The sequence below is a fragment of the Trichomycterus rosablanca genome, chromosome 22 (genome assembly GCF_030014385.1).
Source record: "Trichomycterus rosablanca isolate fTriRos1 chromosome 22, fTriRos1.hap1, whole genome shotgun sequence".
Taxonomy (NCBI): domain Eukaryota; kingdom Metazoa; phylum Chordata; class Actinopteri; order Siluriformes; family Trichomycteridae; genus Trichomycterus; species Trichomycterus rosablanca.
Window position 1 is genome coordinate 1698530 of NC_086009.1, and position 127417 is coordinate 1825946.

The window sequence follows — 127417 nt, forward strand, 5'->3', positions numbered from 1 at the left end:
CTCTCGAGGAACCCAGTTGATCTCGCTCCCTCTGGAGGAACCCAGTTGACCTCGCTCCCTCGGGAGGATCCCAGTTGACCTCGCTCCCTCGGGAGGATCCCAGTTGACCTCGCTCCATCTGGAGGAACACAGTTGACCTCGCTCCCTCTGGAGGAACACAGTTGACCTCGCTCCCTCTGGAGGAACACAGTTGACCTCGCTCCCTCTGGAGGAACCCAGTTGACCTCGCTCCCTCGGGAGGATCCCAGTTGACCTCGCTCCCTCGGGAGGAACCCAGTTGACCTCGCTCCCTCGGGAGGAACCCAGTTGACCTCGCTCCCTCTGGAGGAAACCAGTTGACCTCGCTCCCTCTGGAGGAACCCAGTTGACCTCGCTCCCTCTGGAGGAACCCAGTTGACCTCGCTCCCTCTGGAGGAACCCAGTTGACCTCGCTCCCTCGGGAGGAACACAGTTGACCTCGCTCCCTCTGGAGGAACCCAGTTGACCTCGCTCCCTCTGGAGGAACTCAGTTGACCTCGCTCCCTCTGGAGGAACCCAGTTGACCTCGCTCCCTCGGGAGGAACACAGTTGACCTCGCTCCCTCTGGAGGAACCCAGTTGACCTCGCTCCCTCTGGAGGAACTCAGTTGACCTCGCTCCCTCTGGAGGAACCCAGTTGACCTCGCTCCCTCGGGAGGAACACAGTTGACTTCGCTCCCTCTGGAGGAACCCAGTTGACTTCGCTCCCTCTGGAGGAACCAATTGCGGCCAGGTCGAGAGCACACCCGAGTTTCGAATCTGAGATATCAAGCTCTTAGTGGGCTGGCATTACAAAACTGCTGTGCCAGCCGATTGCCTGGCAACTCCGTATCAACGCCCATGGTTATTAAATGTGATGGTGCCCTGAGTGACGTTTTATTCAGCTGTTGCGCTTTAATATAAATCAGAATAAGGGTGTCTCATCAGCGTTTTAAAAGATTATGTGGCAAACCGTTTATTTATATAATTTCATGTCTTTTTACAGTGGAATAGTTATTAAGACTTACAAACTCTCTAAAAACAAGATATTCCACAAGACAGACAGAGTGAAAAGGAGAACGTCGTCCTAGAAAAAAAAGAAAATACATTTTGTGTACAGTACAATCAAAACGTTGTTATATTAAAGCACCATGTGGAGCATATTGAAATAAATATAAATATTATGTTGGCCTTCTTTGTACACTGAGGAAACAAACACGACTACACAAACATTTGTTTTCATGTACACTGATGTGACAAATATGAAATGTGTAAAAATGGGTGAAAGAGAAAAAAATAAGGGTAACTTCACAAACCTTCCAGACTCTAACATATAGGAGCTTAAATATTACAAACAGCATGCAAAGTTGGGTAGAAAGGTAGTGCCAGGCTTTGAGCCGTCATGTTTTACGGCACTTTTCAGTCCCAGTGGGGTTCAAAATCCCTCAGATTAGTGTCTGAACACACGTAGGCTCATATGAGCTCCATGAAACATGACTTTTGGCAGTAAAAACGTAAATTCAAGCACGTGTTGAGCAGAAATACTGTCCTTTACTTCACTACAACAAGGACCGAATTATGCGACGTCCCGTGTGTGCCTTATGTGGCACAGTGGATCACTGGTATGCATTCCTCACCTCGAACAGTCTTAACTCACCTTCTAATGGCTAGGTTGTTCACCCACCCCACTAACCCCTCCTCAGACACACCTGTGGACGCCCAATCGGGTGATAGCACTCTATTAGCAGTGGGATTGTTTTACCGCCATGCCACCCGAGCGCCCATGTTGGAGACGAACGACTTTGAACACACAAAATTAACCCCTGTGCTTAGATCTTCATGAGCTGGTTTATCCAGTTTACAGATTTAGGATCATGCCACTGATGAAATATAAGATATCCAAGTTAAAAGTAAAATATATCGACACGATATGAGCGAGCAGGCTAATCCAAGACTGGGCTTAATCGGAGTCTGAGAAACGAGCATTAAATGAGCTTTTCCTGCACCGTTGACCACGTGGACTAATTAAAATAGCCAAAGCTAGGAAGGCAAACAGAACGAAAATAAACAAAGACTGAATCCTTTCTTGGTCCTTCATGAACAGACCAGAAATGTTTGTGTAGACCCTAGACCTTCATGTTACTTTTACTGATGAGTATCGCCAGTATGAAGTTATATCACAAGTATGGTATCTCCATCAAGTGGCTGATCTGAAACTACAACGTGAGACCTGCAACATTTCACATTAATATTCTACACAGTTCATTACGGGAGCTAATGAAGTCAAATTTTCAACATATATATTTTTTTACACAAAAACCGTCATCGTAAATGCTAAGAAGAATTCATTTAAAAGTCCTTTGTCTTCACATATAAAACAACATATTTGCATCATCAGTAATAAATATGGATTTAAGAACCATTAATCTGTGTACTGCAGGTCCAAGTCGACTGTACCATCAGTCACGACCAGCCTCAGCCTCTTGGGCTTGCGATCAGACAGGGAGCCGCTCTGCGACTGGGACGACGGAAAGTGATGAGCGATGACTGGATGGCACCCAGCCTGCCCGTGCTGCTGGGAGTTCTTACTCGTCTCCGAGAAGCTCTTAGGACCGGCAAAGCTGCCCATGGAAGGAGAGTGCGAAATGGCCGAGGGACCGCACTGTTCGACGATGAGCCTCCCCTGGGTTCCAGAAGGCTCCATAAGGCAATGGTAAGTGTAGTTTGTGGGCATGGACGAAGAGTAGTTCAGGCACTCGCCGCTGTCGTTGTAGTTCAGGGTGAGCGAGTGATCGCCGGTGAAGTTGACCACGTACGATGGGTGAGACGGCTGATTGTACACGAAGCTGGACGGCTGAGCTTTGCTGGCCTGGACGTTCTGACCGACGGCGTCTCTGTAGCTCTGTAGTTGAGGACTGCCGTGCTGGGAAACGGCGGGGGAGAGCCGAGAGCCGAAGTTGGCGTCTAATGGATCACAGTGCGAGAGAAACAGCTGACTTCTGTCGAGTGGAAGAGAAGCTTGGGAGCTCTGGTTGGGAGCTACGACCGCCTGGGGTTTATCCTGTCTGAGGTTTTTATTCTGAAGTATGCTGTGATTCTGAGAGCTTGTGCTATGGAAAAATGTCGAAGGAATGTCAGGATTGTCAACCCTGCTGTTTTCGAGCTTATCGACTGGCATATTTTTACTAGCATTTGTCGTAGGCTTGCTGGAGTTGTAGTAAACCGGGTAAACCTTATCAGGCTGTGGTTGGACCTGACCTATCCCCTTGTTGGGGGTTACGGTCTTTGCATCTCTCATATATACGCTTGAAGGACAAGCAGACGATAGATCTGTTCGGCTGCGTGAACTCGATGGACCAGGAACAGGCTCGTTAAGTCCAGACTTGGTGCCGTGAGACTTGGAGAGTTTAGTATCACCAAAAGAGGAACCCTTACAGGCATATCCTCCTCCTTCAATTTTCACCAGACTGTTAGGATTCTGAAACATCGTCGACTTCTTTTCATAGCCCTGAAAAACGGTGCTGCCGAGGTTCAGAGGAGACTCTGAGCACGGCGTGGTTTTGCTTCCTGTGTGTACAGAGTGGAAGGGTTTGACAGGGTTGCCCTGTAGTACAGAATTATACAGGCCTGGCACTGACTGGTTTAAAAACGCGGGTTGTGATTTATAGCTCGAGCTTGCAAAGTGGAAAGGCCCGTTTGGTTTGTCCTTGGCTTGAACTCTTGCGAAGTCTAACTGGGCCGACAGACTCCTCGGACCATCAAAGAAATTCACCTTATCCTGAGCCTGCGGGCAAGATGCAACAGGAAGTGTCTGCTTAGCATTCAAGGATGTATTAAACACGATCAAATCCCTTTGGTTGCTCGTTTTATCTGCCAAGCAAAGTGGAGAATCTTCCCGGGTCTGGAAAATCACGTTACGTTTTCTTGACACGCCACCAGGCAAGAGTTGATTCCTTTCGGAATCTTTAAAAGCCGCTGAACTTGCTGCGGAACAGAAAGTCTTTTCTTTGGAAGAGAAGTACGATTCGCTGTTTAGTGATGCAGCATCATCCCTTGTGAGTCCAAGATCTGAAAAACTAAGGTCTTCGGGAGTACCGAAACTACTGCCTGGGCTCGGGGAACCGAGGTAGGAAGCCTCCGGATTCCATGCGTCAGCCGGACTCTGAGAGAAGGGGCTGCTAAAGGATCCGGTGTTGTGCGGTTCTCCGGGGCAGTAATCCGTTAGCGTACTCGGCAGAGCGCTTTGCGACTGTGTTTGATCGTAGCCGTCGAGATTCAAGCAGGGGAAATCCAAAATGTCCTCAGAATAGTTTGAAAAGGTGTCAAAAGGTGACGTGGGAGGCGACAGGGGCTTTTGACAGGAGGTAGTTGCGCCGGTGCTAGCAGAAACGCATCTTTCTAAAGGTTGCTGCTGGCTCATGGCTTGAAGTTTAGAGAGGCTTTTGTTGATTTGTAGTAAATTGTGACACAAGCCAACCTCACCTCCCTCGCTACTCTCTGGATTCTCGGCCCGTTCGTTCTTTTTAGCTGCATTTCTTTCTTTGCCCCTCGATTCAGCGATAAAGGCCACGTCTGGTACCACTTCATTATTCGGAGAGTTTAGAGACAAGGGTGAAAGAGAGAGAAGTGACGGCTCTGAACTGATTGTACCTTTATCACATTCTCTAGCTCGGTCACTCTTGCTAGCAGCAGTCCAGTGTTGGCAGGGAGAGAGACTCTCTTGCTTTACTTTGCCGAAAGGCATCTCTCTCAAAACCGTCCTGTCAGACGAGATGCACGACAGAAGTCTCGGCTCCCTGAGCGTAAAACTTCCCGATTCCTTGATCCCGTCCTGTTTCGAAGCTTCTTTGCCGTCCACCTCCCAGCTGCTCTTATCCTTGCGGCGCAATCGCAGCAGAGGTAGCGGTTTCATGTCAAAACTGTCCACCTCTACTTTAAGACTTCTTGTGGGTTGATTCTGTCGTTGCGGCTGCCCGGGATCCTCCAACGGACCCTGAACAGACGGCGGTCTGTTTGGACTCTTTCCACTGTTGACGTTAGCACCGGGTATCTTTCTGTGTTTCTTTTTAGACTTGAAGGTACTTTCTTTCTGACAGTGCTCCAGGACGTCTTGAACAGCTTTAGTAGCCTGCTCCAAACCGATACTCTTGTCGACTTCTCCATGACCCCGGATCCTCTCCATTTCTAAGTTTAAAATCGCGACAGAATCCAAAATGGCTCTGAAGGGGTCTATCCCGTTTAAACTTTGGGTTTCGGGGGCGGCACCGTCACCCTTGAGCCCACCCTCCATTTCCCATTCTCTCCCCCTCTTTCTTTTCAGTCGTATTCTGAAGTTGGGGTTCTGCTCGTCCTCCGAAGTGCACAAATGGTTGGCATCATCTTTGGCATTTTCTGGCGCTCCTTGTTTAACCTGGTCGGCTCCCTGTGATGTTTTTGTGCCATCGGACTGTACGTCTCTGTTGTGTTCACCTGTCTTTCTTCCTGCGTCAACATATTCCTTTGTATTTGTCCTTTTACATTTCCGATTTTTACTCTCTTTAAATCCGGGTGTCTTTGCTGGTGATGGGTTAACTGTACTGCTCCGGTCTCTGAGTACTCTGTTATGAATGAACCGTGGACGAATCCCTTTTCTGGGCTGCTTCTTCCTAACCACTGAAGGTTTGGATCTTACCGGGGGGTCAGCTTTGAGAGTTGAGCTTGATTGTAAAGACAACTTCTCCGATTCAGTATTAACACTCGCGTTGCTTTCGGACACAGGTAAACTGTCCGTCTTCGTCTCCGCAGGCTTGCTGGGGCACTGCGAGTCGGTCGTGGTTGTAGTTACGCTCGCATCCTGATCTGGATCAGCGTCTAGAGACTCTCGAAAAGCACGTTTCTTTAGAGGTATGCTGCTCTGAGAATTGTGATCCATGCTGCCCTTTAGAGGCGAGACAGGCTCCGAGGGGAGTGACGTACCTCCCGGTGGTCTTTTCTGTGAATCGCACTGGTCCAGCTGAGTTCTTGTGAAATCAACGTTTTTTTTAACTCGTTCGCTGCTGTTCGAGTTTTTCTTCCCTTTATTTGCAGTAAGGGACACAGATCTGTTTTTACTTTCAGTCTCGTTTAAATTGTCATTCCGCTTTGAGGAATTTCTGAGTATGGTGTGGTAGCGTTTGCCAGCCTGAGTTTGACTGGACGAGTAACCGTTCTTAAAAATATCAGACAAAAGCACTCTTGCATCTTTGATAAGGACAGTTTTGCTTCCAGACCGCAACATTAAATTAGTTTTTTGCGCAACTTCTATCTGTTTAACGCCTGAACCTTCGTCTTTCTCTTTTTCTACTTCACCTTTACTCTTTACACCGGCTACTGACCCTCGTTTCGTCGGAGACTCCGCAGACGCCGCAGTGCTGACAGGAAGAGAAACTTTACTCTCATTCTTTCTCTCAACTTCCTGTCCATCAAGTCTTTTGCTACCGTTCTGCGCCGCCTGTCCAGCTAGTTGTCCGTCAGAATTTGTACTGCTTTCCAAATTGCACGTCACTTTTAAGTACCTGTCCGCACTCTGCGTGAAGTACATCTCCCTCACCCCTTTCTTTTCTTGCGCCCTGGTGACACCTTTGCACCTCTGTCTGCTCTTCGTTAGGTTCTGCTGAGGTACGGCTTCGGTCTGCTCCTGATCTGCCCTGCCATCTGCCTGCTCTCCTGGGACTGAGACCCTGATCAGACTGACTTGCACGTAACGTGTCAAAGCTGAAGGAAAACAGGGAGGGGGATTGGCGCAGGAAAGGGGCGAGGAGGAGGTAGCATCGATGGAGGGAGAGACAACAGAAGGTTTGTGTTTTTTGTCGCTCCCCCTGGTGAGTTCCAAGGCTGTGGGGAGATCGGAACCCCCGCCGCTAGCAGCGTCGGAGACAGCGATGCGCTCCTTGCTATCGTTCGAGGCCTTGTTAGAATCGCCAAAGCTGCTCTGTTGCTTCTCTGTGAGGATCTTGGATGGTGATGACTTGCTGTTATTGCTGTTATCTGTTCCACCCCTAACAGCACGAGTTTTGCCAAAACAGAACTTGGATACGGCAACACGTCTGGATCCTTTACCGACCGCGCCTGCTCTACGGCGAGCATGTCTGCCCCCTTTCTGCAGCTTCATTTTTATTGTCTTTTTACTCAAGTGAGGCCGTTTACGGCGATTAAAAGCTCCGGGACGTCTCAACTGACTGTGGATTAAATTTCTGGCTCTGGAAGAAATCGCCATCTGACGAACAACCGTTAATGCCGACGTGTCCCCATCCAGTCCGCTCCCGTCTCCGTTCCCCTCAACGCAGCCACTTGAAACCGATCTTAAACTGAACGGTTTTAGGTTTAATTCATGACTAGGGTTGTTCCCTAACGAGTCGTTAGAAGTGTCCGGTCCTTCCTCAGCTCTGGTCAGTTCGTCGGTGGGAGACGCCGAACTCCGATCGCTGTCGTCGGTGACCTCCGGTTTCGGCCTCTGGCTCTCGATCCTGTGCAGGAAGGCCCGCTCTTTGCTGGCAGGGTCCTTGCAGCTTAACAGAAAGTCCAGGCTGTGATTGTACAGGCAGATGCTCAAGTCCTTGAGTTTGAAATGACACAGGGAGGATAGGAGGAAACTACTTTGCCTCTTTTCAGTCCTTTTGGCTCGCTTGGTCTTCGCCATCCTACTGCTTACTGACGGGGCGTGTCTCTTCAACTGCTGGGAATTCTTCAAAGCGCAAGCTGAGAGACGGGGCAAGAGAGAAGAGACTTAGTTAAAACAGGGTAAAGAGGGTTTCACAATGCCAAGTAACTCTGCCTTTCACATGATACCTGCCTGAACCGGGTTGATACCCAAATATTACCATAAGTTACGCAAACCTAAACTGCATTAATATTCTGAATCATGAACGGCTGTTATTATGAAGTTACCTGGGTTGGATAGAAGGAGGAATGGACTCGGGGTGCTGTTCCCTTTCTCTCTGTTTAGCCGAAGGTCTGTCTCTCTGAATTTATACTTCTGACCTAACGGATCACTCGATCCTTCCCAGTCCTGCAGAGTGTCCAGCCTGTGCCTGAAGAATCCTTCACCTCTCCTAAAAACAGTAAAAATGAAAGTAATTCATATTACATTTACAAATACATCAGCTAAATCCATTATATTTTTGTTAAAGTCTAAGGTTACTCTCATAAATGGCCACAAATGAACCCGAAATGCTAAAAATAGACTCGGAAAATGATGCGCCAGGCACAGAGAGCTCTCGGGTGTCTCGAATCGGCGTCCCTTTTGGGGCCGCTTACCTCTCGCAGGTGCAGCACTCGCACATCTCGTTGTCTTCTCCAAAAAAGCTGTCGCCATAGTAACATGTGATCTCTTCCCCAGGTGAGATGGGCCGGACCACCTTCACACATGCTCCGTTCTTATCCCCAGGTACAAACTGGCAGAGGAAATAAGAGAAAAACACAGTGAAACTTTTATGAGTGGGGGAACAAACATTTAGATTTTTGCATTAATTTCCTTGCATACAAGAATGGATGATTGATTCCTCTCGTCTCGTGTTTCCGCGAATCCTTCAACCTCATATTTTATTTGACTGACTGAACACTTTTATTTATCCAGGTTTGAATCCAGCACTAAGGGTGCACCGATACACGTCCCCCAGTGGCAAGGTTCAAGATTCGAACCCCCAGAACGCAGGCAGTGCAGTTAGCAGCAGCCTGGCTCTTACTATTAAGCCACACAAGCTCACTGGGTACAAGAAGAACTTTCAGCAGAACCTTTCACTGCAGAATTTGGACTCGGGTGTGACCGGGTGTAAACAGGACAAATGACATTTCTACACCTGATAATAAGTGAAGAGGTTTGGACAAACAGTTGAACAGAAAGAAGGTAAATGATTTATCTTACCTTACAGTTTGGCCGACAGTCTAAAGATAAAAGAGAGAGAGAGAAACAAGTAAATAAATAAAAATAAGCTTCTGTAAAAATAAGCAAACTGTGTCTGCATTGAGAGTAATGTAGTCCCACTTCTATATACTGTCCTGTTTATTGCATATAATGTTTGTTTATTTATTTATTAGGATTTTAACGTAATGTTTTACACATTACAGAACTGGTAGTTACTGCTTACACAAGATTCATCAGGTCAAGATTAATATCAAACACAGTCATGGACAAGTGTGTATCTCCAGTTCACCCCACACAGACACGGGGAGAACATGCAAACTCCACACAAAAAGGACCCGGCCCGCTCAATTTGGGAATCGAACCCAGGACCTTCTTGCTGTGAGGAGACAGTGATACCCACCGAGCCACCCTATATAATGTTAAAACTTGTTTAAATAGTACAGTTACTCAAGTAAAACTCGTGAAAGATTCGTGACAGGTTTTTAACTTTCAGCTGCTCCCATATTTAGGGGTTTTTACGTCAGATCCCCGTCTTGGCTGGGATTATAATGGTACACTCAACTTCTGCATACCTCGCTTCACTAGAAAGCAGATAAGAGCCTAATTTTTTGCAGACTGTAAACTTCATCATAAATAGCAGGTAAGTTGAAGTTGAAGTGTTATGTAACATTTACATTTTTGGCATTTAGCAGACGCTTTTATCCAAAGCGACTTACAGTAATGTGACAGTATATTGTCTAAGCAATTGAGGGTTAAGGGCCTTGCTCAAGAGCCCAGCAGTGGCAACCTGGCAGTGGCTGGGCTTGAACCGGCGACCTTTTAGTTAATTGTCCAGTACTTTAACCACTAGGCTACAACTGCCCTATTTAAGCTGCTGTTTCCTGTTCAAGTGATTTTAAGCATGTATCTCTTGCTTGACGGAGCCGATTGCATATTTACGTTTGATGAAAATCATCTAATTCTGATTTCTAGTCCATCAGATTCTATTGCAATTATTATATTTTATTTATTTGCATTATTTTTCTTGGGTAAATACATCACAAATATCTGTTTAAATCCAGACATTCTATATAGGCGCATAAATAATACGTTTTAAAATCAATCTGTGCCTGAGCTCCCACAAAGCTGGTATAAATGATATAAGTCATATAGTCTAACAATTAAACAGAATTACATTTAATTCAGCTCACTGTAACTCATCGTCATGTCTGTGCGTCTCTCACCGTGGTTAATGAAGGCGGCGGGTCCAAGCCAGAGCTGAGCACACTGCTTCCGCGTGGAGTACATCACGCTGAAATCGTTCACCCCCGTCCGGAGCACGGCGCTGTCGGCAGGACTGAGCTCGGCGATGCAGCCCTGCAGCACCTCCACCCGCTCTCCGACCGACCTTCACAAGCGAACACGGATCAGATCAGTGAGCCGTACCTGTCAGCACTCTGCAGCGTGTGTGTGTGTGTGTGTGTGTGTGTGTGTGTGGGGCACTGTGGTCTGTTTTGGGAGCCTCACCAGTGTCTCGTTGCTGTGATTTTGGCTCCGTTGGTCTCTGAGGAGTAGCGGTCACATGACTCGATCTGCACTCCGCTGTCTAAGAGGAAGGCTGTGATATATCGGTACATCTGCGAGAGGCAAACAGCAAAACACAAACAAAGAAAAGGTCACCGATTATGCACTTAAACCTGTAAAAAGCAGTTTGGGATGCATGCACACACCCCCAGGCCGTAAGATTCAAAAACAAAATTCAGAGCCAATAGTATTTTCTTGACTGTTATGACTTGTGAGTCTGTCAGTCTGATATCTGCTTCATTTACATCTAAATCAGGTCCATTAACTACTGTACAACTGTGTACGGTTTTTATCTGGTCACAACTAGTACAGTCTATTTCCTCAGATTTAAACCTGCTGCAGCTTGAGGATTCGATTTATTGCTACGGAATCTTAAATACTATCCCACCTCCGACACCTACTTTATATAGTCGAGCCTAGTAAATAGAGCTTTGGGCCATCAATTGGAAGATTGTGGGTTCAAATCCAGGCTCTGCCATGCTGCCCCTAACCCTATTCTATACAATAGACCCCAACTCTGACTCCAGCTTCCACACAAGCTGGGATATGAGGAAGAACCATTTCATAGTACTGTACATGTGTATATGTATATATGATCCGTATATGATCATCGCTATTACCATTATAATCACTTAAATGTGTCAAAAACCAGCAGTGACTGCTGTGTTTGTACTCTGACTAAGCGCTGCATAATTTAGTCCGCAGTAAAACCGTGTAAAAAATGACGAGTCACAACATTATGCAACAACAACGTGATCCGGACAACGATAACCCAAAATAAAAGTGATTGAGGAGATGAGACATAAAGGAAGCAGGTTCACCCACGTGCTGTTTCAGCAGCTCCTGCCGGTGCGAACCCAGGCCGTTGAAGTAGTTGCTCGTCCACTCGCCATCCAGCAGTGCGTCGAAGGTGGCCTGGAAGTCCCGAGTGCGCTTGAAGCGCAGCAGAGTCTCCCGCAGGTAGCTCCAGCGCCGAATCTCTGGCAGGGGACTGAGGAGATAAACGTGTAACTGCTGATCTGATGGCTGATATGAATTCTGTGTATAATTACGACCAGATTTTGCTCACTGGTGATGCTTTGCATGTAGAGTTTAAGTGTCACACTTCCAAAAAAAAGACAGGTGCGATGTCCTGAAAATATTTCAGCTGCTCAGGACATTTGGCGTTTCATATAGAGAGTCATTTACTTCACTCTCTTATTCGTTTGCTTGTTTTGTAATCTGGAGGTTGCTAACTCCTACCCACTAAACATTCTCGATAACACAGCAGGTCCCAGGCTGGGAGGGTGAGGGGTTACACGCTTTTCTAAAGCACATGAAGTCAGCAAGTGACTGTTTTCCTACTACAGCTAATGCAAACATAACAGATGAGTATGTGTGGCAACACTGGGATGTATGCATAAGTTCACTAAGGGAGGAATGCAAACCCTCCCACTCAGACAGCACAGAAAAATCGCCTCAGAATGATATGATTTCCTTTTGTGCTACTTAGCAACCCAGCCATATGTGTTCTATTAATATTATGTGATGATTGTTTTAGGCTGATTGTCTTCTGTGCCACATTATTAGTTTAACTCTTGACAATGCCTGTGTGCTATTTTCATCCTTATCGTGCAGCCCAAGTGCTCACATATCTACCCCTGGACTTTGTCTTTAAATTCCTGAAATGCCAGCGAGCCACTGGTAAGCCCTTAAACAAGGCCCTGAAATCACAAGTGTTCTAGGACACCATACTATAGCTGACATGCATTATGGCCTCCATATGTTAATACAGTGGCAACAAATACTACAGTCACTTGTTCAAGTTACATACTTTTAAAAAGTCAGCACTTGTATATTAAAATCTGGTCGATTCATTATTTTCCAGTCAGCAGACAGGACCTAATCTACCGCTTCGAATATACCCCACTTTATACCCCACTTACTTCATCCAGCAGGACTGCAGCGACTCCTGAAATGTTTAGTTTCAGTCATAGGTTCAAGAGCTTTTCTACAATATATATTACTACTACTACATATATACTCTCCACATTTAGTTTATGAATTTAAAAAGAATTTGTTAGGTTATAACAAATAAAGAACAAAATGTATTAAAACTATGGCAAAAGCTGATTTTAAACTTCCTTTACAAGGACAAGATCACACATTACAAGTATTTCTAGAATTTAATTTCTCTCTTCAGGCACCTCTTCATTAAAAAACGCTTGTGGTTCAAGACTCCCATAATAAAATGCTAACTTTAAGCACTTCAAGCACCTCGTATTGGCCTGACGTTCGTTTAAATATAACGTAAAATAAAACATAAAGAGCTTAACTTTTTTTCTGAAATACTTCAATATTCAACAAAGTATTTGATTAAGTATCGAACGCTACCTTATGTTCATCTTATGGGTGCTGAACCCGAGCAACGGGTCCAGCACCAGACTGGTGGCCAAATCATCCGTCTCACACAGCTCCGTCACACTCATTCTATATGATCCTTCCATGTTCGCCCACCATCCACATGCTGAAAGAGAAAGATAAGCAAAGTTACGGACGGCAACAAAGTAGACACAATAACATTAACCGAGATAACCACGTTTGTAAACCGGGAAACGATATATAAACCAAGGACGTTCTGATATCTGCTAGTAAAAACAGCAGACTGGGAAATATCAGGAGATTAACATTGCAGAGTTCAGTGCATGATCTTACTTTTCTCTTAATTAGGTTTCATTCATGTTTTAACACTGTTTATCCTGATCAGGGTTGCAGTGGGTTTGGTTTTCCATGCAGTAGAACACCCCAAACAGGACACCAATTTATCATGGACCCTCATCCATCTCACCCTCACACATTGCCAATCATGTCTGTATTTAAACGCCAAACCGGCTGATAGAACTGCTGATAATTTACTCTGTGTACCGTAATTTGATTAAAAAAGTGCATACATTACATCTATAAGTGATAAGTGTGTATTTGTATTTGTCATAATATTTATTTGTATTTATCATAAGCTAAAACTTGCCAACTTTTCAATTTATCTTGATATAATTATTTATTGTTTTGCAGCTGAGTAAAACAATAACTTTAAGACTTACATATTTATCACAATGTCACTCATTCATAAGCAAAACAGTGTGCAGTATCATTTTTCCCAGTACATCTGTTACAATACTTGTTGAAAATGCTTTCTAACAACTACATTTTAGAAGACAATTCATTATTGCTTTGACTATAAATAGTTACTGCATGCTGTTGTAAAGTTATACTCTTAAAGTCAAAGGTTTACATACACCCTATGTGTGTGTTTATCTTTGACAGATAGGCCAGAAATATAAATGATTTCACAGCCCCTACAATACCAACAAATAACTGCAAGAGCTGTCATTCGATCACAATGTTTACCATGACTGACAGGTTCCATACAAAGTGTATGATGTGATTCTTAAAATCATGCATGCATGTAAACAAACACGGACTCTCACATTCCATCTCACCTCATGAACCTTGAACCGCTGCACGATTGCACCTCAAAATGACTGCTGCTACTTTTTTATATTTTAAAAGCTTTATACTTGGTCTTATTCTGTTAGTTTAAATTGTATTTTTATGTATATTTACATTTACGTTTTCGGCATTTAGCAGACGCTTTTTTCCAAAGCGACTTACAGTACTGTGACATTATACAGTCTAAGCAATTGAGGGTTAAGGGCCTCGCTCAAGGGCCCAACAGTGGGAACCTGGCAGTAGTGGGGCTTGAACTGGCAACCTTCTGATTACTAGTCCAGTACCTTAACCACCAGGCTACAACTGCTTCAGTATATATACACTCATAATTGACGTTTGGAGGACAAGCAAAGTAAGAATGTAATTGTACAGTGTAACTGCTGTTTATTCTGTGCACATGACAATAAAACTCTTGAATCTGTTAAATCTTGAATGCAAGTGCTCAAACACAACTGTGAGCTCCAGTGCATGTGTCTGTGCTGTTTTGCATGTTGAACTGATTGGTTTTGGCAGCATAATTATGATTATTGTGATTCTGTACTATGTTGTTTATGTTTAATTAGATTCCCAGAAGCTGAGGGTTAATCAGCTGGTGGTCACATGCAGTCAGCTGATGAGAAACATGAGCACTGGTGAGCATGACTGAGATGAGGTGAATCTGCACTGATTTCTTGGCATTTTGCTGCAGATTCTGCAGCCGCACACAAGCTCACAGCTGGCCTGATATTACATGCAAGCACATTCACACGGTCTCTGCTCCATATCACTCAATAAAACACTCAACTGATGCGTAAAACACAAATCTGTGCATGTATAGAGCTGTTGTTACTACATACCTGACGGGCTTTCGTTCGAATTCCTTCCTAGTGGGCTCGTGCAGACTGGAAAATTAGCTCGACAGGCTAACACCAGCTAGGCTAAACTATGCTAAGCAATGTTAGCCGACTAGCAATTGTTTCTCTTCCTAATCTTCATGCTCCGACTCCTTCTTTTCGGACGATTTGACTCTAAATCCACGCTATAAATCTAACATTAGACCGCAGTCGATCAATATTTGCAGATTTCTTGTTTTTTCGAACGTCGATTTTTTTTTTCCTCGAGTATTAAAGTTGGTTAGTGTTTGCAGATAGGGCTCAAGGAGGCGGTTACAGCAAAGACGTCACTAGCTTTGCTCTGATTCGTCAATCGGGTCGACTGACACTTGTCTCAGCCAATCGCGTGTGTCCGTGAACCGTTATTTAACATTCAAACTCGTCTGATTCGAAGGACGGTAGGAAACCGGCCGTATTTCAAACACTTACATTTGAATCCAAAAGTGCACTAGGTAGACTCCATGTGCTACTACGATACAGCAGAGTAGGGCACCTAGATAGGGCTCATGCAACAGTTTAGGACGAAGTCGGAATACAGCCAACTGTACGTCAGGCGTATAGTTATTTAGGATAGCTTTCTGAACCTGCCTTTCAAACGAGAATTCTGAGATTTAAGGCCTTAAATGTTTGGAAAAGCTATTTAGACACAATTCAATCGAACTTAGATTTGAAGTAATACAACAAGCGCGTTTAAATCAGATCAGGAACAATCTGAGCCATTCTCCGACAAGAGACATTATTATTTAAATGGCGCCTTGAATAGGAGGGGCGTTGCCTTCCAAACACACACACACACACACACACACACATAAAAGAAAACATTTACATTACTAGGCAGAAAGTCGAACATCCCTGGCCAAATTCTATGTTTTGTTCATGTTCTAAGTTACAAACCTATACAGGGAATAAACATCCAACATTTTCCTTTCATTTGCTGAACTCAACATATTTGATCTTTACATATTGTATATGTGCATGTTAAATATTGCAAATAAAGAGTAATTGTGCATTTAAATGTGCACCTTTTATTACCTGTGTAGGATGTAAACTTGTTTTCACTTAGAAAATCATAAAAACATGGAATTTTAATGTACCAGTTACTGCAAACCTTTGTTTATGCCTTTTTGGAGACAATTTGCATTTTCCAATTGAAATAGCAACACATTCGTAGTGAAACCAGAAGCAATTTGCATGAGAATGTATTACTTGTCTTTTTTCGTTGTTTATGCTTAGGAAAACATTGTTTAATTAATGTTTGGACGTTAGAGGTCAAAAGACACCATGTGTGTGAATTTGAAGTGGACATTTGACACTTTAAAATGTGCAATTTTAATATTCAGAGAGCATCAAAAAAGACTTTATTCAGTCTTACTTCCAAATGATTTTGTATTGAAAGTCCAAGATGGTGTTAAAAAGGAAAAAACCCTAAACATCAGAACATTAAAATTCACTGCAATTGTTTTAAATCCAGCCTTACAGCTTTAAAAATAAAAGGTAGCAGTGGTATATGTGGAATGGATGTGCTGAGAACACATCACCAGTGTTTCATAAACACAGACGTGTGTGTGTGTCACTTATTTCTGAGGAACCTCGACGGACCAGAAGCTTAAATTATACTGATAAAATATAGTGATCAGAGAAGGAACCCAAAACCATGGATGGTTGATAGTGCAGTACATGTAAAATGATTGTTAGGGGTGATTTCAGTAGCAATTTATTATGTTAAATATACATCTTATTATATTCATGTTTAACATATTGAGTTATTTAAAATGCTTAATCCCACTGTTGGTCGTAAGCACAGCAAAAACTGAAGCTAAACACTTTAATACGAGACAGCAGGTGACGCTGTGGCTCGATGATTTGATGCCTACAGCTGGTGGAGTGAAACGTGTGATGTGTGAGTAATTGTAACAGCACTAACACACAAGATTTGTAACCAGGAGAGAAAAATACAAGCAAACATGCATAAGTGTTCATTTTGCATCCTTATTCTCATGTGTTTGTGCTCTGTGAGTAATTGGAACACTCGGTACAGATGCCACTGTCCACAGTCATGTGTCCCTAATGATCCAGAAGCTTCTAGTTTTTGTTTGTTTGAATGATTCTTGAATGTATTCAGGTAGCACAGCTGCATATCACCATGATCCAGACGTTTACAAACATGATTTGTAGGTTTTGTAGCCGTTTTGGATTGGCACCCAGTATTTGTGAGGAAACCAGACCTACCGCGACCTCAAACATCATAAAGGCACTTTCTACACCCCTGCATGGATTTGTTTTAATTATTTAATCACAAAAACAGTTGCAGAAATCACTGAAACCCCAAAACTGCCATGAAATATACACCAATGTATTTTTAAAACTGTACATCTTAACCTTCGTGAAAAACAGTGGATTGATGGGTTCAGAATTTGAATAAGTGCTTTGGTTTGAGTTTTATAAATAAGGTGTAGATATCTGAAAACGTTCTGCTTCTCTACATTTATTCGGCAGGCAAAAGCGAGGAGGCAATGGCAGGTAAATGTATTTAGGTCTAACCCCAGATCCAGTGCATTAAAGCCCTCGGAGGACCGAAGATTCATACCCAGAATTACACGCAAACAAGTCTAGAAAAACCCTGAAACTACTATAAAAGATCAGTTATTCAGGTGAACTGGACGGCCACGTGATCGTTTCTCTTTAAATCTGACTATGAAGCCACCTTGGTTCTAAATAATAAATGTAAAGCACTGCTGGCAGAGGTGAATAGATTTAAAGGGTAAGACATCAATGACAACACAGCACGTTTAAACAAACAGTTCTCTTTATTGATAATTCTCAAAAAAGAGACTAAAAAAAGAACAAACACAAAATAAGCATGAAAGATCAAAGCGTCATTGTGATTCATCTACAAATAAAAGGAGGGAGAGAAAAAAAAAAAAAACAGTTAACATGATTGTTTCTCAGATGTGAAATCTGGTTCTCTAAATGGAAATTTTGCACCTGTATTCAGCTCTCTGGCTCTCACAGCTTTACTGCACATCCAGCGTCTCCCTGTATTTATAATATCAGTATAAGAGGCTGTGTGTGTGTGTGTGTGTGTGTGTGTGCACGCGAGTGTGTGTGTGTGCGTTGCAGTTCATAATCAGACTGGCTCTAGAACAGGACGTGCAGTCGTGTGATCAGCGTTAGAACAGCACGAGGCCAGGGCCTGGAAAACGTCTTTCACCCATCTCTACTAGAAACGCAGAAAGACAGGATGAGGAAGATGGGAGGAAGGACGAACACGAGAGAATAAAAGAAAAACCCACTCACTCAATCACATTAATGTACAGGAACACTCATACCATCGATGAGAAACGAAAGAGAGCTAAAGCGTAAGTATTTGAACCCTGGGTACTGTTTGGAGAGAGAGAGAGAAGGAAGCAGCAGGGAGGTAGAGAGTCAGGGGCAGGGTCAGTGGGGGTGTCGGGGGATCCAGCGAGTGCTATTTCTTGGCTTTCCCGCCCTTGGCGGAGTTGCGTGGCGGGGTGACCGGACGGCCCGAGCCCACTCCTCCTCCTCCGTACTGGTACAGCTTCTTGTCGGCAGGTTTGAGGATCTAACAGAAAGAGAGAGAGAGCGGGTGATTGAGCATGCTCTTCTTAAGAGCTTCCAATTATAGACACACACCCACACACACATGCAGAAAGAGAGAAGCACACAGACTGTAAAGCTTCACTGCGCTCACACACACACACACACACACACACACACACACACACACACACACACACACACACACACACACACACACACACACACACACACACACACACACACACACACACACACACACACACACACACACACACACACACACACACACACACACACACACCCCTACAGACGAGCAGGAGGCCCACGTGCACAGTAAATAGGTCAGCTTGGTTATGGTCAGCTCCAGCAGTACACACTTAAGCACTGATAAAGGCAAACCCAATATCCTAATTTGATCCTGCTGAGAACGCTGAAAGGATTTGGAGGTTTATGGGTGGACTGGTATGATGTTTGTGTCTGTTTATTGTGTCATCTTTATATTTTGGGTCTATTTTATATTTTGATAGCTGTGCGGTAGGTTCAATTGTTCTTGTATCGTCGTGGTTGAATTTCTTTTATCGTCTTTGTACATTTGGGGCATTTTATCAGGATGTGTTTTATTGTAACAGGTAATCAAAGCTAGCTGATGTTAAAACAAAGTATGTCCACTCACTTTTCTATGTTTATAAGTCCAAGTATTTATACATACTCATATCTGTATGTGTATAATTGCACTGCATAGAATAGTATAACCACCTCCCAACACACACACACACCATTGTAGGACAGGGGTGGCCTAGTGGGAAGAGTGTTGGACTATCAATTAAAAGGTTTAGAATTAGAATGCCAGGCTTGCCATTCAACCCCTGTTAAGCCCTTGAGAAAGACCCTTAACCAACCCTGTCTGCTCCAGGGGCACCATATAATGTCAGACCATGCACTCTGACCAAAAATAAAGCTGACATATGCGGCAAAAGTAGAATTTTATTGTACTGTACATGTGTATATTCTATTCTATTTCAAATAACAAAAGCAAATGATGCAGGAATAAAGGTGACAGCAAACACACACATGCGCGCACACTATGATTCTTTACCTGGAATGAGCACATGAGCGTTTCGTCGACACTCATCATGGCCCCGGCGTTATCGAACTCTCCGCAGTAGTTCGGAGCAGAGAACAGAGTGACCAGCTGCCTTTTAGCAAAGAACTCGTAACCGTCCTCCACCACCTGCAGAACAAGCCAGAGCTTTAACATGGATTCAGAGCAGAGATGATCACACAGCCGCCTGCACTGGAAAAAGCCTCAAAAGCAGCTCAATGAAACTCTCCGGTTCAGAGAAAGCTCTGCGATGTGCGCTTTGATCACAGCAGAGACCATGTTGTTCTAAATCTTTATTCTTAAGCAAGACAGAACAGAGACCAGTAAAGTGGACGGCATGTTTTACTGTTTATCCTCATCCAGATAGATTACTTAGTAAGTACAACTCAAACGTTCAAAAGCTAAAAGTGGAAGAGAATTCAGACCTGATGTGCCCTGCATATGAGGTCCATGTCGTGTTTGTGTAGAAATTTGGCCACCACGTCGGCGCCGAAGGTGAAGGAGACGCCGCGGTCGTTCTCCCCCCAGCCGAGCACGTCTTTGTCGGGATCGGCCCACAGCAGGTCGCACAGCAGACCCTGATCGGGGACGTCCGTGGGGCGCATCACTCGCCGTACCTGCTCCATAGACTGCAGGTCTGGAGAGAGGCCTGCAGGAGACCAGAAGGGGTCAAGCAAACACTTACACGCATGATGGAGACTGAAAGCACTGGAACACACAGGGTCAGTCTTAAGGCTCGTAAGAGACGTCAGGGGACTGGGCAAAGCGTTCCCATCAACAACCAGCAATTCCAGCTTCCGTCGTCATATTACGTGAACAAAACCGTCTACGTCAACTAAAACAAAGCGATAAAGCATGAGCCTCTCATCTCAGCCGTTCCTGCCGTCGGTACCTCTGTACTGTGAACAGATACGGAACGATTCGATTGTAAAATACACTCAACAAGCCAGAAGTAAAAGTCTCAGACGTTATTCCCTCTTACGTTAGCGGGAGAAAGAGAATCCGCTCTCACCTCCATGGCAACAGAAGATTTTCTCGTCTACGATGGCAGCCACGGGTAAGCAGTTGAAGCAGTCCGTGAAGGTCTTCCACAGCTTAATGTTATACCGTCTCTTACCTTGTGGGAAATGGGGAAAAAACTCCAGTGAGTAAAAAAAAAAAAAAAAGGTGTGTAGTAGTAGCAAGAAATACTCTCATATTGATCTTGTCTATTTACTACCCTGGTTGAAACACTACAAATTCGCATTTTTGTGGTTTCTTTACGAGTATTAATGTAAAACATAAAATAATACCACACCCTGGATACAACATTTTTAACTTCCTACCCTCCGGCAGGTGCTACAGAGCCCTACACGGACCTGGTGTTTACATGCCACACCGCACTTACACTATTGTATTCACTCACCCATCCACATAACTGAATTCAGGTGTTCCGATCACTTCCATGGCCACAGGTTTATAAAATCAAGTACGTACGCATGCAGACTGCTTCTACACACATTAGTGAAAGAACGGGTCGCTCTCAGGAGCTCAGTGAATTCCAGCGTGGTACCGTGATGCCGCCTGTACAACGAGTCCGGTCGTGAAATTTCCTCACTAAATACTAAATATTCCACAGTCGAATGTCGGTGCTATTATAACAAAGTGATTGGGAACGACGGCAACTCGGCCACCAAGTGGTACCACGTAAAATGACAGGGCGGGTCAGCGGATGCTGAGGAACATGGTGCGCAGGGGTCACCGACTTTCTGCAGAGTCGATCGCTACAGACCTCCAAACTTCACGTGGCCTTCAGATGAGCTGAAGAACAGTGTGTAGAGCTTCATGGAACGGGTTTCCACGGCCGAGCAGCTGCATCCGAGCCTCGCATCACCGAGCGCAATGCAAAGCGTCTGATGCGGTGGTGTAAAGTCGCCCTCGGCTTGCTCAACGGGGGTTTTTTGTATCTGTTGGTCCTGGATTTTGTAAAGTTGCTTTGAGACAATGTCTATTGTAAAAAGCGCTATATAAATAAAGTTGACTTGACTTAAAGCACGCCGCCACTGGACTCTAGAGCAGTGCAGACGTGTTCTCTGGAGTGAAGCATCACGCTTCTTTTCACGGTTGCCAGGAGAACGGTACCCGTCTGTCTGCATTGTGCCGAGTGTAAAGTTTGGTGGAGGGGGGATTATGGTCTGGGGGTGCTTTTCAGGAGTTAGTTCCAGTGAAAGGAACTCTCAATGCAATGTATGTAGAACAGTCGTGGACAATCCTGTATCTCACTCAGCTCACGTGCACAGAGCAGCTCGTCACTGATAATGTGTTTGTGCTGCGATGTTTCAGCACAATTAAATTCACTACTCACACTCGTCGTAAAAGCCGTAGATGCGGTTGATGGACGCGCACTCGTGGTTGCCGCGCAGCAGGAAGAAATTCTCGGGGTATTTGACCTTGTAGGCCAGCAGGAGGCAGATGGTCTCCAGTGACTGCTTCCCTCGGTCCACGTAGTCGCCCAGGAACAGGTAGTTACTCTCGGGAGGAAAACCTCCGTACTCGAAGAGCCGCAGCAGGTCGTAATACTGACCGTGGACGTCACCTGTACGGCAGAGGGAGCGGGTCAGTGGTTAGTCCTGTAGTTAATCATGATGAAGCAACAAACAAGTCATGTTGAGACACTGATTCTTCCCTGGTACTGAACTTTCCTTTGTGTTTATTGAGCAGTGTTAAATCATTGTACTCCGACTGGATCTCGGATTACTCCTGCTTATGTCTGCTTTCCTCAGTCACTTTTGTTTATTTGTTTCTTGAGCGGTTTTGCTGGGCTTTATAAACAAACAAACCTTGCTTTTGCAGTAAGAAAAATTCTGCACGGTTCTACAGAAGCGGTATGACTTCTGTTGTCACACATTTGCTCGTGGAACGCTCAGATAAACGCATCTTGCAGTGCACCCGCTGCCGCTGATAGAAAAAGGCAAGAAATCCTGTCTGTGCTGCACATCCCGTTAACGTGACTGAACAGCGTAGTAGTGAACTGTCAATCAAGCAAAATCTGCTTCCCTGTAACGACCCCCACTGCAGCACACTTTCAAATACCGTCGCTACTGCTGCTGTTCTACACCTCAAAACGAACCACACAGGATCAATAATCAGCCGGAGCAACAGATTTTTTCTTATGTTTGGGAATTAGTGATGAAGACCAGCTGATGAATTTATTTATTTAAGTTTTAACGCCACGTTTAACACATTGGTGTCATTTAATGGCAGTAATAGGAATTATGTATGTGTCTTCATATTTTGGTCCATATTATATGTTCATTTTTATTTTTATGGTTGCAAGGTAGGTTAAAAGTCTTCTTGTGTTGTCTTGTGTGAGAGTCTCTTTGATAGTTTCTGGCATGTGTGCTTGTTCTCTTTAGTGTATTTTGGGCATTCTATCATCAAGATGTGTTTTACTGATCTAGGTGTTTGGCAGGTTTCACAAGTTGGGGGGTTTTCTCCTTTTATCAGGTGTTGGTGGGTTATTCTGGAGTGGACCAGCTGATGAAAGCTTGCATAATTATAATTCTTCTGGGGCTCCAGTTACTAAATGTGGTTGTTTTAGAGTGTAATATTAGTTTTACTCTTATCTGCAAAAAAAAAAATCGTTGGAACTAAAATTAGGTTTCAAAAAGCATTTCTACACAGTTTTACCTTTTAAAGTTCAACCCAAAGGGTCATAATTCAGCAACACGCATTAAACTGGTAAAACTGAGTCCAGGTCTATTTCGGATTTAACTATTACCTTGTGAACAAAGTCACATTTACAAGTGGAATCCTAAAGAAGTATATTGCAAATATGTCAAATCTTTATTTAGCTGGAAAAAATGCTTTTATTTATTTATTAGGATTTTAAAGTCACGTTTTCAACTTTGGTCCCATTCATGACACAACAGGTAATTACAGGTTACCCATGGTCCACCAGTTTAAGTTCAATTTCAAACACCCTCACGGCCAATTTTGTATCCCCAATTCACCTATTTTGCATGCCCTTGTACTGTGGGAGGAAACTGGCACTCCACCTGCGAATCAAACCCAGGATCTTCTCACTGTAGGGTGACGGTGCTACCCTCCGTGCCACCCAATGACCTGAATGTATTTTCTCTACCGCTGCTGACCCTGACGGAGGAGCGAGCTCAAAATCTCAGCACTAGTGGGTTGGCGTGTTTTACCGCCGCTGTTTGAACACCCGGGCAGCATTTATTCACATGAGATAAACTTAAGCAAATTACAGATCTACTGCACTGGTATTTGAATGAATAAACCAGAGTAAGCGTTTCTGTCGTCCTGATCTAATTAAAAGGAAAGAAAAACCCATTTGCTTTTCAAGAGGAACTAAAAAAGCAGCAGCATCATTTCCCACAGCTGTGCTTCCCTGACAGCCGGAGCACTGGCATGTACAAGCTTTCAATGCCTTCAAAACATGCACAGCCAAGCACTGGCAGCCTGTGTAAGGACACCGGACAAATTAAAATCACTGCTAAACTGCTGAGCCGGTGAGAACGACATTGCTTAGAAGAGAATTTGCAATATTTACACACAAAAAAGCAAACATTTCAGTTTGATCACTCAGCAGCAGCTAAAGCTCGTGTGTGTTAATGGTTCGACGATAGCCACATCACGTACACACACATTATTCAGCTTCATTTTCTATTAAAGCTACAAATGATGCATGTAAAAATGTATAACTGAACAGAATAAGACACTACGGTGAGAGAGAACGAACGCTGCAGGCTTTACTAAAGTCCAGAGCACAGATCAGCCTGCGGCGAGCGCTTCATCTGTCCATGCGTCCCCGGCGGCGACGGCTGCAGCTGTCCCACAGCGTCTGCCCTGCGCGGCAGCTGACGCAGAGCCGATGAAAGCCGGTCCTGTTGCGTCACGGGATCCTCGAGTCTCACGGTGTGGCACTCACCGCAGATTTTAAGCGGCGCCTCCAGCTCCAGCAGGATGGGCTGGCTGAGGAAGATTTCGCGGGATTTGAGGCAGAGGCCGCGGATCTCGTTCTCGGTCAGCTGGACGTTCTTGCCTGGCCGGGAGCCCTTAACTGCAAACAGGAAGGGAAGAGGAAGAGGGGAAGAGGGGGAGATAAGTGAGGAGCGGAATATCAGGCAGGAAACAACTGAACGTCGAGTAAAACTAAACGCTAGCTGAATTAATCCTTGTATATTTAAACGGAGACAAAAAAACATTGCAGTAATTCAGGGATAATTCATTAATTATTCAGCAGTTTAACTAATTAACATGCAAGAATGAGATTCACAGACAGAACCAATTCCAAACAGCTTCACAATTGCTGCACGAGCACAAGTTAAGTATTATCGATTATTACTATAATAATACCAGCAGCGTTGTTTATTTGTGCTCAGGTGGCACAGTGGTAACACACAAGCAAACCAAGTTGACATCAAGCTCACACATTCGAATCTCAGCTCTGCTACCGGCAGGCTGGGCACTTGGGTGGACAATGACTGGCTTGCTCGATTTCTTGTTTGTTTGTTTATTAGGATTTTAACGTCATGCTTTACACTTAGTGTTTGATATTGAACTTGTGAATTAATGAATCTTGTGGACAATTTTGTATCTCCAATTCACCTCACTTGCACGTCTTTGGACTGTGGGAGGAAACCGGAGCTCCCGGAAGAAAACCCACACAGACACGGGGAGAACATGCAAACTCCACACAGAAAGGACCCGGACCGGCCATCTGGGGATCGAACCCAGGACCACCTTGCTGTGAGGCGACAGCGCCACCCGCTTAGCCACCGTGCCGCCCTCGATTTCTTGTCGATTGCCGTCCCGACACGCTGGGGTCATTTATACGACGGTACTCGAGCTGCTTCTTCACTTTGTGTCATTTAAAACGAATTATAAAAGATGTTTTAGATTTAAATATGTTCAAAAATTCATTATTTTCCCTGGTGCTGTAGATTGAAGCACATTTCGTGTCTCATCGTCATTAAAAAACCTCAAATCGTCTTTCTTCGATTTCTTGTAATGATTGCACAGACGGGCAAAATAAAAATGTTTGTTTATTTATTTAGGCCGTGTTTACACAGTGGTTATATTCACATATTTCAATTTATACTCCTTATCAAGAGTAGTTCCTTAGATGCGCCCTTTTAGACCAATCTTTCCCAAAATGTGATTAATAATTTCACTCATAGTATCAGGAACTGCTATACATCATCGCTGCTGTAAATATTTAGAAGATTCAGTTAGTATGTGTGTGACAGAACCAGGTATATCAGGCGGGATCTCATATAAACCACCTGATCAATTTGTTTTTCCAGCTGTGTTTATATTATATATATAAAATACGCAGGCTGGGGTGTGAATGTATGTGCTGATATATCAAAACAGCGTTTAATTGTCCGATATGCAAAATACATGCGTAGAATCATGCACTACGTCTTCAAACGGATATCAAGCGCACAGACAAAGCCGAGGTAACTGAACCTCCTGACGAACAACAGACCGAAGCGATAAGGGTAGTTCCTACAATGAGAACTACAATATATTTAGAAAAAACAAGAGCAAAAGCATAAAATGATAATATGCATGTTAGTCATCACACCAACGCCTACATGAGTATGCTAAGCCGCACACAAACGAGCACGTCAGCTGCTCGCTGCAGTAAGCGCAGCTGAGGAGCAGCCAGAGACGAGATGCAGAAATTTCAGCTTCTTGTTTGCACGTCTAGATTTCTTATAACAGGGATGTAATGAATCTACGCAGAGCCACGACGGTTAGCAGTGTTGCATGTTGCAAAAGGGTTAAAGGTTTAAACTACAGTTTGGGTACAGCTGCGTAAAATGAATCTATCGATCTAATGATTAACAATCAAAACGGATATAATTCTGATACTGAAATTTGAACAGACGTGAATATTCATTTGGGTTTTTTACGCCATGTTAGACACACGTACATCATTTAATGGCAGAGCCGGGTATTATATGTGTACTTTATCTTGTCTTTATACTTTGGTCCATTTTATATTTTCAATAAATATACTTATAAGCAGCCTGGTGGCTCAGTTATTTAGACGTTGTGTTTACACAGTGGTTATACTGACGTCAGGAAGGGTATGCAACTGTTATCTGTCAGTCTACAGTCCTTGTCAAGTGTTGTTCTCATATGTTGTTCATTTAGAAGCACTTTTAGGCCATGCACAATCAAAAAAAAAAAAAGGCTAACTGGATTAATGCATAATATTTTACTCACTTTAAACCTAAATACGTTTTGATCGGACACTCCGAGGTTGCCAATTAACATACACGCGTACATATTAATCTGAATCTGATATGACGTGCATGTTTAGCGTTACCCAGACAGCATCCTGTCGGCGCCTCGTGCGTCGCATCAGTTCTACAGAATGCACGACCCGCACCCACATCCACACCTCCACTCGCTCTCGCAGGCATGCAACCGAACGCGAATGCAGAATTTACAGAGCATCTGTATGCGGCGCACACAGCAGCTCGAGAGAGAAAACGGCGCAGAGTTCAGCTCCGGCTGACCGAGTCGAATCGTTACGGCATGTGGGAGGCCGAACATGCAGCTTTACAGAAATAACCGTGTGGGATCCTAAAAGTTTCATTCCTGGATGAAGTGAAATACGTCACTGCCTGCACATTCATGACCAGATACGAGTTTCTCAACCAGTGAAACACAAACCAGGTCTCATGAATCTCCAGGCTGCTCGAACTGTGCATGTCAGACACACAGGGAAGCTTGTTTATTTAAAATCTACATAAGCGACTACTATTCGTGACAGAACGGGTAGTTACTCATTACACAAGATTCATCAGTTCACAAGGTTATATCGAACACAGTCAAGGACAATTTAGTATCTCCAATTCGTCTTTGGAGTGTGGGAGGAAGCCCACGCAGACACGGGGAGAACATGCAAACCACACAGAAAGGACCCGGACCGCCCCACCTGGGGATCGAACCCAGGACCTTCTTGCTGTGAGGCGTCAGTGCTACCCACTTGGCCAAAATAGCTTCAGACAATACAGGATTTCATTTTGACGTTTGAGCACAAAAACAAACTACTGATCTGTCTGAAGTTGTTTTCACATGGATTAAAACCTCAAAAAATAAAAAGAAAGCATTGCAATGTTCCTGAGAATAAAAACAGGCCAAACAGGATCAAGTGCGCTCATTGCTGCTCGTTACTGTGACGAACCTGCTTTTTTAGGAGGGAGGAGCGACAAATTTATAGCTCTCGTAGATTACGATGAATTTCTGATAAGATCTGAATGTTTGAAATAAAACCAGTTTAAAATCTTCCAAGAAATCTATCGACTTTTTAGGTGTGGCCCAGTTTTTTTGGCGAAGAATGTACATCTCTGGCTTTACTACAGGCATCTATAATACCACTGAGATAAATCTGATTACAGACTTACACCAGCATACAAATTCATATTATCAGATTTATTAAGTTACAAGTAAACCAGACATTTGTTTGTTTGAATTTTAACACCAAGTTTATTTATTTATTACAATTTTAACATGTTTTACACACTTTGGTTACATTCACGACAGAACCGGTAGATTCATCAGTTCACATGTTTAATATCAAACACAGTCATGGACAATTTTGTATCTTCAATTCACCTCACTTGCACGTCTTTGGACTGTGGGAGGAAGCCCACGCAGACACGGGGGAGAACATGCAAACTTCTGTGAGAAAGGACTCCCCACCTGGGGATCGAACCCAGGAACTTCTTGCTTTGAGGCGACAGTGCTACCCACCGAGCCACCCTATATTATGTTCGAGTCTGCTTAAAACATCTCGTGTGTGTAATTTATATTTTCATTTTTATGGTCGTGAGGTTTAAACTAACCAGACGTTTATTGCCTGATGAACACACAACCAAGAAACGGAAAGAACAGGTTTCATCTCTCAAATAAATCTGATTAGACGGTAAACACGACTCCGGTGTGTCGGGTCAAGTACAACCGAGCACCGTACACGATGAAATGATCACGAGAACAAACGAACAAAGGCTGTGGGGATAGAAGAGCCAACAGATGGTGAACTCCGTGTTCCGTTTACTTTAGAAACGCGGGCCTTAGGAACAGACGAGCCCGAGGAAACCTGGAGAGTTTGGAGAGGCATTGTCCAAACAGACCATCGGTGGATACACAACACAGACATACAGCATCACTCACGGTGTCTGTAAGACCAGATACCCAGGGCACAAGCCGAGCAAGAGCATCTGATTTATCCACAGAATATATACACACAGCGGCGAAGTGAGGGAGAAGGTACCAGAGAGGTTTACTTGGAAGTACGAGCAGGGGTTAGTCACGGGTTAACATGGCCAGCTGCCCACAGCGCACATCCTCCACCCAAATCTGCAGTAAACTCGAGTGAATCAGTCGAGCGAAGTTTTAAATATAAAACTCCCAGGCTGAGAATAGAAGCTCTGATGTGAGTCACATATCCAGGTTGTTATGCAAGACAGAGGAGCTTAGTGGAATTTGGAACAGTGCATGTTTGTGTACAAAGACTTGATCCTACCAGCAGGGATTTCAGCATCGACGATTCCCAAACTATGGCACACGTACCACTGTTGGTACCTAAAGCTCCCCTAGGTGGTCACTGCAAATGCCCTTGGTATCACGGTGGGTCCGATTCACTGGGCAAAACGTCGCCGTACTACCGCAGCGCGGGTACACACGCATTCAAACACCCTCGCACACACTTCCAATACACAAACACACCAATTTCCAATGAAAATACATCACAAATGTTTCTTGGGAAACAGTTTTAGATCTGATAGGATCAGACACTTAACAAGAGAAAATCTCATTCCAATCATTTCAAATGTTTTAGGAACTACTCTCTTCTCACACTGTTCATTAATACAGGGTGGAAGTAGTTACTTCTGGTTTTATTTTTACTTTCGTATCAATTAACATCACCCATCTTGATCCGAGCCTGATCAGAAACACTGGGTGCCGGTCAGACACCCTGAACACGCCACTACTGGAGTCGATTTGTGATTTCAGAAGGTAGAAGGACAAAGCGCTGCACCGCACAGTGTTAAAAAGGGCGCTGTATACAGGACACTCGGTTCTGTTCGTGTAAAGTCAGTGCGAAAACTAAATACACCAGGTCTTAAGTTGTGGAAGCACACAGAGGCCCTCGTCACTGCAAAGCCAGATTAAAAATGGCTAAAGCTCCGACTCTAAAATTAACCGCCGTCGGCCAATAAGCAACGACAGAACACACAGCTGATTCCGTGCAGTCGGTAAACACACCTAATGGGAGCTGCAGTACCATGAACGTTACGTAAGGAAGAGAAATCCCACTTAATGCTCGTCACAAGCCCAACCCCAGCTAATTGGTTTTGTACTGTGACATGTCACACGGACGTCCATGTGAACGCTTACAAACACACTCAATAAAAAAAAAATCGATCATGTTTAAGTAATAGCAATTTGGCATATAATATTAATCAGCTGTGACCTATCACTATATTTGATGTGCACACTAAAGATTTAGAAACTTGATGCTATTGCTTATTTAATCTAAAGAGACGTAATGTAATTTATTGTGAATATAAGGGATGATGGAAATCTATTTAAAATGGCATTTTAACCATTTATTCAACAGCTGATGCTGGATTCCAGTTGAAAGAGAAATGAACGTTTTAAGCATAATTCTGGGTGATTAACTATATATAAATATAGATTATTTAAATTCTTCCTGTATCACCCACCCTGTTGCTTACTCTACTGGTATATCTTTTGGCCACTGTATAATTTATATATGCACAGTGCATTTGTGCTACACCTTACTTACATGTTGTGCATTTGTATTCATTTTTCTTCCTTGTTCGACTACTGGGGGACAAACATTTCCCTTGGGATGAATAAATTATCTGTATCCATCTATCTATCCATCTTGTGGAGGTGAAATATGTGGTATACATCTCTATATGCAACATTCTGCTTTACTTATTAATTTAATAGTAAGAAGAACTATTAATGACAGTGGATCTAGTCCAGATAAACTAGTATTAGCTTATACAAACATAGTGAACGACAGACACTAGTGCAACAGTCCCATAGGAGTGAATTGCTAATAAGACTGGGAGATCAATACATCCTTGGCAGGGGATCTTTAGCTTTGCACAGTTCATGCAGGTAAACTTTAACCTGAAGAATACTGGAACTGTGATCGTTTACAAAACAAGGACTGGAAGTGCTCACTGTTCTACATGGAAAAAACAAGAGGAAAATAAGAGGGAACTAAGAACCAAGTAGCAGCGATGTGAACGTCTAACGGGGAGAATCATTCTGTGCATGCGTTGTTGAAATCATAAGTGACAGAACTACCGGGTATTATTGATTTATTTAGATGTTTTACACCGGGTGTACATAATGGATATATTCACGGAAGCGTAGATCATTTTAAGTGATTTCAGTTTATTTTATTATGTTGTTTTTTCCAATGCTTTTCAAGAAATATGTCTATTTTACTAGGCATTAAAATCACAAAAAGAAAAGCTTCTTAAGGTCAGTCTGAATTAGAGATGGACCGATCGGGGTTTTTGGCACCGATTCCGATCTCCTTTCAGGGACATCGGCCAATAGCCGATTCCGATCGGGGGGGATTGTTAGCAGTAAATAAACTTAAAAAGAGCCTCACAGTAAAGATAAACCGGAGCAGCGTGTGTGCGTGTTTGTGTGTGTGTGTTTGTGCCTTTAGAAGAGACGCTTTGTTCACAGTATCGCTATAAGTGATTCATTGATTCATGAGTTGATTCGTTTTTATGTGAAGCGTAAGTTTCTCTTCTCGGTTCTCTCTCCGTGTTTACTGTTATTAATTAAATGTCGTGGTTTTAAATAAACACCGGCTACTACAGAACATTCTGTGTGACTCTCTTACATTAAAAAGCTTCATTACACTGATATTACCACAGATCTGTAACCGAGTCAGACTCGTTCCGTCTAAGGAGCTAAAAGTTTTCTAAAAGTTCAGCAGATGATCCTGAACTAACGAATTTGGTAATGAATAAACTTTTGCCTCTGATTGGCTCTGTAACGTTTTCTGTTCTCACATCACAAGTAAGAACCGCTTACGATTTACCAAAGTGAACCAGGAGTTTATATAACGTGTTGATAGAATCGACTCAGATGTGACCGGGTTGAATTATCTTTTTAAAGTAAATATTACAATCAGCAAAATTACATCGTAAGAGCTTTCACGATGGTTTCTGTACGATGGTTGATGAATGGTGATGTGATGGTTGGTGCTTCGTAGCTCAAAGTCTGGATCAATCCACTGAGCTGTTAACTTAACATGGTCTTTATATATCACACCATCGGATCGGCTACATTTAGGAAATATCGCCGATCGCATATTTTGATTAAAAAATCGGCCGATACCGATTCGTAGCCGATCGATCGTCCCATCTCTAGTCTGAATGCATTTTAAACGACTGTCCACTCCTACGTTATTTTATCCACCTCTATTTAATATTGTGTTTACAGAATAAAAGAGAGGCATCCTCTAATGAACAACACCTTAGGCAGATGCCTTTATCTACTATGTCCAAAACCTGCAATACTAGCATAGGTGTGACCACAAAGAGCATCACTGCTTTTGTTTCTCATCATTCTCTTTGCGACAGGTTGAGCCGTTCTGCATTCTTCTCCTGTTTCTATGGCCAGCACCGTGTCTGTGGACGCCGGGTCGAACTTCTGGATCGCGTTAACACAGACATGAACCAGACCCGCTGCAACCCCGGCCAGGATTAAGCAATTAGATAACACAGGAGTTCACTGGATGTTGGAAGGTTTGCGAACAGGACAACCAACCATACAATTACTCACCCAAATCTAAGCCAAGCTAGCACAGCCAATCCACCTTCGGCATGTTTTCATGGGTACATTCTGAATGCTGAACTAGTTCTGCTCAGTGTTTGTTCATCCTGCTCTTCTATATTACACTCTCTGTTAAGCTGTTTTAATCAATAGTCATGTTTATTTATACAGAGCCTTCAAAGACATCGAGTGTCAGCCAAAGCATAAAGACTTGTTGAAAATGTGCATGCTTATTTTCTATATTATCTACTATCTTATATTAATCCACACATTTTCTTACATTTGCACTGTGGTTCACTTTATAATTCACTTTTAATTTATATTTTACAGCTGTTACTTACAATCTATACCAATATTAACTGAAATAACACCTCCATATGTACCCTCAGGTCCTGTTGTTGTGTGTTGTCTGAGTGGTGATTATTGTTGTGATTATACAGATACTTGTTTGCAAAATGTGAATCTCTGTAGTGTGTACTATTACTTTTGACTTTTGATTTATGTAACTTGCTACTGAGGCCTTAATTTCCTTCGGGATTAATAAAGAAATATATCTATCTATCTCAAATGTGCTAAAATTACATAAATACAATTATAAAGAATACCATTGTAAAGCCATACTGTGCTGTGCTGTGCATTGTAGCTTCCGTTTATTCTATCATTTGAGTTATGAGTGTTATTTACTGACTGCTGTGAAATGTGGCACTTGAATTTAGTAGGGCCCTAATTACAGTGTACGTTATTTATTGAGACTATAAAAATATATTGATTTTCTACATTAACCACCCCTGATAATATAACTAATATACACTGTTCACAAACTGCTACTTTCCCACCAAAACATTACATGGCATCAGGTCAGCCTGTTGGCTCAGCACAGGTAACAGGCAGACAGCCAGCGTAACCACTGCTTTAGTGTGTGTGTGTGTGTGTGTGTGTGTGTGTGTGTGTGTGAGAGAGAGATTTGTTCTCACTGAAGGAAAAAGGTTGAATTACATAAGGGGATATAAATACTGTTATCAGGCTTGTTTATTTTCCCGCCGTTGGCACACACCCTTCTCACGGCACCGAGATAAACAGAGCGAACTCCAATTCTGCCAACATAGGATGTTTTCCAACCCAGAACACACAAGGGGCCGGAGCTTTTGTGTGCGGTCTATGTAATACCATGGACCTTACCCCGTGGACTCACCCATGTACACCGTGCACCACCTACCAAATGTGTGTGCACCGAATTACGTAACAAATAAAATATTTAACATTTAATGTTTGTCTTTGTGAAACTCTTGACTCTATATTTACTTTGCAATAGAGAAGTTTGTAGCCAAGTCTTTATAAATGTCTTTTATTGACATACATTTCACTAAACATTGTGCACCTATACCTTACAGTGTCGGGGATTTAAACACCAGGCATAACATGAAACTAACGATCGGGGAACGCACATCAGTGCACCCTTAGTGCCACTTCCAAGCCCGGATTAACAGGAGGGTTGCGCCAAGAGGGCATTTAGAGTTAAAACTGTTAAAACAGATTCTAAGTCAAATCGGAAAACTTTATTACTTATTGTCAAAGTAAATTAATCCGTATCTTAATATACCTGCACTAACGTTGTTTTTTGATTGGCAGGTTTAGTTAGTGCTTGTAATAAACTGTTGGCTACTGACTTTATGAGATCTACATTCTGAATGCTGCACTAGTTTTGCGCCTGGTATTTCTGTTCATATTACTCTTCATTTCCACCATGTTCAGTACATTTCCCTGCTTATTATGAAATAAAATAAAGACTTGATATAAAACTGATTATTTATGGGACACTATAAGCGTACTGTCTAAAAAAAAATAGACTACATTCGTATCCCTACATGAAAGTACATTGAACTTGGTCATGTTCTTAAAACCAGTTTGAGATCCTTTTATCATTTTAGTTTAAATACCTGCTGGTATATTCTGGTCTGGATTAAGAGGGGTTTGGTTCTACTGTGAAACACTGGGGGCAAGGCAGGAATACTATTGTTAATAATATTTCAGTCTTACAAGCGTTTAATTTACTACAGGGCTAATTTGATTGCACTCATGCATGGAACAGAACATAGAACAGGTGTCTCTTATCAAGGTTGGGAAGAATACCCAAAAACGGCACCTTAAAAATTGCATCCGGGTGGTCCGACATGATGCAGATGCAATCATTTAAAAGCTTTTTTGAGGGTCACTGGCTTACATCTGATCCTAGCAGTATTTCTGAGCGATTTAGTCAGAACAGCAATATGTAAAAAGGCAGTGGTGGCTCAGTCTTGTGGCCTAGTGTTTAAGGTACTGAACTAGCAATCCAAAGGTCACTGGTTCAATCCCACTCCTGCCAAGTTGCCACTGTTGAGCCCTTGAGCAAGGCACTTAACCCTCAATCGCTTATACAGTCACAGTGCTGTAAGTCACTTTGGATAAAAGCGTCTGCTAAACGCAGAAAATGTAAAAGCCAGGAGGCTGCTGTTGGGCCCTTAACCCTTAACTGCTTTCATTGTATTCGGTCACAATTGTAAGTAGCTTTGGACAAAGGCTGTTCGTGTAAAAAGTGTAATCCGAGGTGCAGTCATAATCACGAACAATGAATTAGGAAGCCTACAAATACAAAGTTCAATGTTAACATGGAACTAAAAAAAAAGCCAGATTAAAATAAGTGCCTGAAGTATGAGGACAGTCATGACATGCAATATATCTACATTTAGATTTCGATTGGAATAAAAGTCAATAATTAGGTTTAACTACACAGTACACATTAATAATAATATAATACACTATATTAAAGACAAATTTCAGATCTCTGATCTGACAATAAAGTATTATCTATCTATCTAAAGACCAGTCGCTCTGTTTATACAACCCATTGGCTCAATATTGGCTGGTTTACATTTACATCTTCTGCATTTATCCAAAACGACTTACAGTAGTGTGACAGTATACTGTATAGTCTGAGCAATTCAGGGGTTAAGGGCCTTGCTCAAGGGCCCAACAGCAGCAACCTGGAAGTGGTGGGGCTTGAGCCGGCAACTTTTGGATAGTTTTACTAGTCCAGTACCTTAACCACTAGGCTACAACTGCCCTATAATACTTATTTATTATATAATACGGCATAGTCCAATGCAGCAGTATATAAATTAATTTAATTAAAGTTAAGACACCTTTACTCAATCCAACTCAATCTGTCGGATTTAAATTAAAGGAATAAAATGTTATGACAGACGAACTTTATTTTTATTTTTTATACACATTATAAAAAAAGCATTGATACATATTATCATAGAATTAAGATATGAAAGTATATCAAATGAAATATACAGCAGCATAGTTTTAAACTATATACAATACAATATATACAATATACAATAAATAGCAGCAGGAATATAAGGTATATAATAAATATAAAGGTATATCTATATGTGTATATATACACACTGGTATTTCAGCATGTTAAATCCAGAATAAACATAAGAATAAATCGTGTGTGTGCATTATAATGAGTAGAATTTGTTTTACAGTGAATGTGCTCAGGGGTGTGTAAACTTCTGCACAGACCTGAGTGTAACCATTTTATCTGTTTGATTATTTATCGTCATGTAAGATCGAATACTCGAGCCTAGACACATAGATATTAATATTTATTCCTTTATCTTCAAAATCGAGCCGAATTAAACGAATGAAGACGGAATTTCTCACCTTCCAGAAGCCGCTGTATTATGGAGTCGATGTTTAGTTTGTCCGGTTCAGCCATTTTACGTGGATACAGTCGTTTAATTCAAGCAGATCAGGTTTTTTTTCAGTCTTGATTAAATATCAGAAACGATTTCAAGAAAAAAAAAACACTAAACGATTCCCGAATAAACGCGGCTAACTCGTATAAAAAAGATTCCGCTGTTAAAATTCAAGCTTTGTTGTTCTGCTTAGCCGCTAGCTTAGCTTAGCTCAGGTGCTAGCTGGTAACATTTAGCTTAGCTGGACCGTCGTTAGCTTGTTAAATACCCGTATGAAGTATCAAACCAAAAAACGGTTTTACATAATACAAAAAAATATCCTATTAAATGATTAAATTCCCTCGTTTTGTCTCGTTTCAGTGTTTTTACGGATAAGAACTCGGCTGTAACGGTTCCTCTCTCTCTGAGGGACTTTAATAAAGAAGGACCGACCTACTCGAGCACCAGGCATTCGTTAAACTCGAGTTGAACTGTGATTGGACAGTGCATGAAGTTTAAACCGAATCTCTTAGCTCTCATTGGTCAGCTCACACGTCAGTCTCCACTCCTAAACCACGCCCAGGTTGTAGAGGTGTGACGTCAATGAACGGGGTGAAGAACTCTAGCGTTAAAGGGGCAGCGTGACGTTTCTGTAGCCTAGTTATTGTTCATGAAGAGAATGGACACGGTCGAGGTCGAGGTGGGACCTGTACCACCCAGGGACATCCTGAAAGACCCCGAACGAGAGCACTCAACACCCACTTACACCTAAAGCTAATTAAAGGCGGTTAATATACCACAGTCACTTTAGTATTATTATCCAAAATATAATATCTATTTAATTTCTAATTTCAACTGTATATTTGAAACTGTATTATACTTAAAACATTATACTTCAAACTTTAATTTCAATTGTATACTTGAAACTGCATCTAGTGTGGCACGGTGGCTGGGTGGGTAGCACTGTCGCCTCACAGCAAGAAGGTCCTGGGTTCGATCCCTGGGTCGGGCAGTCCGGGTCCTTTCTGTGTGGAGTTTGCATGTTCTCCCCGTGTTCGTGTGGGTTTCCTCCGGGTGCTCCGGTTTCCTCCCACAGTCCAAAGACGTGCAAGTGAGGACTAGGTTGTCCATGACGTGTTTGATGTAAACTTGTGTGAACTGATGAGTTTTGTGTGGTGAGTGGCTACCGTTTCTGTCATGAATGTAGCCAAAGTGTAAAACATGACGTTAAAATCATAATAAACAAACAAACAAACCGCTTATCCAATTGTGGGAGTGGGGGGTTGTGCTGGAGCCTATCCCAGCTTTTCAATGGGTGCAAGGCACAGTAACACCCTGGACGGAACGCCAGTCCATCGCAGGGCACACACACACACACACCCATTCACCTATAGGGCAATTCAGTGTCTCCAATTAACCTAACTGCCTAACTGTTTTTGGACTGTGGAAGGAAACCAGAGCTCCCGGAGGAAACCCACGCAGACACAGGAAGAACATGCAAACTCCACACAGAAAGGACCTGGACCGCCCCGCCTAGGGATCAAACCCAGGACCTTCTTGCTGTGAGGCGACAGTGCTGCCCACTGAGCCACCGTGCCGCCCTCACCCACATACACCTAAGGCTAATTAAAAGCGGGTAATCAACCATCTGCATGTTTTTGAAGGTGGGAGGAAAGAAAAGTACCAAGAGGAAAGCCACAAAGCATGCAAAAACTTCACAAAGACAGTGACTAGAGATGGTGATTGATTCCAGGTCATCAGAATGGCACTTCAGGATGGCACTGTCTGCTGCACCACTGTGACATCCTCAACCACATGTGGCTGTTTTCTGATATTTTTCTAATAGATAGATAGTTTATTAATCCCAAAGAATATTAAGGCCTCGGTAGCAAGTTACATAGTTCAAAAGCAACAATACACACTATAAAGATTCACATTATACAAACTAATACCTGCATAATCACAACAACAGGGCCTGTGGGTACATATGAAGGTGTTATTTCGGTTTACATCGTAAGTCTGGTATAGATTGTATCAGCTGTACAGTACAAATTATAAAGTTTACTACAGTGCAAAGATAATGTGTAGATGGATGTGCAAAGAGGTGCATATGTGCCTGTCTGTGCATGTGCACACCCACATACATACATACAGTAGATACGTATATACATTATAGTTTTTGACCAATTATTGAATTCTACCAAATTCAGCCAACAAGCGTGATTCAGCAATCAAGACGACATCTGTGCATGTCTGCTCGATGTTTTAACCACGCCAAATAATACTAAGCATTGCTCAGTCTAAAAACCCACCTAAAGCTACTGTTGACCTGTAAGTGTCAATGTATTTACACTCCATCCATTTTAATGACAAGTTGACTGGTCTGAAAGGTGACTGTGTGTCAGTGTCATGTTCTTTAGTACGACCCAGTCTACTGCTACAGTTGTTCTCTGGCAGTGATTTTTAACCTTTGGGGCACACCATGTTGCTGTTCTATTAATAATATATTTTGTAGGATGGGAGCAGATGTGTGAGTTCCATAGTTCAGGGACAAAAACGAGGCAGAGCGCTCACACTTCAGACAAGTTCCACAGGGAATATCAATTTACATACACTTGTACAGGACAGATTTCATTGCAGTCTTGGGATTTAAATTATTTAAGCACATGTTCTATTTTCCTGTGACTTAATGGTTAAAACACACACATCTTGCACATCATGAGTTTTTTCTTCTCCATTTAATCAGCATCAAATGTCCATTTTAAGCTATACTATGCCAAAGAAAGAAAAATATTGATGAATAACACAAAATAACATTTTACACCACCTAATTACAGAACAACATTAATATCTATGATAATAATTCACAATAAAACATAAGAAAAAGCTTAAATTCTTGAAATATTGTATTTTAAGTATTAACAGAAAAAATGCCATGACATGTGTACATGTTTCTCACAGGCAAATGTAAACTTTTACTGAATCTATTAACCATCAAAAAAGGCTTTTATTTGTCATATAAACAGCTACAGATGTACAGTACAACAGAATCCTTTCTTCACATATCCCAGCTTGTTTGGAAGCTGGGGTCAGAGCAAAGGGTCTGCCATTGTGCAGCGCCTCTGGAGCCGAGAGGGTTAAGGGCCTTGCTCAAGGGCCCAACAGTGACTGCATTGCAGAGCTGGAATTCAAACTCTTAACCTTTTAATTGATAGCCCAAAGCTCTGCCCACTAGGCCACCGCTGTCCATGCAGATGGTCCAAGGCAAAGACAATCTAGACCTTTAAAAACTAGAAGGTGAATCTTTAAATAAATACTAAATACTACTGGTAGATAGTGGCTAGATTTTAGGACTGTTGTAATGTATCCCTCCCAGTCATGGACCAGCAATGTTCAGCAGTTTTTGTGTTTTTTTTTCTGCTCTAAAACACCTGATTCAACAAACCAGCTTATTAACAGGCCCCTCCTGAATTGTCTTGAGTGTGTTAAAGGTCTGAGCAAGCATCATATTTACACAATCTGTCCCTAAACCCAAATGTAGTCAAGCAGCCAAGACTTATCTGTAACCCAGGGCTGCTTTTTCAGTTTTGCACCGAAGCTGAGGGATAAATACAAACTACAAGATTAACAGTGAGCAAAACAGCACGTCTAAACACACTCCTGATTACTACTGTACATTACTCACACTGAAGATTCATCCTGCTGAATGGAATGATTAGGTTTGTGTTTTTAAGTGGCGCCATCTAGTGGTTTGCTTCATGACTAACATCAGGTTTAAAATGATTGGCAGCCTTGCTAAAGATGTGTACACATACAGTTTTATAAATCAATAGCATTAGTATAAATGTTAGTAAAATTACTATATTACGTTCCTTACTCTACTATACTTTATATATAGGAGGCTGTGCTGCATCCAGGTAAAAATATCTAGACTAAAAACAGCTTCTATATGGATGCAGTCAGACTGCTGAATTTTTCCACCCCCCATATACTGACTATGCACCTTATATAAACATTATACATCCTAACAACCTTATATAAATATTAAACACTTTAACAACCATATATAAACACTGTACACACACTGTCATATACTGAACACAACTGGCACACTGGCGTCACTTTGACCATCTTGTGATTTGTTGCTGCTTAGACTTGCTGCTATACTTTTAGCAATTATGCACTTTAGATCAACATAAGCTGTTGCTGCTGCAGTTCTTTGTGCAATACTTAAAAATGTAAATACTTCTTACTTTTACTCTTTTTTCTTCAGTTTCTTAGTTTATTCTATTTTATACTTATCTTAGTTTATTCTTATTTTATACTTATCTTAGTTTATTCTTATTTCATTCATGTCGCACACACCGAGGCCTGGGTAACTGTATTTCGTTCTATCATGTGCGTGGTTGAAGGACAATAAAGCCGAGTCTGAGTCTTACGAGGCGAAAAATGCTTCTTATTTTTAATGGGATTCAAGACAAAAGATTGCAGGCATCTTTGGGTTTGGTTGATTTATGTTTAAGGTCTTGTGTTGTTAAACGATACAGATTTAGCTTCTTGGCTAATGAGATCTAACATGTTCTGGTATGTTTACTTTGTTTATGTTTCCTTCCATGATAAGTAGTGAATCAGTATTGTTTGCAGAGTAAAAGCCCCATATCATGATGATCCCACTTCCATACTTCCATACTATTGATTAACTGTAATTGTGGACACTGTTTCTTGAATTTGCGCCTCAGCCCGCCTAAAGCACCGCTAATCTAGAAAGTTTTCATTCATCAGTAGCCAGTTTGCGCCAGTTTTTGCATTTTTCCTTTTGTAACCTGCACTGTTTGTAAAGATGAGTGCACAACCAAGCACAAAGAAACCAAAAAAGGTTTGACACGTTCATCACAGTGTTACATTACATTACTTTTTACTGACACTGTTTAATGGTTTGGGAACTAAGGACACTTGTTGTCTCAGTTTTGTAAGTAGAAATTTGTTTATGTTTCCTTCCATGATAAGCAGTGAATCAGCCCCATATCATGATGATCCCACTTCCATACTTCCATACTGTTGATTTATTGTTACCAGGATCATTCTGGTAATCTTCCTTCTCCGAACATGACAAGATTGTTGTTGTTTTATTTGACCTTTGTTCTGATATGTCATTCTGTGCTACCCACCGAGCCACCGTGCCGCTCCCTATAACTGTGAGTGAGTGAATGTTTGTTCTGCTATAAATGGGTTGGTGTATTTCTGGCATGTGGGCAGTATTTCCTAGTGAGAACCGAGATCCTGACCAGGAGAATAACACATAATTATGCCTTATCTATTTAATATTTCTATTTATGTCTTTGTGTCCACACGGAGTCATTATGGGTTTTTGACTCCATCTGTGTCTCATGCTGAAGCCCCGCCCACTGATGTAATCGTCACAGTTTCGTGTCGTCATGGTAGCTTTACTTCCAACCAACAACACTACAGTCTCCATAGCAACCTCCTATACTAGTGTTGGTTCTGAAATGGCTCGTCTTTCCCTATATAGTGCGCTATAGAACTGCAGCCTTCATTACAGGGTTCTGAAGCTTAGAGGTTCCCTACAGAGTGCAGTAAAGAGGGATTGAGACACAGCCCAAATCTCTACATTACTGCTGCTAACACAGAGGGATGATTCTAAACGTAAATCTCCTCTAAACTCACGAACATCAGGTTTTGTTATACAGTATATCCCTAAACTTTAATAAGTCTAACAATACTAAGATTTGACTTTACATGGTTACGTTTCTGGAGAAGTTGGGACAAGTGCAATAAAAATAAGAATTTGTGACTTGTTTATTTTCTGGAACCTTCATGAACTTTATTGTATTTTGTAAATATAAAAATATTAGAATTTGATGCCTTAAATTAGGGGTGCCCAATACGTCGATCAACCAGTCGATCGCACAGTGCACGCTGGTAATCAAAAATGATTGACCTAAAATGTGGCCACTGTTTCGTTAATTTGCGCCTCAGTCAGCCTAAAGCACCGCTAATCTAGAAAGTTTTCATTCATCAGTAGCCAGTTTGCGCCATTTTTGCATTTTTACTTTTGTAACCTGCACTGTTTGTAAAGATGAGTGCTCAACCATGCACAAAGAAACCAAAAACGCTTCAACACGTTCACCACAGTGTTACATTACATTACTTTTTACTGACACTGTTTAATGATTTGGGAACTAAGGACACGAATCGTCTCAGTTTTGTAAGTAGAATTTTCACCCATTCTTGCTTAAACACTTTAACAGTCAATCGCCGTTGTCCCATTCTCAACTTCATGATGCGCCATATACTTTTTCATTACAGACAGCAGGCAGGCCTTTCAAGCACACTCTCTCTGTGTCTACCATGGATAAATAACCATGGACCTCTTGTGAAAACATGTTGTCTTGACGGCAGCATATGTCTCTCTAAATACCTAATATTCGCCTCTGCATCAATGGTACCTTCACACATATGTACATCACCCATGCATTGATGGGCGTTGATGCACCCCCAAACTATGAGGGATGTAGCTTTCGCTGATACCAGTCTGGACGGTTCTTTTCAGCTTTGGTTAATGTCTGTTTTTACTGGAAACAGGCTGAAATGTGGACTCGTCTGTCCACTGCACACATTTCCACCGTATTTTGGTCCATCTCAGGTGAGCTCGGGCCCAGAGAACTGTTCTGCATAGATAATGTTTATAATGATAATGATGTTTGTATGGTTTTGTTGTGTAATTAAGTGGAAAGATAAGCACAGGTTAAAGTGATCATGGTGACTCAGGGTTTCAGTATGAGCAATGAACTATCAGTGCATCATGAGAAAACACCTCGTCCATACGTCTTGCTGGTGCTTTGCTGTGGTTTGTATGTGTACATACCATCAGCCAGTTCTTTTTCTGGCTGTCTGGTTGGTTAGTTGTAGTTTCCTGTTGGAAAAACAGAAGGTAAAGGCAGTGTTGCTTCACTGTGGTTTAAAGTGTACAAACCATCAGCATTTTTTCCAGCTTACTGGACGGTTTGTTAGCTGTTTCTAACAGGAAACTTCAAAAAGTCGTGATGAAAAGCAAATAAAATACATAACATCTCATTTTCATTAAACATCAAAACATCAGAAATTACACCCAAAACAGCTAATGAAATAAAAATAAAACTTTAATGTAGATATTTCAGTTCCACCAACAGCCAGCTTAAAGTTTATAGTAATTCCACTCAGACTTTTTACCTCATGTTGTTGAATTAAAAACTAACCAAATATTTATTATTTTATTATTAAACATTTATTATTATTTTATTTTATTTTTTATTTTATCTTATTATTAAACATTTATTGTTATTTATTTTGTATTTTATTATTAAATATTTATTATTATTTTATTTTGTATTTTATTATTAAACGTTTATTTTTATTTTTTATTTTATTTTATTAAACATTTATTTTTATTTTATTTTATTTTATTTTTTATTTTATTTTATTATTAAACATTTATTATTATTTTATTTTTTATTTTATTATTAAACATTTATTGATAATTATTAGTTTTGTCTGAGGAGCCCAGCTTATTGAAAACGTGTCCATAATAAAACAACAAACTTTAAAAAATAAATAAACAAAATTAATAAATGGTAACAGAGGCAAAAAAGTAAAACTGAAAAGGTTAAAAATAATTAAAATAATTAAATAATGGTTTTTGGTACAGAATTATCTTGTATTGTCAGGTGTCATCATGAGCTTTTTAGAAATGTTCGTATACTTGCATGAATACTAAGAACAAAGTAATAAAAAAGGAAAAGGAATGAAAATAACAGTAAGTATAAAGAGAGTATGAAGAAATTCAGTTCAGGTTTTACAGATTTATTAAATGAGATTTTTAAATCTAAATCTAAAATCTGTGAACTGTAGACATCAGTGTCTTTTTTATTAACAGGAGCAAATGAATGTATAAAAGCAGTGGATTCATCATCATTATTATTATTGTATCATATCTATAATTTCATTACACTAAGTATTTAATTGCAGTAAATTGTAGTGTCCACTTTTTTCTGGGGTTCCTCATATTTGCATCATTCTACAACCATGTGACTGTTAAAAACTCACATTTACGTCAGAGTTTCCGAGACAAAATGTCAAAACCTCCAAAAAGGAGCCTGTATATTATTGTGTAAGAATGTACGAGGACTATAAGAGGCCGAAACTGAGAGCCGGAGAGGACAAGTTTGGTCTGGCCCTGAAAAAAACCCATTCCTCCCTTCAGTCATTTGTCCCACCCCTGTATCATCCGTCTACAAAAGCAATCTGCCATCGTAGCACCTCCATCAGACTCCTGAACACCGTTATACAGCCCCGCCTGACTGAGAGGAACCAGAAGCAAAGAAAAGACTTTTATTCACCTCAGAGAAACGTAAGGTAAAGCTAAACTAATTTAATCTTTTTACTTTAGTTTTACTACTATATAGGACTGTTTAAAATGTAGATTATTGTTGCAATATTTGCAGCACTATGCTGTTATTTAACTGTAAAACATTACTTAAAATTAAGCTTAAAATGACTAAAGAACATATTTTATTAAAGAAAATCTAATCTATTCATCTGTAATGAATCTTTTTCTTCACACCTTTAAAAATAAAGGTATTAAACTTCATGCCTGAAGGTAGAAATATTTCACCGGGGCGTTACCCCCCGGGTACAATTGTTTTTCTATAGTTTTAGAATAAAGTAAATGTAGTATACAGCTAAAAAAGGTACTTAAGGTTTCTTAAATGTTTTGGAACAAACCTTATGTAAACATTATTGGTTTGTATAAATTGTATAAATGAATAATGATGCATAGCTGATTGTTTGGGGAAGGATTAACTCATTGAAAATCTAAGGCATCTGAGCTGAAATGACTGGCTGTGTTTTTGTGGCTGTTGGGAATATTAGTTTTGATATTTATATCTTCAGTAGAACATATAAACGTCTTATCTCCTTCTATCTACACACATAAACCTCATAACCACAGAACCTTTCCGTTTTGCTTATATCTGCAACTTTACATACCCAAACCCGTCTCTCTAACCACAGATGGGTAATAGCAGTCGCAATCAGCCACTTAACCCACTCGCTCCCACCCTGGACGTTGTTCTTAGCTTTGACTCTCTTGTCCGCCTTACTGCTGATTTCCTGTGCAGAACCTAAACCCAACAGTGGCCGAAGCATTGCGATGGATTGGCACCCTGTCCCGGGTGTGTTCATCAACATGCCTTGTGCTTAATAATTCCGGATGGAACCAGGCCCAATGTGATCCAGACCAAAATAACGCAGTTGATAAAAATAACATGAAATCGCATTTTGAATCTCAGAACTTCTTTGTATTACACTGTTAGTGAAAATACTTCACCAGGGCGTTACCCACCGTAAGTGTGGGTCTTTTTCCTAAAGATACCTGAAATGAGATTTTAGTGCAGCTAAAATAAATTAAGGTTCATATCCAGATGTTTATGCACTTTATTATTATTATTTGTTGGCACTCAGGTGGTGCAGCGGTCTATTGCTCTACACAAACATGATTGGCTTTGTCTTGATATCTAATTTGGTAACTGTCCAAGGCTCTGTAGACTGGCTCAGATTCCAATTTCTCTCTGTTGTAACAGAGTAGCTGTAGTTGCAGCGTAATCCATAGCAGTTACTCAACAATAATCTTTTAATTTTATTCCAGTGGTTCAGGACTTAACCATAGATTCATCACAAATAATCTTTATTTTTCACTATAGATAAATACAGTTAGGTAAATCCACAGGCCAAATTTGAGGTTTCCTTCTATAATGCTGTTTTTCACTGAGCTGAGTTTACTTAAAGATTTCCAAATCTGGACGTCAAAGAATATATGGCAGAAAATAATTGTAGTGCTCTGTGACTTCATATGTTTGTCACCCATAGACTGAACCATAGTTGAGCAAATGGTTGTAAACAGGAGCAATAATTACAGTTAGTCATTCTGTTTGTGCCCACATACCTTGGCTCAGAGAGGCCCAGAGCCAAGAATTAAAGTATGCTGGTAGGTATGAATCAATCTGAGGCCGTTCTGATGAAAGAAGATTCTAAATTAAGTAGCAAGTGGTGAAATACGATCAATTAATGCCAAGGTAATACGAAAATCCAAACACCCACAACTGGGTTTAATTCTGTTATTGGGAACGGCCTCATCGTGAGCCATGGCAGCTTGAAAACAAAGGATGAGATTAAATATAGGATGAAGAAACCTGCCAGGACTTGATTTCCTCCCCTACGGCTATGCTTTTCTGAAACTTTGTTTTTGAGCGAGTGTAGCCCGCATCCATGAGTCCTGCACATGCTTGTTCACAGGGAGGGGCGGTGGGCTGGGACGCTGGGGCGAGTCACTACAGGCAGGAGGTATTTTGTGCTAGACTGCACACTCCGACTGCGTTATGCAAGACTGAACGAAATCAGAAGGGTTACAAGATCTGAGACAGGACAGGATTTGTTTCACATTAAAAACAATATTTATATAAAAGCACTGCAAAGCTTTTATTTGCATGTAAGCCTACTGAACAGGGCAATGCATCATGGGTTTTTACACTAGTGTATATGGCCAGAACAAAAACACTGTTGGAGCTTAAAGCAAGATTTACATAATATATACAAACAGTTCTTGATTTCAAATAAAAGAAATGTACTCCTACTAATTACCGCTACTACATCATCATTTTCATAATTTACCACCCTCTTTTTATCCTCGGCTACCGCAGAATTACTGGGTACAATGCAGAAATGCATTCCAGACAAGACACCAATCCATGGCAGAGTTTTAGCCACCAGTCAGGCATCCTGTGTAGTATATTCCTGCCTTATGTCCAGTGTATTTCCTTGTGGAACCAGACCAGCTGCGACCCTGACCAGGATACAATTATTGATGAAAATATATAGCAGTTTATTGGACATTGGGGAGTTTATTTGAACAGGACACACAACTATTTATCCAAATGTAGGACCAAGTAAGAGCAGCCAATCCACTTTCTGGATATTTTTTTAATGTCAGCGGATACCCCTGCATACTTGCAAGAAAATTGACCACATTGTCCAAGGGATCAAAGCCAGATTTTCAAAACATAGAACTCCAACAAACTTGCTTTTAAGAACATTTTGAGTTAAAACATATTTGTTTGTTATTGCCAGGTTCCAATATCAGCTAGGTCTGGTTTTGCGGCCTCATAGAAAGGCTAAACATACTTACAGAAGAGCACTACCTGCTTTTATTTTCAACACAGCCTTGGCTGCTATCTATATTTAATCACAAGTTTTGCTTCCTGCATGCATTTACATTGTTTAGGTTTTTTTTTGCAGTGACACAGAGACTAACCAAGAATTCCTTGTTTTACAGCATGGGATCGGCAGGAATTCAGATCGTATGTGTGGGTCTGTCCATTTTGGGGCTGATCGCTGCCATTGTGACCTGTGTACTACCCAGCTGGAAGGTTTCCTCCTTCACAGGGCAGAACATCATCACAGCCCAGGTACGAACACATAAAATTATGTGAGGAAACTAAAGTTAAATCACAAACTGAAGAGCAGATAGTGAGGAGATAAAAATGTACTATGGTGGTAAAAACGGAGGTGGTGCAGGTCTGTGCATGCCTAAGCATGCTGGTAAAAAGCTGCAGGTGGCGTTTAAGCGCACCCTTCCATTACAGGTGGTAAAGCACATTCCTGAAACAACAGGGAACCTACACAGTGTGGAGATAAACACCATCTGTATTGTGAAAAAGGGCTTTTCATTTATTTTGGCTGGATTAAGGAATATAATGAGTTGCCTAATCACCTAAAACAAACAGGAAATCTTAACCTAGTGTAACTAATTCAATTTCAGTACATTTTGATCTTTTGCACAACATACATTTCAGGTAAAAAAAAAGTTTGAATTACTCTTGTAATCTGTCCACCACATCAGTATAAACACAATTTCAGATGCAGTCTGAGACACCCTCCTGTTAGCAAACCAAAACCATTTCAGAGCATCATGTGTCCTCGTACCCCGTCTGATGTGTGCATGTGTGTTTGTGTGATTGCAGGTGCAACAGGAAGGCCTTTGGATGGAGTGTGTAACCCAGAGCACAGGTCAGCAGCAGTGCAAGGCTTACGAGTCTCTGCTGATCCTGCCCTCGGACCTGCAGGCAGCTCGTGCAATGACCATCATCTGCTGCATGGTCACGGTGCTGGCCCTGTTGGCTCTGTTTGCTGGTGCTGATTTTACCACGTGCATTGACAACGAAGAAGCCAAACCTAAGGTGTGCTTGGTGGCGGGCATCGGCCTGATCATCGGAGGCCTGCTGCTCATCGTCCCCGTCAGCTGGTCGGCCAGCAATACCGTGAGCAACTTCAACAACCAGTTTGTAAACCCAACACAACGCAGAGAGCTTGGCCCGTGCATCTTCATCGGCTGGGCCGGAGGAGTGCTCCTGCTGCTGGCCGGAGGACTGCTCTGCTGCTTCAGCCGCCCCAGATCTGGTGGATCCGGAGGCACCGCCAAGTACTACAGCAACAGCGCCTCCGCACCAGCTAAAAACTACGTCTAGATTTAAGAGTAAATGCATGTTAATAAGTGTGTGCTTTGTAGACGGGGGTGTGACGATATGCAAGTTTGATTATATACCATAATATTGTTTAACAATAGTATCCTATACTAGTGTACCTGGTATAGGAGTGTGTTGAAAAAAAAAAAACATTTAATTCAATTATTTCACCCCAAAACAATAACTTAATCTCACCACTGGCTTCTAGGTGCAGCACATCCCTTAGGACTGCCACACAAGATGTGATTTCCAATTTTAACCTATAATAATCATTATTTTAATAACACTCTATGTTACAGTTGCAATGCATCCCTTAAAACGCGCTATATACGTTTATAAAGGTGTTTTTAGACTGACAATAATGATACAATTCTAGTTGTTTGACAATTTAAGGGTGTTTTGAACATTTAAAAAAAACACTTATAACACAAGATGTGGTACATAATTTAAATGCTAATGCTAATCGGTCTTTATAGATTTATAATCATAATTTTATTTCAAACGCACAAATCCCCCCAAAAAACCTTTTCTTGGTATTTCAAAGGTGTGGTGTGCAGTTTAACAGTGGTGTTTACTGCTAATAATCATCGAATAATTATAAAAAATAAACTATAATTTGCAGTGCATCTATACAATAGCTCTTTTAGCTTAGCTGTGTCAATTTGCTACTGCAGTTTATCTCACAGGCAGCAGGAGGCTTCAGTACTACATAAGTAAACAAAACCATGATAACGTTTTATTATAAGATTATCTTATGGTGTTATTTACCAAACATATTAAAATCTAGCTTTATATTAACATAATATACATTGTGCATAACATTCCACCCCTATATTTCACAGGTAAAAGGAGAATGAAAGGGTTACATTGGGGTACAATTCAGGTCTTGAGGGAAATTAGCATGTATGCTGTGCTGGGCTTCTGTCCCATGATATGATTTTCTGTAAATATTTTATAAGGATTATAAATAAAACCACAATACTGTATTTTTGTTTTACATGCTTATATTTTTCTATGGCTTGCAACATAGCTGTGCTGTTTTTTCCTAACAAATTGGATTGTTTTCCTTCAAAAATTGGATTTGATGTTTTAATGAATGTAAGAAATATTAAACATGTTTGTGCTTTTTAAGGTGCACTGGTCAATATTCTGTTTTTACTGTTACAAATTAAGATCTGCAGAACATGTTTGAACAATTTTGATATAAGCCAGCATACATTTACACACCTTTATCCATGGTTATAATCACAATATATACATTGTGATTATAGCCATGGATTTAGGTGTGTAAATTATAAATAAACATATTCCACTCACTGGCATTGTGTAATGTTATGATCCGTCAGTCTTCCCATCAGTTGTAGATTTGGTCTTCCCCAGTGTTACATTCATAACTACAGCCTTGCCTTCATCCAATGTGGCTTACAATTGTAACCAATTACAGTGAAACTGAGGGTTAAGGGCCTTGCTCAGGAGCCCAACAGTTGCAACTTGGTGGTGGGGCATGATCCAGTACCTTAATTACAAACACAGCTATTACCATGAGGTCAAGAAATATATAAAAGTATATCAATAATTATTTTAACCTTTTGAGTTGTACTTTAAACAGCTTTTCTGATTATTTGAACTGTATGGTGGAAAGACAACGTTTTTTGTTCTTTTAGCAATATATTTCTGTATTCTAATGTCTCTATGTGCTAACATTTCTGTACTAATGATCTAGGCAATTCTGTCTCAGTTAAGCTGTTACTATTGTCATTTTGTAAGAAAGCTGAACTCAGGATTTAATGAGCAATTTTGTGTACAAATCATTATAGATAAGTGTGAAATAAATAATAACTTTCTATACATGTGTGTGGTGTTGCTCTGTAATGTTTAAGAGTTAAATATACAAGTGGCCTTGTTTCATATTTGTAATAAATTCTAAATGTATTTCATGCTTTTACATATTTATTTCCCCTTTCAATTTTATTCCACACCACTTGGATGAAATTGGGTCGATGTTCAATCGGACTGAACTTTGAGCGCAACGGTAAGAGGTAAAAACCGAGCGTCAAAGCAGTAAGTCTGCGTGATGTGCAACACTCAAGGTAGCGCAGTGGCAATATAAGCACCAACAACAAAAATTGGCAATGGATAGAGGACATGGCTACAATTATATTAAAAAAAGAACACAAATGTAAAATCAGACATTTATTTCAATTGTTTTGAGACATATATTAAAAAAGACATTATTAAAAATCCCTGAAGAGCAATATTTGGTTTGTAAAAAGCTGCAACATAAATCTCTCTCTCTCCTCATCTCTATCTCACTCGCTCACTCACTCACCCTAACTCACTCTTAGCTTTTAAAAACACTCATTTGTTCATTCTACACTCGTTTCATTATTCTGCTCTTCTTCATCTCTTGCTCTCCAGCTCACTCACTCGCTTGGTCAGCTCCTCAACCATCTCTCTCAGCTCCTTCACCTCGCTCTGCAGAGCCTGCACATCCTGATAGAGAGAAAGTGAGCAAGAATAATGTCAGATTATCTATATACAGTGTATCACAAAAGTGAGTACACCCCTCACATTTCTGCAGATATTTAAGTATATCTTTTCATGGGACAACACTATAGAAATAAAACTTGGATATAACTTAGAGTAGTCAGTGTACAACTTGTATAGCAGTGTAGATTTACTGTCTTCTGAAAATAACTCAACACACAGCCATTAATGTCTAAATGGCTGGCAACATAAGTGAGTACACCCCACAGTAAACATGTCCAAATTGTGCCCAAAGTGTCAATATTTTGTGTGACCACCATTATTATCCAGCACTGCCTTAACCCTCCTGGGCATGGAGTTCACCAGAGCTGCACAGGTTGCTATTGGAATCCTCTTCCACTCCTCCATGATGACATCACGGAGCTGGTGGATGTAAGACACCTTGAACTCCTCCACCTTCCACTTGAGGATGCGCCACAGGTGCTCAATTGGGTTTAGTCCATCACCTTTACCTTCAGCTTCCTCAGCAAGGCAGTTGTCATCTTGGAGGTTGTGTTTGGGGTCGTTATCCTATTGGAAAACTGCCATGAGGCCCAGTTTTCGAAGGGAAGGGATCATGCTCTGTTTCAGAATGTCACAGTACATGTTGGAATTCATGTTTCCCTCAATGAACTGCAGCTCCCCAGTGCCAGCAACACTCATGCAGCCCAAGACCATGATGCTACCACCATCATGCTTGACTGTAGGCAAGATACAGTTGTCTTGGTACTTCTCACCAGGGCGCCGCCACACATGCTGGACACCATCTGAGCCAAACAAGTTTATCTTGGTCTCGTCAGACCACAGGGCATTCCAGTAATCCATGTTCTTGGACTGCTTGTTTTCAGCAAACTGTTTGCGGGCTTTCTTGTGCGTCAGCTTCCTTCTGGGATGACGACCATGCAGACCGAGTTGATGCAGTGTGCGGCGTATGGTCTGAGCACTGACAGGCTGACCTCCCACGTCTTCAACCTCTGCAGCAATGCTGGCAGCACTCATGTGTCTATTTTTTAAAGCCAACCTCTGGATATGACGCCGAACACGTGGACTCAACTTCTTTGGTCGACCCTGGCGAAGCCTGTTCCGAGTGGAACCTGTCCTGGAAAACCGCTTTATGACCTTGGCCACCATGCTGTAGCTCAGTTTTAGGGTGTTAGCAATCTTCTTATAGCCCAGGCCGTCTTTGTGGAGAGCAACAATTCTATTTCTCACATCCTCAGAGAGTTCTTTGCCATGAGGTGCCATGTTGAATATCCAGTGGCCAGTATGAGAGAATTGTACCCAAAACACCAAATTTAACAGCCCTGCTCCCCATTTACACCTGGGACCTTGACACATGACACCAGGGAGGGACAACGACACATTTGGGCACAATTTGGACATGTTCACTGTGGGGTGTACTCACTTATGTTGCCAGCTATTTAGACATTAATGGCTGTGTGTTGAGTTATTTTCAGAAGACAGTAAATCTACACTGCTATACAAGCTGTACACTGACTACTCTAAGTTATATCCAAGTTTCATGTCTATAGTGTTGTCCCATGAAAAGATATAATGAAATATTTGCAGAAATGTGAGGGGTGTACTCACTTTTGTGATACACTGTATATATATATATATATATATATATATATATATAATCTTTGTGCAGCTTCTATATAGTTGAAGTTAAAATTTAATTTTTCACACTCTCTTTTATGTGCTGTGTGTGTGTGTGTGCACGTGGTGTGTGTGTGTGTGTGTGAGTTCGAGGTGTGTGCTTTGTGGTAGTACCGCTCCGTTGGTTTGCTTCAGTCCACCGGAGGCCGACGGGGTGGACATGAGGCTCTTGATGACTTTAAACTCTTTGTTCTTAGTAGTGGCAACAAAGCCATCCTTCAGTGAGATCAGGATGGGTTTACCCTCTTTCCCTGCAAACCACTCGTCAGCCTCGACCGACGAGTCCGGACCAACCGTGTCGGGGTACAGGTCTTCCTGAAACAGGTCGGACTGAAACAAACAAAGAAAAACACCCACGAGGGATTAAAAATCTACAGAAATTTGTGGAAAACAGGTTAAAACCACTGTACATGACATCTAGCATTCACATAGATCTGCATTGTATTCGATGGATGGATGGATGGATGGATGGATGGATGGATGGATGGATGCTTTATTCATCCCCAAGGGAAATTAAGGACAAACTAGAAATGAAAAGGATAAAAGTACTACACACAGACGGAGCTACTAGAAGGGCTGCTACTCAAGACAGTGCCAAGCTAATTTCATCTACTCCAGGTTTTTTCTACCCTCCCACTCTTATCTAGTTTCTTTCTTCCTTTTATCTTGATTTGTTCTTTCCTCCTTCCTCTTCTCTACCTTTATTCCTTCCTCCCTCCCAGTCTTGTTCCTTCCCATCTATCCTTCTATGGACCAGGCAGTCGGTCCAACCGTTTGCCCCCATCCTTAGTCATCTATATCCCTTTATTATCGATAAACCCACCTACCTATTTGACAATCTATCTACTCAACCATTCATTAATTCATCCATCTGGAGCTTAAGGTCCTTCCTCAAGGGCACAACAGTGGCAGCTTGGCAGATGTGAGGTTCAACCAGCAACCTTAGGATTACTAGTCCAGTACCACTGAGCTACCACTGCCTGTCTGTCTGCCATCCATTCTTTTCTCTGTTTGCCTATCCAGTATCTAACCACCCACCTATATTATGTGTATCATCTAGTTTCTGTGTATGAAAGGGGCTGATGACCACCTTTGTGCTGTACTAAATGAATACACTCGGTAAGTGAGCTTGCGCTACCTTGCGTGGTACGGTCATGACGATGGGCTCACACTTCCGCTCATGCAGTTTATAAAATCTACAAAAAAAAGAAAAAAACAGCATTAGCATAACATATTGATTTAGATCTTCCACTGCTACCATACAGTGATATTAGAGTTAGCATTTTAATCCTGATACTGGTAACATTTATGCCTATCTGATGAACTCTGCTGGTACAGCAGCACTGAACACTGGTAAAGCCTTTCCAGTATAGTAGAGGCTGTTATAGGAGTGAAAGGGGTCATGGTCAGGCGTCCACATACTTTTGAAAGATTTGGGCAGTCTCAGTCTAAGCAGTCCAAACTTTATGACAGTGTTACCTGGCGATTTCACACTTGTTGACCTCTAGTCCTCTCTTAGGCATGTAGCCCATTCCCTTCTGGCTTTCTTTACTGCTGTACATGGACAGGTAGTGCACGTAGGGAGCCTCGTCCGTCACTTCAAAGTATCGAATGCTGCTGTCACCCTATACCGCACACACACACACACACACACACACACACACACACACACACACTGAACTTCCACATGTATTACAAAATATGAACAGGAAACACATTTTCTGAACACGTCCAGCATGATCTACAGCTCAGTGGTTCATTAATGATGAAACACTGTCCTCTCCCAGCATGCACACTTCCTATAGCTGACATGAACCGTATTTTGCAACCGTTTGGCTTTTATGTATTCAATCACTCAAAGCAAAGCATGTGCACGTGTCCAGGACATTCATTTTTCACAGAGGAGAAGGGTCAGCCATTATACGGCTCCCTGGTGGATTAAGGGCCCTGCACAAGGGCCTAATAGTGGCTGCATGGTAGATCCAGGATTCCTACTGACCACTGAGCGTCCACTGCCCCTCCTGTAGAGAGCAAATGACTGAAATTCAAGTCACAAGAATGTCATGAGCCAGCACTGCCTGAGAACTGAGAACTGGGAACTAAAAGGTCGTTTGTATACGGACGACAGTCAGCGCCTCCTACAGGGTACAGGGGATTTTCCCGACCGCCGCGGTTTCCCTCATGTGTTTTGGGGGAAGCTTGTGCTTTTCACACTACGTTAACTGATAGAAAACACAGGAAACAAGGAAAGAGGTTAAATGTAAACTAATCTAGGAATAGATGTTGATTTCTTGACATAAAATAAGAACCAAAGTTCTAGCTACATGAACAAAGTGCTCTGTGATAGATCAGCACAATGATGAGATTTTATTCATGCAGAACTCCAATTAAACATGAGTATTAAAGGAACATCAGGTCTGTTATGTGAACATTAAATAGATACATTTTTGGTTTTTTACTGAGCAAAATAACAGATATTCAGCCACCATGTCTATCAGTTTCATACTAAAATTGTTGTACGGCTAAAACGATGTAATGATTACTGGGTTCAGGTTTATAAAAGTATGATATAAAATCTATTATGCACATTCGACTTTGTGGCAACAGTTTGAGGAGGCCTTTCCTGTTCTCTGTGCACACAGGGAGGTCTATTTTGTGCAATAACCAGACTTAAAACGTCTAGTCTTCTGTCTAATCCCGGAGGATTTGTAACGTCATTTAACACACCTACCTCAGGTCTGTAGAAACAAAGCTTTACAAATCAAACCACACATCGTTGCATACACGGTGTCACGCGTGTTTTGGCGTGGGTCTCGGTTCTCCCTTACCTTTCCACACAGGTAGATGATGCCCGTGTCCGGGTCGAAGAAGGGCAGCAGGACGCCGCTGCTGGTGTCCAGCTCCTGCAGGGTGAGCGGCTCATCAAAGCTGTTCTACAAACACAAACGCATGGTGAACAACTGAGAATCTGGTCATTTTAATCACCAATTAATTTGCCACTGGAGGTTTGTTTGTTTATTTGTTTGTTTATTAGGATTTTTACATCATATTTTTACACTTTTTAGTTACATTCATGACAGGAACGGTAGTTACTCATTACACAAGATTCGTTAGTTCACAATGTTATATTGAACACAGTCATGGACGATTTAGTGTCTCCAATTCACCTCACTTGCACGTCTTGGACTGTGGGAGGAAACCGGAGCACCCGGAGGAAACCCACGCAGACACGGAGAGAACATGCAAACTCCACACAGAAAAGACCCGGACCGTCCCACCTGGGGATTGAACCCAGGACCTTCTTGCTGTGAGGCGACGGTGCTACCCACTTAGCCACCGTGCCACCCTGCCACTGGAGGTCAAACAAAAGTTCTGATACTAATAGAACCTCCTACAGGGGTGGTGATCTGCACAATAACTTTAGGACCTCCATAAAGAGTGTATAAAGTGTAGAAGTGTAGAAACAGTGCAGTGACTGGACAGAGCTTTAAGTCTGACAAATATTACTGGCTGTTTGCGTAAACTTGCGGATGCTAACTCTCAGAGGAACCGCCAAACGTAAACACAAATGATCCAACAATTCATCAAACAGTCTGAGATGCTCACCGGGTCCCACAGCGCCACCTGTCTCTCACTCATGCGGCTGAATCCGGTGGTCAGGATTTTACCCTCGGACACAAACACAGCCCTGACCGGCCTCGAGCCCTCGTGAGGCTTCTCCTTCTCCTGAAACACACACACGTAATATAAAATTTAAAGCTGAGAAGCTTCCTTACAGTTTGCGTTTATCATTGTCGGGCAGTGTATCATCCTTTATAAAAACACATTATTCAAAATACAACACGTTCTGAAACATAAATGTATTTATTTAAGGAAGAAGGTTTTCTAACACCTATATCACCCCTGTGAAAACTTGCCCCCATTATTTAATAACCATCTTCACCACCTTTAAAAGCAGTGAACGCAATTAAACGTTTTGACATCGCTGGGAAGAACGTTTCGCCTGGTCTTCCTTACAGAACTGCATTTTATACAAGCACCAATTAAAAAAATATATTAAAAAATAAGAATATGTGATTTGTGAACTGAACCTTTATTTAATAGACAAACATACAAAGATGTTTTGATTTTGATTCACGTAGGACATTTTAAAAAGTTGGGACAGGGAGAAAATAGTTAAAGAACATTAAATTTACCCTTTTTAAAATATTCCACAACAAGCAGGTGAATTGGTAACAGGTGAAGGAATCATGATTGAGTATAAAATGAGATCCAATAAAGTCTTTGTCAAGCTTTGTGCCAAACTTTGTCAACCAGTTAAAAAAGAACATTTGTCAATGCAAGACTAATGTAGGTCTTTTACCATCTACCGTACATAATATTGTGAAAAGATTCAGGGAAACAAAAAATCTCACTGCCCATGCCTTCTTTACACGTGTACAGCCCTCCTCTTCTCGTCCGAGCTTCCTGCATGGGCATCTCTCCTGCCAATCAGGGTCCTTACACAGCGTATGAAGACCCACCCACCCACATATAGTCCAGTCCCCACCCTGCAGATACGGTGGCCAATTAGTATCTGCTGCAGGCACTGCCAATTATGCCCGCTAGATGGCACCCAGCTGACCGGTGGCAACACCGAGCCTCGAACCCGGTAGTTCAGAAACTCGGTGCTGGTGCGTGAACGGAATATCCCACTATGCCACCTAGGCGCGTTTTTGAAATTCTTAAAAAGTTCGGAAACGTTTTGAAGAACTCAAAAACCACACAGGGGGCACTTACTTTTCCACACGGGTGAACGTGTGGGTTTGGATAGGGTTAAGTACGTACGGCGATGACGGTGCCCTTGCGCGGGTTCAGCACGCGCAGCTTCTTGTCCTTGCAGGACGTGAGGATCTGCGAACCGTCGCTGTTCCAGCAGGCGCTGTAGATCAGGTCGGTGTGTACGGAGTCCATCCTCACCACGGCCTCGCCGCGGGCCACGTTCCACAGGATCACCACGTTATCGCAGCCTGCACGGGCGGACATAAAAAGAGCGTCAAGGAGGAGAAATAATGTACAGTGGAGGGGTATAAACGTCCCTCCGGTCTCTTTTAGTCTAGGGGTCATGACAACCTGACCAATCAGAAAGAAAAACATTATTTTGTATAATAGGTTTTATATAAAAGGTTAAAGGTTCGAATCCCAGCTATTGTTGAGCCGTTGAGCAAGTCCCTTTACCCTCTCTACTACAGTGGTGCTGGAATATGTGACATGTGAATGTAATTTATTTATTTAATCAATTCATTCATTCTGTCTGTTTTAGCACCGCTTTGTCCTGGTCAGGGTCACAGAGGGTCAGATTTACTGGCTGAGAGGCAGAAAACACCCCACCAGTCCATCACAGGGCACACACACACACAAAGTGCAATTTCTAGTGGCTACAATTAACCTGACTGCAGTTCTTTGGACTGTGGGAGGAAACCGGAGCACCTGGAGGAAACCCACACTGACACGGGGAGAACATGCAAAACTCCACACAGACAGGGACTCATTTAGGATTTTTGTGGGATCAAAAACAGCTGAAATGACCCACGACTTACTTATTTACCCACTTTCTAAATGTGTGAGTGTGTGTTGTGTGTGTGTGTGTGTGTGTGTGTGTGTTACCTGCCGTCATCAGGACGTTGTGTGCCGTGGGGTGCCAGCTAAGAATGCCCACACGTTTAGAGTGACCGTCCAACTTCACCACTGGGTCCTTCAGAGGGGTCGTCAGACCGCCTTCCGGAATCTCCCAGATCTAACACACACACACACACACACACACACACACACACACACACACACAGAGAGGAAGGGGTGATTAGAATATGTTCAGCTATAGATTCAGATTTTACGTTAATTCCCAGCCAAGCCACCTTCTGCATAAATAAAGGTGGGATGACACAGTTCACACATGAGAAGAGGATCAAATCTTAGTTCAAGGAGCTGTGCCCGGTTCTTATCCATGTGCCAGCTATAATTCCTGTTCACAATCACTATAAAGAGTTTTGTATGTTCTCCCCATGTCCACATGTGTCCCCTTCTGGAATGACGACTTCCTCAAACATACCGAAATACATGCAGGGGGTGGATTTGCATCTACGCTTTGCTCTTAGCCAAGAATGTAGTACCCTGCGATGGACCGTTCAGGGTGTATTTCAGTGTTTGTCAGGTGGACCCACAGCGAGCCTGATCAGGATGAATGGAGCTTTATTAAAGCATGTAGGTGAGGTGGAGGCTTCTCACCATGACGCTGCAGTCCTCGGAGCCGCTGGCAATGATGTTGTCGTTGTGAGGGCACCACTCGATGTCCAGCACCGGGCCGGTGTGTCCACACACGGTGGGGTTGGACATGTCGATGCGGCCCGTCTGTAATAAAGAGGAAGAATTTTAGTCATTAATCAGAATGAGTTTGTTTATTTGTGGACTAAAGGACTTTAAAAGTGGAGAGCGGTATGCATATGGACACTATACGGACAAAAGTATTGGGACACTGCTTCTATCTTTTTTTATTCAAGTGTTTCGGCCACAGCAGCTGCTAACAGGTGTAACAAATCAATCATGTATTTTTAGAAATTATATGCTTATGACTTTGCAGCAACAGTTTAGGGAAGGCCCCTCCCTGTTCCAGCATGAATGTAGTACAGTACAGTCTGTTGCACGACGCCCCTGGATCAGACAGGGTTAAGGGTCTTGCTTAAGAACCCAAACGTGGCAGCATGGCAGATCCGGGATTCAAACTCTCAACCTTTTGATTGATAACCCAAAGCTTTACCCACTAGGCTACCACTGTGCACAAAGCAAGCTTTATAAAGACATGAAGTAATGCTTTGATTAAAAACCAAGAAACTCGGGTTCAAACCCCATTTAGCAGCTCTGGAATGAACCGGAACATCAACTGAGGATTTCTTGACTGAGTGCCCAGCCGTACGAACACTTTTTCTTCTGTATTTTATTTATGCATTTTCTTCCAATTTATCGTAGTCAATCTGTCTTCCGTCTTCCCAACGATGACAACCCGGCAGTGGTGTGGCTTGAACCAGCGACCTGTTAATTACTAGTTCAGTACCTTAACCACTAGACTACAACTGCCCTACATAAAAAAGCACATCAGGCTGAGGAACCAACAACAGACACAGGAAATCCTCTCACCCTCCTGATGCTAATTCTGATCGTAGAATACAAATGATTTCTCACTGAACCGAATCTTACAGGATGTGAGACGTGAGAAACGGTGAGAGAAGAATAAGAGAGAACATGCCAGAGACTCTGCGACTCGGTCAGCTGAAGTCAATTATGTGTAATGGACGATAACCAGGTTAGATACAGCAGCAGCACAGAGAACCTCACGTCCATCGGTCAGTCTGAAGCTTACAGTCTGGATCTACAACAGCTACAACAGTCGCTAATAGAGGTAATAAATCAATCATATAAGGGAAACTATATGCTTCAAACTGCAGCAACAGTTTAGGGAAGGTCCTTTCCTGCTCCAGCATGACTGGAGCTCTATAAAGACGTGAAGAATATCTCCACAGAGTCCTGACCTCAGCCCTGCTCAACAGCTCTGGGATGAACGGGAACATCAACCAGCCTTACAAATTCTGTCATCTTTTGACAGTAGGGGCACAAATCCCCACAGGTATATTTTAAAGCATTCAAAGTGAGAAGCCTTCTGACGTTATTGGTCACTCGGTTTTGATACTGTTTGTCCGGCAAGCTCATGGTCGGGCATCCAAATACTTTTGGCCATGTAGTGTAGATTAACTAACCTAATCACTTACATTTTCTGCATTTATCCAAAGCGAATTAAAGCACCGTGACAGTATACTGTCCAAGCAATTGAGAATTAAGGGCCTTGCTCAAGGGCCCTACAGTTGCAACCTGGCAGTGGTGGGGCTTAAACCAGCGACCTTTTGATGACTAGTCCAGTACCTTAACTGCTAGGCTACGACTGCCCTATAATCAAATCTACACGAGCTTACTGGGTGTCTTATTCCAATTAGTCCCATTAGTATGCAAACAGAGCTACACATGCCTGTGCAGCTCTAACAGCCTCCACTCCTATGGGAAGACTTATCACAAGATTTTGGAGTATGCCTATGAGCCCATGCAGCGTCTGTGAGGTCAGGCTGGATGAGAAGAATTCATCATAAGTATCACTTTGAATTCATATCAAGTGCTATCAAGTTTAAAGTGTTCCAGTGTGGCAGCCCACAACTCAACAGTGCCCACTCGCTGGCCGGGTGCTCCCTGTGGAAGGAAAGGCGCTGGCATGGGTACAGCGTGATTGTGTGTGCGTGCGGGACTCTCTGTAGAAATCGACCGTTGGCATAATGGCATGTCGGAGGATGCTTCTGCTAGTCAGAATAATCAGTCACAATACAGTGGATGCCAAGCACGCCAGCAAAATGCCAAACTGTACCAAACAATGCTGAAGCTAAAGGCCGAGCATGTCCTTATAAGTGAAATCATTTTAAAAGTGCTGGCGGTTATAAACAGAAGCGACTCCACCTCGAACAAACACAGGAGTTACTAATGCAGCTTCCGCGTGTGTTTCCGAAGCCTTCGCAGACAGACAGCTGTCGCTCTCCTCGCACTCGCGATCTGCAACCTCTCACCACATCCTGTACCGGCGTGCAGACACAGAAGCAGCCCAAATATGGCAAAAAGAGACAAAAGGGCTGAACGAGACGAGATCTGACAGATCTGATGACGTACGGCGAAGGAACCTGAGCTGAAACTTCCTGATTGGTTAAGTTAAGCATCGTTCGCTCTTTATGAATTTGAATTTTTCGAAGGGCGACACGTTCGCCGAAACCACAACTGCAAACCCGAGCACCGACCTGCTTCTGAAAAACAGGCCTTTCATCCCATGCTGGAAAAAAATACTAAGATTTTAGATTATTATTAAAGCTTCAATATGTAGCATTTTACTTTGAAGGTATACAACTACTGACTGTGGCTCATCGGTTGTTCTGTAGCCTGTTCTGTAGGATTTAAAAAAGCATAATAATTCCTGCAACAGTTTATTTATTTTTTATTGTTACCGAGCACTTTATTCTGCAGCAGTTAGGAATCCCTCTGGTTTGCCCTCCCTCAGACACAGCCAATCACGTCCGTATAGGCACCCGGCCGGCCGATAACAGACCTGAGATTCTGAACTTGAGATCTCAACAGTGGTGGGCTGTTTCATCGCTAGTTCGAATCTCAGCTCAAATTTCTCATAAATGGATTCCTCACTGCTGCTGCAATTGCGACCTCTGCTGGCTGGTCTAAGGCGCATATATAAAGATGTGGGATAATAGAGATCAAGCATGATACAGATCCTTATATGAATCTGCTTTGTGCAGGTGAAAAGAAGTGGTTGGCTACTGCACACGTTTCAGAGAGGGCGTGTGTTAGGTACGGCCCTCGTCAATCATGGTCGGGGTCTAAAGCAGTGAAGGAGGGATATAACTGGGGAATTAGATATGACAAAATGTGGCCACCACCAAATGAATAATATATATAGCCACTACATACGTCCCTTACAAGCGTGATCTACTGAGGTTTTGGGCGTCTGGTCGCACCCGTGCTCACCTTGCCGAGCGGCAGGACGATGAAGGCCCCCCCTCCGCTGGCGTCCACAATCATGGCCACAAACTTGGGGTTGACCGAGCAGAAGTTGCTGTCCCAGGTCATCTGAGAGATCCTGATGTCATCGTAGCACTGGTCGGCCTTCACGCCCTGGCCAAAGACGTGACGGAACTTGCTGGTCCGGACAACCTTTCTGGACATGATGACCTGCTGTACGAAGGAGAAACAGACACATAAATTTAGTAACATCATAAGAAAGCTTAAAATTACTGTCTAATAGGATCAGCAAATCATTTCTAGCCAAAAAATGCACCCTGGGTACCAGTTACATGTACAACCGTGAAATTAAACATTTTAAAAGCCGCCAAAGACAAATACACAAAGAATTCAATCATATTAATAAAATAATATATATGACATTTTTCTGTCGGCTCTTCATGTACATTTGTTATAATTTCACATTGTTTGCGAAGAGATGCACAAATGTTTCACACAAATGTAGCTCACTCACAGTGAAGTATGGTGGTGGGAGCATCATGATTTTAAAAAGGTAGAGTGCATTATGAAGCGCAAACGACGACAACGACGGGACACACAAAATGACTTTTTACGACTGGATTCATGTGCATGGGCGGTGCAGCGGTCAGTCGAATGCACTCGACCATCGCCACTAATTGCAATTTCAGCTGTGCTATCGACCTGGCCGGGCGTCCGACAGACAGCTGGCTGTGTCTGAGGGAAGGAGGTCGACTGGCAGTGGCATAGCGTGACTCTCCATACGCAATACTGCTCACTGTGAGACTCCATTACTGGCAGGTTAGAAGAGGTCAGCGTGGGGGTGGTGCAAGCGGCAAGGAAACTGCGATGGGGAAAACTGGTCTAAACTGGGAGAAAACTGGGGGGAACCTTTGACCCCCATCCACCCCTCCCTCCATTTTTTGTTAACCTTTCACATCGTGTCCCAGCTTCTGTGGAACTGAGGTCAGTCGAATACAGAAGTAAGAATCCCGAGTTAAACGTGCTGTAGAATAAGCGTGGGTGTTGGTTCGAATCTCACGCGCTCCTGAAGGCTGATGGTACGTGTGAAGGTGCAGTTTGCTGTTTAACACAATCGAGAACACCCAGAAACTGACAGGAAATGGCTTAAACAGGAAGTGTAGCGCTTACGATGGCAGCGAGGCATCAGAGAGATCATGAGATGCATGTGCTGCCTACAGAAGTCATGTTAGGTTAGAAGAGTGCACCATAGGGTCAAAAGTATTTGGACATCCTACTTAAAAAATAAATGGTAGTAAAACAGAGTGACCTGTGTGTGATCTTTTCAGCTAGAACAGCAGCCGTCTGTGGGAATTTGTGCCCATTCAGTCAATAGATGGCAGCGTTTGTATGGCTTGTTAAAAAAAAGCCTCAGTTGATGTTCTAATTCATTCCAGAGCTTTTCTTTATGTCTGTAAAGGGCCTTCCCTAAACCTTTGTTTACAAAAAGTCAGAAGCACATTGTTTTCTTTATATAATTGATTGATTACACCAGTTAGGAACTGCTGTAGCTGAAACACACAAAACCAATCATTAGAAAGAGCGTCCCAATACTTTTGTACATATAGTGTATGTAAGGTTTGCACGTGGTACAGAGGTGAAGGATCTTGTCTTTAAATAAACACTGATTACAGAATCTTGATGCCATGTGGAGGTTCTGCTTTTTTAAGGTAAGTCAGGGTTTAAGCTAGAAAATAAAAACAGTTGAACAACATTTTATATTTTATTGTTTCTAATATATAAAATCAGCCAGTAAACAATAACTGTGCTATAAAACATGTTTTTATTTTTCCTGTAGAGGACGTGTGAACTTCATCACCTCTCACAACCAGCTTAGTGTTTTTCACGAGTGCAACCAGCCTCATCAACCCGCGACCCCCCACCGAAATAAACTCACACGCACCGCCACTATATCACACATCGTCCATTTACTACATGGTACATTTTTATTGCACCCCTGTAAGTTCTTATATCTGAGCTACAGTTTCATTCTGAACTGTTTTTATTGTTCTTGTACAATTTTATATAAATTCTGTATGTTTTTATATATTATATTTTTATTTCTATTCTATTTTAATCGCCTCACACCAGTTCACAAACTCCTCATATGTGAAAATGTACACGGCCAATACAATGATTCTGATTCTAATTCTGGTTCTTATTCTGATTCTGATTTTAATTCTGATTCTAATTCTGATTCTAATTCTGGTTTTAATTCTGATTCTGATTCAAACTCTGATTCTGATTCTGGTTTTAATTATCATTCTAATTTTGATTCTTATTTTAAATCTAATTCTGATTCTAATTCTGATTCTAAATCTGATTCTGATTCTAATTCTGGTTTTAATTCTTATTCTAATTCTGATTCTTATTCTAATTTTAAATCTAATTCTGATTCTAAATCTGATTCTGATTCTAAATCTGAATCTGATTCTAAATCTGATTCTGATTCGGATTAAGTAAGTTTATTTCTATAGCACATTTAACACGACAAGTCGACCAAAGTGCTGTACACAATGATAAAATAAAGGAAAAAGAAAATCATTTACAACATAAACCACATAAACATACAGCATAAAAAATTAAAAAAGCTAAAGTAAAAAGATAGGTTTTAAGTCTGGACTTAAAAGTTGTAAGGGACGGGGCAGATCTAATGTCAAAGGGAAGACTGTTCCATAGTCTAGGAGCTGCAACTGAAAAGTTGTTAAGTTGTTAAGGGCAGTTGTAGCATAGTGGTTAAGGTACTGGACTAGTAATCAGAAGGTCACTGGTTCAAGCCCCACAACTGCCAGGTTGCCACTGTTGGGTCCTTGAGCAAGGCCCTTAACCCTCAGTTGCTTAGACTGTGTACTGTAACTGTACTGTAAGTCACTTTGGGGGTGTCTAAACATTTGCATGAGACAAATAGGCAATTATAATGACCATTATATTATAAAGCACCTTGAATAAAACAATTTAAAAGAGCCTGACAGTCATCTATTAAAGCCACTGTGCAATAATAATGTTTCACACAAAGCGTGAAGTGCGAGAGCTGAATTAGAGGAAGGAAAGAGAAAGCGGATGCTAATGCAAGAGCCTCTGCAGGTCTAAGAGCGGCCTGGCATTAAGGTTTTACATCCTCGTCTCCATTTCTTCTCCTCTCGTTTTTATTTAGCTTCTGTAGATTTAATCTTAAACCAGATTTACTTACAGATGATTAATGCTAATTAATTAAGGTTTTACAGACAAATAAATCAGGGTGTGACCAGTACTTGATTAAGTTCTCAGTGGAACCTACAAAAATAGGGTAATCAGTTCTGCTTTCAACTGGGACTGAATACAGTTCAAGCACTTTGTTGTTGAGCACTAGGGTCTTGTTCAAGGGTCCAGCAGTGACTGACAAAGTTGGGTTCGAACCTTTTGATCTCTAGTCCAGAACCTAAACTTTCATAAACTCTGGATACTCCACAAATACGTTCAGAAAGCAGAAATTTTGGCATTGGCACGAATATTATATAATTATTTTAGGGCAGATGGTTATTTCTCAAAAACTGAGACACAACTGCGCAGGCTGTGATTAAATAATATCTGCAGCACTGATGAATCTACTTTAAATGAACCGATTTTCACTTTCTGGAACCACCGGAACAGGGATACACCCTGGACAAGGCACCACTCATACACTCAAAGAGGCAATTACTATGTTTTTGTAGGTGGGAGAAATCAGATGTACACAGAAAGAAGAAAATCCATCAAACATGGGAGGAACATGGGCAGCTCTGCACAGCCAGGATTAAACCCAGGTGCCCGGATGCCCACAAGCTTGCAATTCTAAACAGGCAAGCTGACTAGCTTTACTGGTGCTTGTCATATCTTAGGAACAAGGGTACCAGTCATACATCTTTTACTATAGAGCTTAAATAATATCCGGACCACTCCTGAACCCACTATAAACGAACCCAATTTCACTTTCTGGAACCACCGGAACAGGGATACACCCTGGACAGGGCGTCAGTCTTTCACAAGGCACCACTCACACATTCATTCACTCATTCATTCACTCAAAGAGGCAATTATTATTACAATATATTGTTTTTGGAGGTGGGAGAAGTCAGGTGTATGCAGAAAGTAGAAAACATCAAACATGGATAGTACACTCTGCACAGCCAGGTTTTAACCCAGATGCCCACATGCCCACTGATGCCATATTAGGAACAGGGGTACCAGTCATATATGCGCACTGGACAAATGTGGCCCCTGAAGTCGGGGCCCCTTAAAGTCTTGCTTACAGAGATGCATTACTGTTTTCTCGTGCACCTTCGTGACCCAGTGTAAAAGATGCGTTCAGGTTAAAACGCACTTACCTTTAGTTAGAGGCGCGTTGCGGCGGGGCGGGTTCGGTTCGGTGCGCTGTGCGGTCCCTGATGAAGGAGTGATGGAGGAGTGATGAATGATGAGGTGACGGAGGGAGAGAGAGAGAAATGCAGTCAGATGAGTTTAAATCGGAGAGGAAGTGAAAGTTTCGGATGTGAACAGGAGGCGGTTCCTTCAGCTTTTCTTTTTGCCTTTTAAAGAGTTGCTGCTGTTTCACCAGATGCTGAAACGATGCGACCTGCTGCCACGAAGTCTTTCTGCTGCCGCCCTTCCGCTGCCATGTGACACAGATTCGATGCAGCGTGAGCATGGTGGCATCAACTCAGGGTTGCAGGGTGTGCATGAAAAGTGCATGCAGAGAAACGATCCTCTGTTTTAAAATTGCACTAAAACTACAAAATTACACCAGTAACTAAAATCCTGATCCATTTTTGTCAGACGAGGCCATAAAAAGGAGCTGAACTTACAGTAGAGGCTAAATAATAATGTACATCATTCATTCATTCATCATCTTTCATCATCATTCATTTTCTTATCCCAGCTTTTCAATGGGCACAAGGCACACAGTAACACCCTGGACAGGACGCCAGTCCATCGCAGGGCAGACACACACACACACACACCGATTCACTTGTAGGGCAATTCAGTGTCTCCAATTAACCTGGCTGCATGTTTTTGGACTGTGGGAGGAAACCGGAGCTCCCGGAGTAAACCCACGCAGACACGGGGAGAACATGCTAACTCCACACAGAAAGGACCCGGACTGCCCCGCCTGGAGATCGAACCCAGGAACCACCGTGCCGCCCGTGTATAAAAGAATAACCTTCATGCATTCAGCTATGTGCCTACATGGTTATGAATCATCTCATGTCCTACCTGCATTGCAGCATCAACTGCTTTATCCTGGTTAGTGTCAAGGGGTCCAGTTCCACCAAGAAACAAATCTGACACAGGGCTTCAGCCTTTCCCACTTCTGAGACAACCAATCTTGTCTGTGTAGACGCCCAGCAGACCGATAGCACCACTGAGATTCAAACCAGATCTCAGAGATGGTGGGCTAGTGTTCTATTAATACAACATGAAAACTAATCAAGAGACAAAAGTATGAATCCAAATAAAACAAGTAAGAACATTTCGGGGGATGTTGGGAGATGTTTAACACCCAGGCTGTTTAGTCAGCGCATGGTCAGGGTCGGGGAGGGCACTGCAGCGAACGCATTAAAATTATTTTTAAGTCTGCTGTGTGATAGCAAATTAAATATGAATGTGCTGTGATGAAGTGCTGTGATAAATATGTCCACTAGATAGAGCCAAAAACACAGTCACAGGCAGAAATTCATCCCTGCATCAAGCCTGAAAACTTAACTCTGCACCCACCCCTGTACCCTAAGCCCTATACCCTAAATCCTCATCTATGTACCTGTATTATCAACCCTGAATCATCAACCCTGTACCCTCAGTCCTCACCCCTGTATCCTTAACCCTGACATCTCACCCCTGAATCCTCACCCCTGTACCTTAAATCCTCAACCCTGTACCGAGTCTTTAACCCTGAATCCTCCACCCTGTACCCTAAATCCTCACCCTAAATCCTCACCCCTGTACCTGTATTATCAACCCTGAATCGTCAACCCTGTACCCTCAGTCCTCACCCCTGTATCCTTAACCCTGACATCTCAGCCCTGAATCCTCACCCCTGTACCTTAAATCCTCAACCCTGTACCGAGTCTTTAACCCTGAATCCTCACCCCTGCACCCTAAATCCTCAACCCTGTACCTGTATTATCAACCCTGAATCAACCCTGTACCCTCAGTCCTCACCCCTGTATCCTTAACCCTAACATCTCAGCCCTGAATCATTAATCCTGAATCCTCAATCTTGTACCCTGAATCCTCACCTCTGTACCCTAAATCCTCAACCCTGTAACAAGTCTTCAACCCTGTATCCTCATACCTGTATCCTAAATGCTTAATTATGTACTGTACCTTGAATCAGCAACCCTGTTCCCTCAGTCCTCAATGCTGAATAAATAATAAAGCTTCCTTTAAATTGAGTGTAAAATCTGTCTGATATGTGAATTCCCGGGTATCGTGCGAGTAAAGACAGACTCACATGCACACTTTGACTTTGTATAGCTCTGCTTTATATATTAATGCGTATAAAAACATTAGTGTGTGTGTATACAGATCACACTGTATGCATTTACAATCTACATCCATATTTACATGACATTATTTATATTATTTATAAGTTCAGGTAATGATATTCACATTGATCCAAAGCCCTTGTTCATCAAATAAAAATCCTAAATAAAATAAACAGTACAGATCGATATGCTCGTATTGCCTCCGTTTTGTCCCCCCGTTGTTTTGTTCACTGGCCCACGTCCGATGCATCGGTGGTGATAAATAAAAACGTTCCGGAACAGATTCGGGCTGCTGGATTGGTTCAGGAATGATTGTGCATTTTTTTTATTTAAGAACAGGAAGGAGCTTCAGACTAACTGTGATAAAAGTGAGCGTTAAGAAAAGAGGAAGTGGGGTGTGAGAGGCGTAAGCACGTTGGGCGGAAGTGTGTACAGGAGTCGTGTTTCCGTGAGCGTGCGCCCTTTACAAACGGGCAACGGGGTCTAGCTACCATGCAACAATCGATTTCACATTCTGATCTGCTATAATGATATGTTCGCTTCACTACGACTTCAATTACGAACACATCGTCTCTTCCTAAACATGCAATCACTATCGGTGAATATATTACATCTACAAGAACGTAAATGACATGAGTAAAAAGTAAACAGCATGAACATATAAACATAAACGTTAAAGCATGTTCGCAAACAAATCTGAGGCAGTGCCGCTGACATTTTGTTTTGGTTATAATGTAAAATGATAAGAACAGTTAGAGGGGAATCAGTCGTCTTTGAATTGCTACTTACTCAAATTCTAACATCAATAAATAATAAATAAATAATAAACCATGATGCATATTTAAAGCTACTGAGTATATTTTCATACGGAGACCCGTATTGCGCACAGAAATACGCACAGATCTCTATTATCCCCCTGTCTCTGTGCAGCACCATCGATCAGCCAGCAGAGGTCGTAATTGCAGCACTTATGAGGAATCTCCTTCAACGATCCCACCCTCGGACGAGCCAAACATCTGCCGATAGCAGAGCTGAGATTCAAAGTCACAATATTTTGGTTCTGAGATTGAAGCGCTTCGAAGCGTCAGATAATCCCCACAAGAAACCACGTCAAACAGTTACATTTTATCTGAGAATGAAGTTCACTAATACAGACCTAGAACACAGGGTTCAGAACTGATCAGTGTAGTTTAGGTTGTGAAAATTCTATAAAGGTTGAATTTTAATATTATACGGCTCCACTTTAGATTTTTGGGAACTAGTGTTGCCACCACTGTACAGGAAACGAACCAGAGTAACAAGGACAGACGGATTATTATGAGGGATCTTTAAAAAGTTTCCTCACTTATATATTTTGGTTATAAGCGGTGAGGGTGTAGTAGAAGGAGGAGTAATGATCGCTCGTGTCTGAGAGACGCTTATAGTCCTGGTTTAGCTCCATCTGATTTTTACTTTGTGATGATGAAGTGAAAGCAGCGCTGCATCAGTGGCATCAGCGGACGGCATTAAAAAAAGTTGGTACGACACTGGGAAAATGCATCGGAGGGCGACGATATAGAAAAGTGATATGATTAGTTTTTGAAATTCTTAATAAATAGAGTTGAAATGGCGCTCAGGTGGCGCAGCGGTAAAATACTCTAGCACATCAGAGCTGGGCTTTCGAATACATCGTCGAGGAACAATGTGATCAGGGTGTGGCTTTCGGCACACAAAGCTGATCGCATATGAACTCGCCTCGTGCAGGTGAAAAGATGCAGTCGGGTACTTGCTTGCAATGACATGTTTCTACCAGAGAGGTCGTCAAAGCCTCAATTCATCATAATTGACGTACAACGGGTTCAATTTTAATTAGAATTTCAGGGCCTCGCACACCCAGCACCGAGGTTCTGAACTCCTCGGCTGGGCGCCATCTGGAAGGCATAATTGGCAGTGCCTGCAGCAGATACTAATTGTGGAGGCCGGACTATGTGTGGATGGGGTCTTCATACACTGCGTAAGGACCCAGAATGCAGGGGCGAGAAGAGGAGGGCTGTGCACGTGTCGGAAGAGGCGTGTACAGCGACGTGCTCTCCTTGGATGCAGTCAGGTATCTCTCAGCAGCGGAAGGCAAGAATTGAGTCACTAAATCGAGAGGAAAATGGGGAGCAAATGCATTAAAAAAAGGGCCTCATCATGGTGGCACTGGTTAAGAGTGTGGGGTTCAACCCAAAAGTTTGGCACAGATTAATTTTTGGCCTTTTAATTAGTAGTTCACAAGCTTAACCATTAACTCACCACCAGCTCTCCAATGAGTTTAAACGAATCAATATCCAATATTCAAATCAACAAACTTAAAAAAGAAGTGGTCGACATTCCATTTATAGAGATTCGTAAGTAAACACTGAATTAAATGGCTGCTTTATTTAGTATTGAATTAGAAATGGCTGCTAAAGAGACATCAGCAGTTCAAGTGGTGTAAAATAAAACTGTATTTTTATTGCTGGATTGTACAGCTGTACTGTAGATGAAGCACATTGACTGAAATGAGTTAGTGATGCACGACTGTGTCAGGTCGAAGGTTAAACTCTGATAAACCTTCTCTCCGGACGACAGAATTGGCAGAACTGTCACACGTTCAGAGACCGATGGATTCATGTGGTTAACAGAAGCACTGATGGACACTATAAACATCCCTGGTACGGAGAAAATGAGACATCATTTCACGCAAAACCAAAATCCGAGCGACGTGGGGATTAGCGCAAATGAATCTCGAGGAGGTTAAAGAGTTCACGTGAATAAATAATCCTCATACTGTACAGTGAAATTCTCATCGTAATCACCGAAGTGACTGACGAGATGAATTTTTTACCCTCTAGCAAATCCGTCAAGAATCTTGAGCTGTTTAGAATTACGGTCTGTATTAAGAGCAAATTAAAGACGACTGATTTCCTTCCCTTCACTATTTCACTAATACAAAATAAAAACCTAAAAACAAAGTGAGGTCTGTAGAATACAAGCATGCAGGACAGAGAATGATATAAAGCTGTAACGTGTCCTCATTCAGATTCACTTTAACTGGACGGGTTTCATCAGTGCACCGTGTGCGGCGTGGACTCGCAGCCGCAATGCAGAAGCCATGCGAGAAACGGCTGCTGTAAGCAGTGAGAGGCTGCGCGGTGCAGGTGCAGATGCAGACGCAGACGCAGACGTGGTGTGTAAACGTACAGTGGCTTCGCTGCACCTCGCGGTTCATTTTCATTCATAAAAAATACAAAAAAATGAACAAAAATGGCTGGTTTAGGAGTGTGTATGATCCACAGTGGCTCAGTGTGTGTGTGTGTGTGTGTGTGTGTGTGTGTGTGTGTGTGTGTGTGTGTGTAGGTCTAAACCAAACTTCAGTCTCAGATTTAGTCAAATCACACACATTGTCATGCACACACACACACATTTATGCAACTGCCGACAGGTGGCGCTCTCCCTCATCATCCTCAATTTGAGGTTCTGGAACGGATGCTGTTTGAGTAGCAGCTCTTAGTGTAAATTAGGTTGTAAACATGGTATAAAGGTTGAATTTTTGATATAATACGGCTCCACTATTGTTTTAAGTGAACGAGGGTCGCCATAATTTTCCCACCTTTGCAACAAACTATTAAAAACAGTCGGCAAATATTCGAAGGTCCGAAGGAACTGGTGAATTTTTTACTGGTATAAAACTGGGTAACAACCTCGTGCTAACAGCAACCACAGGATCTGAGAATAAAGTTCACCAACAACACAGGGTTCAGTACGGATACTGTTTGAATACCAACTTTCAGTGTAGTTTAGGTTGTGAAAATTCTATAAAGATTTAATGTTCTATATAATACGGCTCCACCTGTCTGCAAATATTCAATGGACCTTGTTTAGCAGGCAATAAACCGTCTAACAACCTCGTGCTAACACAACAACCATGAGCTCCTCTAAGCAGCTGACTGGTAATCTGAGAATGAAGTTCACTAATACAGACCTAGAACACAGGGTTCAGAACTGATCAGTGTAGTTTAGGTTGTGAAAATTCTATAAAGGTTGAATTTTAATATTATACGGCTCCACTTTAGATTTTTGGGAACTAGTGTTGCCACCACTGTACAGGAAACGAACCAGAGTAACAAGGACAGACGGATTATTATGAGGGATCTCTATATCCTAACCCTAACCCTAACCCTAACCCTCACTTATATATTTTGGTTATAAGCGGTGAGGGTGTAGTAGGAGGAGGAGTAATGATCGCTCGTGTCTGAGAGACGCTTATAGTCCTGGTTTAGCTCCATCTGATTTTTACTTTGTGATGATGAAGTGAAAGCAGCGCTGCATCAGTGGCATCAGCGGACGGCATTAAAAAAATTTGGTACGACACTGGGAAAATGCATCGGAGGGCGACGATATAGAAAAGTGATATGATTAGTTTTTGAAATTCTTAATAAATAGAGTTGAAATGGCGCTCAGGTGGCGCAGCGGTAAAATACTCTAGCACACCAGAGCTGGGCTTTCGAATACATCGTCGAGGAACAATGTGATCAGGGTGTGGCATATGAACTCGCCTCGTGCAGGTGAAAAGATGCAGTCGGGTACTGCTCATGTGTCGGAGGGGGCGTGCGTCAGTTCGCTCGCCTCAATCGGGTAAAAATTGGACGCGCTAAAAATGCATTTTAAAAAAGTGCGGAAACTTTTTGAAGGACCCTGGTAGTTTCCTCGTCTCGTATCACCCAAAATCTGATGAATAACTGTTGTTGGGTATTTAGTCAGTAAACTGGTTCAGCTTCACTGCTGTAGTTCTAATTTCACTGACATATTTGTCATGCTTTTATAATAATCAACTTAATAATTAACCTTGTAAACAAAAACAAGAACCAACAAAACCAGCGACGGCTTTCGGGTTACAGTTACCACTAGAGAAAGTGAGTTTGCAGCTCGGTGGTGGTACAGTATGTCGTGGGTTGAATACTTTCGGTGAAAGATGTGTGTGTGTGTAAGCACGCATGCGAGAGGTCAGGGGGCGAATACTTTTGCTCAGACAGATGATTGTGTGTGTGATTGTTGCTAAGGTATTGCTCGTGTTGCTAGGTGGTTGCCAAGGTTGTTGCTGAGGTATAGTAACAGGCTGTCGTTAAGGAGTTGCCAGGCAGTCGCTATGGCAGCAGGTTGTTTGCTAACATGTTGTCAAGTGGTCGCTAATGTTTTGCTACGCAGTCGCCGAGGTGTACCATCCCATGAACGGCATCACACGATGAACCCCATCTTTTGGGGGACTTCCAAAAAAATCCCCCTAGAAGCGTCCAGAACAGAGGTCAGAGGTCGAATATCAGAGGTCGTGGTCCCTCCCTGAGTCTAAAGAAAACTTCCTGATGCGTGTCGAACCTGTGAAATGAGTCTGAATGAGTCGTACGAGTCCTAAAACCCACGCCCCGCGCCCCGCCCCGCGCCGCCCCGAGGTCCTCCGGCGTCAGTAGTCCGGACAGTCGTACATGTTGATCCAGAGCAGGTCGTCCAGCACGCCCCAGTGCAGCGACAGGATGGAGAACACCACCAGCACGTGCATGATCTGGTGGCTGTTGCACCAGAAGTCGAAGCGGCCCGGGCAGAAGCGCTCGGGCACGCGGGCGATGTTTATGACCCCGCCCACCATCGCCAGGCCCTCCATGGTGAGGAAGAAGCGCAGCGACGTGGGGCTTCCGCCGCCCACGCCCAGCCAGCGCAGCACCAGGAAGGTGAAGCGGAAGAGCGCCTGTCCCACGAAGGAGCGCAGGCGGCGCACCCGGCTCCGCGCCGTCACCGCGCAGTAGATGGCGTAGCTGGAGAGTCCGATGTAGGACAGCAGGGCGCTGGCACGCAGCCACGGGTAACACAGCAGCGTGGTGTAGACGATGGGCAGAGCGCCTGCACACAGACACACGAGAGGAAAAAAACAGTTTAACCTTAATACCCACTGTGTTCATACATCATCTGTTTAGTAATGCTCTGTCCTGGTCAGGGCTGCAGTGGGTGCAGGATTAGAAAATGCACTGTATGTATTCGAGGCCCTTTCTGGCAAATACATAATACAGACAAAAGTATGTGGACACCTGATCATGAGCATGTCGGACATCCCATTTTAAAAACACATGGTATTAAAACAGTCACGTCTGTGTGATCATTTCAGCTAGAAAAACCTTCTCACAAGACTTTGAAGTATGTCTGTGGGAATTTGTGCCTGTTCAGATAAAAGTGCTCTGAGAAAGAACCTGAGCCATTCTATTAAATTAATACATTAATACAGATTTACAGCACTGTGACAATATATATATAGGTTAAGGGCCTTGCTCAAGGGCCCAACAGTGGTAGCCTGGCAGTGGTGGGGTTTGAACCAGTGACCTTTTGATTACTAGTCCAGCACCTTAACCACTAGGCTACAACTGCCCAATACTAGTAATAGTGTTTACAGATTGAGCTTGGCGTGTATTTAAATGAGCAGTTGTATCCTAGTGGTTAAGATACTGGACTAGTAATCGAAAGGTCACTGGTTTAAGCCCAACCTCTGCCAGTCTGCCACTGTTGGGCCCTTGAGCAAGGCCCTTAACCCTCAATTACTTAGACAATATACTGTCACGGTGCTGTAAGTCACTTAGGATAAAAGCGTGTGCTTAGTCTGAGGTGTAACTATATATAAAGACGCTGGTTTGGTTTTATAAAGGTGATTTTCTGCGCCGTGCAGATTCCCGCTCCTCATATTATTCTTTATCAGTGTTTATCTGAAGCTGCTCCCTGCCGCCGGGCCGTAATCAGAAAAGCTGAATCAATTTGTGCTGAAGGAGCTAAAAGCGGCACTGCCGTGTCATCAGCGCTGCAGGAATAATCAGGCGAGGGAAAGCTGGCGTCAGCAGAACGGGGTGAGGAGAGAGGACCGGGGTTGGGGGGGGATAGAGTGATGGAAACACTGGTTTTAAAAAAAATCATGACGTATCGCGCGTGTCCTCCAGTCTCTCCGGTGAGGAGTCGCTCCTGGCTGCCGCTCCCTTGATGACGTCCTTGTGTTGGGTACTATTTTCAGTATTTTTACAGAATAGTAGCACGTCGCCCCCCGCAGTGCTGAGAATATTACACAAACAAACTCTACAGCAGGGATTTCTAACGTTTAATCAAGCGACCCACATTTTGTCCTGGATTTTTTATGTGATCCAGGCAACATAAGCCATGCATCTTGTACATAAAGCCACCACAAGGGGGCGCTCATGAACAAGTTTATTTATTTTTTTATTATTTGTCTTTGAGACCTATTTTTCCGGCTCTTGAAAACCTCCTGCTCTACAGGGATTCGATCAGAATTCATACTGATTTTTCTTCCCAAAATAGACAGACAGACAGACAAACAGACAGACAAATATACAAATAGATAGATAGAAATAGATAAAGATAGATAGACAGACAAATATACAGATAGACAGATAGATAGGTAATAGACAGAAACAGACAGACAGATATATAGACAAATATACAGATACAGGTAGATAAATAGACAGACAAACAGATAGATATATATACAGACAGATTGTCTATCTATCTGTATATTTGTCTATCTATCTATCTGTCTATCTATATATCTGTCTGTCTGTATCTATATATCTGTCTGTCTGTCTATCATTTATCTATCTGTATATTTGTCTGACAGACAGACAAATATATAGACAGATAGACAAATATACAGACAGACAGACAGGCAAATATGCAGATAGATAGACAAACAGATAGACATATATATATATATATATATATAGACTGACAGACAGACAGACAGACAAGACAGATAGACAGACACTGTATTTATCCTGAGGGAAATTACTGAAATATACTTATTTAATATACTAATATAAATATACGTGTTTATTTCGGGGGCACTCGGGTGGCACAGTAGTCTAGCCCAACACTGCTGAGATCTCGGGTCAAGGAGTTCAAATCCCAGCTGTGCTATCAAGCAGCCGGGCGCCCAAACAGTCACGACTGGACATGCCTGAGGGAGGGCAGTCGAATTAATTCCTGATCGCTGTCGCAACTGCGGCCTCTGCTGGCCAGTCGAGGAACCTGCACCAGAGATGGACGATTCCCATACAGCCGTCTCTGGTGGGTGGAAAGAAGCGATTTGCTCCGCGAGTGTCACAGGGGGCGCACGACGACCTCTGCTGTCTTCAATCAGGGGTGGGGCGACTAGAGAGACGAGCTCCAATCGGCTGTGACTGAATAAGGGTGCGAAAATGGGCGGGAAAAGCCCGAAAGGACAAAAATGAATGATGAGTGATGAGGGGTGATGAAGAGTGGGCGCCCGTGTGCTCTTACCCAGCGTAGTAATCATGCAGATGCCGCACATATCTAAGGTGAGCAGCGTTTTGTAAACAGGTTCTCCACCCTCGTGGTTCATGAACAGGTGATAGAGGACGGAGCCCAGCTGAGGGGACAGACAGGCCAGGAAGTGGACCACGCCCAGCCACGTCACACTGATCTGAGCCCAGGGCATGTTGAGAGGCAGCAGCACCAGGAAACACAGCAGAGGAATACCTGTAAAACACACACACACACACACACTGGGTTACGCAAGAGGGTTATTAATACGACCTGTGAGGGTGTGTGTGTGGAAAATGGTGTAGAAACTGAGTCTCAGAGGGCAAAGGGGCTGTTTTTTATGGTACAGTGTGACTCCGCCCTGAGCTTTATAGCTGAATCACCACACCGTACACAAACACACACAGATTCGTAGAAGCGAGTGTGATGCTGCGGCACTACGGCGACTTCACTGAACCTGAGCGGACCAAAGAATCAAACCTGGTCTACACCGGACACGCCAAGAAATAAACGCACCATCCTGTCTCAGCTAGTTTTTCAAACAGCTATCTAAAAACTTGACCTGAGGCAGTGGGACGGTACTAGTGATGCACTGATGAAATAAACTGGCACATGTGCACCGAGGGCAGGTCACAATCCAGCAGTCTGAACTCTCGCTCTGTACCGCTCATGAGTTTATGAGAGATCCTATTTTTTGAGTATTTTTCTCCCAATTTAGCGTAGCCAATTCGCTGCTAGGAACCAGATGGCACCCAAGGATGGCGTCCCTTCTTATTCCCCTGTACTTTGGTGGATTTGTGCGTGAGGTCGGCTTCACGTACAGAGAGCCACGCCCTGATCCGATCTCTGCGCTCCTCCACTTTCTGTACAGACCAAGAACCCAGCAGACTGGAGGCCAATTGTGCCTGCTATGGGGCGCCCAGCCGACCGGTAGCCGAGCTGAGATTTGAACCCAGGAGCTCAGAATCTCGGCACTGGTGCCGACTAAACTACTGGGCTTGGTATAAACCAGCGTTTCATATAAGATATCATTTCACGGACCGGCGGGGAAGGGAGGATTTAATCATATTTAATATTAATTAATAATATTGCCATGTCAAATGGGCTGTTTCCACTGCAACGAGACGCTGCTCCCACCTAAGGGTGACAGTAAGACAATAACACCCGAAATAGAAGCAGTTCCTAGCGATCTCTAATTACAGGAGGTCCTCGACTTATATCGGAGATCCGTTCCTACGGACGCGGCGTAACACGATTTTCGCCGTGAGTCGGAACCCACCTACGTAAGCATCTACGTCGCTGTAGCTGCACGCATCCAGTTTACAACACTGATGCTCGCCTACAAAGCCAGAAATGGACCAGCCCCAAGCTACCTTCGTGGTGTAATCAAACCCCGCTCTGTACCGCGCAACCTCCGACCCACTAGTCTCGCTCGACTTGATCCTCCACCCAGGACTAGAGGAAGACGAGCATCAGCATCAAGGCTCTTCTCTGTTCTGGCACCCAAGTGGTGGAACGAACTTCCTCCGTCTGTCCGAACATCTGAGTCTCTTGCTGTCTTTAAAAAACAATTAAAAACCTTCATCACCTTTTTACTAAGCACTTAAGCTGACACACTAACTAACACACTTTTCCATTAAAAAAAATAAATAAATAATAAAAAAAAAAACTTTGGTTCTAACAGGTTTTAGCAGATTTGTGTTCTTGGACTGTTGTCTACTTAAACTAGAGTAATGAAATGTTTCCTATGGAAGCACTACTGTAAGTCACTCTGGATAAGAGCGTCTGCCAAATGCCGAAAATGTAAATGTACGTCACTCACATGGAGCACATACACAGTACAGTAATGAAGTGAAACAGTAAAAATATTCGTATTCGTCCGCTCCGCTCGCCAACTAGTTCCCGTGCGGACTTTGTTTTTACGTCTCAAACGGCGTTCATCGGAATGACGGAACAAGACTCTTAATAAATTTATAGGAGATGGCGACGTAACCACGAAACGCCGTATGTCAAGTCCGCCGTAACCCGAGGACTTACTGTATTTATTCTTTCTGTGCGGCCCGGTAACAAATAGCCCACGGCCCGGTGGTTGGGGACCACTCGTATAAACAATCGAACCGGACGTTCAGTTTTCCAGATTCTGTCCATTAAATCCGCTAAATGGAGGTCTGTTAAATGGAGGTCTGTTAAATGGAGGTTCCACTGTAATTGCACTTTCAGGATAAACGTGGTGTTTGTGTGTGAATTATTCATCCCTAATCAAGCTCGCGCTCTCTCTCTCTCTCTCGCTCTGCCTCCCGCCGCGCTCTAACCCGAGCCGCTAACGTCCGATCGTTTTTCTTCGGCAGGTAAAAGCGCGGCGCCCGTCGGACACGTCTATTTTGAGGCGTTTATCTTTCCCCGAGAGAAACAAACAGGTGGTCTGTTATACACCGACTACAAAGCCGTGTGTGTGTGTGTGTGTGTGTGTGTGGGTCGACCCGGCTTTGTCGTTCCGTCTTTACACTTACAATAGAGCTTCATGACAAACAAGAACCTGAATGAAATGAAACGGAGATCCGTCTTCAAACAGACCTGAGAGCTGAAATGTTTTATCAGGGTGAGGACAGCGTACCTGATCAGCTGCCTCAGTAGAGAGGGTTCTAACGTGACATGGAGTCATGGAGCGGGTTTCCATCCAAACGTTTACATGACGTGAGAGACGTCGGGCAGAACGAGCGATGGCCCGTCTAACGTGGGCTCAAACCTCCGTGCCACGGCGACGTTCACCTCGCATCTGGGAACGTAAACGCACTAAACAATTTTGCGAGCACATTGTGCAGAACCCGGGCCAACTGAAAAGAGGATCGCTATTGTAGTGGGTGAGACTTTCGGCGTAAACGTAACAACAGTATATGTATATACAGTGTATCACAAAAGTAAATACACCCCTCACATTTCTGCAAATGTTTTATTATATCTTTTCATGGGACAACACTATAGACATGAAACTTGGATATAACTTAGAGTAGTCAGTGTACAGCTTGTATAGCAGTGTAGATTTACTGTCTTCTGAAAATAACTCAGCACTCAGCCATTAATGTCTAAATGGCTGGCAACATAAGTGAGTACACCCCACAGTGAACATGTCCAAATTGTGCTTAAAGTGTCAATATTTTGTGTGACCACCATTATTATCCAGCACTGCCTTAACCCTCCTGGGCATGGAATTCACCAGAGCTGCACAGGTTGCTACTGGAATCCTCTTCCACTCCTCCATGATGACATCATGGAGCTGGTGGATGTTAGACACCTTGAACTCCTCCACCTTCCACTTCAGGATGCGCCACAGGTGCTCAATTGGGTTTAGTCCATCACCTTTACCTTCAGCTTCCTCAGCAAGGCAGTTGTCATCTTGGAGGTTGTGTTTGGGGTCGTTATCCTGTTGGAAAACTGCCATGAGGCCCAGTTTTCGAAGGGAGGGGATCATGCTCTGTTTCAGAATGTCACAGTACATGTTGGAATTCATGTTTCCCTCAATGAACTGCAGCTCCCCAGTGCCAGCAACACTCATGCAGCCCAAGACCATGATGCTACCACCACCATGCTTGACTGTAGGCAAGATACAGTTGTCTTGGTACTTCTCACCAGGGCGCCGCCACACATGCTGGACACCATCTGAGCCAAACAAGTTTATCTTGGTCTCGTCAGACCACAGGGCATTCCAGTAATCCATGTTCTTGGACTGCTTGTCTTCAGCAAACTGTTTGCGGGCTTTCTTGTGCGTCAGCTTCCTTCTGGGATGACGACCATGCAGACCGAGTTGATGCAGTGTGCGGCGTATGGTCTGAGCACTGACAGGCTGACCTCCCACGTCTTCAACCTCTGCAGCAATGCTGGCAGCACTCATGTGTCTATTTTTTAAAGCCAACCTCTGGATATGACGCCGAACACGTGGACTCAACTTCTTTGGTCGACCCTGGCGAAGCCTGTTCCGAGTGGAACCTGTCCTGGAAAACCGCTGTATGACCTTGGCCACCATGCTGTAGCTCAGTTTCAGGGTGTTAGCAATCTTCTTATAGCCCAGGCCATCTTTGTGGAGAGCAACAATTCTATTTCTCACATCCTCAGAGAGTTCTTTGCCATGAGGTGCCATGTTGAATATCCAGTGGCCAGTATGAGAGAATTGTACCTAAAACACCAAATTTAACAGCCCTGCTCCCCATTTACACCTGGGACCTTGACACATGACACCAGGGAGGGACAATGACACATTTGGGCACAATTTGGACATGTTCACTGTGGGGTGTACTCACTTATGTTGCCAGCTATTTAGACATTAATGGCTGTGTGTTGAGTTATTTTCAGAAGACAGTAAATCTACACTGCTATACAAGCTGTACACTGACTACTCTAAGTTATATCCAAGTTTCATGTCTATAGTGTTGTCCCATGAAAAGATATAATGAAATATTTGCAGAAATGTGAGGGGTGTACTCACTTTTGTGATACACTGTATGTGTGTGTGTGTGTGTGTGTGTGTGTGACTTAGAGCTTGAAACATCATCGCAAAACCTGTTTCCATCCCCTTTTTTCGCATTTCGGCGATGCAATATTCTAACTTTTCCACCTCATTCAAGCATGAAAACTTTTTATTTTTTCCATCCAGGTTTTTTAAAGCGCATTTTCAAAATTCGCAAAAAATTGGTGGATGGAAAACAGATTATAATCAGATTATTTAGACGCTCTACTTAGACACGCCAGCTAACGTCTCCCTCCGTGTACCGAAAACGCTTAAACTGCCCCTAAACGACACTCGTGCACCTTTAAACAAATTAAACATCCACGAGAATTTATTTACATGTGAATAGAACTCCGTTGGTTGCTCCGCATTCACATTCGTCGCTCCCTCGTCATTCAGTCAGATCATCACTCAGAATTAAGGCGCCTCAGTAGGAGCATTTTAATGGAGCTAAGAATTTAGACACGCCCTCTTCCCGGGACTGTAGGAGGACATGAAGTGCTTCTGTGTAGAGAGATCACCAGGTTTTTACAGAGACCCATAGATTTTATTTGAATGGCCCTACGACATGGTGGCACAGCGGGTATAGCTCTGTCTCCTCACTGCATGAAGGTCCTGGGTTCGAATCCCTGGCAGGGCAGTCAGGGTCCTTTCTGTGTGGAGTTTGCATGCTCTCCCTGTGTCCATGTCCATTCCTCCCACAGCCCAAATACAGTCAGGTCAACATAAGTGTGTGCCCTGTGCTGGACTGGCGACCTGTCCTGTGGTAAAACAGACAATAAATGAATAAATGAATGAATAAATGGTTCTATTGAAACCGGGACCATAAAGAAACCAGTTTATAATGGCCGATTGTACAATAACACAAATAAAGCCGAAATGCGAAGCGGCCGACGTTAATGGCGAGGCGACGAAATCTGATACACAGCGACCTCTCTGTTATAGATCAGATTTCGCAACAGGTGGAAGTTTAGCGTGTAGTAGAACATTCATCATCACGCCATCAGTCACGATCATTACACACTGATATCTGGGCACCATCCATTCAGATCAGCCAAAACATTAAAACCACCTCCTTGTTTCTACACTCACTGTCCATTTTATCAGCTCCACTTACCATATAGAAGCACTTTGTAGTTCTACAATCACTGACTGTAGTCCATCTGTTTCTCTGCATGCTTTGTTAGCCTCCTTTCATCCTGTTCTTCAATGGTCAGGACCCCCACAGGACCCCCACAGAGCAGGTATTATTTAGGTGGTGGATCATTCTCAGCACTAGGGCTGTCGCGGTGAAAGAATTTCCCCTTGCGGTATTCAGCCTGTCTCAATATCGCGGTATGCGGTAATATCGCCATTTTTTTGTTGTTTTTGAAAATTACTTAATTGATCTGGATTTTAGAGCTATATAAACAAGCTTTATTGTTAGGCTATGATTCGGTATATTATTGCTTTATAATGACAAAGATGAGACAGCTTTAAGACCAATGAAATGCGTGTTTAATGTTAAATACAGAACAGAGCAGGGATGCGCGTCTTTTCTCTATTGAAAAAGGTTTAAATTTAGCTCCTAGGCTAGATATACAGTGTGAAACGAAAAAAAAAAAGTGTTTAGGCTAAATATTGTAAATACACATCTAATCAAAATATGGTAAAAAAGAAATATAATAAAGTCTGTAAGAGTTTAAACCTGCGTTATTATGCGCGCTAGAAGAACCAACACGTTCATCTGATGTGGTTTAGAGAGAATCTGAGTGGGGTAGCGATGTTCCCCTCGGTACTAAAACTCTCTCTGATGGGGCTCGTTACACTAATACACGTGTACTGTACCTGCATGCGACTTTACAATGCGACAAACTATCTATTTAGTAGATATAATTAACATAACAATATATACTACATTTCAAGTTATTATTCGTTTCAATACATTTTTATTCAACGAAAAAATACATTTAAATCATTCCAGCAAGACCAGCAAGAGAATATTTGCAGGCTGCAATGCCATATTAACCGTCATTAAGTGTTTTAGTTCACCAAGGCTGTTTAAATATAGTCTAAATTACAAGTATTTATTGAGTGTGAACTCAATTTGATCATTAATAAACTTGCCTATAATTCCTGTTGCGATTGTTTACATTTTAAAACACAAAGCCTGACACTCAGCAGCAACGCATGAGAACAGGTTGCGGGAAAATGACGCTCCTAGCTCCTAGCTTAACATTTATTACGCCCGAATGTAAGCGTAAAACAAGATGGACCTGCAACAATATAAACAAAAAAAAATAGAAGAAAGAAAGAAAAAACGTGAACACCGCGGTGTTGCGGTTGCTTGGCATGCCCTGCGGTTGGCTGGTCTATACCGCGATATTTCAAAATTGCGGTTAGCGCGACAGCCCTACTCAGCACTGCAGTGACACTGACATGGTGGTGATGTGTTAGTGTGTGTTGTGCTGGTATAAGTGGATCAGAGTTTTTAAATACCTCACTGTCACTGCTGGACTGAGAATCGTCCACCAACCAAAAACACCCAGCCAACAGCGCCCCGTGGGCAGCGTCCTGTGACCACTGATGAAGGTCTAGAAGATGACCAACTCAAACAGCTGCAATAGATGAGCGATCGTCTCTGACTTTACATCTACAAGGTGGACCAACCAGGTAGGAGTGTCTAATAGAGTGGACAGTGAGTGGACAAACTCCAGCAGCACTGCTGTGTCTGATCCACTCATACCAGCACAACACACACTAACACACCAGCACCATGTCAGTGTCACTGCAGTGCTGAGAATGATCCACCACCTAAATAATACCTGCTCTGTGGTGGTCCTGTAGGGGTCCTGACCATTGAAGAACAGGATGAAAGCAGATGGACTACAGTCAGTAATTGTAGAACTACAAAGTGCTTCTATATGGTAAGTGGAGCTGATAACATGGACAGTGAGTGTAGAAACAAGGAGGTGGTTTTAATGTTATGGCTGATCAGTGTATGTTCTATTTTTTACTGATGTACCATTTATACGGGATGGCCTGGCTCGAATTCAAGGTTCCGATTCACCCTAAAGGTGTTCCACAGGGTGAAGGTTTTTACAGACCAGGCTTTATACAGAAAGGGCCTTCCCTAAACCGATCCAATGGCTTGCAGAGTGAGTGGAATCCTGCTCCGAAGATGCTACCACAGCATTGAGGTCTAGTTGGTCAGGGGTTCATCCAACAGCCGGACAAAGACCTGAAACAAACCGCCAGGCTGCGTCAGATCTACCTTAGAGGACGAGAACTACACAGGAGGCTCCAAACCCTGGAGTAACCAGCGCAGTGTTCAGACTCAAACCCACAGAACAATCAACCAATCAACCAAATTTTGTTCCATGCTTTCATTTCAGAGCACGCAGAGACTTAACCGGCCACAGTATTAATACATACATAAAAACTGGGGGGTGTTCCAAAACTTTTGACCAACAGTGTCTGTGCAGAGGAAACCATGACTTTTTACAGCACGGAATGCATTCCAACATCACAACATGTTCCTCCTCAACATCTCCTCAAGTTCAGACCTGAACCTTCTCTAGAAGGACAAAAGCAGCTTTGATCACAGGCAGGAACTAACGCTGGAGATAAAAACACACACGCTGCTATTTACAGGCATGTTCACCACATCCATCATGTCGTGAGGAACATGTGACCTCCAAAAATATCCGATCAAACAGAGCGCACGCGAAGCCTGGACGTGCAAACACACGACATGTTGTGACACAGGAAATCTCAGGTCTGAAGGGCCCCGTGTCCTGCTCCCAACACGCTCCATTCAGCTCCTGAGCCCTCAAAGTTTGATTGGTTGGATTAAAACATCATTTATATTAATATCCATGAGTGTCGAGTTGTAACTCACCCACCCTCGGTGCACAAGCCAAATCAGGAACTACAGAACTGCAAACTAAACACAGCACACGTGGATTTCTGTGTATCTTATTATCGATGTGGATGTTTTTCATCATGTCCTCATATGAAGAATATGTTCGTGTATTCGGTTGCATCCTTAATTAGGGATTTCTAACTTTTAAATACACTATAATATCATCGCTCCTTTCCACGACCAGCAACTTCCTCACAAGGCAAGGCAAACGAGCTGTAGCAGTTTTTATACAGTGTGCTGTTTCATAAATCACATACTACAGTAACATTACCAACCAGTAGTAATAATATTACTTAATATTGCTATTTTGAAGCTCACTTTCTCTGTTGATGGTGTATTTACGGTCCGTGTAACCACTGAATTATGGCACACCGACTTGGGTGGTGGGAGGTGGTGAGAGGGCAGCCCGGCACCCATTTCAAAACATTCTTCCCCATTTCTCCTGCAATAACCTCGATTTTTTTCCCCCTCAACCGACTAGTTTGTACTGTACGTACTAATAAAAGCTGGAAAATTGCACAGACAAAGCTCTAGTCACGCATAGCCCCCATTCATCTCTCACAGTATTCAAAGTCTAGAGAAATCTGTACGGATTATTGGCTTAAAAGAGAGTGGAAACAAAGTCTATGTCAAGGCAAGACTGATCATGCCACGTACATACAGTCAATGTTAATAAAAGCTCTTTGTGTTTTTGTCGGTCGGTAATAATAACACACAGTCGATGTGAACCTACTGTCATTAAAAATATGAATCCTATGATCTTGGAGATCAGTGGTTCACTGTTACTAAATAGAAAGGAAACAAAAATATACACCAGCGCATTAAAACAGCTACGAGAGAACTGGATAAAATGGTAAGCCTATTTTTAAACTGGTCATTTTCAAGACCTGACTTGGTTAGTTGGTTTTGCCACATTCACTCACTAATTTGGCTAAATGTTGTCTCTCTTTTCAAGATAATTTGGGACGTCTTTTACATTCTGGGCAGTAATGGCACTGGACTAGCAATCAGTAGGTCACTGGTACAAGCCCCACCACCAAGTTGCCACAGTTGGGTCCCTGAGCAAGGCCCTTATGACAGGCTATTTCAAATTATACTAGTTTCAGCTGCTGTGTTGGTTCTTGAGAGCTGAGACTCATTATGTAATTGGTCAGGTTTGTCTACCTGTTTTTTGGAAAGGGCTTTGAGGTTAAATACTGAACAGCCAAATGTGAAAAAACTGCATTATTTTCGCCTTGAATTCCTTATTTTAATAAAGTAGCTGGAGAAACAAGACCAGTGACGTATATATCCTTATTTTACACAAATAAAGAACTCAATTATAATCTATTAGAGTTTACACCACATCATTAACTATACATAATACAGTGGTAGGGAACTTACTGGTCCAGTTTGCTATTGCTTGTTTGGAGAAAAAAAAATGTATATTAATAAACCGTTGGTACATTTACATTTCCTAAAAATGACAAAACTACACGGTGTTTAGCAGACGCTCTTATCCAAAGTGACTTACAACTTTGATCAAGGATCAATGGTCTAGTTCAAGGGACTAAAAGAGGCAATTGGTGGTAGTGGGACGTGAAACAGTGACCATCTGATAACTAGTCCAATTCCTGGACCACTGACCTACCACGTCTCACCTTGTAACACCACTCGGTATTAGAAGGACGTAGGGCTGGCGGTATGACGATACATTCGGTATACCGTCTTTGAGTCCTCATACTGTATGGATTTTTCATATACCGCCACACCGTAACACTGTTGATACTGTAGCTGTAGACTTCAGTGTTCAGCAAATCATATAATATTCCTCTACAGACAGTCAAGAAAGAAGCTTTCAGAGCAATAATTAAAACACTGGATTCCAGGTATGTCTTACTTCAGGTCAGTCGCTATTGTTTGTTTGTTTATTAGGATTATAACGTCATGTTTTACACTTTGGTTACATTCATGACAGGAACGGTAGTTACTCATTACACAAGATTCATCAGTTCACAAGTTTATATCGAACACAGTCATGGACAATTTAGTATCTCCAATTCACCTCACCTGCATGTCTTTGGACTGTGGGAGGAAACCGGAGCACCCGGAGTAAACCCACGTGGACACGGGGAGAACATGCAAACTCCACACAGAATGGACCCGGACCGCCCCACCTGGGGATCGAACCCAGGACCTTCTTGCCCGGTCAGTCGCTAAACCAACATTATAAGCAAACTGGAAGCGGAGATATATAAAGTCGTCCACTTTTCTACAACAGAGCAGTGGTCAAGTTGTACAGTGGAGCTTGTAAACGTGGTTTTATTTCTTAGAGGGAGAGCTAAGTGTAATTGTACAATACCTAAATATTAAAAACAATAAATATGCATAATAATTAATATTTATTTGCAACAGTTTCACGCGTACTGATTCCATCATATACTGTGTCATTTTGTAGGGCTAAGCAAAGCTTAAAACTTTTTATGTATTCTATGTACTTATGACAGTAGAATAAGCCACAGAGGTATAAAAAGTCCCAGTCATACCAAAAAATAAAACTAACTGTGATATACCATAAAACCGTCAGAATCACTGGTCATACCGTCCAGCCCTAGAAGGATGTCTGTTGGTCATGACCTGAAAGCAGACTTTCCCGAGGCGCTGTACAGGTACAGGTGTGATGAATGGAAGGCTCACAGACACTCACCGTGTGTGTAGATGTTGCCCAGCTCATTGTGCAGGTAGAACAGGCTCCTGATGCAGTCCTGCACTGATGAAATGGGTCTGTAACCGGTCAGCACATATCTGTTAAACTGCAGGTGAGGGGGGGAGTTCGCCCAGTCCAGTAATCTGGGTCCATTTAGAAAGGCCATTGCTTTAATACCCACCACAGTAAAAACACACAACACAACAGCACACAACAGCACAATTTCCGGATTAATGCCACATCTGACTCTGGTATGTGAACCTTCTGCCTGCAGCCATGACCCAGCTAAGAATGCCGGCTAGGGAAGTCCTGACCTCAGAGACTATTATCTGGAGTGTTTGCCATAAAACAAGCCAATGACAACGAAAAGGCACACACACCTGACTGGGACATGTCCACTACCTCCTAACACAGGGCCGGATTCTTACTTAACACTCGGTTAGGTCACTGACATTTACATAAACGCTAATAAGCAGCTACTGACACTCGCTACAACCGGGAGTCGAATCCACAAGGAGTCGATTCTCAGATTCCTGGACTTGACGTTTAGCCGAAAGGCTTGGAGTCGATCAGACAAAGAAGATTCGGTTTATTCGGAGTCCATATGGATTAATTTTGATCGATTATGTTAAATAGAGGTATATCCCTGTATATATCATTCAAAATTTTCCTTTAAAAGCAAAAGAAATATCAATGGTAACTAAACAACTCGATTCTGCTCATCCGATTCCAGAAGATCGAAGTCGACACATGAATCAAACAGTCTTACTTTTTACTAATCGTCTACAACCTTTGCATTTCGAAATGGTTTTGTTTTAGCACTTTACTAAACAAACAATCCGTGCGTTTTTAAACTATGCTTAAGTGACATTTCTGAAAACGCTTAGCTTAAAAGAGTTACTGACACTGATTAGGGATAAGAATCGATTCCACAATGTGAAGATTCGGCTCAGGGAATCTTAACTCTACCCACTTAAAAGTTAACACAGAAGTACCAACATATTACGGTACAGAGCGACTTAATGTCAATGTTTTCGAATAAACTCAAGGGAATTTATTTTAAAAACGGCCTCAAGTGTGTTCGTGAAGAATCGACTCTCCGCTAAAGATTTCATACAATAGGAGTCGATTCAGGGATTTCTTGCATTAGATGCATTCGATTCAGTAATAGTTAGTAATCTGTGTTTCACTTAGCAAACAGAAAAACAATTCCAACAGGTTATAAAACCATTTAAAACGTAGATTATTTGCATAAACGATAATAAGAGGACTTGCTTGTACTTGAGCCGGGAACCGAATCCTTAAGCATCGGTGTCGATTTCAGTTAGTGAAGATTCTACTGATCGATTTTAGGCTACCAACTTAAAACAGATAAAGGCCGGATAAAATATAAATATCATAAATTTAATGTTAGACAGGTGTGGGCCAGATCGGTTAATTATATTCGAAAAAACGTGTATTATCTTTAGAAATTACTTTGCCGAATCGACTCTTTTAATCTACTTAATTGATTCCAAATTCAGAGTCGACTCCGGAAATACTGGAATCGAACAGCTTTAAAACCTGGCAAACTCAGCATTGTGAACTTAAGTTAAATGCATTTAAACGTGTTTGATAAATAAATAAATAAATAAATAAATAAATAAATAAATAAATAAATAAATAGAGTAAACCCCCCTTATTATGATAAAATATGAGCTATAAATTAATCTAGCTCAGCGATAGAAAGGTTAATTCAAGTGTAATTGAATCATCAATTGTAAAAATGTAAAAATTAAACGTGTTATGGATTTAAATAACACTTTGGGCACTAAACTAAATCGGATTTAAGTGCAATAAATAAATAAATCCTCGTTTATAACAGGATTAATGGACAGTTTGTCTTCCACCTATTGCAGTCCTTTATGATGCTGAGCACTGAACACTAGTCATGTCATGTCTTCACCTCTCTAATTCATTTTACCTAATAAAGTCTAAAATTATTGTGTTAATCTAGATGTCTAATAGTAGTTTGGCAAGAATAATGTGCATTAAAACCATCTATGTGTATATAAGCACACATAAGGCCACATTATAGCGGGCATTCAGCATTCAATCACAGTCACTGAACAGCCAGGTCCTGTTGTCAAAGCATGTTAGCAGTTTATGCTAATCCAATGCTAACCTCCCAAATCTTATTTCCAGTTAAAAACACACCAGCGGTTTTAATATTCCCAAACAATGGAGCACAGAATGATGGAGTAGAAAATGTCCCATGGCAGAAGAACAGCGGTCATGTCGGCTGCAGTGTGCTGCTATGGGCCGATACACAGAGGAACAGCAGCCGGATAAAAGCCTGCATTCCCCGACCTGCTCCGAGCTTCCGAATCTTCTGTGCGATTATTCCAGAAACAAAAATCCACCGAAATGAGTCTTAATCCTGCAGAAATCCCCCGCACAGATTCCCTCTTTCCATCCTGTAAACCGGCGTCGCTATCAATGGATTTGCTCGGTGCAGCATATAGTGAATCTTTCAGATTTGAACGACTCCTTTTAATGAGTCGACTCGCAAGAGGAATGAGTCAATTAGTCTTTCAGCAGGGTTTATTTATTTATTTATTTATTTATTTATTATTCAGTCATTTATTAGGATTTAACGTCATGCTTTACACACTTTTTACACACTTGTTTTTCATTCATGACAGTTACACAAGATTAATCAGTTCACAAGTTCAATGCCTAACACAGTCATGGACAATTTTTTTTTTGTAATTTTCTTTTTATTGGGAAAATCTTTTAAAAAGAAAGAAAAACAAGTACAGAATTCACTTGTAACAAATCCAGTGTCACAATTAATGTTTCAAATATTGTGAACCAAGAGTACAATTCCTGTTACAAACAAAACACACAGTTGGGATAAATCGTAGCAAAAGACTAAGACACCAGAATTTTCGACTTTCCCTTGTGATTAAATCACCATTTTAAATATAAAAACTTTTTACATTGTGAAGGGGAGGCTTACTTTAAATAGAAACAAGAAGAAGAGGGTGGAGAGATCATTAAAGTCTAAACAAAGTATGGTCATTGGGGTCCTATGTAATCTAGCCATTTAGACCAAATTTGATAAAATTTGTCCTTCTGAATGCTTTTCCATAATAAAAATTTCGTAAACAATATCAATCCTTTCATGTATTTGAGGAGGTTCAGTGGACAACCATTTTCTGGTGATTACTTTCTTACTTGCAGCCAACAAAATCGAAAGTAATTTCCTATCACTGTGACATATATTGATAGAGAGGTTTCCCAGATATAGACAATCAAAGTCAAATAGTATGTTTATCTTAAATATAGTACAGACAGCCTGGCTTTCAAGTACCCAGACAGAATAGTACACTCCCAGAAAATGTGGAAATGACCTGCACCATCCGAACCACACATTCTCCAACACCCGGATCCGGAAACTTGATACCGTTTCTGTGCCGATGCAATGAAAAATCTAAGGATGTTTTTCCAGCAGAATTCTCTCTAGGTTAGGTTACTTGTTCTGGCCCACTGAAATTGACATATTTTTTCCCAATTAGTCATGGACAATTTCATATCTTCAGTTCACCTCACTTGGACGTTTTTGGACTGTAGGAGGAAAACCAGGCAGACACGGGGAGAACATGCAAACTCCACACAGAAAGTACTCGGACTGCTCCACCTGGGGATCGAACCCAGGACCTTCTTGCTGTGAGGCGACAGTGCTACCCACCGAGCCCCTTTTAGTACAGTCAGAAAACGTGTAGTTAGAAAGACTTCAATATTAACCACCTTCATTTATTCATTTGTGGATTCATTTTTCTTACTTCATCCTGGTCAGGGTCACAGTGATTCTACTGCTGTTTAGGCACATCCTGAAAATGCATCGTGAAGAGAGCACCAATTCTATGCAGGTGAACACACACTTGGGCGGCACGGTGCCTCACAGCAAGAAGGTCCTGGGATCGATCTCTAGGTGTGTTGAGATTGCATGTTCTTCCCATGTCTGTGTGGGTTTCTTCCGGGTGCTCCGGTTTCCTCCCACAGTCCAAAGACGTGCAGTCAGGATAATTGGAGCTACTAGAAACTCTCCTAGGAGATTAAAAATCTATCATATAGTGGTTCCTTTATGAAATCTTCAGAAACCTGTTAGTATCAGAGTAATTAAGTTTTAGAAATGAGAAATTCACTGTAGTCTCTGTAGCCATGTTAGGTAAACTGTCCGTTTTAAGCATTAAAATTACGATTACCAACTCATGTAATACAAATATCAGCTGAAATAAACTTGTCTCGGTTTTAACGGCTCATTTGGGTTTATCTCTGCTGCACTGTGGTGATGCTGATGATCTGATCAAGCCTAGGACCACATGTGAAAAAAACAACTAAAATCTATGTCAGGTTAAAAATTTAAACCAAAAAAGGGTGCAAATGTTTCACAAGAACACAGGAGCAGCCACATTACCCATGTGACTTACAGAAAATGATACAAGCTATGTGTGGTTAGCGTTCGAGCGCTCGTAGGAAGGTGTCCGCCGCAGCAGAGCTTCCCAAATGCGAGATGATTCACTGTTAACTGACTGACTCTCAGGCCTGAGTTACACCAGCGACTGTTTCATTTCACGGGGAAGAAATCAAGTAGTTAAGAAATCAGAAAACAAGTTAAAACAATTAATAGCTGTGCAGAAATGGAAGTTTAAACAGCAAACAATTCCTGCAACAAGAGGTGAAGAAGGCCAAGATGTCAGTGAGTACAGTTTCCTACACCATTAAAAGCATTTGGAAAATAGGGGATACTGACAGGAAGAGGTCTGGTGGACCCTAAGTCATAACCGCATCAGAAGAGGAGTTGAGTCAACAGATTAACACCCGCTGACATCAACAAGGCTCAGTTTTTACAAATGCTTATTCCAGATATAAGTCACAAACAGCCCCTTTAAGTGTCTGTCTAAAGTTCTAAACACACAGCGTGTACAGAAATCATTTTTATTAGTGTGGATTGTTGATAGAATGGAAAGATAACGATCAGAAACCCCTCCGTCAGTTCTCACACCATAGCAAAGCTTTCCAGTAGAGTGACTTTCCTCAGAACTGCATTTATTTTCGACCCGTGTGCATGTTGTACGTCCCCCACCCATAGCTCTGATGATGGAAGCCCACCCACTATCAGTGTGACATTTAACTTACATCCACACGTACACACACACACAACAGCGACAGCTCTGAACGTCTCAGGTAAGCCAACACACTTTCTACCAAGCCTCCAAAATCTCTTTCTGTCGTTTTGAACGAATTACAGACACCAAAAATTCAGAATAAAATCTGGGTGTCATCAGTGGTTTCACATTCTGGTAGCTGAGAGACCGACGCTGATATAACAGATCAAAGCAGCTTTATAGGAAAGTAATACCACACGATTTATCAGCTTTTGCAATTAATGTACAGCTACTCGGTGTGGTCGTGACACTACAGTGATTTAAATCTGTAATATAAATATCTAATCAGGGCTAACTTATAAAACTGATGCAGGCCTTTAACAGCATCTGATCAAATCTGCATAAACTGGAGTGATAAACTGTCACTAGTGGTAAAATAGTAAACTTTTAGCGTGTATATCTACTCTAAATTTTAACACAAAACAAATAAATCTGTATTTATAAGCACAACCAAGGATGTGATTTATAAAAAAGCAAGAGGAAAATGACGTCCTAATATAATAACATTAGTGTTTTGTTGCAAAGCTTTGAGACATCTGTGGTGTCCCCAGTATTTTGGCTTTGTGTTCAGTAATTTCATGTAGTTCAATGGTTTAGGTACTGGACTAGTAATCACAAGGTTGCCGGTTCAAGCCCCACCACCGCTAAGTTTCCACTGTCAGTCATAATTGTAGGACAAAAGCGTCTACGCAATGCCAAAAACGTAAATGAATTCTAATCTCTAGAACTCTATTATGGGCAGCTGTAGCCTAGTGATTAAGGTACTGGACCAGTAATTAAAAGGTCGCTGGTTCAAGCCCACCACGACCAGGTTCTTTCTAATATGTCCCAGTACATTCGCTTCATGTATGTTTCCATCGCTGCCCCAATACCATTTGCAGAGAAGTTTTTTGAAGCGCTGTATTATAATGCGTCCACGCGGCATGGGGGGTAGTAAAGGTCCTGGGTTCGATTCCTATATGGAACGGTCTAGGTCCTTTCATTGTGGAGTTGTGCACGTTCTCCCCGAGTCTGCGTGGGTCTCCTGTGGTGCAAAAGGAAACTAATAAATTTACGTTAAGCTTTTTTATTATGTAAAAATGATTGTGTTCCCTTTGCACCACAGGTTGGTCATTTCAGCAGTGGAGACACTAATGACCAGTAATAATTAGAAACGTTTGGTGTCCTTAAGTCGTTGTTTTAGTACAATAAGCCACGTTAAGCGTTGCTCATAAGGCTTGAGTCACTTATACCATGTCATATCGAACAGTTCGTGTCACTGGATGCGCTTTAAAAAAGGTCAGCAGGACACTGGGTCAAAATTTGATCAGATTAAACTTTAAGCTCCATGGCAAGCACTAAAATCGCAAACCCAATACCATAAAAGTGCCACCGCTCAGAGAAGCGCTACGGCAAGTTAACCGGTGCCACCACACTCCAGAGGAACAATGGCATGGCCGACGCAAAAGCCTTGCCGCTGCAACAGTGACTACCAACATGGTGGAGAAATACAGAAAGCACAGCACGTTCCTTTATACGTGTTGAACAGGAGTCCTTCGTCCTCGGTTAGAGCTGGAGTCGAAATTGCGCCAGAGGTTGCTAGCAATGGGAATAATATATGGCTAAATTAATTTATCCTACATTTACAGGGTTTGTTTATACATTCATCATCTGTCCTCCACAGAAAAGTGATCCGATCATGTGTTCTGCATCGACTCTCCTACGGCTGGGTGTGTTGGTCCTCACCGTCTGCCCCCCGCCGATCCACTCGTGTGAAAAAGGGACGCCGCGGGAGTGCGCCGAGGCAGATTTCGCTCCCGGATCCGACCTGGCCGGAGAGGGCTTCGACATCACGAAGATGCAGCGGAAGGGCTCGTTCGTGATCGACATGAAGCGCTGGAGGCTGAAGGACAAGACCTGTACGCTGTGCAGGAACCCCTACATGGAGGGCAAGAAGCAGAAGCTCCCAGTTTCCGTGGTGGACTGGAGGCCGAGCCAGAAATGCAACGTGAAGGTGTCCAGCACCGTCTATCAGTCCAGCGAGGCCCTGATAACCTCCAGTACCTCCGCCATCGAGAACAACTGGAACGTCAATCTGGATATCGAAGTCAATCGAGGTCGGGGGTCGTTCATGCTGGCAGGGACCTACTCCAAGCTGGCGGAATATTCCATGGAGAAAACCAAGAAGGATAAGTTCAGCTTTACCAGCCACAGCGTTTCCTGTGGGTATTACAAGTAAGACGAGTCTGAAATATATATTTTATACAGTGAGCTCGGTTTTCATCTCCTACTTTAGTAGATTTAAGTGGTTGACATTGATTGGTGACTTCTCTGTGCCAATAAAACAGGCCTAGTTTGACGACTTTAACCTTATTATTACAGGAAATTTGATTGTGCGTTAAGAACCCAATAATCAATAAAAAACAGCTCTGCCATTAATAAGCCAAAGAAATGACCGTGACACTGTCCATAGTTAACCGAGCTACATCCTGGCCAGGGTCGCGGTGGGTCTGGTCCCACAGAATTCCCCTGGACAGGATGCCAATCCACCTCCCCTCCTCAGCCTCAGCCGATCATGTCTGTATGTAGATGGCTTAAGGTTCAGACCCTGGATCCCAGCGTTACAGGGCGAGCCGAGCTCCCCGTCATATTCACGCCCCTTATCATTTTATGTCGGCTTTATTCAGCACTTATAACAGCGAGTGGAAAAATCAATACGCAGCTTTTACTTGGTCTGATGCATCATAGGTTTGTTTTACGAGTCACAGAAAGTTGGGCGATTCAGTTCTGTAGCTGAGTGAGATTTTTATGTTTTAAATAAGAATTGTGGTGGAAAAACCCCAAATAAAATACCTCAGAGACTGGATTATGGGTTTTGGGGGTCATAAAATGCAATCGATGCACTTTTGACTATAATATGACTGCTGGCAATCATGCCCTGAACACATCTACACGTTTTAAATAGTAATTGATGTATTATGTATTAATCTAATATTTTAGTGTAAATTAACATTCTTCTCCCACAGAATCCAATTAATTCTCTTCCTACTTAAATCCGTATCCTTAATTCTTGTAAATAATAAATTTCTCTACTAATATATAAAGGATGTGAACCTCATGAGCTCATCATTCATTAATAAACAAAATAAACTCATTTCCAGTCAGTCGTTTTCTCGCTTTCTTATTAGTTTGTTTGTTCCAGCCGGGCAAATTGAGTTCTATATTTATCAGTGATTCTTTCATTATTGGTTTCCTTCTTTCTGTTCATTTTCCAGACTTAGATAAAAGAAGTAAGTTGTAAAACAGCCACCTATGATGTTACTTTCACAGATCATTTGCTTACTGCTGATTCTCATTTCCAGTTACAGGGTGTCGAGCAGGCCGCAGCTCCATCCTGAATTTAAAAACGCTGTGAAAGAGCTGCCTAAACAGTACGATCCTCAGTACAAACCACGATTCCACAAGCTCATCGACAACTTCGGCACCCACTTCATCACCAAGGTGAGAGCCGCACGGCCCGCTGACACAAGACTCACCGTCTCTAAACACAACAACACAACAATGCACAACAATATCCTGATGCACAATCATTCATTCACTTAGTTTCTGTTTTACCAGCGCTTTATCCTGGTCAGGGTCGCAGCGGGTGCATTTTACTGTTCAAAAGGTAGAAAACACCCTGGACAGGTCACCGCTCCAGCACAGGGCACATACACATGATCACAGCTCGGTCAGTTTTGTGTCTCTAATTAACCTGACTGCACGTCTTTGGACTGTAGGGGGAAACCGGAGCAGACACGGGGAGAACATGCAAACTCCACACAGAAAGAAAACCAAACAAAACCTTCTTGCTGTGAGGGAACAGTGCTACTCAAAAAAACATAAATGATTAATCAGCCTATTCCACTCAACAGCTTTTTGTAATGTTAGGATCAGTGTTGCCATCAGTTGTTGATATTGCAGGACTGTTTTGGAATGGAAGGAACCCCCGTCCCCTCGAGGTTTCATTCCTGGCCTCGCTCTAAAGGATTTTTAAATACTGAGTTCAATTACTCACTCACTGTCTTAACCGCGAGGGAAGGGGGGGTGATGGAGTCTATCCCAGCTTTTCAATGGGCACAAGGCACACAGTAACACCCTGGACGGGGCGCCAGTTCATTGCAGGGCACACAGACACACACCCATTCACCTATAGGGTAATTCAGTGTCTCCATTTAACCTGACCCGAGGAAACCCACACAGACACGGGGAGAACATGCAAACTCCACACAGAAAGGACCCGGACCGCCCCGCCTGGGGATCGAACCCAGGACCTTCTTGCTGTGAGGCGACAGTGCTACCCACCGAGCCACCGTGCCCTGAACTCTACTAAAACTAAAACCTCAAAAACTGACATTTCTTTTCAGTTTAAATAATTATATAATAAAAATATAATTCTATAAATTATTATATTATAATTATTATATATTATATAAATGATATAATTATATAATAAACATGTAGTTATAAAGATTATTATATTATAATTATTATATATTATATGATATAAATTATTATTGCTTTACAGTGACTGCTGCTACTTGCCTTTTAGTATAAGTTATTTATTCTTCTCATCTTGTACAGTAATTAGTTTTAGCTTTTTTAGTTTTAGTAATTTAGTTTAGATTAGTTTTAGTAGTTAGTTCTAGTTTGTCTTCGTTTCTATTTTTTATTGCTGCCTGTTTGTGTTTAAAAAGTCATACAAGTTTTATAGTTTATAGTTATAGTTTTAGATTATAAAAGTTGTACACTAAGGTTTATTCTGTTAGTTTAATCCCGTTTTATGTATGTAGTTACTCACAATTGACGTTCAGTGGACAGGAATTTCATTGTACACTGTAACTGCTGTAACTGCGGTTTCTACTGAGCACATGACAATAAAACTGCTGAATCCTGAATCCTGTATAAATATAAATATAAATATAAATATAAATAATGCGCGGCCACGACTCAGTAAGGCGTCATCATGTCTTATGCACATGAAGGAAAAAGTTCACTGTTGTCTTAAAATTGTGAGCTAATTGGTTTTTTTTTAATTTAGTTTATGAATGATGGTGGTGTGGCAGCGGTGCTACCCACCGAGCCATCGTGCCGCCCCATTGCAGCACAGTGTGTTAATAATAAAAGCTAGGGTGTAAAAACGTAAACAGGTGAGAATGATTAAAAACGTCTCCGCTGCAGGTGACCCTGGGAGGGAAGATCCACTCCGTGACCAGTATTAAACAGTGCCAGGCGTCGCTGCAGGGGCTGAGCGTGGACGAGGTGAAGACGTGTCTGGACGTGGAGGCGTCACTCAGCGTGATGGGCAAAGCCACGTCAAAGGTGGACTACAAGCACTGCAACGAGGCCAAATCGAAGACGGACGGCAAAAACAGTTTCTCCAGCAGCTTCAACGACAGGTAGGAAGAGGATTCATCGTCTGTGGTGCCGTGTGTACGATTCTGACCCTGTAGATCTGGTTATACTTGCAAATAAACCCCATAAACAAAAAAGAGCCAAAATGATCATGATGGTCATGCTCTGTTTGTACCAAGAGCTTCATCCTGACAGATCAAGAACCTGCAACAATTATTTGGTAGTCACGGTGCTCAAAATGATTCAAGTAAAAGTAATAAAGCAAATATAGTGCATTGCTACACCTCATGGACCTTCTCTGTAACCCAGAATCACATTCAGCAGGTTTATGTTTCTGTAGCATGTAGGACTTAACATCACTTTGTACGTTTAGGGTTCTTAATTGTCCAATTTCCACCACTGAACTAATGCAGACCATCTATGCTGGACAGGAAGGACTGTGGACTAGATCGTGGCTCCTCAGACACGTGTGAATCAGTCTGGATGTTCTTTTCACTCCTTTACAGGGTTTTAACACACACATGGGTACATGCGAAACTCCAAATATTCATCATTAGGAGAATTTGCAGTTGCCATGCTGTATCCGGGCATATTAGTCGGGGTGGGCTAGCGTGATCCTGCTTCTCCAGTAAACACCTAACACCGATGAAGAACACTCAACTGAAAGTGCACAGCGTTCCCCACTAACATCTCCGTTTCCTCTTTCTTCCCGAAGGTTGACGGAGATCTCCGGAGGCCAAACCACAGAACCCGAGCTCCTCTTCTCGGCCGATAAAGACCCGGGCGCTTACAAAGAGTGGCTGTCGAGCGTCCCCCTCATCCCAGACGTGATCTCGTACTCGCTGGAGCCCCTCCACGAGCTCCTTCCCACCAACAACCCGGCCCGGAAGCTGCTCCGCAGAGCCGTACACGATTACATCCTGGAGAGGTCTCTGTGGAGGAACTGCTCGGAGTCCTGCACCGTCGGGGCCAAACACAACCCCAAAGAACCGTGTGTGTGCACGTGCAACAACAACCCGGGCGTGAACCAGGACTGCTGCCCTGCCAAACGCGGACTCGCTCACGTCAAGATCACCGTAATGAGAGCGTCCGGGTTGTGGGGGGACAGCACGACGGCGACGGACGGGTACGTCAAAGTCTTTCGAAAGAATACCATCCAGATCGGGCACACAGTGGTCATCAATAATAACAATTCCCCAACCTGGGCGGCTACCTTCGACCAGGGTGACGTTGAGCTATCGAATTACGAAAGCATAAAGCTGGAGGTGTGGGACCAAGACAACAACTGGGACGACGACCTGCTGGGGTTTTGTATGGTCAGCGTAAGTGCAGGCACTCATGAGAATTTCTGTAATTTAAATCACGGCACGCTGTATTATAAAACCGAGGCAGCATGCGCTCCGAGCTTGGCCGGTCCGGCGTGCACCGAATACGTCGGTTCTCCTATGAATGTCCAGCTGGAGAAGACGTACGTGTCGCGGCACGCTCGGCCCCTGCTGCCAGACATGCTGCTGGAAATGGGGGTGATTCCGGAGGAACCGCGCCGCGTGATGGTCAGTCAGAATGGACACGGCGCTGACCAGACTCTTCTGTAGCTTTAACAGAGCTTTAAATTAGCTCTATTATTTACAAATTACAGCCTGTCTTTTTGTTTCCCTAAAAGCTGCAAACTTTCAAACATGAGCAACATTTTTCCTTCCTGTCCAGAGCCTTATGTAGCTGCCAAAAACATTTTACTGACCATATTATTTATTTACCGTCATCTCTCGGTATGTGGGAGGAAAAAAATGGGTTAAATTAACTGAGCTCTTCTTAAAAACTCCCTCAAAATTCAAAACCATGATTAAACATTCTGTATTATTTATTTATTTTATCCTTTTTGCCTCCGACATACACAATAAAGCCGTATGTAGACACCTGACCGGTTGATAGCACCGCTGGGGATTCGAACCCTGGATTACAGCAGTAGTGGGCTAGTGTAATTTACTGCTGCTAAATCCGAGCGCCCCTGTCACACTCGTTTACTTTATTATTATTATTATTATTATTATTATTTTTATCTTTATCATTATCAATCATTATCATTATCATTATCATTATCATTATCATTATCATTATTATTATTATTATTATTGTTCTCCCTGTGTCCATGTGGGTTTCCTCCAGATGCTCCGGTTTCCTCCACAGTCCAAAAACATGCAGTCAGGATAACTGGAGATATTAAATTACCCCAAATGTGAGTGTGTTTGTGTCCTGTGATGACTGGCGAACTGTCCAGGTGTTTCCTGCCCTTAGGCCAGTGAATCAGACCCACTGTGACCCTGATCACGATAAAGCAGTGGTAAAACAGACAGTGAAGGATGATGGAATAAATAAAATGTGCATTATTGATAGTGTAACACACGCTTATAAAATCTACATGTAAATGTTTACTACTATGCTTTCTTTATATTATTCTTTATTATTTATATTCTTTATTCTGCTGTCCTTCATTCATCAGCAATCTTTTTCATTCTGTGTGAACTCATTTACCATGTTTCAGTATCTAATACTTGAGTCTGGTGTGTTTATAATCACTCCTCAGCATTATAATAAAGTTATAATATTATTATAACACCATCGTTCATGTTCTCTGTACTGCGCCTGTGATCTAAAGCCTCTGTGATTAGACACTTATTTTCTTTATAATGTGGTTATTTAACCTAAATAAAAAGTAAGTGAGCATAAATCTGACGTCTCTCTGTGTGTGTTAAACCTGTGATGTTTTCAGACCAGGACTGTACACTATACATACAAAAATATGACCTGACCTGACCTGACCGGTTAATAGCACCGCTGGGGATTCAAACCCTGGATCACAGCAGTAGTTGGCTATTATTATTACTTTTATTATAAGGGGTTTTCAAAAAGTTTCCACAATTTTATATTGTGGTTATAAGCGGTGAGGGTAATCGATTGTGTCTGAGGGACTGAGAGACGCTTATAGTCCGGATTTAGCTCCATCTGATGCATCGGAAGGTGACTATGTAGACAAGTGATGTCATTTAGTTTTAAAATTCTTTAAAAATAGAGTTAAAAAAAAGTGCAGAAACTTTTTGAAAAACCCCCATTATTATTATTATTATATTATTATTATTATTATATTATTATTAGTAGTAGTATTATTTCTATTATTATTATTATTATTATCACTATTATTATTATTATTATATCTCTGTACATCTTTATTATGTTTATTATATCTCTGTACATTATTATTATTATATCTCTGTATATCTCTTTACAGTATATAAATAAATCTTTGAAATGTGACTGATCGGTGGCTTGCTAATTAATTTTAAAAATAAAAATGACCTAAAGTGACCTGTAATGACCTAAGATGTATTACTCTACTGTTTGGAAATGCTGAGAGTGGAGAATTTGCGGCTGGAACTGAGTGTTTTCTACATGTGAACATGTTATTAGGACGCGTGATCGAATTGCCCAACATTTACCAAACGCTTCAGACTGAACACCGAGCTGAGAGAGAGACAGGAAGTTTAGTGGCTTCCTGTTAACTTATCAGGTCTGACACGCAAAAAGTAAAGAAACAAACAGACCTTAAAAAAGACCCATAATAAATATCAGTGTGTGTTCATGAAGGTTGTGTATGTAACTGCTCGTGTGGACTCGAGTAAAGGACACAATGACAGGTCAGAGCACCGACTGAGGGGACAGTTTTACGTTTAATCTTCATGTGAATTCAAACAACAAGCAGAATAAAAGCTTCAGAGGTTTAGTGAGATACAGAGACCGACGGGACGTGAGGATCCACCCGAGAACCAAGACACAACACAAACCGTGGACACACAATCAGCCGAACGACACACTGGGATAAACATCACCAACACACATTATTACTGAAACACGACGGACAGACACAAAGTGCACGGCGGCGGACGCGAGGGGACGGACAGGAAGGGGATGATGGGAAATTCACGCAGAGTCGCACCTCGTGAGGCCTGGACGTCAGCCTGCAGAGAGGACGAGACACAGATCAGACGTTAGACAGACGCACAGAAAACATCAAACAGCAAGCTTAGGTGTATACTATACGGCCAGAAGTATTCGGACACCAGATGAGAGCGACCGCTGTGTGATCTTTTCAGCTAGAACTGAAGATTGATAGACAAACAGGTAGATAGACAGACAGACATATACATATATAGACAGATAGACAGACAGACAGATATATAGACAGACAAACAGACAGACATGCAGGCAGATAGATAGATAGACAGACAGACTGACAGACAGACATATAGATAGACAGACAGACAGACAGACAGACAGACAGACAGAGAGACAGACATAGAGACAGAGAGACACAGACAGACAGACTGACTGACTGACTGACAGATAGATAGTCAGACAGAGACAAACATAGAGACAGAGAGACACATAGACAGACAGACAGACTGACAGACAGACAGACAGACAGACAGACAGACAGACAGACAGACAGACAGACAGACAGGTAGACAGATAGATAGATAGATAGATAGATAGATAGATAGATAGATAGATAGATAGATAGATAGACATGCAGGCAGGCAGGCAGGCAGGCAGATAGACAGACAGACAGACAGACAGACAGGCAATTAGTTAGACAGACAGACAGATACATACATAGATAGACAGACAGATAGATAGACAGGCAGACAGACAGACTTTATTCATCCAGAAAGGAAATAAAGAGCTTGCTCAACAGGAAAGGACCTTCCCTAAACTGTTGCTGCAATTTTGGAAGCACTTGTTTGCACTTGTTTTATGGCTGAAACACGTGAATTCGAGAATTAGAAGGGGCGTCCGAATACTTTTGTATTCGCCGTGTAAATCTCCTCACATCCTCATAAAACTCATCACGACTGTTTTACTGACCGTTACGGTGATAAACTGACCCGCTGACAGTAATAATCACTGACCTTTGACTCCGGTGCCGTAGTAACCAGCCGCGCCGTACTTGCTGGGATCTTTTCCTCCTGCTGAACAGTTTATTACATTAAATCTTCCTCGTGTCGTCGCTTCATCAGCAGAGCAAACATTTCAATGAATCTATTATGATTATGAGGTTAAAACACTCACCAGTGTAGGAACCCTGACCACCGACGCCCAGCGCAGCACCAAGACCTGCGCACAGACATCAACACGTCATACAGGACCAAAGCACAGAACATAGTTTTTAACATGGGTTTTGTTTGTTAGTCATATCCAATTACCCAATCATATTTCTCCTCTACTGCTGCAGACCCCCAGTCCTGACTGATGGGGGGGCGTAATAACACACACCCCTTCTGACACGTGTGCATTAGCCGACCTGCACTAGACAGGTTCAAATGGGGATCCGTATCGCGCACAGAGAGTCACACACCGGCCAGCAGAGGGCGTAATTGCAGCAGTTATGAGTAAAATCTTGTGGTATTCCCACCCTCTATGTATATATCATCACATGAAAATCTTCTTCCTCTTAAAGCTTCTTCATACGCATTTACAGTTAGCCAGCATTTCAGATCAATAAAGTTTATTACTCTTATTATTACTGATTTTTACAGGTGCCCCGCCCGCTCCACCCAATCCTCCCAGGAGCTAAGCTCTAACAAAGTTCAGTAAAAACAACCTGATAAGAAAACAGTAGAACCTATAGTATGTATACTCTTTGACCACTTTATTAGGAACACCTTTATAGCTGTACTGTACACATGCACATTCTAATCAGCCAATCACGTAGCAGCAGTTTGGTTCATGTTCCCAAGTGATGTAGGTGAATTTGACCATACTATGACATCAGAAAGTGGTGATTTTATTAATTTTTACTTTACACCCACATGTACAGTTTGAAAAAGTAAAGAAAACATCAAGCAAGCGGCAATTCTGTCAGCCTGACCAGGATATTTTCATCTACAGTAACTCTTACGTATATAAAATGCCTTACAAGGATTGCAGTACAAGTGTGTGTGTGTGTGTGTGTGTGTGTGTGTACCTGTTGTCTCCACTCCATATCCTCTTCCGTCTCCTGAAAATCAGTGGAAAAACTGAGCCATTGACACACACTACCAACATAACACACACAATAACACACAGCCGCCTGTACTCTCTTACCGTATCCCAGCTTGCCACCGTCACCTCCTAGGCTGAGTGGCTGTGGTCCGTACTGGTATCCGACGTCTCCGTCCAACCCTGCTGCTCCGTTAAAGGGAAGCTGACCGATGCCGTCTGTACAAGAGAGGCGCAAACAGTCGGGCTAAATCTAAACATAACAAGTGCATCGAAAACTGATAATAAAAGTTGATCATCTCAAGGAAGATGACGACCGCTGAGCGAGGGTACGTGACGGCCAGAACAGAAAAGTTACGGTACTTCGGGAGTGATGAGGCACCCACATGGAAACGTTGAAGGCGGTGTTATGAATTGACCTATCTGTGCAGCCAACCATCACAAAGCGATGACGGCTAGCGATAAGACATGAATATAAACATGCACTACGATTGTTTTGACATGTGTAGAAAGTATTTAGTGCTGAATGTACCTGCTGTCAGAACTTGTATACAAAATAAAATAAACTGGTTATAATTTGTTCCATAATTTGCCTAGTTTGTGGTCACTCTTTTGGGTTTAATCGTTTATTAAAACTACAAAACATTTTTGAGAATTTTGAGAATGTAATAAAGCAGAAACGATGTGTCAGTGTTGGACAGTTTGCTAACGAATTCGCAGAGTTCTGGGATGATAATTCCACATACATCACAGTCACCGCAGATAAAGTTCTGATCGCAAAATACCAGCGTATATATATTTTATTTTTAGCTACAGTATAAGGGGGCGGATTTACCAGTTACAGGTTCCAGGATTCCACCAGCAGCACCTAGAGAAGGGACAGAGAAGAAAATGAAGACGGGATTCGTTTAGTCTCAGTGACGTAACACGTTCCGCTAATTTAGATTTTGATTCCGGCCCAACTCAGCCACACCTGAACGCGTCCCAATACAACCCTTAATTCACTGTGCATTCGTTATGACAAGGCGTCTTTAAAATACAATATATGGTCAAAAGTATTCGGACACGTGACCGTGAGCTTGTTGGACGTTAATACAGAGCGACTTAATGAGAGCGATCTAATGAGAAGGCTTCTCACAACACTTTGAAGATGTCTGTGGAAATTTGTGCCCAGGAGCATGTGTATGGCAGGGCACTGAAGTCTCAGGTGATGTTCAGGTTCATTCCAGAGCTGTTGAGTGGGGCTGAGATCAAGGCTCAGTGCAAGACACTGGAGTGTCTTCAAACCGAGCTTTTCTTCATGTCTTTATAGAGCTCTTCCCTAAACTGTTGCGTAATAGTTGGAACCATATAGCTTTCCTTATTAACCTGAAGTCCCAATACTTTTGTCCATATAGTGCAGCTGAAAATCAGAATCAGTACCAAGGCAAATTGTCATTGGTACTGATTTGCATTTTTATTTGCATGAAACACAGGCGCATTATTGTACACACACACACACGCCCCACTACCAAGAGCATGTACACTCACCCAGGCTGGCACCAGCTCCGAGGCCGCCCGTCTGTCCTACATAAGGAGCGCCGGCGTAACCGCCTGCTTTGCCTGCAGTGCCAAGACCAGCAGAGACCACAGGCTGACCGGCAGTAGCGCCGATCACCGCACCTGCCCCGGCACCGCCTACGGAAAACATAGAGCCACTGCGTTACAGACAGCAAACATTCCGGGTCAGAGGTCAGCCGGTTAGGTAGGATAGGTAAGTATATTCCGACTACTAGTCGAAAACTAATCACATCGTCCAGTTATGTGTCCACTATGTCCAGTGGTGTCCCATCAGGGGTTATGCTGGTTTTATTTCGGCTTCCAGACAAGTTGGCACTCAATCATTTGTTCATTGTTTTACCATCGCTTTATCCTATTCAGGGTCACGATGGGTCTGATTCACTGGGTGAGAGGCAGGAAACACCCCGGACAAGTCTCCAGTTTATCACAGGGTAGCCTAGTGGGTAGAGCTTTTGAGTATCAAACTGAACGATGTGGGTTCTAATCCTGGCTCTGCCATGCAGCACTGTTGGGCCCTTGAGCAAGGCCCTTAACCTTCTCAGCTCCTTGGGTGCCGTACAATAACTGACCCTGCGCTTCCAAACAAGCTGGGATATGAGAAGGAAGAATTTAATTGTACTGTACAGTGGACTGTGGAAGGAAACCCACACAGACAAAGGGAGAACATGCAAACTCCACACAAAAAGGACTCGGACTGCCTTACCTGGGAATCAAACCCAGGACCTTCTTGCTGCTGGCAGGTGTTAACAAAAAAATGAACATACGGGAAGCTGTAGGCGGCTGACATCGCTGTATGGAGCCAAAAGTATGTGCACACCTGACCGTAATCGGCTGGACATCACATGTTTACATTTAGATGTTCTGCATTCAGCAGACGCCGTTACCCAAAGTGACTTACAGTACAGAGACAGTATACGGTCTAAGCATTTGAGGGTTAAGGGCCTTGCTCAAGGGACCAAATGTGGTGATTTGGTGGTGGTGTGGCTTGAACCAGCAACCTTCTGAATACTAGTCTAGTACCTTAACCACTAGGCCACAACGCCCCACGTTGTGTAGTTATAGGCTTAAAAAGGAAGAAGGTTATTCTGAAGCCTTCCAGGAGGCATTAGATGAAAGGAGAATTTGTGGTTTCATGCGTTTATGTTGGATGAGAAGACCTGGCTTGCGGTCGATGTTCCAATTCATCCCAAAGGCATTCAGTGGGGTTGAGGTCAGGACTCTTTGCAGGTCACTGGAGACCCCTTACATGTCAAACTGTGTCTGTATGGACGTAACGATGTGCAGAAAAGGACCTTCCCTGAAGTGTTGGAGGACTGATAGTGGTTGGCGGCCCAGCTGAGTAATAAGCACAGGTGTCCAAATACTTTTGACCAGTGTACTATATGTTTATAGACAACAGTTTGGCGGAATGTTTTATGCCTAAGATCTTGATGGTTCTTACCATACTTGGCACTCTTGGCATCAGCGCCCAGTCCAGCGGTCAGTCCCAGTCCAGGAGCCAAACCTCCGACTCCCAAACCTACACGCCACGTAAACACCCCACAGTTAATACCACGAGATTTACCGTGTTTTTATGTGCATTTATTCTGGGTTTGTTTCATCGAGTAGCTTTTATCATTCATCAGAACAAATCAGAGCAGATTTGGGGAGAGACCGAGAGCGAAACTGAAGGTCGCGGTCTCGCCTCCCTCCCAAGTGTTTGGTTAGACTGAGATCTTACCGGCTATCCCCGCGAGCCCGTTGCCATCGGCTAACTCTGTCAGAAAGCCAAGCTCTGTAACATAATTATAACTCTCAGTGGATTATAATTATGCTGGGTGTTAGTAGCATGCCAGGAGTGTTACCAAGCCACGGTCGGACTCACCAGCGCCATAGCCATAGCCATAGCCATCGCCATATCCGTTAGTGCCATACGCATTGCCGTAGCCTGGGGAGAGGGAGGGAGGAAGCATGGCTAGATTAAATGCTTTACATGATGTGATTTTGAAAATTCAATGTCAGGTCTGAGTTCATCACATGACATTATTCTCACACACACACACACACACACACACACACACACACACACACACACACACACACACACACACATCATGTCTGGAGTGTTTACGTGTCACCTTGGATAGAAACCACATACAGCATGTACGAGGCCCTACCTAATTCACGGCTGTGAGCCTTTTCCCCTGTAGTATCGATTAAACGTTGTCTCACGTTTACTGATTAATCTGCACTATGAGGCGTCCTAGCAATCATACGGCAATTCAGTTAGCAATCGCTTAGTCAAAACGTCCTGTCTGTGCTGTGTTACTGCACTAAGCCCAGTGATTCCGAGCGAATCACACCCACCACGACCCTGACCAGGATAAAGTGTATCCAGCATCAAAACATAAAGAGATAATGTTCTGTTTACTGTTATGGCACATGGTTATATAGTTATATACTGTATGTTCTAGTTATATATGGTATATGGGAATCAAACCCAAACCCTTTATTATTATTCATATTATATTACCATATCATTTCCTTCTATTTTGGTGTCCTGATTATATTCGGTCACTCAATCAGTACAGTAATCAGTGGCGGTTCCTTGGCTTTTTATATCAGATAAATGGTGTGATGTGATATTCAGATAAATAAAATTATTCTTGGGTCAAACAAAAAGCCGGAAAACAATACAGGGATAGAAGATAAAATAGCTTTACCGGTCTGTTTGCCCAGTCGACCAGTCTGTGAGTATGCGCCGGCTCCAACACCTGAACCCAAACACAACAAGAACTTCAGAACCACAAGAATGAATCAGACCGTTAGAGTTTGATCAACATAAACCAAATATAACTGTAGTCAAACTTTTAAAAAATCTTAAAAATGTAGTGTAGGATGGAGTGGAGAGGAACTGAAAGTCCTGAAAGTGATAAACAGAGTAAAACTTTAGTATGTAGCAAGATGTGATCTAAATAAAACAATTAAATGATTTAATTTAGAGTTAAAGAATTAAATAAAGGGCGGCACGGTGGCACGGTGGGTAGCACTGTCGCCTTACAGCAAGAAGGTCCTGGGTTCGAACCCCGTGTCTGTGTGGGTTTCCTCCGGGAGCTCCGGTTTCCTCCCACAGTCCAAAAAAATGCAGTCAGGTTAATTGGAGACACTGAATTGCCCTATAAGTAAATAGGTGTGTGTGTGTGTGTGTGTGTCTGCCCTGTGATGGACTGGTTGTTACTGTGTGCCTTGCGCCCACTGAAAAAGCTGGGATAGGCTCCAGCACCCGGGAGTTCCGGGGGTCGGTTAAGACTGTTAGCAACCCTACTTTATGTATTCTAAACCACGCTGCATATTGCACATCAGACTAGCACCTGCTCCTCCCTCTTATTACGTTACATGCATGCACATCTGCATAAGGTTCAACTTACGCTTAGTAATTAAGTGTCACAACCTCTGACCTTGGGTGCTGGATTAACCTAAAGTTACCGAAAAGCGGTATAAATAGCTACAGGGAGGACACATGCTGTGTTATTGATCAGTATGGGTCAGCAGCAGTGACCTATGAATAAATATAGGGAGTTCCACCTAAAAGACTGCAATGACATTTCAGTCCGGGCCATAAGATAAGAAAGGTTGAATCCACCTGCCCTGCTCAGACGTGTATTTTGCAGGTTCACTTTCAATCATACACTGTATTAATTCAGGCCGGAATGAACACAGATGTTTATTTAGCTCCTCTGGTTAGTATGTAAGTATTTATTATAAGCGTAGATCTACATACCCAGTCCGTATCCGTTTGAGAGCCCTGCTCCTGGATAGACACCCGCGCCGAATCCGTACCCTGCCACACACAAATCACACTACTGTAAACACACCGACACGACGGGACAGAACCAAACGTTCGCCCGATGCTGTGGAATGCCGTGATCAGCCAGGAGCTGTGAAAAAAGTAAGCATGTGACATACCGTCCGTCCTGTAAGGTCTCGCACCGACACGTTTCCAGCAGAAAAGAAGCAGAAAGCAGAAAAGTGATTCTAAAGTTCGAGAAATATGGTGCTGTGCTCAGGGTGGTCGATTTATAAGACATAAATGTACATAAATGTATGGAATGTGTGTAGGTGGTGCAGCAGCAGCCAGAGAAATGGTGAAATTTGTGGTAGATTTTTTGAGTCCTAAATCTGGGTGTATTTAGGTCTGTCTGATTTAGGACATCAAAAATACCACCTTGTGTTTTCATGCGTTCGGGCAGAGACCCTTGAACTTAACGGGGAAAGTTTACCAGTTGTAGCTGGTTTGGCACCAGCTCTGCGGGACGTCGTTCCTCCTACGTGATACGGATCCACAATCAGTTACAAACCAGGGTCACGATTTTACAAACAAACAAAAAACCACAAAATAAAATAAATAAATACATAAATGCCACCAAATTGTGAAGCACAAATGAGAAAGAATGTCCAATAACATCAGGATTAGAGCATCTGTAAGCAGCTGTAAATATAAACGGACTGCTGAGGGTTTTTACAACGTCAATACCCTGTATTTTGGTTAAAAAACACCATAATTTTAAAGCAACATGGATGTTTCGAACTTTCTGACAATTTCACTGATATATATACTATATCTCTAGTATCTCCAATTAGCCTGACTGCACGTCTTTAGACTGGGGGGAAACCCACGTGGACACAGGGAGAACATGCAAACTCCACACAGAAAGGACCCTGGCTGCCCGGCCGAAGAATCGAACCCATGCCCTTTTTGCTGGGAGTGCCGCCCTACCATGTGCACATGCAAACCTGTAATCAATCTGGGCTTAGAAGTAAATTTAGCATCACGTGATCGTGGTCACATTAAACCCAGACGCTTTGTTTGATTGGCTCTATTACATCTGGTTTTACTCTGAAGCTCAGTGGTGAGTAAAATCAGAACCCACACAAAGCTTCACAATGCAAATCCACAGATTTTTACCTCCCCGAGTTTTAAAACCCTGTCCATAACCTACACAAGTGGAACACTTGTGATCGGCCGGGAGACTTTTTAATCCGTCGCTGAATAAATAACATCATCCGCACCTCATCTGTTTTCTGGCAGGCAGCGAGGCTTCCTCACCCCCGCAAAAATAAAAGCACTGACAGTCTAATGGGGTCGTAACTGCTCCTCCGGCCCGTGATCGATACAGACTCCCGTATCGATCGCTGAAAAGTGATGAGCGGACACAAACAGCGGGTTGGCCTGACGCATATGGAATAGAAGGAACGAGCTGTGGTGCTTTACCGTTATTTATAACTCTGCCAGCCACACCCCTCACCCCGCACACCGTATCATGAGTTATACTGCGTACTGCATGATACCCGGCAGTGCGACCGGGCGGGCGTCCGATTTCTCCTGCTTTGCCTGCGCACTGCTTGTACTAAAATTGAGCGAGTAGCTGTGAAGCACAAACATGCAGTTTACCGTTGCCTTTAGCTCCGATCCCTTTGGATACTCCGGCTCCAGAACCAAACCCTGACACAGATTACAATACCGGGTTTATGACCATAAAAGGACATTTTTATACCAAACAGTAAAGCTAGACTGATTTCATACTAGTGGTACTGAAAGGTGAGATACAGACGGACAGCGCCGGTACTACGAATTCGTTTCACAAAGCCGAACGTCATCTTGTAATGAGTTGGTAGAAAATTTACCTGCATAACATATATAATTTACCTATAGATCTATAAACCTTAAATTAATCAATCCTGAAGGCCAGAAGGGTCAGTTCAGTCACACATTGTGCCCAATTCTGTGCATCTTTATTACATTTGTCCAACAATCAACCTAATTACCCTAAAAAAGGTTCCAAATACTACCCCGAAGTGTTCTTTGTTTTCTCTGTAAGGGTAAAAATAACAGTACAGGGCACTCAAATAGAGGTGGCGCAACGATAAAACATGCCAGCGCACCAGAGGGCACCTATATGGACAATGCTCGGCTTGTCCGTCAGGTTGGATGCCGGAGGGGATTCTTTATAATGATTGCTGCACAAAGACGGGGGATAATGGAGATCGGTGCGTGACTCTTCACGTGCAAGACTGAGCCCTATATGAAGTGGACTTGCAGGTGAAAAGAAGCGGTCAGCTGCTGCACATGTGTCGGAGGGGTGTGTGTTAGTCACGGCTCTCCTCCTCGGTCTGGAGTGGAGGTCAGCAGAGGTAGAGAGGAAGCAAAATGCTTCAAAAAGTTATAGTTCCTCCTATAACCACTAACTGTTTAAAAACCATCGAGGATCCTTTTTAGGGACACATGTTTGGAGTCCAGGACAATTTGTTAACTTTACCTCTAACCTGGTCATTAACTACCAAGTTGAACCAGACATGCATCTGGATCTGTCTCCAGATCTGTAGATTATAGCATGCAGACGGAGTTACCGTTGAGGATAGCACCTTGTCCGGTGGGCGCTCCTGCTGTCGGACCATAACCTAAATATCACAACACTGGTTACGGCTCACATCAAGAACACTGTGAGTATGTTTCTACCAAGCCATTGGACAAGCGAGTTATACAGTGGCAATGTATCGTCAAATAAAGCGTTAACATCTTATATATCAAGCGTTTCTAAGCATAAAAGAATTCCAAAAACATTCCATTACCGGTGGATTTCTCTTTCTGTGGGAGGGTGATGGGCAGCCCTCCTCCAACCCCACTACCTACAGATATACACACATCAACCAACTGTACTGGGAGAACAACATATAGGTTTTATATACACATACATACTGATGAGCCAAAAACGTTTCAGACGTTTTCCACCCTCCCTGCTATCAATAACTGTAAAGAACAATGACAGATCCTGACTTTATGCAAAGCTACATGGGTATATTGGGGGGCATTTTGAGGATATCTGAATATTAGGGGGACAGGTCCATCCCAAAATATATTCTGATGATGGTTGGTAGTACACATGTTCATAAAGAAGATATAATCAGACCTGAGGGACTTTAGTAAGGGCTTAGTTGTTATGGCCGTACAACTAGATGGAAGTATCTCTGAAAAAGCAGAGGGGGCTTCCAAGCTGCCATGATAAGTACCCACCGACAGTGGTCTGGGAAGGAAGAAGCCACGAACCGGCAACAGGTTGTTGGGTGGACAAGTATCGCCAATGCCAGAGACCAACGATGGCTAGAGTGTTCGGTACAGACCAACAGAAGAGCTACTGTGGCTTAAACGGCCAGACTGGTTACCAGTGGACACGCTGACTCCTGACAACATCGAAAGCACCCACAGTGGGCGTGCAGATATTGGACTGGACGTCAAAGCATTGGAAGAGGATCTTGTCCGACTTGACCATGAATGTGAGCATAGAGAAGCTGAGGAACCTGCTGGTGATGCCCTGGTACCAGATCCCACAGGATTGTGTCAGCATTTTAGGCAGGTGGTCCTAATGTTTTGGCTAATCGTTAATAACTATTGAGAAACAACAGTACAAAATGAGAATAGGAACAAAAACACATTTAGGACAAAGACATCAATCCCAGAAGACTGTGTGTTTTGACTGTGTGGCCGCAGCCATGGAATGAAACACGAACCCGGAGACATGAGCAGAAACGTGGCTCACGGCTACCATGTTTTGCACATATGCAAAGAAACGAAAGGCAAATGAGACACGGATCGTAGTGAATGTAAATGATCCTCCACTCGTTCCACTCTTCTGCAGCTCATGGACCACATATGGATCCATCAAACCAGTGAGCCAAAGAGTGGTCGTCCATTCATAGAAGCCATTAAAGTGGAAGCTATTAACATGGGATCATTCCACGGACCACAAGTGCTGTAGCTATGAAGACTGAGAAGAACCCAAACCTAAGCATGATCTCCAAGCTTTCCTTTGTAGAGTTTGTTCAAGTCCAAGTTTGTTCTGTATGAGATAAGAAACCAACCAAGTGCAGGAAACTAGAAAAGTGGGTGGCATCAAGGTTATCAAGACAATGTGGTTCAGAAATTATTAGATTCCAGAACAAATGGTCAGAAGATAAGGGTACAGAGAAATGATGCTAGGCAGGAGTGTAAAAAAGCCTTTACATGCTGTTAAATCTGTCTGGATAACGCTCAGGTGGCGCAGTGGTAAAACACACACTGGAACCAGAGCTGGGATCTCGAATACATCATATCGAGTCTCGGCTCTGCCTGCCGGCTGGGCTGAGCAACCACATGAACAACGACTGGCCTGCTGTTCAGATAGGGGTGGGATTAAGCCAGACAGGGTCTCTCTCATGACTGGTGCAATTACGACCTCTGCTGGCTGATTGATGGCGCCTCACAGGGATGGGAAAAGAGTGCTCTCAGGGTGTGTCTCTCCGTACACAATGCCGATCCGCATTACACTTGTCAAAGTGTAGGTGATAAGATGCATACGGCTGCTGCCCACGTGTCGGAGGGGGCGTGGGTTAGCTTCGTTCTCCTCGATCAGAGCAGGGATCGGCATTGGTGGAGGGAGTAAAAACATAAACAAAATATATAAATACAAAAAACAACAATAATGGATGCTTAGCAAGACTGAGAGACTGAGAGCAAGACATGATCAAAAGTAATAGTTCAGAAGAACCAAAATTGTCCAGAATGGGCGCCCAAAATTCCTACTGACTCACTTTACTGGTTCAGTTGAGGTTCCATCAATACCCGAAGGAACAAAAGTGCTTTCAAGGGGGTCCAAAACAAGGTGAAAAACAATGTGAAGTAGAACCAATATTGCATTAGCTGTCACGGGGACCATAGTGTCATAAGACCCAGACGAGCTTCCATTATGACCAACTTTTTACCAGATATTCAACTCCAGCAGCCTAAGACGAGCCTTTCTGGTGAATCGGCGGTATGCGGAAGCTTTCAAAACGTCTTTCGTAGACGAGATACCTGACATGAGTGGTTATGTAAAGGTTAAGGTTTTACCGGCTTTCGATGGCCTTGTGACCTGTCCACCGGGCCTGCCAGCTCCCGCCCCAAATCCTAAAAACCACAGCATTTATTTAGCAAAACTGCCTTTAGAAAAGAGTCAGGTTTAAATAAAAAACAAGGTGACTCCGAGTCGGTCTGAAATCCTAGTGAGCTCTCTGAATTCTACGTCGTCCTACACCTGCACGCTCCCGAAAAGAAGCCTGTCTCAATACTTAGACGTGTTAAAATGCTGCCTAATGAGACGCCTTATTCTGAGGGATAATCTGACTGAATAATGAGGGAGAATCGAATGTCTACAAGCGTCATTTATTAGCAATTTTGGGTGTCAGGGACAATTTAACCATTGTCGATACACAGAGATGTTAGCTGGCGTGCTAGCAGCCTCTCTTGCCTCAGCACATAGCTTATTAAGGTAAAACTGCGGAGGTAGGTGGGGACAGGCGATGGCGCAATCGCTGTCTTACTAACTAGAGCGTCTCAATAACCTGCCGTCTAAAGTCTGAGCTCAGTCGCCCAGGTAGGCGGCGCTCAGCAGGGCAGCTCACCAGGTTTTCAGACAGACCAGACGACTTTAAAGCTTAAACAGCTAAAACTGGTACAAAGAACGTCACAAGCGCATAAATCTGAGGTACAGAAACACACGTGAAGATTTACCTGTACCCCCCGGTCCAGCGGGTGCAACTTGTCCTGCACCAGCGACAGCACCTGCACCGTAGCCTAAATAGCACAACATGGATTACGACATTTCTACATCACAAACAAGTCCACGACAAGTGCAACGGCATGCTTTCGGCCTGGTCAGCTCAAGGCTAGCGAAGAGGAGACGAACTGGATGTGCTCACAAGACACGCAGGGTGCTGGCATGCACTCCGAAAAGACAGAGCCCTCGGTGATGTGTGGCGGAAACGCTAAAGCGGTGCAGACACTCATCCAACACACCCCAACAAACGTAATAATAATGATATTAGTATTATTATCATTAATAAGATAAACAATAAGCGCTATGTTTAATAAACCTTGCTTTGCTTTGCTGGTGTTTGTTGGTGAATTCTGTGTCTGAGCTTCAGAGAATGATCAAAGGCTTTGATCATCGGAACAAAAGTGTGAATGCGTGTGATGAAACCAACATCACATTCACACCCACAACATCTGGGGAAAAAAACAGACCAAAGCAGACGCTGCCGACACTTAACGGCCCGCGATCACACACCTGCAGACCAAAGCGAGCGTTGGCTACGTCGAAACACGCACGGCATGATGGGGTTATGAAGGTGTTGCATGCAGAAGGGCATGTGATTATCTACAAGAGCTTCACCGAGACAGAACAAACCATCGACACGCATACACACACTCAGACTCAGAGGGCATTCAGAGGGATTTTACCCGGTTGGAGCTGCTTAGCACCCAGTCCTGTGGGGACGCCCGTCCCGGGAGCGCCCGCTCCTGCAGCCCCTACCGGTGGCACACACAGGTACAGTCACCACAATATCTGCAGTACTGCATTCCCACGTTCGTCCCGTTTTGGGAGAAGGGGAATGTGTTTCACGTTCAAGTGCGTCATATAGAACCATATGACCAGTCACATGAGACGTGACAGGATTTACTGGTATCAGTAAACCAGTAAACAACGTTCCTGCCCTTAGTGGTGAGCTTAAAAGGATCCAATGTAGTTTTACAATAAATGCACAAATACTGAATATCTCAGATAGGTGTTTTTTTGGGGGTGGGGGAACGTAGGGGGGGTTGTTTACCTGGCTTGTTGTGTTTTATCGCTTTTGTGCCCCTTGGTTAATCATCACATATTAAAACCTCACTAAAAATGATCCAATTTGAATTTATTTTCTTAAAAGTTCATATCAGCTCAGCGGACGTAATTGGCTTCACCAGAGGAGGGAGGGCTGAAAAGATTCCTAATAACTGCTGCAATTACGACCTCTGCTGGCTGATCCATGGTACTACACAGAGACTGGGGATAATGGGGATCAGTGCTTGGCTCTGCATGCACGATACGGATCTCCATATGAACCCGCAGGTGGTGCAGGTGAAAAGAAGCGGCTGGCTACTGCACATGTGTCAGAGGGGGCGTGTGTCGTATACGATCGAGGAATTGGATATCACTAAATTGGGGAGGTTGCTCAGAAGTGTTGGGTAAAATATAGTGGTAGTTAAAACATTGTTTTAAGTTGCTGTGTGATTCTGAGTGATATTCTGACTGAATAACGAGGGAGAATCAAATGTTTTCTCACGCAAAAGCAGAGCAGAGAGCAGAGTTCTTCTCAAATATAAGTCATTCTAATTCATTTTAATTATCAGTGTTATTTCTTTGCAATTTTGGGTGTCGGGGACAATTTAACAGTTGTCGGTACACAGAGGGAGACGTTAACTGGTGTTATCCCACCCCATGCAGGTGAAAAGAAGCGGTCGGCTACTGCACACGTGTCAGAGGGGGTTTAGGAGTGGAGGTCAGTAGCAGTAGAGGTGATATACGATCGGGGAATGGGATATCACTAAATTGGGGGAAATGTATTTAAAAAGTTGCTCAGAAGTGTTGGGTAAAATATAGTGGTAGTTAAAATACTGTTTTAAGTTGCTGTGTGTATATTTATGAGGTCAGCAGATTTTCAGAAAGCTCATAATAAACAAAAACTTATATTTAACATATATATATATATAATATTTAGGTTTCAATCGTTTAGTCACTAAAACAAAAATGCTAGCAAAAATGACTGAAATCCAACAACGGCAATAAAATAACAGTCCCTAAAAAGGAAGTAGAATTTTGACTTTAACTGTTCAAACTTAATTCAATAGAATACAGAAGAGTGACGTATTCAGAAACCATTTAGAATAAATCTTATTATCAATATTATTATTGATTATTGAGATACAAACATCGTTGTACTCTCAATCATAGAAATATTCTAAATTCGAATAGTCCACGACTGCCTGGCTTTGTTAACGAGTGGGACATGACACACTATGTTTGCTCTACAGAGCCATCAGTGCTCAGACTCTACATTGGATACCTTTAAGCTGTAGGGTTTTTATTTTTAATACCCCCTGAGGTCTTTGGAGAAGTTTGGCAGGCAGCTGAAATTAAAAATATCAGACGATGAGTAAATAAAAGACCAAATAAAATCCTATCGTTATTTTAAATACAGCGAATTCAGAAAATATTCAGACCCTTGACATTTTGTGTCAGGCTTAAAAAAAGTCAAAAACTAAAATAAAAATAGAATAAATCAGCCAAACGTCTTGAATACATCTGTAGAGATTTGGGCAGTTTGGCCCATTCTTCAAGGCCTGCAGATCCTCATCTAAGCTCCATCATCTATGATCTGCAGTCTTTAGGTCTCTCCTTAAGGGGTTTTGTCTGGGCCGCTCAAGTATATTTATATGGAGACTCGCCCCAAAACCACTTCAGCATTGTTTTGGGTATAAGATTTGGGTCATTGTTGTGTTGAAATGTGAACTCTCACACCAGTCTGAGTTCACATGCTCTTGGAAGCACCTTTATAGAATAATGCTACCACCACCATGTTTCTCCACAAGAATGGTATACATCAGGTGATCAGTGGCTGTTTTTTAGTGAACCAGAGATGGATGTCCATCCAACAGGTTCTCCAGTCCCTGCACAGGACTTTTCGAGCTCTTTTAGAGTGACCGTTGGGTCCTTTCTTGGCCTTTCTCGCCAAGGTGGCCAATTCAGCAAGATAGGAACTCTAGAAAGTTCAAGCTTGTGCTAAGTGTCTTCCATTTCAAAACTACTGAGAGCATTATGGTCCTTATGAACCATTTATATAACCATTTATATCCGTGCTGTGATCTATGATCTATGAGATCCCCAGACAGTTGTGAGCCCTCATAGACCCAAGAAGACCCAAGTGTGCCTTTCCAAACCATGTCCAATTAATACCATCACAGCAGGTGACACTAATTAGGTTCTAGATACGTCTCAAAAATAATTAAAGCAAACAGGATGAACCTGAGCACAATGAGCAGTGTTAGTACGTCATAAAAGATACATAAAAGTCACAGTCAATAATCAGCTTCAAAATTATTGGCACCCAACGTAAACATAACATCATTATTATTATTATTAATGAAACAACAGCTGGAATTTGGTGTCATATTTACACCGCAGGAAAACATGCAGTCATGGATGATCACTGAGGTGCTTCTAGACACTCATTCATTAATTCACTGTCTGCTTTACAACAGCTTTATCCTGGTCAGGGTTGCGGTGGGTCGCCAGTCCAACACAGGACACACACACACTTTGGGTGATTTTTGGTAGCTCCAATTGGCATGAGTGCACATCTTTGGACTTGTGGGTGGAAACCCACACAGGGAGAACATGCAAACTCCACATAAAAAGGTGTATTAAATCCCGCTGCGCCACTGTGATGCATCCAGTATGAACCAATCCAGCAATAAACCCAAACAATTCCACAAAATCAAAGCAACCAGGTTAGTTCTGTGTCTTTAGGGTGGATTTTTCCTTTTATCATTTGGGTGGCAACCCTGACGGCACAGTGGGCACTTTACATGATCCTAATTAGAACATCAGCTTGAAATAATGAATAGGAATTCGGTACAAATGAGTACAGACGTACTTTACTGTAAATCTAGCAGTTCAGCAATCAAATCTAAACAATAAAAGCAGGTGGAACTTTGAACGGTGTGAACTTACCACTACGTCCAACACCGGGGTAAACACCAGCACCATAACCTACAGATAACACACAAATAACAACAATTTACCTTACAGCTTTATATTACATTGTTCTTCAGGTGTTACACACACATTATATGGATAAAAGTATCGGGACGCCCCTTGTAATTCTTAAATTCATGTGTTTCAGCCACAACAGCCCTGTCCTGTTCCATCAACTGAGACTTTCCTGACCAGCACCAGTGCTCAGCCATACAAATGCTCTTGGGCACAAATTCCTACATACACGCTTCAAAGTCTTGTGACAAACCTCACACAGAGGTCACACTATTTTAATCCCATTTGATTTTGAAGTTCAAGTGTCCGAATACTTTCGGCCACATAGTGTTTATCCAAATAAAATGACAAATAACGAAGAGACCATCAAAACGTACAACACGTAAAGACTCACTGACCTGGCTGAAGTCCGTAGCCGTTAGTGTATCCTAGAAAAAGCAAACAAAACAATAAATGATGCTCAATCCACCTTCGGCAGGAACGTTACCACAGAAGTGAATAAACACAAACGTGTCCTCACCTCGTCCTGCCAGCTTTCCTGCTTGAGAACCCAAACCACCTCCAAAACTGCTTCCAAGCCCAAGTCCGGCTCCGTGACCAGCACCTAAACACAAACATCATGTAGAAATGTCTTGAGCCGCTCAAGTGGCGCAGCGGTAAAACACGCTAGCACACCGAAATTCAGCTCTACACGAACAACGATTGGCTTGTTGTTTATACAGGGAGGGAAGCCGGATAGGGACCTGATAACTGGTGCAATTACGACCTCTGCTGGCTGGTTTATGGCGCCTGCACAGAGTCGAGGAATAATGCTGATCAGGGTGTGGCTCTCCGTGCACAAGGCTGGTCCACTTATGAACTCGCCTCGTGCAGTGTGTCAGTGTCGCTCTCCTCAATCAGGGCGGGGATCGGCATCAGTATAGAGGAAGCGTAATGCAATCAGGTAATTGGATATGACTAGATTGGGGTTCTCAAGAGGTTCTCAGGTTGCTCATGTTCCAGTGTGGGCCCATTTCATAAGGAACCACAAAACACATCAGATAATTGGATGCTAGTATTTTGCACTTCTGCGGAGAAATTGTGACCCAGTGCCTGACCTCACTATGTATCGACTGTACAGACTGAATGGGCACAAATTCCCACAGACACTCTCCAAAGTCTTGTAGAAAGGCTCCCCAGAAGAGAGGGTGATATTAAAGCTACAAAAGAAGGAGGTGGTTTTGGAATAAGCTTAGAGGTTAAGGTACTGGACTAGTAAGCAGAAGGTTGCCACTTTTGGGCCCTTGAGTCGCTTTGAATTATCTGTAGACGTTATTTATTTAATTAAAATCTTTCCATGTAGCATTATTGCTAATAAAATCTATTAGTGTCCGTTACCGTATCCTCCCAGACCCAGACCTCCTCCGTAGCCCTGTTTGAGGCCGCCTCTGCCCCCGATGGGTCGGTATCCCAAACCTTCAGGGAGAAACACACACCAGTGCACTCAGTACCAACTCACACTGTTCCTACACATGCAGGATAACAGAGTTTAAATGATTAAACTCACCTCCAAGGTAACGTCCAGCTGTTCAAAACACAACATCAGAGGTTATTTATATTATTTATTGCATTTATTTAGTATCTCTACAACAGCTTCTCTGATCACCATGTACGTTATATGGACAAAAGTATTGGGACGCCTCTTCTAATTATTGAATTCATGTCTTTCAGCAACATCAGTCGCTAACAGGCGTAATAAATCAGTTATATATGAAGGAAGGAAATTCTATGCTTCCAACTTTGTAGCAACAGGTTAGGGAAGCTCAAGCAAATTCTCAGAGCCCTGACCTCAGCTCCACTCAGCTCCACTTAACAGCAACCGAGGATTTCTTGACCCACATCACTACCCAGCCATACAAAGTCATCTGTTGACTGAATGGGCACAAATTCCCATACACAGACCTACTCCAAAGTCTTGTGAGAAGCTTCTCAGAAGAGCGGTTGTTGCTGTTGCTAGCTGAAAGGATCACACAGAGGTCAAGATATTTTAATACCACTTGTTTTTGAAATGCGACGTCCGGCAAGCTCATGGTCAGGCGTCCGAATACTTTTGGCCATATAGTGTACAATATAAATGACTCATTTATCAAACCAATTGTAAAGTATGTACTTTCTGTCGAGAGATTAATAATCTGGTAGTTTTACGATCTCCGATGAATATTGAAGGTGTTTTTACTGTGCTGAAGACAAAAGTTTACACACAGACCTGTGCGTCAGGGGCGTTATCCCACCACCGCTGAGATCCAGGTTCGAATCTCGAATCTCAGCTGTGCTATTGGCCGCTCAGGCGTCTACAAAGACGTGATTGGCTACGTCTGGATGTGTGGGATGTCCAAAGCCCCACAACGGAACGACACCCTGTCAGAAACCATATATCCCACGGCTGCCATTAAACACATCACACGTGTGTGTGTGTGTGTGTGTGTGTGTGTGTTTACAATTCTGACTTTAACTTGTTTTACACTTTGGTTACATTCATGACTCATTACACAAGGTTCATCAATTCACAGGGTTATACCAAACACAGTCATGGACAATTTTGTATCTCCAGTTCACCTCACTTGCACATCTTTGGACTGTGGGAGGAAACCAGAGCACCCAGAGGAAACCCACACAGACACAGGGAGAACATGCAAACTCTACACAGAAAGGACCCGGACCGCCCCACCTGGAGGGCGACAGTGCTACCCGCCGAGCCACCGTGCCGCCCCTCAAACTACAGACACAAACATCACGGCCACCCAGATTTACACCCAACAAAGAGACTCACTGCCTGTTTTCCCAGGCTTTGCTAATCCATAACCGCGACCTCCCAGAATACCTGCACCTACACAGGAGGAGATGAATGAATGCTAGAGTTTTGTTGCACAAAAAAAGAAAAGATATAAAAATATATCACAAAATAATTTTAAACCTCCAAGACCGCCGACACCACCGACTCCACCAACACCACCGAGACCGCCGAGACCACCGAGAGCACCGAGAGCAGCACCTGAGGGCACAGGGAACGTGTAGGGACAGATAATTAGTGGCTACAAATATTTACATCCACATTAAGTTTATAAAAGAGCAAAAAAAGAAATGTTATTTGCATAATGTGTGATAATAGCATAACTACACTTTAATAATAGCATAACTACACTGGGCTAAAAGTATAACTACACTGGACTAATACAATAACTATACTGGACTAGTAGCACAACTACACTGGACTAATACAATAACTATACTGGACTAGTAGCACAACTACACTGGGCTAATACAATAACTACACTGGGCTAATAATATAAAGACACTTTAATAATAGCATAACTACACTGAGATAATACAATAACTACACTCATTTTTTTTTTTTGCTGCATTGATTGTGTTGATTTGGTTTTTATTGTGCATTATGAACAGTACTGTAATATTAACTACACAGCGCTATTGGCATAATAACGCTGGGCTAATAGCACAACTACACTTGAGCATAACTACACAGTAATAATAGCATAACTACACTGGGCTACTAGCACAACTACACAAGTAGATTTACACCGGCTTACATCAAGACATTTAATAAATATTATTTACGGTATCTGCGTTGCTATACAGCTAACCATAGTCATCATGGTTCTTTTAGCCAGCAACTACTGATAGCAAGGTCATAAAATGAATTAAGTCGACAATTTAATTTAAAGTTAATGTTTTAACTCATTTGCTAGTGTAGCTGCTCTGATCACTTCAATAAATAAAGGTTTAGTACAGGACTTACCTCGAGCTGGTGTTAGTCTCCCTAGAGTTCCAGTTTGAGGCCTGATTCCTGAGGGGAAAAATAATATTATACACACAGAAAGAGATTCAGAACAAGTTTAATCAGCTAAAACGTGGGACGGGCCTAAACGCTTTTTACTTCCGGCTGCACCCGTATTTAGGAGTCAACCCAGCAAATCTGGTCCTCATACCAGACTTGGGACTCTCCTGTTTCTATCCGGGCTTGGGAGCTGCACTGAGAGTGCACTGACAAGTGTACGTCCCAATAGCTAGGCTGTTTAAGCCATCCAATTATGTCCATGCAGACACCCGGCCGGCTGATAGCACCACAGATTCGAACCTTGGATCGCCAGATCTCAGCAGTAGTGAGCAGTAGTGAGCAAGCTCAGATTTTACCACACTAACAGTTTAAAATAATGCAAAACTGTAAAATATAATTATATTTATTTAAATATTTAAATGTTTTCTGTTGATCTGAAGAGTTTCCATCCTGTTCTCCTGTAATTACATCACTCTAAACACGCCGCAGTTTTATAGCCGGTGAGATGCGACCAGGCAGCGTGCCGAGTCAGCGAAACCCGGGACAGAATGAACAGGCTTCCATTGATGCGCTCGGACACTAAGACGGATGGACGTCCTCGTTTACGAGCCCGTGCGTCGTTAACCTCTCTGCTCACAACTGCTCGTCACATTTCGAGTCGTTCTGCCACCCTCAGGTCTGACAGCCTGATTTCTAGCCAGATAGCAGCGAGAGATCGAGTACGTAATGCTGGTTCTGAGCCAACCGGCCGCATCAACTGGACGGAGTACAGCTACTTCAGACGTGGTCGTGTGTGATCCACGTCCAGGGTTGGTTTCTATCATGTGGATTCCAGATCTGACATGGAATTGTTAACGTCTGTTCACCGGAACAATTTAATGGGCAGGAAACGTCCCGGGCAGGACGCCAGTCCATCACAGCACAAACACACACACACACACACACTCATAACTAGAGGGAATTCAGTGTCTCCAGTTAACCTGACTGCATGTATTTGGACTGTGGGAGGAAACCGGAGCTCCCGGAGGAAACCCACACAGACACGGGGAGAAAGGAATCAAACCCAGGATCTTACTGTGAGGCAACAGTGCTACCCACCATGCCACCCAGTTATTAATCAAAGGAGATGAAATGAAGAAAAACAAACATTACAAACAATTACAATAAATTTCTTCTCATTTTTTTACATTTTCAATATAAATGTAAATATTTCCAGCATTTCATACAGTTACGTTTCTTGCTTTTAAACTAAAACTAATACACCTTCCTTTAAAAAAGTTATAAAGACTTTAAATAAACATTTTAAATCCATCCATCCAGAAAATCATCAGTACAAAATAATAACACATTAAATATGTAAACAGGGCAGCACAGTGGCTAAGTGGGTAGCACTGTCGCCTCACAGCAAGAAGGTCCTGGGTTCGATCCCCAGGCGGGGCGGTCCGGGTCCTTTTCTGTGTGGGTTTCCTCCAGGAGCTCCGGTTTCCCCCCAGAGTCCAAAAACATGCAGTCAGGTTATTTAGAGACACTGAATTGCCCTATAGGGGAATGTGTGTATGTGTGTGTCTGCCCTGCGATGGACTGGTGCCCCATCCAGGGTGTTACTGTGTGCCTTGCGCCCATTGAAAAGCTGGGACAGGCTCCAGCCCCCCCCCCCCTCCATTGGATAAGCGGTTAAGAAAGTGAGTGAGTGAGTAAATATGTAAATAGTTAATTTCATTTTCATCAACTTCATCCATTCTTCATCAGACAGAGCCAATCATGTCTGTCTAGACATCCGGCCGGCTGATAGCAGCACTGAGATTTGAACGTGGATCTTAAGCTCTACCCACTAGGCTAACTCTGTCCTAAAATGTGCATTTTACTGTTAGTTGTATAGTAGAACTATCTGTAGCTAGTAGAACAGTGATGAGTATTCAGAGCAGGATGACGATTGGAGCTCTCAGGTTGTAACGGACCCACCTGCCGAGAAGATCGGTGGCGTGGCGTAATGTTCTACCTTGCTTAAGCGTCCTGCACTTGGGTTCATTTTTAATTCTTGCAGGCAGTTCTTGGGGTTAGACCTCACGCTTCAATAGCGATCGCGGCCCGCCCAGTTACACGGCTTCTTAAAAATGGTCTTATAATAGAGCAGTAATATTTCATACACTGTTACTGCTCATAATTCACATCGAAAGCACATCAACACAATCAATGCATCAATAATAATAATAATAATAATAATAATAATAGTAATAATGATAAATGTAACACACAGGCATCACAAAATAATAATGCAATATTCTCAGTTTAGATTTAGTTGGGAAAAAGCTGCTAGCTGAGGGGTAAATATATTCTGTTCCAGTTCATTTTAATCTAATATATTTTATTACATGATTATTTTTATGTCACGAGCTCTGTAGATCATATCAGCATAAATCTCAGTTCATAATTCTGAGTCGTGCCTTTATAATTAATTACAAAACGTAGAGATACGATTCCCATTATCAAGATAACAGTTTTTTGTTCACTATTAATAAATATAACACTTTAAACTGGTCATATAATCATTGTCCATATATTTATTTACATTACGGAAGCGACAACCTTCATCTACAAATCAAAACTACCACATTTCTCTCATTAAAGCATCTCAACTGTTAATACTGTCATGCAGAATTAATAAAACTACTAAACTACTGATATTGAATTAGCCCACCACCACTAAGATACGAGTTCCAATCTTAGCAGTGCTATCCACCTACCGGGCTCTCTGCACAGACATGATCAGCTACAGTATGTCTGGGCTGGTTGCATATAAATAACTATACTACTGTAATCCTCCAATTTAGGGTGAAATAAGATAAGATAAGATAAGATAAGACTTTATTGATCCCCTTAGGGAAATTAACTTCATATAGATGTGAAATAAGAATGCCCAACAAGCTCATGATCGAGTGTCCAAATACTTTTGAACATATAGTGTAGCTTCGTCGATATTTAATATCGGCTGCAAACGTGTAGTAATTCTGCAGCATATGGAGTCGTGCAATGATAAATAAACTTCTAATCCATGCATGTGTTTCTAAAAGGGTGCACCCCCGCCCTGCCCTGCCCTGTCCTGCCCCAGCACTTCTTACCTCCTTGAAGGGTGAGCTGTGCCAGCCACAGCAGAATGGAAGTCTTCAGTAGCGCCCGTCCCATCATGGTGACCCGAAGACAGACAGAGAACTTAAAGACGGTCGATCACCGAGCTTAAGAAAGGTAACTGATGACCAGTACGGGTGTCTGTGCGCCCCTTAAATATGCCCTAGATTCCTGCGCCTGCCCTCTGCCGTGACCCTGCCCTCTACCTCTACAATGCCATTGGGCGTTTCTTACCCTGACCACCTGAGCTCCGGGCGTCTCCGTGTCCTCCCCTC

At 42.7% G+C, this 127417-nt stretch overlaps 7 protein-coding genes across 7 annotated transcripts; 2 read left to right on the forward strand and 5 right to left on the reverse strand.

Moving 5' to 3' along the window:
- Positions 1-885: 885 nt before the first annotated feature.
- Positions 886-14997, reverse strand: kmt5c (lysine methyltransferase 5C). Its single transcript, XM_063019012.1, has 9 exons — positions 14766-14997; positions 12814-12946; positions 11266-11431; positions 10384-10493; positions 10101-10264; positions 8878-8897; positions 8271-8407; positions 7902-8065; positions 886-7712 (listed from the first exon to the last, which is right to left on the reverse strand). Exons 2-9 carry the CDS (start codon positions 12924-12926, stop codon positions 2419-2421), a joined length of 6168 nt encoding a protein of 2055 aa, XP_062875082.1. The 5' UTR covers positions 12927-12946; positions 14766-14997; the 3' UTR covers positions 886-2418.
- Positions 14998-17589: 2592 nt separating this feature from the next.
- On the reverse strand, positions 17590-36492 carry ppp1caa (protein phosphatase 1, catalytic subunit, alpha isozyme a). Its single transcript, XM_062984931.1, has 7 exons — positions 36040-36492; positions 24395-24526; positions 21809-22039; positions 20477-20581; positions 19890-20113; positions 19459-19593; positions 17590-18384 (listed from the first exon to the last, which is right to left on the reverse strand). Exons 1-7 carry the CDS (start codon positions 36092-36094, stop codon positions 18271-18273), a joined length of 996 nt encoding a protein of 331 aa, XP_062841001.1. The 5' UTR covers positions 36095-36492; the 3' UTR covers positions 17590-18270.
- Positions 36493-47440: 10948 nt separating this feature from the next.
- On the forward strand, positions 47441-48631 carry cldni (claudin i). The gene is made up of 2 exons (XM_063018801.1): positions 47441-47572; positions 48128-48631. The coding sequence occupies exons 1-2, from the start codon at positions 47441-47443 to the stop codon at positions 48629-48631; spliced, it is 636 nt and encodes a 211-aa protein (XP_062874871.1).
- Positions 48632-50808: 2177 nt separating this feature from the next.
- coro1a (coronin, actin binding protein, 1A) lies at positions 50809-66904 on the reverse strand. The gene is made up of 11 exons (XM_063018442.1): positions 66787-66904; positions 62411-62617; positions 59078-59200; positions 58460-58589; positions 57641-57822; positions 56420-56539; positions 55642-55746; positions 54293-54438; positions 53952-54009; positions 52928-53143; positions 50809-51121 (listed from the first exon to the last, which is right to left on the reverse strand). The coding sequence occupies exons 2-11, from the start codon at positions 62606-62608 to the stop codon at positions 51029-51031; spliced, it is 1371 nt and encodes a 456-aa protein (XP_062874512.1). The 5' UTR covers positions 62609-62617; positions 66787-66904; the 3' UTR covers positions 50809-51028.
- Positions 66905-74404: 7500 nt separating this feature from the next.
- On the reverse strand, positions 74405-88584 carry paqr4a (progestin and adipoQ receptor family member IVa). Its single transcript, XM_062985004.1, has 3 exons — positions 88363-88584; positions 77269-77487; positions 74405-74838 (listed from the first exon to the last, which is right to left on the reverse strand). Exons 1-3 carry the CDS (start codon positions 88526-88528, stop codon positions 74405-74407), a joined length of 819 nt encoding a protein of 272 aa, XP_062841074.1. The 5' UTR covers positions 88529-88584.
- Positions 88585-95253: 6669 nt separating this feature from the next.
- LOC134300285 (perforin-1-like) lies at positions 95254-100683 on the forward strand. Its single transcript, XM_062985005.1, has 4 exons — positions 95254-95789; positions 96917-97055; positions 98775-98992; positions 99664-100683. The coding sequence occupies exons 1-4, from the start codon at positions 95254-95256 to the stop codon at positions 100541-100543; spliced, it is 1773 nt and encodes a 590-aa protein (XP_062841075.1). The 3' UTR covers positions 100544-100683.
- A 1971-nt stretch (positions 100684-102654) lies between these two features.
- LOC134300286 (uncharacterized) lies at positions 102655-108288 on the reverse strand. Its single transcript, XM_062985006.1, has 9 exons — positions 108279-108288; positions 107983-108060; positions 106512-106658; positions 105817-105849; positions 105087-105200; positions 104968-105000; positions 104073-104117; positions 103913-103972; positions 102655-102961 (listed from the first exon to the last, which is right to left on the reverse strand). The coding sequence occupies exons 1-9, from the start codon at positions 108286-108288 to the stop codon at positions 102957-102959; spliced, it is 525 nt and encodes a 174-aa protein (XP_062841076.1). The 3' UTR covers positions 102655-102956.
- Between the last annotated feature and the right edge of the window lie 19129 nt (positions 108289-127417).

Coding starts and splice junctions, on each gene's coding strand:
- kmt5c (XM_063019012.1), bottom strand. CDS start 12,926: ATGGAAGGATCATATAGAATGAGTGTGACGGAGCTGTGTGAGACGGAT. Junction 8,066..8,270: donor GAGTGCTGCACCTGCGAGAG/GTAAGCGGCCCC, acceptor TACTGTTTTTAG/GAGAGGTGAAGGATTCTTCA. Junction 7,713..7,901: donor CCTCCTTCTATCCAACCCAG/GTAACTTCATAA, acceptor CCCGTCTCTCAG/CTTGCGCTTTGAAGAATTCC.
- ppp1caa (XM_062984931.1), bottom strand. CDS start 36,094: ATGGCTGAACCGGACAAACTAAACATCGACTCCATAATACAGCGGCTT. Junction 24,527..36,039: donor AATACAGCGGCTTCTGGAAG/GTGAGAAATTCC, acceptor TCCTGTTTGCAG/TTAAGGGCTCCCGGCCAGGC. Junction 20,114..20,476: donor AATCTTCTGTTGCCATGGAG/GTGAGAGCGGAT, acceptor GGTCTCCTGCAG/GCCTCTCTCCAGACCTGCAG.
- cldni (XM_063018801.1), top strand. CDS start 47,441: ATGGGATCGGCAGGAATTCAGATCGTATGTGTGGGTCTGTCCATTTTG. Junction 47,573..48,127: donor AGAACATCATCACAGCCCAG/GTACGAACACAT, acceptor GTGTGATTGCAG/GTGCAACAGGAAGGCCTTTG.
- coro1a (XM_063018442.1), bottom strand. CDS start 62,608: ATGTCCAGAAAGGTTGTCCGGACCAGCAAGTTCCGTCACGTCTTTGGC. Junction 57,823..58,459: donor CAACGTCCTGATGACGGCAG/GTAACACACACA, acceptor CCGCCCGTGCAG/GCTGCGATAACGTGGTGATC. Junction 56,540..57,640: donor GCAAGGGCACCGTCATCGCC/GTACGTACTTAA, acceptor TGTGTGTTTCAG/GAGAAGGAGAAGCCTCACGA.
- paqr4a (XM_062985004.1), bottom strand. CDS start 88,528: ATGGCCTTTCTAAATGGACCCAGATTACTGGACTGGGCGAACTCCCCC. Junction 77,488..88,362: donor GGGCAACATCTACACACACG/GTGAGTGTCTGT, acceptor TGTGTTTTACAG/GTATTCCTCTGCTGTGTTTC. Junction 74,839..77,268: donor CTGCATGATTACTACGCTGG/GTAAGAGCACAC, acceptor GTCTGTGTGCAG/GCGCTCTGCCCATCGTCTAC.
- LOC134300285 (XM_062985005.1), top strand. CDS start 95,254: ATGTGTTCTGCATCGACTCTCCTACGGCTGGGTGTGTTGGTCCTCACC. Junction 95,790..96,916: donor GTTTCCTGTGGGTATTACAA/GTAAGACGAGTC, acceptor TCTCATTTCCAG/TTACAGGGTGTCGAGCAGGC. Junction 98,993..99,663: donor TCCAGCAGCTTCAACGACAG/GTAGGAAGAGGA, acceptor TTCTTCCCGAAG/GTTGACGGAGATCTCCGGAG.
- LOC134300286 (XM_062985006.1), bottom strand. Junction 105,850..106,511: donor CGGAGCTGGTGCCAGCCTGG/GTGAGTGTACAT, acceptor TCCCTTCTCTAG/GTGCTGCTGGTGGAATCCTG. Junction 104,118..104,967: donor ATATGGAGTGGAGACAACAG/GTACACACACAC, acceptor GTCTGTGCGCAG/GTCTTGGTGCTGCGCTGGGC.